The following is a 132,595-nucleotide window of genomic DNA, read 5'->3' as shown; positions in this document are numbered from 1 at the left end:
AAGTTCAAAGCTCTTCTTTACAGGGAAACAGTGAATCATAGTCTCAAACATGAGTGAGAAATTATAGCAGAATAAATCATATCACTTCAAGAACAGTTCAGAAGTGCTAAGAGGCAATACAAAATATGAGCATTCCTTCTTAACATTAAAATAAGGGATTTAATATTACGAAAGGAGCCTAAGGAACTATTTTTAAAAAGGCCAAAGTTTTTAATTCACCAACTACTTTCCAGGCTTGATGACTTCAGCTTCTATTTAGTTTGCTCAGGTCCAGAAGTACTTCAGGTCCTGCATTAACTAGACTATATTTCACAAAATATGGCCTAAGTACCCCTTTCTTGACCTCCTTTGTCTATTTATTTAGACTTGAATTTGTGTTAAATGCGGGACTGGGAAATTTTTAAGTGCTGGGTCAAGCTCATAATGAGGAAAAGAAGTCCAAAGAGGACTGGTACATACAGAGAATCTCTTTCACCCTGAAGCTATTTCCGCCTTCATCTTTCCCTGCATACTGGTTATGGTGCACAAAAGCATCCATTTGTACAGCGAGCTGGAGTTCAAGGAGCAAGGTATTTCACAAGTCAGTGCTGGTGCTCCAGCTGCTGTATGCCCTGGGGACTGTTTTTTGTGAAGAAGAAAAAAGAGTTATCCTGTGCCCAGAGTAAGGGCTTTGTCTTGTACACACCAGCTCAGTACTCTAGCTGGTGCCTATCTCCCTTTATTCTTAGGAAGCCAAATCAATATTGCCCTCCACTGGTCCTGAAACTAGTTTAGCTGCTGATGTAAGTTGGACAAAATTGTTAGTTCCATCAGGGACACTCTGAAACCAAGACTTGGCTTCCTGAGATGTGTTGGTGTTGTTCCATCTGTGCTACGACCTCTTGCTTTTCAGCCTTAGGTGTAGTGGGGACAAGTGGTGTTGGTGTGACTGTACAGTGGGAGGGGTGTACAAGCAGCACCACTTCTTGTGGAGACCAACAGTCTGTAAGGGATTTTTGGTTAGGGGATCAGTTGCTCAGCTTTTACTCAGAGCTCAATCAGTGTGAGCTCTGGCATTGTCCAACATGACATTAGTGAATGAATTTGCTTGTCATCAAACAGTAACACTGCCATCAGGTCCACTAAACATTTCATATCTCTAAAGCTTGTGATACTATGTTGAAAACCCATGTCCTCAACTATTACGTCTGCTGATGCTCACTGCTGGCTGAGGAGGTGAGGAGCCCTACCTACAAAGCCTCCAGGCACATCCTGTGGATGTGGATGTGCACTGTCTCCAAGGCACATCAAGTGAAGCCAGCATCACTTGGATAACCCAGCCAAACACCAGCATCCAACAACTCCATGCTAACAGCAAGGGAGAAACGAGATACTACCCATCGTGCTGTCCTCTGCAGGCTGCAGGTTTGTTCCTCAGAAGGGTGGTGTGAAGGTGTGTGGTACCAGCAGATGTCATCTGCATGCTGGTGGTGCAGAGGAAGCCTGTTAGAAGATAGGTATTTCTGGTACAGTGAGCAGCAGTGAAATGATTAACTGTCCTGGCATTTAAGTGACCATAATTAGGCTTCCTGTGAACAGCCATTTGAGATAAATAATAGAAATTCACACCTATCTGAGTCCTACAGCTTTTCAGCCTATTTGGGGCAGGCTGAAATTAGGTGTGTAAATCTCCTTGAGTACCCCTGCAGTTGTCTTAAGGAGCTCTGGCAGTCGCTGGCTTGGCCTCCCTAGCTCAGTCTTTTAACCTGCTGTTCCAAGCATCACCCCCATGAATAAAAATGTTCCTGGTTTGCAAGGCATGCTTCCCAGAAAATTACTCTTCTAAGGACCCACAAATCTTACTTCTGTCTGAGCATGACTTGATACACCTGGAATAGCTGTGGGAAATAAGTCCAGCCACGCCTGGTTGAAGTATGAAGGATTTTACTATCGATACACTTATTGTGAGTTATCATACATAAGAAAAACTTGTTTAATTTCCACCATTGGTTTCTTTCAGTGAGGTTGGAAGAGCTGCACGGGAGCCATTCAGATGCCAGAGGGGCTCCTTGAAGAGTTAAGGACTTAATTGTAGAATAATTTCGAGTAAGTCACCAGGAAAGATTACAGGACACGGGTTTTTGCAGGATATTAAGAATTATATCGCCCCTTCCAGGGCTATCTGCAAATCCACTGCTGGTGCAATAAATAACCCCCCAGATACAAGAAGACAGGGAGCAATCAATGTCCTTGCAAACTACAAGAGGTCTGTTTTCCTGACAAGAGAGGCAGTGAGAGCTACAGTTGTTGTTCTAATGCAGTTAATGGGTGACAGTATGCTAATTAGTCAGATTAACTAAGCGGGTGAGTCATGCACTAACCCTTCTTGAAGGAAAGTGCCCATTTTGAGATGCTAAATGAGAACATAAATGCAATCAGGTATAGAATTCTTGAAAGATAAGACAAGAGCAGACCTGCTTGTTAATGGAGCCAGTGAAATTAATTCTGCTTTGGAATGGGGTGCACTTTTTCATATTCAGGGTTCTTCTTAACGGGGAAAGGTTCAAAACCTTCTGATCTATACAATGCATTTCACTCTGGTCTAAGCTTTAATGACCTAAAATAACAAAGATATTTCTGATATTCTCTGCTATGTTTACACCTTTGGAAAAGCTGCTTCTTTTTTCTTTTTTCTTTTTTTTTTTTTAATTAGAGGCATTCAGATGTTTCAAATGAAGACAAAACTATAATATCCTGAAAAAGCTCTCTCATCTATAATTGATGGGAAAGTACTAAAAATGTTTATTATGAACGCTCAAGCGCTTATACTGAAAAACCACAGTCCCCACATCTGAGAGGTTGGCATTGATGCTCACTGGGACCACAGATGTGGTCCTTCTGCGGTGCTGGGAGTCATTGCTGAGTTTTAAGTAGATCTGTGCCATTGTGTTGGTGTTTGCAATTCCTTGTTTTCTCTGTGGCCACCTGCTCTGTGTGTGTTAGCCTATTTTATCCTTTTATTCTTCATCACTTATCACAGTGTGGGCATCAAGGAAACGCAGAAGTGGTGCTCACAGCCATGTCTGGGATGCTTTGGGTCCCGAGCTGAACATGGCTCAAACAGCCCTGCAGCCCCAGTGTCTGGTCTGAAATCCTTGTCAGCTTTCCAAGTGCCTGATGTGCCGAGAGGAGGGAGCACCAGGCCTGGCTCAACACGTGTATGTGGTGTTTGCTTGTGCCAGTACCCCCAGCAGTCCTTCGGGCACTGTGGGGCTTGCAGACGCATGCTGCTGAGGATGAAAGCCGGTGGGGAGGTCAGGCAGTGCTGTGAGAAGGGCTGCACAGAAGCTCTGAGGGAAAGATGCCCAGGGGAGTTCTGTGGTCATCAGGACACTGTGAAAGAATGCAGGCCTTCCCACAACTACCCTTGGGCACTGAATTCACTATTAAAATATTCTGCCTCATACTTGTTTTTGAACATGCTCTGTTCACTCATCATTTGCCAGAACTAGTCTTCTTTCTGAAAGATTTCTGACCCTTCCAGTCTGATTTCAAGGCAGCTGCTTGGCAACAGGATGCCAGAAGGGCTGGCTCCACTAGTCCGCCTTCTTTTCTAACCCAAAGTCTCTCCAATGCCACTGCAGTGGCCACCAGTTTCCACCCCAAAGGTGGCTGCACTTAGGTGATTGGTGAAGTGATGCCTATATATATTTGCAATCCTCTGAAGTGCCTTGAGGCTTGCAAAAGGCACTATATAAATCAATTAATAACAGTATCAGAGGTCAGTCAGCCAATAAGAATACAATTTAGTTTAATGAGAGATAAATGAGACAGACAGAGTGAGAGGCAAAGGGAGCTTCAAGGCTCCCTACTTGGTGCCAGGCTCTAAATACGCTGGCTCCTCGCTTTATCACAGTTATCATCAGAAACACAGCAGATAATTGTGTCATTGCCATTTCTGAGTCCAGTGTTATATCTATTACTGGTTTTGATGTCTTACTCAGCTCTGTACCAGTACGATTTTAGGAAGAGTGTACATTATTTTCATGAAAACAAATATGAGCATGAGGAAGCATTTTTCCCTTGCGTGCAATTCCTACTAAAGAATTTACATTCTTCTAATTTACTGGTTTACTGCACCACTTAGTGCACTCCTGAGATGTGCAGAATGTCCTCGCAGTTAAGAACGTGCAGATGAAATTTACCCTTTTTGCACTGAATTACTCTCTCTTCCCTTGGAAGTCACCATGCTCTTTCCTCCCTCTAAATCTCCTTTAACCACTCTAATAAAAGAACAGATTATTCTGCATAGTTACAAAATGGATCCAAAATGGATGGTTTGGCAGTTTTCTTGGATTTTAGGGTAGGTACATATTTTTGTCACCAGTCTGGTACTAAACAGGTGGATGAAAAGACATTGCTTTACATTTGTTTCTTCCTATTACGTGGGACTGTGGATGTAGGAATGAAAATTCTCCATTCTAGCCCCAGACAAAAAGCTGGGCTACATAACCCTCATTAAAGCAGCATCTGATAAGTTATCAGAAGACACAGAGGACATAGGGAAATAGCCCAAAGTAGGGTAGGACAGGGGATGGGGGATACCTGTGTGGCAAAACAAGGAGGTGTTTTGTGTTTGTGCCACCCCAAACACCCAAGCTGCACAGCCTTTTGCTGTGTCTGTGTCCACACAAACCTGCTGGGGTGTGCTGGATGATGCATTGGGTCCTGCTCCCCTGGTTGTGCAGTCTGAAGAGCTGTTAGTGAAGGTGGCAGCTCCTGTCCAGCCCCTGCACGTGTTCTTTCTGGGGGTGCACAGGGAGCTTGTGCTGGGTTCTGAGAAATGTTCCAAGGCTCTGTATTATAGGAACAGCCATTAGCAGCAGAGCATGAAACTTGTATCTAAAGCAGAATAAAGCAGTATGAAGTGCTCTTGGTCAGCGAGCCCATAGCTGTAAGGCAAGGCTGACGGGCTAAAATTCAGCAGTTTAGAGTATCATCTTTACATGCAGAATCAGCTCACCTGGTTATTCCTAGAAACGTCTTTGGTTTTTTAGCTGTTTCTGCACGCACTGCATGTCTCTCCATCTGGCAGTTGCCTACATTATGCTGTAATGGGGTACTTGTTCAGACCTCAAGCCCTGTGACCATGGTCAAAGGAGGCAAAGGAGGTAGAACAGACCTTCCTAAAGCCCTCTGACAAAAGCCAAAGGCAAACAGAGCTGACTTCACACATCAGCAGTTTTGAGGTTGCATCACCCCAAAATTCCGCTAACATTTTTGAGTCCTTTCACGTGCCTCAGAACAGCAGTCTGCAAATCTGGGGCTGTCTGCTTCACACTTAGGTAATCCACTTGCAGCAGCTCAGATGTGGACATGAAAGCATTGCTTCTGCAAGGGGGGCTGCTCTTTGTTCTCTCTCCTGAGCCAAAAAAAGCCAGCCCCGAACACCGTGACAAAGGATTAGCTCAGGCCAGGCTGCAATGTAAATAGTCAGACAGAGAACAGAATGGCTTCTTTTATCAAACTTAACATCCCAAAGCTCTACTGATTTCATTGTCATTATGATGGTGATTAATTTGACCCAGAGTACTGCCACCCACTGTTAAAGCCTTCACTGCATCCCTGTTGATAGCTCTCATGACAGAGATTACAGTCTGCCACTGCGTTGTCCATAATTAGTACTTGTCAAAATGAGATTTGCCTATGGTAGCCCACTGCCCATGAGAAACCCATTCAAAATTAAACACGCTTTGAAAAACAGAGGACAGTTCATCCTCTAATTGGAACCAATGAGTACACATTGATGACACTCTTTCTCATCTATGAAGTGTTGTTCCAGGTCTAAAAAATGACCAGTGTCCCCTGGTGAAGTACGAGGGCACTGATTCTGTTCTGCTGCTGGGTTAATTCTCTAAAACAACACAGTTTAATTGCTTCACCTGAAACAGGCTGGGGTCAGGGCACAGTGACAGTCCCTGCCACATGGCCGGTACCAATGCTGTTGCCCAGCTGAGTGACTGGCCCTCAGGAAGGCAGTGGCTGGGCACAGCTTGGGGAATAATACCTTGTGCCAGGGGGATACCCAGGAAGTCATTTGGAGGAATCATCACACATTTCCTGGGAATGGAGGAGAGAAGAGGGAGTGAAGCCACGCAGCCTATGACCTGCCTAATGGGCTGGCATTGAAATGTGAGGTTCATATTTACTGGGCTGTAGGCTAGTCTGAAGCTTCACTCACCGACACTTCAGGCTGGAGTAGACACAGAGTCTAATACACATCCACTTTGCAGGCCAAGGCTACAACCCTTTATTATTCCTTTTCCTCCACTGTAAGAGGAATGGCCAGTGTTACTGCAATCCTGCATGCAAAGACTCGGAAACCACATCCAGTATCACTGAGGATTACAACAAAAGGTTTTCTGATTGAACTTTGAACTACAGGGCCAGGGATGGACATGGCAAATGTGCTCAGAATAAGTAACCACGCTGGAATCAGCTGAAGTTGATGTCCAGTGATATCTTTCACAGGACAAACCAGACAGCCGGTGTTTGTGATTGGAAGAATGAATACGTATAGCTATGAAAATTGTTCTGCCTCAAGCCATCACCTAAAAACAAGAGAAGGGAATCCAGAGCTTGACACTCTTGTGCTGGTCAAAACAGACCACTGTGGCAGGTACCGGCAATGCAGCTCTTGAAACCAGTGGAATATACCACGGCAAAACTCAATGCTTGGAGAATAATTCACAAGGGCAGGTGGTTTGCCAGACAGTTCTTCACAAATGTCTTTCATTTTATTCCACTAAAACCAGCAAAAGAGCTTAAAAGATGACAGTAATTTACTTCTTCTTCCTGAGTGCCCAGTCACTCATAAAGGTGTCACATTTTCCTACAGCAGGTTAACTAATCTTTATGCAGTCCTGTATGTAAACTTACAGATTTGGGCTCTGTATCTAAATCCTGGCACAGCCAGATTGTGGTTTTCATCCTCCTCTTCAGTGGAAGTGCTGTTAAGAAGAGGATGTTTTGTCTTGAAGAGTGCCAAAACCCCAGTCTGATCAGCTCTGACCTGAGCAAGTTACAGGGAGGCTTACCAGGGGAGGAAAGACCCCACTGAAAAGCATCATCAGTCCACTGCCACCCTGGACTGCATTACTGCACATTACGACAGAAAACTGGTCTTTTCTACGGTGGTCAATGTGCAGCTGAAGACATGGGCCAGCTGGAGCTCAGCTAAGAAGGGAAAAAATACACAGCTGGTAGAGGTAAAATCCATAGGGAGGAAAGACTGAGGGAGGAGAGACTGGGTCCCAGGCTTAGAGAAAAATGAATACTGGTAGTCTCTGGGCTTGCAAACAAAAAAAGCTGCTGCAAAAAGCATGGGAATAAACAGTTCGCTTATCCACTGAGACCAGAAGGAAAAGAAGCTTCAAGTTCTGCCACTTGCAAAAGTTTTAGGTGGTTTAATTGCAGACTTCAGTTTTTGGAAAATACTTGTTTTCGCTTTTAGGTTCTTCCTGGAATCATCTCTTTAAACTAATGAGACATTTATGTGAGACATTAGGAAGCATTTTCTAATGATGACGATGACTACATCCCGTCACACATCGCTACGAAGGTTAAGGCAGGTCAGCAAACGTCTGCTGGGAGAGTGCTGGGCACTGCCGACCCCGCCGTGGCATGGCGGAGGGGGGGGACGACCTTGGCAAGCACCAGTCAGCGCTGCTTCATATCAGCCGGCAAGCCTGAAGATTTACTTTCACCCTGAAGGTAATCAGTCAGTCGTGATTTTGACCTACAGTTTAATGTGCTCTCTTGCTATAGTTACAGACATCCTCCTCCTGGTAATGCTTCCTGCTGTGACCAATGGCATCTTTGCAGTTAAAGAGGTGGTTTTTAAAGGAAAAACACCCAAGTTTCAGTGCTGTTACTGAGTTTACAGTTTTAGCGAAACCAACAGCACAGCAGTCCTTGCTATGCTCTATGAACTTGACAGTTTCTAGGTGCAAATGTGTACGTGCATATTTACACACCTTTCTCAAAACCCTTAAATACAGAGGAAGCAACAATTTTTCTGTTACTGTTTATGTGACAGATCTCAGTCTCAGTATTCACTATTCCCAGTAAAGTATGTTTGAAGTTCGCTTACTCCATTCATACACAATAGTCTTGATCAGCCAAAGCTTTTTTAAAAACATAATTGTTCTGCACAAATGCAAACAAAAAATGGAAATGAGTTTGCAAAGCATCAGGAACTGAATACTACACCACATACACCGAGACACCAAGAAAGCTTTACGTCTACAATCCTTCCAGTGAGGTTTTCTGCAAGATGCTTAAGGATGATATGAGGAAATACTTCTTAAAGATAAAACCATAAGGATTTTAAAGGTGTTTTGCAAAATAACCTCAACCATTAATAAATACTCCTTTTGAAAGCACTGCAACGATTGAAGATATTTCTCCAAACTAAACAGGTTTTTAGTTAAAATTATGAGACCACTTTAAATGAATTTAATTGATTTTTGTGTGTGTATGCTGAAATAAAATTTGGCAAAATGCTACATTTGTTTTAATCTCTTTTCCTTATTTTCACTTTGTAAATAGGTTCCCTGTGCCTGTTCACCTCTAAGCCCAATTAAATTCAAGGGCAGCAGATCACAAAACCTAATGCTACTTGACCAAAATTTCTACTCTGTGTGGCAAGAGAATCAGCAGAGAGGAGCTTTCTTTGCTAGATAAGACTGCAGATGTCATCTAGATGCTAATTGAAGTCATTGTACAATCGTGTTAGATGCCCTGTTTTCATTTAATATTGTGGCAGGTAACATAGTACCTGTGTTCTTCAAGAGAGGATCAATGACACAAAGGTAGTTTGCTGCAGGGAGAAAACAGACAATTAGGAAATCAGTTTGTATTCAATCTCTGTTTACACTGGTTGACCACATCTCTTGCAAGCATACGTTTCTCTCTAGCTTCAGAAATACACAAACATATCAGCACCAGAAGTCTCCTCTCGTTTTAGTCTGCAATTCAGGATTGCTTTATTAATCAACGCAAGATGCATTCATTGAACTGGATTAATCCTGCATAAGTAATTTTGAAATTTCCTGCTGAAGTTATTTTTCATTTCTGGGAACAAATCATTTATTTGGATTTTCATATATCAGGATCACAGAGATTTGCCACAGTCAGATTTTAATTTTAGTTACATCTGAGCTGGCTTATATATTAGGGCATATAGTTTTGCATGAGAGCATCTTCTAAAATCTGTAATTGGTGTGGAACACTGACATGCACAGAATACATCTGACAAGGTCCAGAGAGTTAGGTTCAGTTTCACTGATCAACATCTATGCTGCAGATTAACTGAATCTTTTATGGCATTACAAGCCCTCCAGAATTCATTAGTGTACTTTCCCTCTAACCACTCTGACCTCCAGTGCTGCTGTTGCTGCTTCCTTCATCTGGACCTGAGGCTGAAACACTGACTGTTTTCCACTGCTACACTAACAATGGAAATGAGAATGTGTATCTTAAACTGCTCAGGAGTGTATATGCTGGCAATTACTGTCTTGGCCTCTTTAGCACTGTTTGGGATGTCTGTCTCCTTTGTCATGGTTTGTACCTTAAAAGCAAGAACTAGAGTACTATGCTGGCGAGTGATTATAATCCAATACAAACTGGTGTATGTAATGAGGTTTGGCATGGATTTTTCCCATAAATTGGCTCACAGATACAGCTAGCAGAGTAAATTGTAAAGCAGGAAGGGGGACAAACATGAAGGAAAGCAAAGCTAGCTTTTAGGAAGTGGGTGCACAGCATCTTTGAAAACAGTGCTATAATCAGTGGAAAGTGTATTTCTGAAATGCCATTTTTGCCTTCCTTAAGGGTATGCAGATGGTTCCAATCAGCAGCAGTCCAGCCTTCTCACAGCTCTCCAGCAATGAACGGAAGCACAGCTCAGGACCAGGGAAATAGCTCTTACTCACTGACTGGTCTGCTGCTTTCCAGGCCCAGCTCTGCAAAAGTACCTACTCATGTTTGTCATGCTGAGGACAAGAAGATTAATCGTTGGCAGGAAGGCCAGCACAGAATGGTAGAATACACCGGGTGTCCCACTCCCAAAGACAACTCCCATCTGAGAATCAGCAGTGGAAAGGGCGCTGCTCCCCAGCCCAGCAGGTCTCAGGACATGTGACACACCTGCTCTTCCTGTGCTTCCTGCCACCAGCAGCAGCTCTCCTCCCCTACCGCCCCTGCTGGCTGTAGCTGGGTGCTTGCCACAGCCCAGGAAATGCAGAGGTGCCACTGGGCACCTTTCATGGTTTTAGTTGTGCTGAAGTCCACACACTGAAAGCCTGAACACTGTAACACCCAAGTACTCTGCTGATTTGATTCTTCTGCTTGACAGCTACACCACTGTCAATGATTAGCTGAAGAAAACAGGAGCAGTGCCATCACCAAGTGCGTATTTCATGTCCTCTTGCTGAGTTTTCTCCCGTTTCTCTTCTGCTCTTTGTATCACCCCTCCTGTCATTTCTTTCCAGGCTTGCTCTGATGTGTGCCTCTCAGAAGCCATCTCTGCCTTCCTCATTACTCCGGCCCTTACTTTCTTTGTGCCCTTATTCCACAAGAACTTCATACTTTCTCCTCTTGCAGGCTCTAATTTTCTGTTTTTCCTTTCATTCTTACCTCTTCTCACTTCATACCCTTCCTTTCTAAGTTATATCTGTCCACTGCTCCTATCTTCTCCCCCTCCTGCATTACTTTTAAGAAAATATGCACTAATCTCTCTTCCTTCATTTCTCTTCTGCACTAAACTCATTAATGAAACAGTCCTATTCTATGTGCTATATTACCATAGGTGCTGCTGGCTCACCTTTCCCTTCTTCATAAAATACTTGAACAGACTGATCCGCTCTTCTTAGACCAGACTTTCATTGCGCCCTCATCCCACCCCCAGCACAGCTCACACTTGCTCTAAGGACTGCTTTTTTTGTTTGCTCAGGGCACCCACTGGGTTTGTGTAAGAAGACTGTGGTCCCTGACAAAGGTTCATAGACATGAATGAGTAACTAACACATGTAGTACAGGAACTGGTATTGATAATGATTCTGCTTCCTGGTAAAATTCCTGCCTTTACTTGCCAATACCTCTTGTCCCAACTCCACTACTTTTCACTTGTGCCCCCAAGAACAGAAGTACCTATAGGTAGAAGGCTATCTCCATAGGGGGGATATTTTGAAGAGGGAAGAAATCACCCCAACTAGCACTAAATTCCCCCAAATAAGACTGTATTTAATGGAGCAATGTCCTTTTCGCTTACCTTACCTTACCATGGGACAGAGGAAGGCACAAAGCAGTGTGACGCAGAGGCATTCCTAAAATGTCTTATCAGACCCTGCCTGCAGGCACCCAAGTGGGGCTTTCCCTGCTGGAAGCACATGCCAGGCATGGGCGCTCAGAGGCAGTAGACTCTAACTCCCTACATTTTACTGTGTCACTGCATTTACAAGTGCTCGAGAACAATGAGGCTGTTATGGATGGCCACAAAACAAAAGAAGTTTACACACCTACATGATAAAAAAAGTTCCAAAGAATTTAATGTAGATATTATTTATACATACACTTTATAAGTAGGAATATGGCAGACAGTTGAATTAGTACATAAAGTTTTATTTAAAGTTTCCCCCCCTACAAGCAAGCTTCATTTACACAGTCTAGTACTGTACAAAATTTACATTGTTTGTGTGACTTATTCAGTTAGCACTTTCCTCGGTCATGCCTTCCTGAAAGATAAAAAGATTTACATATAGTCCTCATAAATCTTTAAATTATCTTGGTAAAAAAAAGAACCACTTGAAAGGACAACAAATATCCTTTAGAAATGGTACATTTTAGTAGAGACAGGTGACAGTCAGTGTTTAATGGCAGACCTTATCCTGATCTTAAATGTCATTCAAGGTTTCTTTGTTTAGTATCTTAACAGTTTCCTTTTTATATATATTTATATTTATATACCTTCAACAGGAAAGAAAGAAAAAAAAAGTCATGATTGCACCAAATATATTTTACAAGGGATCCCTTGGATCTGAACAATATAAATAAATACAAAACCAACTAAGATTGCACTATATAGTAGAAATGGATTGAGAGTTCAGGATATACACTCCACCTTTATGAGTTCCTTAGTGATGCTCACAGGAAAACTCCCCAATGGTACATTCAAATATTAGCATCTTCAGATAATTACTTTGTTTAAACAATTCTTTTCCAGGCGTGCAGCTGCCTCATCTATTGGGTTATTGCATTTGTACGGTATCAGTCTTTACTGCATTACTCTGATTTTACAACTGTGTAATTCTGCTGCAAGCAAGGGAGTTGCACTGATGCCAGAGAGAAACAGTCCCATGGTATTTGCCCTCCACGACTCGTATTGCTCTCAAGCATCAATATATAGTATAATTTCTGTGTACATTCACCCTCTTTCTATTTTGCAAAGCAAATAATGATCCTTTTCTCCCATCTACTGCCTCTGCAGTAGAAACCGATCTCCAGTAGTTGCCTGCTCCTTGCTCAATGCACTAGCATTAAGTCCTATAGTGGAAGATATATGCAGGCTTGAAAATGCAGGATCTGAGTCTCCTTTGCCCTTTACCTGGTGCAGATAATTATAACCAGGCAAATTAAATGTTAGATACTTAGCTAACATAAACCGAAGTATATCCACTGGCTTCAGTGGAGCAATGTCAGTTTATAGAAGTGAAGAGGACAGTCCTGAGGATAATGGATGCAGCACCAGTAAACCACAATGGAAGAATTACACATATACTTTACTGAGGTGTACATAATTATGCTAACTGCAAGGTGGTGAAGAACTGGGCTCAGATTTTGGCACTGCTTTTGCAAAGCCAGGACAGAAAGACATAAGCTTAAAACATAACAGAGCCTGATTTGTGCAAGCGACTATGAGTTCATGAAGCAAGTCTTAAATGCTACTGATCCCAGGTGGTAGCATTCTGAGCTCGCTTTGCAACGTGTAAGTAATTACACAGGCTATAAGGCAGTGGAAAGTCTAGCCTCATATTACTTTGGATCAATAGTAAAAATCTTTCAGAGTACATTTTAAGATCAACCACACAGGAGTATTTTAACTACTTACCAGCGCCTCTCCAAAATTGTGCATAATCATTTAAGAGTCCAAAGTAATTACATTTACAGTTAAATGCAGTCATATTGTCTTTGGAAGCAACTAGCACGGATGATCTTAACAGGTCAGTGAAAAGTAAGTAAAGGTTCCAGTGCTTTGTTAAGTGATCATAGAAACAACTTTACAAACTCTGAATTTAAACTGTAGGATGAAATCTCTGTTACGCTAATGTAAAAACAGCCATTCCTTGTGATTTCAGTGAAATGACTCTGACTGTACACAAGTGTGATTAGAAGAATTTGATCCTAATCCCTAAGCTGCTATTGCAAGAAGTGCTCTGTAAAGCATGGCTTTCATTGTAGTCTGCTTTCCGCTGCACTTACACATGGGGACTTTGAAGGCAGAGTGTATTAGTTGCAAAGCTGTGCAAAAACTGAATGATATTTCTTTACCTTTTATAATCTTCTGATGCTGTGCTGCTTGCAGAGCATGTGAAGTAGCTGTAGGTTAGGATTACAGAGGAGACAATTCTGCAATGCAGTGTGAGCTTTTCACTATCTGAATTCTGAAGCATTCATGAAAACAACATCCTCATGACTTCAACACAGACCACATGCAGGTAGATACAATGCACAATACTGATCTTGTCCTTCAGGCTGCATTTGAACAGTTAGCCTTCATTTTTTTTTAAAGTTAAATTTGATGTGAGGAGTATCTCTGCAGCAGGAAAAAGTTAAAATCAGTCTGAAATGGCAGTCTGTCAGCATGTAATGTTCGGTGTGTTTTAGCTACTTGCTTCGTAAGACACCGGCATCTATCTGAGATGGGACAACACTTGGTTTTTGTTTTCCTTTAGTTTGCTCCTAAAGCATTAAATATTGAATAAGGGGTCAATTATGGTAGCTTTTTTTTTTTAACAGGAATCCTGTTCTAATAAAATATTTACGTCACCCGTCATTATTTTCCCAAATGCAATCAGTGTTCGTGTCAGTGCTCCTTGACTATCATTTGTTGTATGGTACACAGGCTGGCAACACGACAGTTGAGCAAGCAGGTCCTGCAAGGGGCTCAGCAACATCTCCTTCTAGTTCTGTCCAAGTTCCTTTCTCAGGACTATAACAAATGGTAGAAGATTTGTAGGCTCCCTGCAATAGAACAAAAAGTCATATTAAATGTGGCTTTGGTAAAATCCAAGTCATGCACCAGCTTTAAAAGTATTCAAAAGTGACTCGTGGATTTGAGCTCTGATTTAGGAGCCCTTAAAGAGGTTTCATTTTCATACGGGCTGAGCGCCCAGACTTTGCAAATCAGGCTCCTCTACAAGTGCCTTAGGGCTATAAGCATATAGTCCCATCGATCTCTTTTGCCAAATGTAATCTGTTTTCTATGTTACTCCGTATCAGTGAATACAACCTGATAATAACCCACCTAAGGAGAAAAGCACAAAGGTGAAAAATACTCCATGTTCTCCAGAAGCTGAAAACCAAACCAAAACCTGCTCCTGCAGCTACCTCATCCCTCCTGTCCTCTCTGTCCCGTCTGAATAATACACAGACTGGCTGCAAGAACTCAGTAGGAATGGAAGGGTCAGTGCAGAAAGCAGATACATACCATACTCCAGCTGTAGCCTCCTACGAGGTAAATACTGTCTTCAAGGACTGCACAGCCAGGGCCACTGCGACCCTCCAGAATAGGAGTCTGAAGAATATTCCACTGGTCGCCTTTTGGATCGTAGCATTCCACAAGCATTACATCGAGATGGGAGAAACCTAGATGAGGCCATTGAGAAAAGGGTATGTGCATTATGGCATACTGGTTTAGTATTTGCTTTACTGTTACATTTATTAAATTACAGTTACTATTATATTATTAAATTTATAATATCGTTAAATTTTCTTCTAGAAAATACTGCCATATGCATTTAAGCTATTTTCCATAACATTAATGTCTCATCAGTTCAGGTCAAATAAATCTGTTGAAGGCTTTTACCATTAATTCTACAGTCTTCTGCAAATCACAAGTACATGTAAGACACGAACAAATCAGAAAGTAACACCCAGTAATAACCTATCAATGATGCAAGCAGATTCAAGCAACATTCCTCTTCATCTGTCAGCACTAATGCAAGTTTGAACATGTAGGAAAAGACTGTCCTGGTAGTCTTTCCAGAAGTCAGCGGATCCAATCTAATCAAAAATCAACAGATTAAATCTTGCTCAGAAATCAATGTCTGGGGAATCAAGGAAGAGCGTAGACAACTGATGCTACTTGGTTACAGAGGGACAAGGCACTTAGCATGACAGATATAATGTTCAGGACCAGTTTCAATTTTCAAGCTGATTTAAGGTGTATCCTAAGCACACAGCTGTGATGTGACAGTCTTTATGACAGAAAATGTACAAATGATGGTCCCATCTTTCCCTGACAGACAGAAAATGGCTCCATGCAACTGCTGCTTTGTAGTCACCTAAGGGAAGATGGGTGTCTCAAGCTGCATCAATTAAGTGATCTGAACACAGACACAGAACACAGGAATCCTGATTCCTGCTCCAGTATTTCAGCATTTCCCTATCTCACATTACCTTCATTATGTAGTAATCTCTACAGCTCTGCAGTAAGATTATGGTTTCCTTAATATGCTGGGATGCTTTACTTGATGCTGCCATCTTCTCCATCAAGGTATGACAGAAAAAAGAAGTTAGATTTTCTGGAGAAGGGCATTTGGTGATACTGGTACTTCACAATTGTAAGAGTATTATTTATGTCAGGAATGAACAGTTATGATGAAATAATTTTTCATTGCTGTGAAGTTTCCAAGGGGCCACAGAAAAGCCACCACAGTGAGCCCAGAATCTGTCAGAAGCCCTGTAACAAACTGCAGCATGCACATGACTAGCTGTGGTGTGTGTGGTAAATGCACTGCTAACACTAGTATACAGATCCAGTTGCACAAAGGAGGACTTTGCCATGGAGCACTGCTATTGCCCCGTGGTGAAGAATCTGTGGCATTTCATCTGCACTTTAGTCCACTCCCTCCTCCCTTTCCCTGCAGTTCCTCCTTTTGTTTCGCTGTACAGAAGAAACCAGTTTTCCAAAAAGCCCCTCTACCGGACAGCCAAAAGCCTGGATGTTGAATGCCTCTCACAACAGTGAGTAATTCATACACAACAAAGGCACCAAGGCCAATGGTTGCAGAGGCAAAAATGCCATGTTTATTAGAAGTTCCTTCTTTCCCAGAGGACGGTAGGTGAAACTGGGTGGAAGAAAAGAAGGCAGAATGGAAATAATTCAAGCCTCTGCAAACCAAAGCACGTGCTTCAGCTGTAGGAGAGCTGTGACATGATGACTTCTATTTTCCTAGAAAAGCCAGCACTGCAACCTCTACAGATCTGTAGGTGCACGTGTGCAGGCAGCTCTTACCCCCTTCAGCCTGTAAGGTCCAGCCTAGGAACACCCATCACAACTGGTGGTAGGGAGCCCTGTACCTGGGAAAATTTCCATCTGAGACATCCCCTACATGCTCCACAGACACTCAGATCTTCAAAGCAGCAAGTAGCTGCAGAGCCTCCTGGGGACTCAGGTGCCAGTCATCTGGGCACACGGCCTGGTGCTACTGGCACTTAACATCACTTTTTCTTTCGCATTACAATTTCCTCTTTTGTTGTTGTGAGGCTTTTTTTTTTATTTACTTTTTTCCAAGAAAGGAGAAAGAAAATGTTGAATATAAACTGTCAAATATTGTCACAGGACACAGGAGCAGGAGCTGTGCTTTTTGTCTAAGTGGCTGGATTAAGCAGAATCTCTTTAGCTGTAATAGCAACAGCATGTAGGTATTAAGACAGAAATATTAGATGCCTAAGCAGTAGTTATTCTATTATGAGCCCTTTTCAAAAGATGAGAAAAAGAGGCCTCTGAAAAGAATTATAATTCACAAGCTACATTTAATACTAAAAAGGGATCTAAAGAGCCTAGTCCTAATATTTAATGGCTAGAGGGTTTTTTTTTCTCTCTCCTCATTAAATCAGGAGCTTGTTTTTGTGTGGTGCTCTGAATAAAGCTCTCTCTAACTGTGCATTTTGGAAAATGATTTACAGAGGAAAATATTGCTGGTACTTTCGGGTCAAAGAATAATCTGTTTGTTTCATTGAATTCTTGGTAATGACAAATTGTCCGTGCCTTTGAGTAATGGAAGCTCCCACTTTTATTATCTAAGGCATTCATTACTCATATATTTAATGTACTGTTATAATTTTAAAATAATTTGCATAAAATATTTCTTTAAAATTGCTGGCTCAAGTGTCCTGTTAAAATTGTGTTGCCTGTTTTATAATGTACATAACAATGACTGTCTAACACAAATATTCTTTATCAGGAGATGGTGGACATTGAAATGTTTTTTCTCTATTAAAAATGTGACCTTTCAAATGGTTTCCTCCGATTGCATACAGTCGGTCATTCATTACAGCCAAAGTGTGGATTGCCCGCTTTGTGTTCATGTCCTGTTTTCGGGCCCAGACGTCCATCACAGGGTCATAGCAGTACAGCCAGGGGACATACTCTCCATTGTGAACACCTCCTGCAAAACAAATACACATCTGTTAATTAATAATTAAATAGAGACATTGCGCTGCAGCAGGAATTTAGCTCTGTGTTTTGGGGTTCTGGGGCTTTTTTGGTGGTGGTGGTGGTTTTGGGTTGTATTTTCTTTTTGGTTTATAGCAGGAATTATAAAAGACACTGGCCTGAAATATATATTTTGCCATTGTGCACAGCTCCTGCGTGGGCTGCCAAAGGCTGAGGTAAGGAGGACACGTAACGCCACTCATTTGTCTCCAGGTTGTAGCACTCCACGCTGGACAAGTAGCCAGTTTCATTTCTCCCACCGATTACGTACAAGTTCTTGTCAAGGCGACAGGCATAGAAACTGGCTCTCCTGGAGAACAGGGCAGAACAAACAAAACAAGCCAACAACAAACCAATTAGCCACATCAACCACTTTATTTTTCCTCTCCAGCTGACTGCCTGAACTAAGGTAGTAGAAGTGTCATGCTTACAGCTATCCTAGAGACTGTGGCTGCTTTGTTAATCAAATAGCATGCTCCACATCAAATAAATACTTAATTTTTGGTGGCTAAACAATTAACCATGCATAGACCTGGCAGAAAATAGCCCTTTTCAAAGCTGCTTGTTGCTTTTTCACACCCATGAAAGATAAAAAGTTGCTCATTAATGTTTGGGGCATTACCTTGTAAGGGATATAACAACTCAGTAAGACAAAGTGAAAAATGAGGTAGATAATGTAACAATAATAAATTATCTTGACATTCACTTTCTTTATGGTCCTTCAAGGGTCATTGTTCCCAATTTACTAAGAGAACCACATCATCAACATTTTTCTTCAATTATAATTTTTTTCTTCTTTCTGAGGTACTGTAAATAGAACAACTTTCCTTATGCTAGGCACAACATTACATTTCCACCCTTTAACTTGAAAGAGGTCTGTCTCCATCCAACTAACTCTGAGAAAAGTTTTAGCCACCTGCAATAAGCAGCTCTAGTATGTCCCAGCTCCTCCCCAGGCTTCCCTACAGCCATTCTATGGCCAGATGAGCTAGCAAAGGCTGGTGTGCTGTGTCTCTAACCTGACATCTACCCAGGCACCACATGTTCCGGAGGGTTTCTTTCAGTGAAAGCAGGAATAAGTTATTTCTCCTTTACCCAGCTGCCTATTGTCACAAAGTCTGTGGTATGCTTTAATACTTGGAGAAACTTCCCTCTTTGCTAACCGTGGCTGAGACTGGCTGGTGGTTTGTAAGTTGGAGGGGAGGTCAGGCAGACATGAAGACACAGCCATGGGAACAGTAGGGCTTGATGGGCATTCAGATCTGACGCAATGCTGCCTGCTTCTGGCCTTAGGTTTTGGATTGGTGCACACCAGAAAGGGCTCCTCACCAGCTGGGGTCACTGAGCACCTCCTGTCTCTGTGCTTTCACCTTGCCTGCACATGGGCAGCTTGGCCAGTGTGGAACAGCACCCCTTGTTGAGTGGGAGTGGGAACACCACCACAGGGATAAAGCTACTTGAAACAAAGATTGAAACAAGAGGACAGGAATACTGCTAAGTGCCTCCAGCTCAACTTACGAATTAAATAAGACCATTTAATTTATCTGTCAATGGGCAGACAGAAGCTGATGGCATATATTGCTCTGCATGGTCGGGCAGCAAATTGTGCATCTATGTTTTTATCCTGATTTTCTATGGAAACAAAGCTTATTTGATTACACTGTAAGTGTAGCCACGTCTGCCTGAGTGTTGTCTTCTCCTGCTGGCTGATTTCACTCTAATTTGACAGAGGGTATAGGTGTTAGAGGCAATCAAGTGCCTATATACTTCCTGAGAGTATGTGACAGGATAGAGGCAAGACAGCCCATAGAGGCCCAAAAAATAGGAAAAGATGCGGATGCCACAACCTATTAGACATCAGAGCCTGCATGGGAAGGGACACGTTCCCCAACCCTCCCGTGACCTGAAGCCACAAACCCACAGGGTGCCCATTATCAATCCTTCGGGTGCTCATGCATCCACTTGTCTGTCCTTGCGCACCTCTTCTGATGAACCCATTAGCAAACTGCTCTCAGTGTTTTTTTAGTTCAGGTTTAATAAGCAGAGGAAGGTACAACTGCAGGCATTATTCTCTCAACTAGTATTTCACTGACATTATTCTGAATGTGTACTCCTGATTTCATCCACACAGTGTCACTGTAAGGAGCAAAAATGAAAGCGTCAGTGCTTCACTCTTCTGCCTGGATGTGAATATTCCCTCTACAGCTCCTGTCACAAATATTTTAAGCTCCTGTTTTTTCACTTTTCAATGATACAGTGTGTAAGGGCCATGCTGGTAGATGATGACTTTTTAAACGGCTGTAAAATATGATTCAGATTAATACAGCAATCTTTACACGACAGCTTTCCCCACTAAACTGGGAAGACACTATCCATTTGAATCAGAAAACCGAAATGTACCTCAGGATCTGAATATGGACAATAAGACAATTATTTTGTGGCTTCCTTCAGGATTTGCAAGTGCTCAACATTCACTGATCTCTGAAATGCTTTTCCTTCACACCCCTTCACTCAATACCTTGCCTAAATATACACATATAAAACAAAGGAATTTCTTTCTGCTTTCCTGAGATGGTGAATTTATGCCCTGAAACAAGAAATACAACTGCCAGTCTGGGGTTTAAAAGCAATCAGTGCTATTACTGATCCTGCGGTATCTGGACTGGTTTCAGAGTCACTTCTAGAAGTAACTTTGCTTTTTAAAAATGAAAGCAATCTTGATAGGGATTAACATTACTATTATTAAAGTTAAAGCCTAAAGTGAAATGTGGAATTGTTTTCTCTCTCTTTCTGCCACTATTTTTCTCAGTTCACTTGGCCTCAGTGAAGACGCTGACCTGCTCACTTCCACTTGTGCTTTTTCAGGTCCTGGCATGACACTGTGCTTTTTGCTGGTCTTTAAACAAAAAGCTTTTAACTTGGAATGTAAGAAAAAAGATGTTTTAAATGTTATTATGTTCCATACACCTTTTCCAGCTCTGGGCTGAGCTGGAAAGATGCAACAGTATTGACTAAGGTGTCCAGCTGAGGCTCATGCCACAAGTTCAGACACATCTGCTACGAAGACGAGTGGGCATGTTGCTCTAACTAAACTGCTCTCCAAAAAGCATCCTATCGTTACTGCAATGTTGGACATATGTGCATTTTGAAAGCTTATGAGTCACTTGCTGCTTCTCTAAACAATGCACACCTGAAAATAGTACATACTTTTCAAAAGCATGTATTTTTGTAATGTTCTTCAGATGAAACCAAATTTGGCTTTAAAGCAATACACCGATGGCTCTGAATCCATAATGGGATTAGACTTTTCTTTATAGCTCACACGGTAAAATCAATCAGATATGGATTTTACCATATGAGATAAAAGTTTACTCATCAAATATTTCATACAGATTTTCAACTTGAGAATATACTGCCTGTGAATGAGAACCACATTTACCTGCAGTCATTTCAAAGGAGCTATTATAGTCTGTCCTGCCAATTATTCTCAGACTAAATTCCTAAGTAGGTTTTGACTTGATGGACCACAATGACTCAGAAAACCCCATTAAGCAGTCTGTCTTGTCAATGGTGCCTGCATTATGCTAGCAGAGACAGGGCATGACCCTGTACTCCTGGGAGGAGTGGGGAATAGCCTGTTGACTTTAATGGGAATTCCATCTGTCTAAAGGAGCTGGGAAACTGCATAAAAGCTTTCTCGTTTGTATGATCTTCCAAAAACTGGGCCAGACCCTACCTCTAAAAGCTGCAACAACTCTGGGGAAGTTATTAGAGATGAGCAAGTAAACCACTAAAAACATTTTAGAAAGTGTTTAGAAAGATGTGAAAATCCCTGTTTGCCAACAATATCCCAATGCTCAGGGATATTTAAAGAAAAATAACGGGTAAGCCTATGAGTTATGTATCCTGAACAAAAGAGGTGACAATTAATGTTGTCACAGTAAAGCCCCTTGCAGAGGGAACTATATGTGAGTGGACCATTACATTTAAATAACACTGTAAGGAGCAGAGATGCTAATACATCACAGTTTATTACCGGGCAGCTGCTAAGCAATCACAATGCACAGCAGAGTTGCTGACTCTTGGCTGAAGGCAGCAGCTTCCACCAGAGCACAAGGCAAGTCATATTCTGTACCTGTGATTATAAACTCATTGTCTAGTGAAACTGGTCACAGTGGATGTGGTTAAAACTTCTACTTGTCTGCTTTCTCCAACCCTCAACTATCTACTTCTGCCTTCTGAGCTTTGTCAGCCAAATAAACCCAACCGTTCAGCCAGCTGCATGTGCTCCTCAGGAGTTTTGCTTACAGATATCCAGAAGGCCTAATTAGGACACAGATTAGGCTCCACCAAATTGATTTGGGCTCTGCACAAACACTAGTCAGCCTCCACGTCCACTGAGGATGACTTGCACAGTGATGCACAATCTCACACATCCCTCCTGCTCCCCCTGCGCCAGCACCTGAGTCAGCGATGACTCAGTCTGGGGACCTGAACCAGAGGGGAAGGTATCCCTCTGTTTTAAGGTAAATAACTCAGTCATAGGGTTATCCCACAGTGCTGGGAGGAATTAGGGAGAAGGCTGGGTGCTGCTAAATCAGAAGTATCTCTTTAACTAAAGCACTAGCTCTATTAACAACTAAAAGAGAAAAAGGAATTTCAGTAAATAATTTTAAAAGGATGATGTTATTAATAAAGCCAGAGACTATAATGAACTGTGATGCAATTATTTTATCAGTTCACTCAGCTCCAACAGGGAACTTATTCAGATCTGTTCCGTTTTCCCTTTTTCATGCACTGGTACAATGCAGTATTTTTTGGTGACAAGCATCACCTGTGGTTCTGCATGCAGACTTAGGTCAATCAAACTGAATCCTGAACAAAGGTCCTTCAAAAACTCTACAGACTGATATTTTACCTCTGGAAATTGAAAAGGCATCCACATTTCCATGTATCTCGTAATACAAACCTTGAATCACAAGGTTGCACTGAGTTCAATATATTTATGACTGCCGAACATCTTTGACACTGGACAGCCAATAGGAAAAGAACTATAATACTGACAGGACATGGAACAAGGAACGTGTCTTCCTAAGACACAGCGGGATCTCTTGTACATTGGATCTCTGAGAATATGGGTGTTGAACTGAAGGACAGACACTGAATGCTTTTCATGTCACATTGTAACTTTGGATCTTCTGCCTTTGAGGGTCTTACAAAACATTCATCGTTCAGTTCAGGTTCAGGGGACTTTTTTCCTGCCAGGGTAGGGTTTGGGCATCAGAGTTAAGTTTATGCCATCTTTACAGGCCACTGCTCAAGTCCACATGCACCTCTGCAGACTGATTTATATGCTCTAACTGACAGTAACTTCACTCAAAGACCACCTAGGATCAAGAGTCTTCTGACAAGGGAAGACATGTTCAGGAGAGCTTTTCATGGCTGGCGTGATGAAACAGGATGGAGTCAACATATAAAGGTTTCAGTTCCCTATAAGACATCTAACTATAATTACTGCTTGTTTACTGCAAACTCAGCATGACACTTCAGTCAGGGAACATGACAGGACACTATGGAGACTTCAGAAAAATCCTTCAGACCATATTCAGGCAACCAGTAATTGCACACAGTCCATGGTTATTTTGCATGAGTTAGCACTGCAGGGTTTGGCATCTGGAGTTTTGAACTTGGAAAGTTTAAAAAAATTAGGAGACAAATGGGATCCAACTGCATGCTGCAGTTTTATCTCAGTATTTTCAATGCTTCTGTAGGCCTCCTGATGCCCAGAACTAAGCCAAACTTCAGCTGCTCTTAGGATGATAAAACATATATTGAAAAACACATAGCAGGTTTTTACCTCTCTTGCATGGGTGGAAGTTGTATCCAGCTGTTAAACCTGGGATCGTATCGGCTAACAAAGTTTGTGCTGTGTTTCCCTGTAAAGATAGATTGACACTCAGCTGTTTGTTTCATGTATTTAACATCATGATTGTAATATATATTGCAGGTACTTTGCAAGTTGAAAGCTTTTATGAGGGGTTCCCCCTTTTACAACAATGTATGATTACACTATGTGTACAGTAATAATTCAACAAATGGGGCACTGCAAGGTTTGGGTTAGCAATTGATAGCAGTAAAAGGAGATAGAGATTATTCTTCCTCTCTGTAATAAGATCTTGAAAATGTGTATTTAAATTTACTTTTAGATGCTGTGCTACTTTCACAGCCACAATAAATCACAGCACTAAACAAAATCACTGCCCAAAAGAAGGCATCCCCATGGTGTTTCTATGACTAGAGTGTTTTGTGTCAGATAAAAAAAATCAAAGGGAGAACATGTGCTTTTCTTTCTCCTCACATCATTTTTATGTGGAAAATTGTAAAAAAGCATTGTGCAAATAACCAGGAGCTGCATAAGCCATCAGCATGGGGTATGCAGTGTTTGCACTAGATGGTTTATTCTACCATGTACTTTCAGTGTAAGTTAGAAGGAATTACACATGTGCATCCAAGGGGGAATACATTCTTAAGAGCTTTATTCCAAGTGTGTTAGCTAAAATATGAAACATGAGTAACACACACCAGCTAACTAGCTTATCTCTGCTGTCAAGCCTAAGAACTGTGTTCATGTCTTCACGATATTAAGATTTCACCTTATTTTACATGCAGATTGACATCAAAGCAAGAAAACTGAAGCAAGAGAGTGTATGGCAATTTCCTGTGACACCTGAGACTTCAACAGACAAGGATCTCGGAAACAGAAACCTTTGTTTATGTATGTGTGACTAAAAAATTGAATTAGAGGCTTCACAGACCAGCAGAATAACCTGACTGCATATGTCACAGTTCTATAAATGGTCACTGGGTATTCTACAAGGTGAATATTTTTGCATTGGACAAGCCTCTGTAGGATTGGCTCGCTTTGCTTGTTTCATTCCACACTTACTTCAGCATGTGTAAACAGACCATCAAGATTGTAGAGAAGAATAATGATACAGCTAGAATTTATATTCATAATAATTTAAGATCATGTTCTACAAGAAAACAGAGGAAGAAACCATGTTGACCACTCTGTCTGGAAGCAGACTCATTCTCTCGCTGTTACAAGCAAGTTCTACATGAGAAGGGTAAAGCAGAAGACTGATAAATAATGCAGCACTTCCCTTCAAATCCAGCGAGGTGCCTAATGAGGACCAAAGCCCTTTAGGCTGAGCATCACTCAAACACAAGACACAGGGGGAGATCCCTATATGCTAAGGGTAACTGGTCATTTTGCCACTGTGCTTAGTGAAGCGAGGCTTTGGGCTTGGTCCCTATCTGAATTCCTTTAGTCTAAACAGACAATTTACAGAGGCACCAAGAGCTATAGATTGAATAAATAGTAAAGCAGTAACAGCAGGTATCTAACTGGCTCAAGGTCTTACTATTCAGAACATTTATTAACCTGTTTCAAAAAGCAGGATTTCAAAGCAATGTAAGTACTGATCAAAAGTCTGGACTTCTAGCAGAGGTTTTATTGCTGCCATATTCACTACATCTTTCAGAGTTACTGGGGACGTCAGTGGCCACTGGTTGTATAGCAGCTTTTTAATTGCTGTGATACAAATCTATGATTTGGGGACCTTGGCCTCCTAACATAACATGTGTCATAAACATATTCACTACAAATACCATGTATGTAGAAGATCGTATAATGCAGGGTAGAAAGAGAAGGGTTCAGTGAGTCTACAGTGGGAAGTAACACAGGATATGGTTCTGGTCCCTTCATGGGAAAGGAGATGAAATCAAACTAGGACAGGCACAAAGAAGAGCTATTGTGGCGACAGGAAGATCAGAAAGTTTACCTTATGGCAGGAGACAAAGAACTTTGCTTGTTGCACCTAGGAAAACAAAAGCTGAAAGGGCATAGGAGCGTCATCTGTAATACATCAGAGGAACGAATCTCCAGCAGGGGAAACACTGTTAATCTAAAGGCCAACTTTGGCATGAGAACAAGGTGATTTAGACACTCAAAGAATATGTCTTACTGGAAATTAGAATAAGCCTCCCAGTCATTTAGAGCAACCGGATTCCATAACAGTTTTCCAATAGGAGTAGTGGGAGCTAAAAATTAATCTGCTTTTCGAATGTATCTTAGAATATTTACAAAATGGGGCCATATGATGCCTGTGATGGCAGGATCAGGACTCGATGACCTACGTAAGCCGTCTGGTGTAACTGGTCTGACTCCAGTTTAGCTTTGGAATTCAGTTTGAAAAAGAACTGTATCTATTCTTTTCCCTTGCTCACCAGTCAGGAGGTTACAGATGTTAGGAAGCACCTGTCAGAACACAGAAACTGTGACAAGTGATCAGCAATCAGCAGCAGCAAAACGGGATGACGGGACAAAAGGAGGTAGATCCTGCTCCCTGCTTTCTACAGGAAGGTCTTTGCAGCCATGCCAGAAGGTGATGGGCTCTGAAGGTTACGAAAGTTGGTCTTAAATCCATGCCTGTGTTCAGCAAGCTGCTCTCATCAGTGTTTACTCATGCGGCGATCCCTTGTGACTGGAAAGGCATAGCCACAGGAGGATGTGAAAAAGTGAGAAAAAATATCTCCCATGCTCTCTAGGTTGTCAAAAAGTCACAGGAGCAGCACGGAGGGGGCATGGACATTTCTCAGGGCCCATCCAGCTTCCCAAGAGTCTGCCGGTCTGACAGCTAAGGAAATGTATGGTGCTGCTTCCCCCATCTCAAGGATATTTCTTTCCACTGGAAAAACACCTGGCACATTCTCATTCAAACTGAAACCCTTGGAATGCTCTGGCAAAGCATTTCCAGCTAGGTCCATCTGAAGCCCCTTCTGTGTTATGAGGGTAACAGACAAGGGCCTTTACATAAATTCAAGCAGGTATGTGTGAGCAGTTCCCATGTAGCTGCATAATTAGAGCAAACCAGTTTCAAGAAAGAACTAGCCCAACAACAGAACAGGATTTATGATTTCAGGTTGACTTTTTGTGACAAGTAAGATCCATTTCTCAGAGTAAATTCATGAAGAGATCAGTATCAGCAATGCTCCGACCTCTATTATTCCTATCTTTTCTACAGAAAAATCACACACTGGTATTCACAGAACACGGAAGCTGTGTCTGCAACATCTTCAGCTCAGGAGCTGATCTGGGTGACCATCTCACGAACAGCTGTGCTTGACTCCTACCTCAGATGCAGAACATGTACTCCGTCTAATGTCTCTCCATCACCTTGTGACTCAGTTTCCACATCTTTAAATTGTGCGTAATTATACTTCTTTTATCCTTCGTGTGACATGGCTGTTTAATTATCAACTGCCTGGAACAACCTCTTATTATCTATATGCTTTCCACCAAGCCCCACCAAGCAGGGGCCCTCACTTGTTGGATGTAGCTGATGGTCCCAATAATAATTGTCATTAATGATACCATGCTATCTCCTGTTTAATATAAAGGCGATTCAACGATAGAACTAAAGGGCTCTTCTCCTTAGACACTTACGGATAATTTTAACTATACTGGAAATGTGCTTATAGGGTGGACTAGATTGTTTGTCTCAGGTTTTAGGAAGTGAACAGATGTAACAATTTTCTATAATTTGGTTTAGTGCAGATGCTGAAATGGGGCATTCACAATAAAATATATGCAGTATATGTAATTTCAGCTGGATCCTCTGGTGTTTTAAAGTAAAAATGTGTACCTGCAAGCTGTTTTATGGCTTCTCAGTCATAATTATCTCTGTTACACAGACTGCTACAACTACAACTCCTTCTTCGTGTGCAAGCTTTTTAACAATGTCTTGACAATTTTGTGAATTTTGCAAGGCATGGTATTCTCCTTTTGCTTTGCTCAGAAGCCTGTTAAATTGTTTAATTTCTCTTTGCAGTAAATTTATGAAGTAATCAAATCAAAGAAGGTAGCAGCAGATAATCTATATGAGAAGCTCTTGCACAAGACTAAAAAAAGGACCAGTTTAAGAATCTCAGAGTCTAGATAATTAACACATTAACAACTTGAGCTGCGAGTACCTTGTTTGACAATAGGAAAGAAGCATTCATCTACTGCAATTGCATTATTATATTATGACTAGAAGGAGACTGGAAATGAAGGTTAAAATTCTTAACAGCTGCTGCCTGGTGCATGCACTTGAAAGAGTCTGTTCTGCTGCCTGTGGCATTTCTCAAGGGGTGTGGGAGCTGATGAATGATGGAGATACTAATGCTAAAGTTACCACATATTTTTTACATTAATATCTAAAAGTAGCCTTTATTAGGTTCAACGATTAGGCTGAAGGTCCTCATCCCTTGCTTGTGACTACATCTGCTGACCTGACAGACAGACACAGGAAGGCAGATGCTGCCTCTGCCTTTCAATATTCTATACATACCATTAGGGTTCCATTGGTCTTCTCCTCCCAGCACGAACAAGAAGTTTTCCACTTCCACAACACAGTGATGGGCACTGTTGTATGGCATAACTGCAAGGAAAGCAAGAATTCTCTGTCAGCTCAGGGCACCGATTCCATCAAATATTTCCAAAGGTACAAAATACAACACTGAGATTACATCTGTATGAAATAACAAAGGAATGCATCACCCCAAGCATGTATGTCTGCTGACTTAGCAGCAGACAAAGCCACTTATTAGTAATCTTACGTTACTCAATCTTGCAAATACTTCAGGAAAAAAGCTGGAATTCTGGTCCCTCAGTGCCCTCCTTCCCCCACCCAAGTGCCATAAATGCTCTTCCAAAAACAACTTGAAAAAAAGGGTGAAGTTGACTGAAATTTCCCTGAAAATAAGCAGATGCTAGGAATCCTAGTAGGCTAGGAAACATTAAAAAAACCCTCAGCCCAGCTTTGTTCTGCTGTTAATGTTTCCAGAAGAAGAGTCAGTATGTTCAGTAGCTTTCTATTACACAGCAATGAACAAGCTGCATTTCCATACAGTTTTAAGTTTTTAAATTAAGGTCCTGCTGATTTAATGCCTTTTCCAAATGTATACGCTTAATTTCCTGTACAATGTCATTAGCAGCACAATCACACATTTTCTATTCATCTAATCAGGAAGCCCTTTGTTAACAAAGATCAAAACTGTGGCATTAGGTTTACAATATGTTTTTTGGAAAGGTGTCACAATTACTATGGACCAACTACAGTCACAACAATCCACTTTTTTTAAATTTACATTTCCCACTGCAAATGGACATAAAATAAGGACAAAAATAAGGACACAATATACACATATTATTGTGGTGTGCTATATGGCACTATTGTGATATTATGCAGTAAATGTAAACTTACACAGCATTAGTTATCATACCACATAGAGTAGTTTTGGCCCAGTGACACCAGTAGGAAAAATGATGTCCTTGTTCAGCTCATCATATGGGCACCTTAAATCTAGGTGAGGACAAATGGGGAGGTGATGTGCATGTACAGGCAGGGAACTTATTGCTTGACACGGATCAACAGAGCACTTAGGAAACCAGTGCAGTGGGAAATCAATATGACTCAGGGCCAGCTCTTACTCTGTGCTCTTTTGCCAATGCCAGAAAAAAAAAAGGAAAAAAGAGGCAGCCTATCTCACACTTGGATTATTTTGGGTGATATATCTCTCATTTCATTTGTTTTATTATCTTTTATTTTTCTCAGAATGCGGTTGTGCAGTATAGCATATGCAAATAATAATAAGAAGAAATACGCACAGCTTTGTTATTTAGGACATATTTTCTTAAAGATCAAGTGGGCTCATTTAAGCTTCTTACGGAAGTTTTTCCAAGGCAATGATGAATAAGTAAGGTATGTTTTTAGTTTCTGGTAAAGGTCGAATATCATTTTCATGGTGCTCTTACAAGTTATATGAGTGAAACAGTTCTTAAATTGGGTAGTCAGGTACAGTGAAAGTTCATTAATTGAGGTTATTTGCTACTAGTACACTTTATATAATTGGGAAGTAATCCTATACATAAGATTTAATACTACCTAGAGATTCCTACAGTGGGATGGAAGAATGAAAACATAACTTTTACTATCTTCTTAGTCCCCGTATCATATTTATCTCATTCTTTAACCGCAGACATCTTCCTATTTTAAAATGTCTCTCAAAACCCCAGCACTTTCCTTGGTTTGGGGATGCTTGTACTACACACTGAATTTCAGTCTTCCATGGGAAATTTGCTGTCTTCCTTAGATGCTTTTCGGAATCCCTTCTTTCTAGAAGAGACTCCCCATGATCAGTCTGCAGGGGTTTACCTAATCCAATGCCCTATTACGGTTTCCAGTTAGGTCCAAGCCTGTGGTTGTACCCTCAATCAGGCTCTTCTGCTGGTCAGTATGGAGAGATGTAGGCTTCATTAAAAGAAGTGGCTGCAGGCAGCACACACGCATATTTTTCATGTTGTGTTTTCATTTTTGCAAATTTGATTTTTTCCTTTTTGCAGGTACTTTTGTTTATTTATTCTCCATATTGACAAAAACAGGGCCAGTAGAGGAAGAAATTATATTTTAAGTTTTTCTGCAGTTCTCATGCATAGAAACTACGCAGTAAGGCTCCCACACTTACGATGATAATTAAACCTTGAAAACTAAGGGCTTAATCCTGTTTCCTACTTAACTTGATGGCAACACTCCCTCTGATACAGGTTTGGGCCCAGATGACTCAAACTACCATCCATAACTCACATGAAAGCTAAAGGGGAGCTTGCCTTGGAAAGGAAAGTAGTATTTGGGCTTCAGAAGGAAAGGTGTCTGCAGTAAAACACTGCACACCTTTACTATGACCTTTGTTTCTCACAGAGCTTTGGGAAAAACTCTGTTCCTGGTCTTATGAACATCCCCATGGGGCTGGAGGAAGCTGGGCAAACCAAGGAGGATGGAGTAACAGTGGGGACATCTAAGAGGGCATTTTGACACTGAAATTGTGACACCACCAACACTGCAGTCTTTTTCCTTCACCACTTCCAGGTCCCTCAGAATCCTGAGTTATACACAGAAATCAGAACTATGGGAATGAACAGGGGTTTTTTTTACCACTATAAACACCCCTTGAAAGCACCAGAAAACTTGTGCTTTGAAATGTTTCTTATGAACGCACACCCATAAAGGACCTAGCTTTTTGCAGATACAGTCAAAATTACATGGCAACAAGCATGCTAAATTTATTCTTCAGTAGGAACAATCTTCTCAAACTCACTGGGCTTGCCAGGGTATAACAGGAAGAATGTGACCCATCACACACTGTGGCCAGGATTTCATTAGTTTTATAGGAGCCTTTGTCTGCTATTTTGCTTTAATAATGTGAAAATCCCATCTTCTCATTTCTCTATTTCAACTCAGTGGAACACCTGCCTGCCCCACGAAAAGGGTATTTGAAGAGAAGTTTGTACGCCATGCTCAAGCACAGCCCGGTGTGAGTTTTTAGCGTGTCAGTCAGTGAGTTAGAGGGAAAGGGTAAGGAGAAGCTAATCAGGATGAAATGAGATTAAAGGCTGTCTAATTTTACAGCAACTGTGATCCATCAGCCACTGTGAAAGTGACAGTGGAAATGAATGATGGAGACAGACAGGTGGGGCTGTACATTTCACTGATTTATCCTCAAATGCACTGGGCCTTATTTTATTGAGTGAACATGACCGCATTTATCATGACTGTCATCTAAACCCACTTCCCTCCATTTAAAAAGGTCACTTTACTAGGAGGGAGTAGGATAGAGGCACTTTCAAAACAGATTTAAAATTTAATAACACATGTTTATAAAACCCTGGGCAAGAATTCTCAACTTTATTAAAGACTGATTTAAAACGAAGGAGAAAAGACTATTAAAAAGAGGAGAAAATGAAAACAAGCCATGGTCATCTGAGAAACGTGCTTATTTATCAAGGTGATGGGTGCCAGAGAATTACGTGAGATGGACAGGTATATACAGATTAGATGGAGTGAGCAGAAACCATCTTTTCTAAACCCCTGCCCCTCACACGCTTCCCAAAGCTTGGGAGTCCCATGGTTAACAAACTTATGCTTTCCTGGACCAAGAGCACAAATGAGTCCAAGCAGCTATACAGAAGGCAACAGCCCCACCAGTCCCCTTCTCGTGCAATTCATGTATGATTGGTAGCAGACCCTTAGTAAGGTGGGAGGTAATTTCTCATGTACAGATTTGTAACACGTAGTTTCTAGGTCAAAAATATATGGGTGATTTATACTTGAGAATGATCTGGAAGACAGTGGAGCCCAAGACTGCAGTTGTGTATGCTAAGAAATACTTCACAAACACCAGTGACATTGTGCAAAAGGTGACACTCTTGGATGTTCTTCAGATGCAAGTAGAAGACACAGCAGCACTCTGCACACCTGGATAACTGCCCCAAGCAAAAGCTTCTCATGTATCCCAAATCTTAGCTGAGGAAAGGCACCAGATAGTGTTCTGGGACCTACTTTCAAAAAGAGAGTGTACAGCTTATAGCCAAACGCTATACTCCCAACCATAATGCCTATGAGGTCACCCAGATGCAATGATGCTCCAAAGGCACCTCCAACTTTTGTATGGGGGTGACACCTAAAAAGCATGTGCTGTTTGTCTTACCCGGTTTTGCTTAGTTTCTGCCAAAAATTCCACATTTAGGAAACAGCATCTGGTTGTTCTCCATACATCAATCAAGGTGTCATCAGTTCCTCCTTCTCCTTACATCTTCTCTTGTCTATCATCACTTCAACACTAACTAGAGCAGAGAAGAAGGGGGAACAGGAATGGCATTTCTCAAGACAAGAGGAGGGATGAGCTCTGGTCCCAGGAGACCTAAAAGCTGTGATACAGACCATAGCTGTTCCTTGCTCTGCTTTCAGAACCTACTCTTGATTCTTCAAAGTTAAAAAAAAAAAAACAAACAACAACAACAACAAAAAAACACCAAAAAAAAAAAAAAAAACAAAAAAAAACCAGATTTTTCACTTCCCTGAACTGTTCAGCTGCTAGGGATACAGGAGGTACTTTAAGGAAAGCCAGGAAATCTTGTCCTCAGCTACCGCACAGCTTGAGCATAGCCCCTTAAAGACTCAGTATGCACCAAGAAGTCATGTTTATCATCTCTAATGACCTGTGCAGATGACACAAGAGATAAGTGCATTTCCAGAACCAGGATGTCATTATCAGAGGACATATGGAGTCAATAATGACCTTCCCCAATATTAACAGCCTCACCTGTTGGCTACATAATATTCAACTACTGCTATTTGAAAACTGGTTATTTCCACGGCTCTCCAGAGGGCAAAGTAATGTGAGAAGATGTCTCTTTCCAGTACAGAAGACACCTACAAACTCACTTCAGGAGACAGAGATTTGCTCATGGTAGAGATACAATATTAATTTAATTCCCAATGCCTTCTGCAAAATGCTGGCCAGATCACAGCTGGTCCAATTATTTCTTGAGAACAGAGTGTCAGATACTGTTCACCTTTCTTTGGTTCATACATCATTTGCAGGAAAACTATGCATTTATTACTGAATGCTACTTGTTCCTTCTCACCAAGGAGGTTATATAAATAAACGCTAGGATTCCTCTGTGAATTGTTCACTTCAATTGTTTGTTATTTAATAACTGTGGGGAAAGACTGACCACAGTTAGTATGAAATTCTTGCCTCAGTGAACACGGTGGGAGCTTTACCACTGACCTTAAAGGCAACAGGTTTTTCACCTACTGGCATTTTCTGCTCAAAAGATAATGAAACAAAGTCAAAAGAGAACAAGCAACAGTAGATGGCAAATACCTCTGATAACATTCCTAAGGCCAAACTGCACCCTGTCACCTCAAATTCAAGCAAATACATGTAAAATCTTTTTTCTAGTAACACACCAATGACAACCTTGAGTCTGAGCTCAACTCAGTGGGAAGCCTAGGACAAGCCAACAGCAGTGACCATAAGCAGAAAATCTTAACATGAAGTACTGTGCCTTGAAGTCACCTTTAACAAATAACTGATAAAGCCCTGATCCAGCTGTGCCACAGAGAACTCTATCAGCTCAGCTAGAAACTTCACAACCTCCTCATCGCCGTGCCAGTTTTGTGGCCACTCTGTCCAAACTGTCACAGGCAGGATGAGCACAGGGCAGCTGAATTCATCTAGGACACAGTCCCTACTTCAACTGAGGTAAGTAAAGGTAATACCACCCCAAACCTACCCTCTATTCAAGAAAACATAAGCACTAAGAAAGAGTTATCTGAGCAGACGAAAGTCCTTGTAAAAATTCACAACACAGTGAACGGTATTTCATATAATTAAGATATTTCATATGAATTATTTCACATTATGAATGTATTTCTTATTAATGAAAGTAACATTTTTTTCATTCAAATGTCAGGAGTTATTATTTTGACCCATTCTCTGGAATAACACCAGCCAGGCTTTTTCAATGTGGTTCCCAGTTTATTCGTTTTAATTGGCTGAATTTTTCCTATGTGAGCTCCTAAAGTAAGACACTTGAATTTATGCTGACACACCAGATGGGGCAAACATAACATCAGGAATAGGTGGCATGCTCAGCTCCCCCCTGAAATAAATTGTTTTAAAGCTACTTGGATGCAAGTTCTGAGTACAGACCTGTCTGCTTCCGTGGGTGAAATTCACCCTTTGGCAGAATAGTTTTTCAGTGACTGTTTGCAAGGACAAATTTTAGCTCTGTACTTTCAAAGGTAAAAGCACCCACTTGGATTTCATTTGAATAATAAAATAAAGCTATCTACTCAGATCAATGTTGTCTGAATAAAGTAGGAAAATAGTGCATTCCCACCTTAAAAACTGATTTTCCTGCACCAAAATCCTGCACCGTTGTGTCAGGAGACACTTATCCAACACTGTGATTCACACAATGTTAACCTCCGCAATGGCTGCTCCCCAGTAGAATATGCCATGTGCCTACTCAGCCCTGGACTTAAAGGTAGAGCCCAACATCCCAATATGACATCTCGTCACATTGTCACAGTCTCAGGATGAAACATTCATGTGTGACATTTCGCACAACAAAAACTCCTCATGGACCAAATGATGAATAGTCCCTGATGGGACAAAATCACAGCAGAGTTGCCAGAAAGCTCCAGAAAGAAATACTATTATGTCCCACTGGAGGCTTTCAGATCCTCCAAGATGTCAGCTCAAGGACATGTATTCCCTTGTCTAACAGTGCCACAGGATGGAAGATCCTGACTGGGAGTGGTGCATTAATGCCCAGCTGCTTGTGACCACTTGCATCTATCTGTGGCACCATTTCTACTTGACCTTGAGATGCATTTACTGTTTTCTCTCTCAGTCTCAGTACTTCCTACCCTGCTCTCCACAATAAACAAACATATCAATTAATCTACAGCAACCAAAAGGTTTTTTCTTCCCACTAAGTCTTGAAGTCATTCCAGAAGAAGAAAAATGGGACTTTCCATTTGGAAAACTACATGGAAGAGATATGTGCCCTTATTTCACCATATTACAACAGCGGTTTTGATGCACTTAAGTTAACTCGTAATAGATAAATTGAAACCTTCACTATGTATATTTAGACTTTTCCTTTTAAATACTTCAATATTCACAAACAAAAGGTTTCGTTCACAAGAGGACCCATCAAATACCTAAAGCACTAGACACAAAGAGGAAAAAACCTTAAGAAAGTTATTTCTTTCCCAGAAGAGATATAACTTGTATGGGTATCTGAAGAGAAGTTAAAAACACTAACATGCCTTACATTCAGCATGCTCAAGCACAGCCTGCAGAAGCAGGAAAAGTCCTACCTAGGCTGACTAAAAAACTCAGAAAAGCTCAGGAGCCCCTGTCACGGACAACATGAAGGCTCTGGGTTAATCTTTAATGAATAGGCCACTCAGACAACATACAGTCAGGGTGCTGAGGGCACCAACAGCACCCAGTGGCCCTGACCAACCAACCCCCAACACCACTTGCCCATGGGTGCAGGACCTGCATTTTAGCTCAGGCCTAGGCAGCCTGGATGGCGCCTGGATGGACCCTATGTAGGTAAGCTACAGCACATCTCCAGTCCTGTCTTTGGCCTTGTCTGCTGGATGGACTTTGGAACCATGTTGGGACCTGTCCTTGTGGACCCACCAGCCCCCCATGTCCTGACACATACCCATAGGTGGGAACGTTGCTGTCTGAGAGTACTGCAGCCTAGACCTTACTGATTCTGCATGTCCATACCAGCACCCTGGGAAAAAAAGGCACTTTAGAGATGCCCCAACAAAGCTTAACGTTCTCATTACCACCAAATCGGTCATTCCAAGTACCTGGAAATACATATCTTACTGTTGACAGTTTTTTACGATGGACAGAATTAAACTATATTTAATTAATATTGTTCTTGCTCAGGATAGACAATAACAGCACAATCTAAAATGTACTAACCACTAGGTATACAAATACAGAAGGAAACACAGGAATCAATCCTCATAAATGGGGTAACACCAAGACTGGTTTCTCCAACAAAGGAGAAATGTTTCCAGGCAGAAATGTTGCTCTGCTAGACCTCTTCTCACAGATGGGCCCCCAAGGAACAGGAATGACAGACCTACATTTTCAAATTCAGGTACGGAAATCTGATGTAGGCAGCAACACCACATGCTTATAAAAATGGCACTGATCACTTGCTTTGTAGATCTACACACAGAAAATAAAATGAGAATGTGTATATGAAAAAAAAATAAATCCATTCATAGACTTGGACTAAATTTATGTTAATTTTCTTCTGCTTTCTAAAATAAGGGCACTGGTTAATATTTTCAGAAGAACTGCTACATAAAACGTGTTGTGATGTCTAATCATAATGATCAGAAAAATTCACTCCATATGAGAACTCATGCCAGAATTTTTCTTCTGTCTCCTCAAAAGCTTCTTGTGGATTTAGAAAGCATCCAGTCAGGAAACAAAAGCAAACCCATGTTTCTGAATACCAAGAACTGAATAGCAACCTGAGAATCATAGCTCAAGCAGCTGCTATTTAAATCAAGCAGTATCAAAATTCATGTGCTGAACCATGTTCACACACAATCATAAATAACTCACAAATCACACAGTAGTGCATGGTTATGGAGTGCTGACAAGTGGGATAAAAGGTCAGGTTAATTTAAATCATTGGCCATGTTGGGACTGCAGTATTTGACATGTGTAATAAAGTTGTTGTGATCAATCCCAAATACTTAAAATAGACATAATTAAGTGTCCTCAACTAGTCTGCATTTTTTGTTGAAGAATTTAGTTGTGCAAACAGCATTGTTCATGAAAGTATAATTTTCAGTTAGTTTAGAGAAGCAAGAACTGACACACAGTCAGCATGAATGGAACTGGGACTTGCTGTGCTAGTAACCATGGTTTGGACCAGGTTCTGGTGGATACTGAATTCAAGAAGGGAATGAAGCTGAAATGGATGGGGACTGGTCAGGTCAGGTCTGAGGGAATGTGGCAGAAAGGACTGGGACTGGAGGAAGAGATGGCAAAATCAGTGAACACAGCAGCACATATTGATCCAGAGCCCCAAGTACTGCACTCTTAATGCTCCTCTGCTGTCAATACATCTGGGTGGAAATTTGTTCTGTTCACACTCCGCAGTTCCCAGGACACACAGCCTCCACTGTCACTAACAACTGCCTCAATGAAAAAGGCAGAGATGTACAGTAGATCTACAAAGTCGGCCTACATGATGAGCCGTTTCTCCGCGTACTACGAAAAGGCTGTTTCACCTTCAAGTCTACAAAAAGGCTGTTTCACCTTCAAGTCTACAAAAATTCTGAGATGTGGGACATATGCAAGTTAGGGACTGCCATCATAAGAGGCTATAGTGCACGTCTCCTCTGTCACCTATTTATGCTGGTATGGTCCTTAAAGAGCTAACCATGATACTTCCCAGCTGCATACCCTGCTGAAGGTTCACTCCAATGAACACCAGAGACCTGCAGAAGCTGCCACTGCAAGAAACATTTCTGTCCTTTCTTGTCTCAGGTCCCATCACTCTTTGTGATGGCTGATGCATGCATGCAGCCAAGCAAAAAACAAGTAAGAGAGTAGTATTTTTTTTAAGGTACACTGAATTTAATCCAGATATTTCCCACTAAGCTTCCCTGCAAGGCCTCACAAATTGGAGTGAGCAGGAGAGCAAGGCCATGAGAACAGGGGAAGTACTGATGTATCATCAGCAGTGCCAGCTTGCATCAGCTTACCATGGCTGTGAAACTACAACCTCAGCACTTGAAACCAAACCATTTAAATGGGTCTAACCCAGTGTTGCTATGTCCCTGTTCCTCTCATAGTCCAGGTAAACTAGGCCTCTGTTTGCACTAGCATAGGCTCTTCTTGGCACCCCCTAGTGAGCCCTTTCAAAGCAATAAACTCATGGGAAATGGTTTCATGCCTGAGCAGGCTCACCCAGGAGTCAAATCAGTTCCAGCACTGACATGAAGAAGCCAAGACCATGGGATGGGGTTTGGGTGGAAAGGAACTTGAAAGCAACAGCAACAGCTTCACCTACCATATGGCCACAGGGTCTGTGCAGGGGATGAAGCTACCCTATGAATGAAGCAGGTAAGACTGAACAAGACCCCTGACCACAAGAGGTTGCTTTACTTCTGGAAAGTGTGTAGGGAGAGGCTGAGGGCTGCAAGAGTTAAGGCAGTTGTGCCCTGACATGGAGGACAGGATCCTGGCCCTGCCTTTGACACATGATTTTATTGCAGTGCTAGACAAGTCCTTTAAGTTATTTTTTCCACAGTCCCCTGTTCTGAGGACAGCAATGACATCTGCTTCATTTTCAGAGAGCCTGACCTGATCCCTGTGTCTGATACACAGGAGCACTCTGCGCTCATTGCTGTAACTGAGATAGATTGGAGAGGCAGCCTGGAAAACATGGTTCAAGAGGTCCTGAAATGGGCACACCAAATAAAGGATACCTTTGATTTTAACCTCATTGTACTTCTGTTCCTCCTCTGCAAAATGGGAACAATGACTATGTTCCACACAAAGAGGATGGTACAAAAATACCGCAACGAATGTCAATGAAGCAGTTGGCCCCTGTTGCTGTGAAGTCTGTGGAGAAAACCTTGTGAAAAAATTCTGTCTTCTAAAAAGATTTCAGTAGCGTGTAACAGACAGGATCTACTTACTGAACAACAGAGAAGAAATAGAATGAGCCAGAATTCAGCACGGTCCCTTCTGCGCACTGACATGTAACAGAGAATAGTGTGTGATAACATTAGAGATTGTATCTTAATGCTTTTGAAAACAGAGGCCAAATTAAGGTTACAGAAGCAGCTTAATTCTTACATTTTCTAACTCCAGAGGGCTTGGTATTGCTGTCTGTCTAAGGCTCTTTTCAAGCTTGGTGCATGTCCCCTCTTTGTGACCCACCGTAGGTCTGACAGGCAGATAACGCCTCCCTTATCCTGCGGCTGCTTCAGCAACCCTGAATCACCCACGAAGGTGCTGAGGAGTCCGGTATCTACCAAGCCCGTGGCCGGAGTCTTACGAAGCTCTCCTCCTCCTGCCGCATTTCCCTCCTGGCAGCAGTTTGAGGTTAAGCCACTAGATGGGGTGCGGTGTGCTCGGCTGCCCCCTCCCCCGGAAGAGGCATTTCCATCATCTTTTGGCTTCAGGTTTTGCAGCCAACCAAAAAAAAAAAACAACAAAGAGGTGAAACGCAGCACAGAAAAAAGACATAGCCAGCTTCTCCCAAGCACCGAACTTCTGCTTGTTCCTTGTGTTCGGTGTGAAAGGGAAGAAATCAAACGGAGTACACAAACCCCAGCGAAGGCTCAGCACATCAATCCTGGCGGATGCTGAGCCCTGCTGGCTCCTGCTGCCTGCAATGGGCACGGCAGGTGCTCAGGCTTTGGCACAGTTATCAGTCATACCTGCTTTGCCCCGTCTTGTCTCGGCTCCCCAAACCCAGACTGCGTGAGTATCAGTCAGTGATTCCTCTGGCAGTCCACGCACATTTGCTTTTCTACTCCACACGCCAGTCCCAGTGAAATATAGCAGGCACAGTTCCCTTCCCCACAAATACACCACCAAATTTCTCTCCCTATCTCTCTTAATAAAGATCTGGAAACTGAGTAAAACAACATGCCCACATGTGACAGAGAGTGTGCTTCCTCATTACAGGGGTAAGGAAGGGGAAAGGTAAAGGAAGGGGAAAGGTAAAGGAAGGGGAAAGGTAAGGATTTGAGGAAACCATGACACAAAAAAACCAACCTACAGAATTAAAGGTAAAGAAAAGAATCCTTTCTAAAATAGTCACTCCTTTCCAATGGAAACACAGTGCTTTACTCAAGGTTAAACCCAAACTGAACTGCATAAAGGTGGACAGATTATGCTGTCTTCTCATCTCCCTAAAAAACAATTTGGGGGAAAGCATGCAGAAGTTGAAGTGTGCCTATTCCATCAGGAATGTGCACAGGGCCTGGCATTTACCTGCATACACACTGCTGCCAAATTGCACCTTCTTTCACTCTTTCCCAACTGCTGCACCTCTCCAGGCATCATCCAGCCCACTAACACTAGTTATTATTAAATCCATATATAAAATGCAACCAAGCACTCATTCCCAACATCCAGCTTCTTCCAGCCATCCATGAAAATACAGACAGCCTGAAAATACAGAAACTTCTCATGACTCAGCCCAGCCTTGTAAGTTCCTGCAGACTTCTCTCCTTCCTCTCCATGGCCAAGAGAAACAGAGAAAAAAGACACGATCTTTCTGAAGTCAAGTCTTCTTCTGCTTGTCTGGCATGGGTAGAGGAAGTCCTCCTCCCACTCAGCAGAGGAGCTACCTGAGTGTAGCTGCTGGGGATGCTCCTAACATGGGGCAGCAGTACTGACAGGGGTAACACACTCTCAGTTCTCCTCTACCCAACAACAGGGTATTGGGTACAATTTGCATTTTGCAGCCTATCACAGCTGAGGCTGCACAGGCCTATATCCCTGCTAGTGTCCCAAAAGATATCTTGGAAGAGTCACACATAGGGTACACCCAAGGGGCAATGCAGCACTTGATTAGGCAGGATTACATCTTAGCTGTGAACTGGGATATGAGCATGAGCAGACAGATTTATGCTGCCCAACTTTATGTCCTGTCACATGCCCTGCAGGTGAAAACTCAGCCTTCATTCCTGATGAATTTGGATTTTCACAAAGAGAAACAGATGAAAAAGATGTGGCAGAAAAAGAAAAGCACAGGAAATAAAATAAAAAAATGCACTTGAGGAGTACTTATTTTAATCCACTGACAAAATGTGCAGTGCATCAGTACTGGACATTAATACAGCCCAATCCTGTCTGAAGAGTTTGCAGTCTTCCTGTAAATTAGTAAAGACAGAATATAATCCCAAATGTGGTGCAATTTATCAAAAATATTCACATTGCCACTGCTGAGCCACATCTGGCTAAAATAAATATGCTTTTACACATATTAGGTCACCATTGATACAAACAGTTTTGATTCATCCTACAGGGCGCAAACATGATCAAGCAATTGCTTTGGTTTAGCACTGTGCTTGTGAAAGTCACAGCTTATCAGCTGGGCTGCAGTAATTGTTTCTAGTCTCTTACAATTAGAAAAAAAGCCACTAGCTTAAACTACCTTAAAGCACTGATTAGATCATTTCAAAGAGCACATTTCACCTTACATTTTAACCACCTAGGAACAGGAGCAGCAGGCATTGTGGCTCAACTGGTGGGTGCTATCTTGGAGAAAAGGAGATGAGCTGCATCTCTTGCAATACTTTGACCATAACAGAATCACAAAAGATTTAGACCCAGAAAAATCCACACATGACAAGCAAAAAATAACAACTACCTGCAAAATGAACTGGTGAAATCAGTCTACCCCTTATGCCATTGGATCTCATTTACACAGGACAAACCCACTGAAATTTTGCACTGACTATCCATACCCCAAGAAGCAGTATGGCTTTCTTATCAGAGAAATAAATTCTGTTAAAGTTCTGTGGAGCTCTTAAGGCTGAACTTAAGGCATTGAGTCTGCAAAGACAGTGCCATATGATCAGCTGTATATTGCTTTCAAATGATAAATCCTCTGATTTATTTTGTTTTCTGAGATAAAGAAGTACTTTTTGGTGTTCTGTAATATTCAGAACCTCTGAGCAATCATGAAAACCTGTTTGGGATACTTGCTGAGATCCACGTCACTGGAGGTTCACAAATACAGTAAGTGGTATTGCAGTACAGGGTGAATAAACGTAATTTTCATAAACACGAATACTAAGCACTTTTGCACAAATCTTGTCTTCAAATCACATTACAAATCCTGTGGGATTAGTTGTCTGCTCCCTACTCTACAGTACAAGTGCTGATAACCCAAAACATTTTCAAAAATTACAAACCAGACCACTAAATCCAAGACACTACATAGACCCGATGCCCCTTCAATTTACTTTCTTCAATTTACTTTCAATTTACTTTTAATTTTCAACCACAAGATCAAAACCTCCCATTTAAAAAATAATCAGCTGAATCACAAAGCTTTGTCTTAACATACTAAATGTGCAAGATCAGAGATAAAATTGTTGGCAACACTGCTAATGCAACTCTGCAGCAACTTCCCTGAAATAATCAGAATTAGGTACTCAGGCTTTATTTAGACCCATGACAAAGGGCAGTATTATTGTTGCTCTTTGAGGGGACAGTCTCAAGGTAGAACTGTGAGTACTGAAATAGTTACGGTATGGTATAGTGATACCTGAACTAACTTAAGTACTGACTTAGCTCCAGCTGCTGTACTCTCAGGTTCTCTTTTGTTTTAAAGGTCCACGTTGGGGCCCAAGTTCAGCAGGTGCTGTATCCACTGGTGGCAGGAAACACCATATTAAAAAAGGGTATAGAAATGATCAGCAAATGGGTAAATCAAATACTTCTTTCAGATTTTTAGTGTCTGTCTTTGGCTTGGTATTGCAACAACCAATTGTGAACAACCACAAATTAACTACTGCTAAGTAGAACAGACATGAAATTGGAAATACATTTCATCTACAGATTTCATGGAGTGGTATGAATTTGGTCCAAATTAAGTACTGATAAGTAGAACAGACATTAAACTGTAATAGACTTCATCCATAGATTTCACAGAGTGGTATGAATTTGGTTCACACAGTTCATTTTTCTTACCACTAATATCCCAGACTCTCCTTTGCTTGTGTTTTTTTCCTGCAACACTTGCATGACATTTTTGCACCAGACTTCGGAGCCCACCCAGGACGAATTCCAGCTCAGGCATGTGTCCTCCTTGTCCAACTACGCAACCTATGAAACCAGCCACCCCTCAACCCTGCCTGCATCCTCCATGGGGTTCCTAACACCAACAATTGGTTCACAATCATTAGTCTCCGAGTACTTTGATGCTATGTCTAAAGGTTGCTTCTGTGAGGAGTAAACGGCTTTCCATCCCTGTCATGTACCCATGGGCAGCTCCAGCACCCCTCTACTTCGCAACCCCCACAGCATCCCACAAAGCCTCTGAGCATCAGGGAAATGCTCTCAAGAATACTTCTTGCATACTGCAAGCGACTTCAGAAGCAGAAGCAAAGAACTGTAGTATTGTATGGTTAAATGACCAGCCCTGGAAGAATGTCTGTTTTTTGGTGAAAATCAATAGAAAGTGGTAGATCAATAGAAGTTTTCTGTATAAAACCACTTCCCCCCTCCCCCCCGAAAAAGCAAGTTTAGCATTATTCACACAATTTATTCTATTATTTAAAGATGCACCTTTATTCCTGTTGAACACTACTGTTTTGTGTCATGTAAAGACAGAAGACTTTTCTCTAAGGAATCAATTATTTTCTCTGAGGACAATGAACTACTTTCCAATACTTAAAGTTTCAAATGAAAGCCCTCAAGTGATCACAACTGTTTCAGGCAAGCACCAGCACCATTTTACCTGGGGGGGAAAGCCCTTGCCATGGCAGCCCTGCCTCTCTGAGAGGAGGCCAAGGACCTGGAGTGAAGCCAGATCACAGCTTCAGGAGAAGGGATTCTATGTCAGGGCTTTATTGCTGTTGTAAATCTTTGCAGTTAAGAAAAAACTTCTGAGTGCTGAAATGATAAATTTCTTGGGGCTGCACTGCAGACAGCCCAAGAGCTGACAAGAGGACAGTGGCTCCAACCTTGCTGGGTAAAATGTGCCCCAGAAAGTCCCTGAAACACCCCACACATTAATAAGACTTCAGTTGGAGCCTTGAGCACTGTATAAACCCTTACATGGGAGACCTCTGATCTGGACAGACCTTTCTTTCCTGGAGCTGAAGTTAATGGGAGCTAGTAAATGCCTAGCTGATTCCAGCAGTTGTGATTCTGCTGAATAAAACAAAGTTTAAATGAGCTTGTGCAGACATTAGTGGTAATGCAGCTGAGAGACAAGGCTGCACAGGGACTAGCCAGAAGGATGAGATTTTGGACACCACAGATCATCCAGCTCTGTGCTACTGGCTGCCACAGTGCTTAAAATAATTGTAGTTCTCTCAAAACTGTATACAGGCAAACTGTGTCCTGTGTTAATGCAGTCATATGAAGTTGTTTGTAGGCAGTACTTAGTAAAGTACTTAAGAATGTATTTAAACACGCTGCTGAACATCAATGTGATTAATACTTTGCTGAATTAGAAATATGATATGAATACATTTTTCTGCTGCTGTAATTTTTCATTCTATACACTTACAAGCTGGTCATAAGGATTTTCTTTCAGTTTTTCATCCAGCAAAAGAGTTAATTTGGGTGTCAAATTCTGCCTTAGTTATGCCTGCACAATGCCTTTCACACGCATGAGGGTAGACGATGGCTTAACCCGAGGAGGAGCACTGACCATCTCCTACTTTAAAGTTTTGGAGTCAAACCTCTTTTTTTCCCCTTTTTCTTTTCTCCTTTTTAAAGAAAAAAAAATCAGAACTCAAAACATTGGCTTGCCAATATATATTGAGGTGCTGTTTAATGTCATCACTGTAAAACTTGTCACTTCACTTGCATTTATCTAGTTTTTACTCACGAAGAAACACGTTTGATTTAATAGTTTTAGCTGTAGCCATCTCAGAGTTGAAGACTTCCACCCCTCCCTTAAATTAAAGCTAAATCAGATGCATTGAATACATTATCTACTTGTAACAAAATGGGAAATTTTGAAATGATTCAGTCACAGATAATTTGTTACTGAAAACAACAGGCTTGCATCAGCCACTAGAAGCTCTGGGTGTTTGCTGAGCCCAGTTGAGTGTCTGAACAGGCTTAGAATCATAGAATCACATAATCATAGGGTAACACAGGTAAGAAGGAACCTTCAAAAGTCATCTAGCCTAGCCCTCATGCAATGAACAGTGACATCTTCAACAAGCTCAGGTTGCCCAGAACCACATCCAGCCTGGCCTGGAATGTCTCCAGGGATGGCACTTACATAGATCAGAGAAAAAAAGACATTCATACTGAATAAAATATTCTGATTCCCTTTCACAGGCCCTCTCACCAGCTCCCAAGGATCCCAAGCTGGAGTTTCTCATGCCAAACACCAGGCTTGCTTCCATGCCTCAGCCCTTAAGCACAGTTCACACAATGCAGGTTAGCCCAGGGCATCACAGCTGGAAACCAGCTTCCCCCTCCATGCCAAAAATACAGCCTGGTTTATTTCACACACTGCTCCCTGCAGCTGGTACAGACAACACCAGCCAAAGGGAAGGTCGAGGAGAGCACAGGAAAAGGGGTGACTCATCCTCAAAGCCCAGGTGGCTGTCCTAGCAAGGGACACCTGAGGGCTTCCATCATAGCAGGAAAGCAGTAGGAAGGGCAAACATTTCCAGAGAAGCTGTGTGGAATAACTCCACAAGGGTTTCCCTTCTGCATTGTGTACCTTCGCATCTGGGAATCTCATCAAGTCTACACAGGAGCCAGGGTGGGAAGGCAAATCTACAGTCTTTGTCCGCCCTGAAATCCCCTCCAGCCCTTGCTTTGGCTACTTGTGCTGCTGATGCTGGTAGCTGAGTTGCTGTGTGGCATCGGCCCGACCCACTTGTGGTGGGTCCCTCAGGGATCGGTGTTGGGACAGGTCTTGTTTAACATCTTTGTTGCTGACATGGACAGTGGGATTGAGTGTGCCCTCAGCCAGTTTGCCGATGACACCAAGCTGTGTGGTTCGATTGATACACTGGAGGGAAGGAATGCCATCCAGAGGGACCTTGACACGCTTGTGAGGTGGGCTGATGCCAACCTCATGAAGTTTAACCATGCCAAGTGGAAGGTCCTACACCTGGGTCGGAGGAATCCCAGACACAGCTACAGGATGGGCAGAGAAGAGATTCAGAGCAGCCCTGCGGAGAAGGACTTGGGGGTGCTGGTCGATGAGAAAATGAACATGAGCCAGCTTCAGTGTGAGCTTGCAGCCCAGAAAGCCAACCGTATCCTGGGCTGCATCAAAAGGAGCGTGACCAGCAGGTCAAAGGAGGTGATCCTGCCCCTTTATTCTGCTCTCATGAGACCTCACTTGGAGTACTGTGTGTACTTCTGGTGTCCTCAACATAAAAAGGACATGGATCTGTTGCAACAAGTCCAGAGGAGGACAAGCCTGGAGAAGAGAAGGCTGCGTGGAGACCTCATAGCAGCCTTCCAGTTTCTGAAGGGGGCCTATAGGGATGCTGGGGATGGACTCTTCATTAGGGACTGTAGTGGTAGGACAAGGGGTAATGGGTTAAAACTTAAACAGGGGAAGTTTAGATTGGATATAAGGAGGAAATTCTTTCCTGTTAGGGTGGTGAGGCACTGGAATGTGTTGCCCAAGGAGGTTGTGAATGCTCCATCCCTGGCAGTGTTCAAGGCCAGGTTGGACGAGGCCTTGGGTAATATGGTTTAGAGCGAGGTGTCCCTGCCCATGGCAGGGGGGTTGAAAATTTATGATCTTGAGGTCCTTTCCAGCCCTAGCTATTCTATGATTCTATGTTAGGCTTTTGCCACTTGCCTGAGTCCACCAACAGCACCTTCTTGTATCCTCAAACACCTGTAACGTGACTTAACTGCATTCAACACCCTGCCTTGGTGTCCTATTATAAAGAGACTACTCTGGGAGACCATGGCAGCACCTCCCAACCCTTCGTGCACATTAAAGTAACTCACAAGAGAGTAGAAGTTTAGGGCAGCACTGGAGGAGACTAACATGGAGAACGGGGGCATCTTGCACATGTGCAGAAGGTGGGTGTGAGTCCCCTGCCAGCAAAGTGGCTCAGGTCCTAAGCCACAGCTCATCAAAACCCACCACAGCTCTGAAGAGGCTCAAAGTCCCTGATTTTTTTACCCCTCGGTGTGATATATTCACAAGCAGAGGGAGCCTGGTCATGGGGCAAGGCAGGGTAGCTCATACTAAGGCTGCCTTTGTTGCTCCTGCCCAGCAAATACCAGAAGACATCAGTTGTCTAGAGGGCAGGAAGGCATATGTCAAAGCAAGTAATTAATATGTCCTAAAAGATGGAGGCCAGGCCAGGACTTGTCCCTTTTCTAGTGCTCACTATGATCTTAAGCAGTGGGATTTCCACCATTTCCCATGGGAGATTATTCCACAACCTAATAGAGCTCAATGTCAGGAAGATTTTTCCTGATATTCAGCCATAATTCATATCCATGAATTATGAGCTACTGTCGACATCACACCCATTGAGGCATTCCTAGTGCCTGCTTCATTTAAAATTATATGCTCTAGTTATGCAGGCTTCCTGTGTACTAGGGCAAAATGCTTTTTCTGCAGGTTAATTCATTATTATTCAATTTGTTAACACTTTTTTTCTCGGTGTGAGCAGTCATCCTGCAGTTGCATACCCTATAGTAGCACAATCCCCATTTGGAAGTAGGATCACAACATATAAATACGACAAAACAATATATCAAAAACCATCCCTGTAAAGCACTGTTAAGTCTGTTCTTGCAGATTTCAGTCAAATGAAAGCTGTAGCTCATACACCTGGTATGAGACAGAAAGCTTAGAAAAAAACCCTCTCAAATTTGTATTTTTATTTCTATCTTAAACAGAGGAAGATACTGGAGTAGGGCAGTCAGGTAGGGGAGGGAGAAGGCATAGGGAAGGTAAGGGAGAGAGCAACTTAATGAAGCTGTGAGATAATAGAGGAAAATTGAAAAGAGAAATTACTTCTTGCAAACAATGAGCCACTGCAATACAATAAGGTCATACAACAGCAAATAAAGTTGGGGATGCAAAATGTGCACCTCTTGCCACTAACAGCACTTGCAAAACTGCGAAAGCTAAAGCAGGCTTCTGAAATTGGGACTGCAAATAACTGTGTACAAAAGATTTCTTGGAAGGGAACTGCCTTTTGTTTTAAGAACATTGGAGAGGAGAAAAATTATAAACCATGCATCAATTTTTCAAAGAAGTCTGAGGATTTATATGAGCATTTTTTATTATTATGTTTTGCCCATATAGTGGTGCTTTACCATCCTCTTTGCAACACATCTACACATAAACAAAATGTCACAGAAGACACTGAAAAAAGGGAATGCTTTGTAAACCAACTTCACAAAGCATTTTAAAGTAGAAACACACCAGAGTTCATCTGCACCTCCATATGTGCCTAGCTCCCATTAATGCTACATAAATCACACATACAGAGCAACCAGATAAGAATAAACACACAAATTTTACCTAAATCATCTAAGAAACAGAAAGCCATGTTTGCAGCACGCATTAAATCCACACAATGCCACAAAATTTTGTGTGGAATTTATTTCAGATGGCTCATTTTTTAGAGACAGTGGCCATATAGCATCAAGGGGCTTCCACAAGCAGATCTGGTAAGTACATTCTGGCATTATTTCCTTCCACTAGAAATTATGTGACTATACTGGAATCTGTATCTAGCAAGGTGGGACAGCTGCTTTGGACAGAAGACAGGAGCACGCAGCTCCCAGTTCTTCCTGGACCAGGGTATGTGTGTTCATAGCAGACACACAATGCCCACAGGCTGAGATGACTCAAAATGCTGCACACCTTCTAGGGCCGCATTAAGCCCAAGTATCTATGCTCTGTTGCTCACGTGGGCTTACTGATGAAGTTGTAGCAACTTGTTATTTGTAGGTGTGCAGTTTCTGGTTTGCAGTTAGCTTTGCAAAGATGGACAAATCTTTCTTTGGTGGGGCTTGGAAATACCCACTGGGACATACATGAGGGATTTGTAAGTTAAATAAATGTACTCTGACTTAAGCAAAGCAGGGACTTGAACCTCAGCTGCTTGCCTCTTCCCCTACTGACAAGAGATGCTGAGATGAGAAGGGATGTTCTGATACTTCAGTTTTACAAAAACAGTTAAAGGCATTTGTTTTCATTTTGCCTTGGAACAAAGCTATAGAAGTTGCTCCAAAATGGAACAGTCATTCTCAAGCTATCTCTAAAGATATGTAACTCAAGTTGAAAGATGAGGTAGAAAAATGGCAAGTTCTGTGATCCAGGAGGAAGGTTTCAAGTCAAAGATTCTGCCAAGGATATGGCAAGGACTGGCATCTCCATGAATGAGCAACTTTCTTTGTAAGACATTGCAACAGGAGAGGTCTTGCATCAGCATCTCCTGTGGAAATGGCACTTATCACCTGACAACTCACCTGTCTTACACCTGCTACCTTCTTACTTAGAGTCACCCACAGCTCAGATCCACACTGTCTCGGTGCCCTGTCTAAAGATGTCTTGGAATGGGGTTGTGTCCTATTCTCTTGTCCCACTCAGGTTTTCAACCACAAACCTGTCTGAGCACAGGCAGGGAACAAGACATTCAGGTAACACTTCTGGTCTCTACCTGAAAGTACCTGTTTGCCAGTGGAGTTTGTGAGGATGAAGGAGAGTAGAGTCAGGCATCCTTGTACATGTAGGAGAAAATGAACAGCCTGGTTTTCAGAGCAGAGGGTGTTCACAAGTCCATAACAAAAGGCAGAGAGTAGCCAAGAGAATGTGAAAGAGTTGAGGGCTTCAGCACAAACACACTGAATGCGGTTATAAGACTTGCTATTTCAAAGACATAGAGCATCAAGATATAAAAGGACTGGGAATCCAGCAAGAGAAAGCTATCTAGAACCTACCAGACACCACACAAATAAGGCACAGAGTACAGAGGTTATCACAAAAGATACAGAGTAGGGTAATATCTGTGTTAAAGCAGAAGCTAACAAATTTATAATCAAAAAGAAAAATGAACAGAAAGAGTGCTGACGTTTCTTAAAAGTTATCTCAAATGGTAGTGCGGAAGAAAATTATATTTAACGCACAAATACAGCACTCATTGTCAGAGCATGCTACATTTTCACTCATACTTAGAGCTCTGTCTTGCTCTTAGATACGGAGGCATGCACCATTAATGGCACTTGCATGGTTGAATTCCCATGCATCGTCCTCAGAATGGGAGTTGTGGTTAACCTCTAGCATGTCACATGTGAAAAAATACTCATCACTATATTTCTGTTTCTTACTTCTATATTCTCACTTCCCTGTATGTGTAAAACATATGGCTCACTGGCTGTGTGCCTGACCACCTTGGATTAATCTCCCAAATCCAGGTTTAAAGCTGGACAGTCATACCAATTGGTCAACTTTTCTGTGGAAGAATGTCTTGTTTTCTTGTGGAAGAATACCTTGTTGTCCTGATTTTGAACCTTTTAAAAGGGTCTAAATATAAGGATGGAAAATAAAAATTGAATTTATGTTTAAAATTAGCTTTTAGTCTAATCAGTGTGCTTATTTAAGAAGGAGGATACATAAAAGCATGTGCATACATGTACTTGTACAACTTCTACACACATCTCCCACATTTATTAAATCTGTCTAGTGGGTAATATAAAGACTTCTGCCTTAGCAATATGCTAATGCTTGCTCAAGCTTTTCAATGCAGTGCTGAAACCATTCTCGACATAGCAGTGAAGCAGAAGCTGCAGCATCCTTGACTGCTGGATAAATGGAGTAAGAGAGAGAAAATTTATCAGGGCTGCCAGTAAATGTTCATCAAGACACATTTTTTATTAACATAAGTGTGCACTATTCTCACAAGTGACAAAAAAGGGGAAAGAAATTATAACTGGTGCATGTCAAGAGAACCTGTCCATCTGACTCAGCTCACCTTTTGCGAGTATCACTTTTTTTATTCAGTTACCAATTGATTTGGGGTAAATTGAAGGAGGAAAACTTTGCTTCTAACACACTGGCCATTCTTCTAAAAGGTAAAAGCTCTAGACTGGATGAATTTATTTGCTTACAAAGATACAACATTTCCAAAGGCATAACATGTGCTAGGCATCTAGTGGCACTTAAGCTGACACTTAAGCCTTCAAAAACCTCCCAAGAATCTCTGTTGTGAGCATGTAAATCATACTGCTTATCCTGTAAGTAACCAAGTTCTGAAAGAGAAAACTGGATAAAGCACTCCAACACATGAACGACTGACAAGCTCTTACTGACTCCAAAGCCACTTCAGAAAAACAGGAGCAGGAGTTTTGTTACTAATTTGCCCAGGAAGGACAACGTATCATTCTGTATAGGAAAGGCTGCTACAACTGAGGACCAAAAAATTGCCAAAGAAAGCAGAGAAGAAAGAACCTATTCCAGCAGAAATGATGTAGGCTGGGGAGTGGAGTGACCCAGGCTCCCTGATGCTATGACATGAAGCAAACCATTCTACCTTCCTTCCGCAGTTTCACACGGATAGAACATGCCATGGAAGAGTTCAGTAACGTTTCCAATATTTTACACTTTAATTTACCCTTCTGTGCTTTAGAGCAAAAGGAATTCTGCATTGAAAGGAAGATTTGCTGTACACCTACGTATCTGTAAGACACATTTTTTCTCCTACTCATTGCTTTCTAATCAGACAGATGGACACATTGCTATGGAAAAAAAAATACAAAAAATAGAACTAAAACAATGACTGCATCTTTTTTATTTATTTCTTGTATCCTCTGTTCACATAGCAAGAAATTTAATTCCAGCTGGAGCAGTCTCTTGTGATATTTTTTTCTTTCATTTAATATATTTTTTAAATGCTTAGAGGCATTATGACAGAAAAGCATGGGTTTTTTTTGTGTTGTTTTTTTTTTTTTTTGCCCTGGTTTATACCCATCTTCCTTACCAGTACAAGACAAAAGCATTAAAGAAAAATTAATCATGTCAAAAGATTTTAGCAAAAAACAAGGGAGACCATGCATAAAGCATCGCTTTGTCTAGTGTGAAGTCACGCTCTGATTAAAAACATATAATGAAAGTGAAAGTAATACATCATTGCCTTAGCAATAGGGTTTTGGGGAGAGCTATGCAATTCTGAACACAAAAAAATCTTTACAGGCTCTAGATTTTTGAACTTGCAGTTATTATAGAATAATTCTAACACAAAAAATATTGTTTCACTTCCTTAATGTTTAATTAATCTTAAACATTGCTGCTAAAATGAACCAACCGAAGGGGTTCTAGGATTAAGCAGACTCCTGGCAGGACCATAGCTGATAATTAAAACTGAAGCAGCAGTGGCTGGTTCTGAGCAGCAAGGCATGAAGTAGTGACACAGAGACCTCCTCACTGCCCCACATCCGCTAAGTAGAAGACTGTGAAATACATGGAATAATGAAACCCCATTATAATAAAGCAGAACTTTTGCAGCTACTAAGGACTGTCATACACTGACCAGCTGTTCAGTTTGTGTCACTGGGCAGCAGCAGCCTGTGGCTGCTGCATGACATAGGTCGTACCCAGTTAAAAAATGAACTGGTGCTTGTGCATGTGTAGACAAACCTGAAGAAACCACACAGTGAAAATCTGTGCCCTATGCTCTGCCATGCAGTCTATAAAAGCCTCTACTTAGCTTAAGTATGACTGTGCACTAAGTAGTATTTCAAATTAAACAGCAACATGCATGTTACGTATCTCAGATTAGGACTGTACCCACATGAAGTAAAATTAGGTGGAAGAAAGTGTTTGTAAAATGCCACTTACTTTCTCCTTTTTTTTTTACCTTTTATCTGTCTCTATTCTTTATCGCCAACATTGAAAAAATAACTGAGAAATACCAGACAGGAAAAATACAGAGTAATACTAGACTGTGAAAAATCTACCGATTTCTTGAGCCATAGCATTCTCGCCCATAGATGATGACACTAAAAAATTGGAAATGGGTGCATGCTTCCCCTCCTCTCCTGGGTCTACGAACAAGGCAAGTTGTTTTCCTGATACCTTTAGAATTACTCCCATTAGTACTGATGCATTTGGTGCTTTGGCTAGCCAGGCAGAGAGAGGTGGGCAGTATCCCCTGCCAATAGATCTAGTCTTGTCGTAGGAACAAAATGAGATTGCTACTCTGCTGAGCTGTCATACTTGATAGCTTGTGCTGTTCCACCTGCAACTGTCTTCATAGCTCCAACTGCAGCGCCATGGCTTACATGGTGTCAGTAGTTACTGATGGTTGATCTTCTGTTCCTTATGCATCACATAAGGCAGGGCACAGAGCCCTAAGCAACTGAGTGGCTGCAACAGCCCCTCTCCACACACTGAGAAAGAAAAAAGCAACAGGCAAGTAGCTCCCTCTCAAATAGGTTTGCAGGCCCTGCTGAGTATCCTGGGCCTCCTCCCAGTGGAGAGTGACTACAGCAGATCTGTTCCCCTCTCAACCATCTCCTCCTCAAAGGCCCTGCCACTGCACCCAGGACTAAGTGTCTGCAAGCTTCCTTCCTACCTTTTCTCCTTTCAAATGCCACTGGCACAGACAGCAGAAAACGAGTTCTGTAGGTGGGTTTGGAGAAGAAAAAGCGGAATTTCTTTGCACAGTTACACTGGATCAGTAAGCCACTAAGTGCAACACCTGATTTTTTGTTGGTGTGTGGGGTACTCACAGTATCACACGGTATCACAGTATGCTAGAGATTGGAAGGGTCTCAAAAGATCATCTAGTCCAATCCCCCTGCTGGAGCAGGAACACCTAGACAAGGTTACACAGGAACGTGTCCAGGAGGGTTTTGAATGTCTCCAGAGAAGGAGACTCCACAACCTTCCTGGGCAGCCTGTTCCAGTGTTCTGTCACCCTCACTGAGAAGAAGTTTATTCTCAAGTTTAAGTGGAACCTCTTGTGTTCCAGTTTGTACCCATTGCCCCTTGTCCTATCATTGTTTGCCACTGAGAAGAGCCTGGCTCCATCCTCCCTTTATATATTTATATACACTAATAAAGCCACCCCTCAGTCTCCTCTTCTCCAAACTATAGAGACCCAGCTCCCTCAGTCTTTCCTCATAAGTGAGATGCTCCACTCCCTTAATCATCTTAGTTGCCCTGCGCTGGACTCTCTCCAGCAGGTCCCTGTCCTTCTTGAACTGAGGGGCCCAGAACTGGACACAATATTCCAGATGAGGTCTCACCAGGGCAGAGTAGAGGGGAAGGAGGACCTCTCTCGACCTACTAACCACCCCCCTTCTAATACACCCCAGGATGCCATTGGCCTTCTTGGCCACAAGGGCACAGTGTCGGCTCATGGTCATCCTGTCGTCCACTAGGACCCCCAGGTCCCTCTCCCCTACACTGCTCTCTAACAGGTCGGTCCCCAACCTATACTGGAACCTGGGGTTGTTCCTGCCCAGATGCAGGACTCTACACTTTCCCTTGTTATATTTCATCAAGTTATTCCCTGCCCAACTCTCCAGCCTGTCCAGGTCCCTCTGGATGGCAGCACAGCCTTCTGGCGTGTCGGCCACCCCTCCCAGCTTAGTGTCATCAGCAAACTTGCTGATAGTACACTCAGTTCCCTCATCTAAATCATTGATGAATATTAAATAATACTGGTCCCAGTACCGACCCTTGAGGCACTCCACTAGATACAGGCCTCCAACTAGACTCTGCCCCATAGACTACAACTCTCTGGCTTCTCTCCTTCAGCCAGTTCACAGTCCAGTGAAGGGCAGAAGGTTAAAAGATTTTGTAAACATTTGCTAGTACAGGAGGAAATGAAACACACCTATGGCAATAATAAGATGGAATACCCTAAAATACCTGACTATAAAGTCCAAGATTCTTCCCATCGCAAAATCTCATCAGGAGGACACAGCTTTTGCTCTGTCCCTGTCCACTGAGGAGCAAACTCCTCATTTGCACTGATGAGTTGGGGGTGAACTGCAACCTCAGGACTGACAGCACTGTCTGAACAAGTGAAAAAGAAACAGAAAAAAAAATCTTCCTCCTTCACTGCTGATTGTACATCTCTGATAAGAATAAACAGACCAATTACTTTCCAAAACTGTGGTCTGGGAACAAGGTAAAAGGAAGGAAATAAATGTACATAAATGGCAAAAATACGTGGAAAAATAAAGATTGAACAATGTTCTTAAATTCACACACACTGTAAATGTCATAGCATGTTGATACAACACCATGACTGCACTGAACTACCACCATGTTGGAAGGTGATTAGCTTGTGGTCTTTCCTAAAACTGCTCAGTCACAGCTCTAAGTCTCTGCACTCCTATGCTGTAGAGTCCTTCAGTGTTTTACAGAAAGGAGAGCACAAAAGTTCCACTCAACTTCTCTCCGCTTCCCATCTCTTTTATATTTAGAAAACAAAGCAGGGGATATACCTAAAACTTTTATTTAAACTTTTATTTTTAATTAAATAATTATTGATACAAATATTGATAATATGTGGTGAGTAGTAATACTATTTTCTAAGAAATCATGCCTGTTAACATTTAGTATTTTTCAGTGTGAAAAGACAAGCATTCTCCTCTCTGTTCCTCAAACAACAGTCCAGGCCAAGAGAGCACCCTTTTCTACCAGGTTTTGTACAAACAGAGTAACGCGTGTCACGAGAGGGCAGAGTATTTGACAAGCATTGCATCAGCTGACACTGAGACAGATCCTGGGACCTTCAGGCCTTCCAGTGCTGAGCCCAAAGAGCTTGAACATCAGCTAGGGCTATAACAGATCTTTTTAATCTCAGCGCAGGTTATATGCATTAACCAGAATGGAGAGAGATTTTTTGCTTGCTATTTGCTAGAGGTAACACACAAAAGGTAACATTTTTTTCCTAAAATCACATAAAATTATTCAGAAACATCTCTCAACACCACCATAGATAGTGGTGTTACTCAAATACTAGCAATGGGCTTCTAACCAGAATATTTAGGTATCATGTCTCTGGATCCAGTTTCCCATAGTCTTGAAGAGAGCATTATAATGTAAGTAACCAAGAACTGAGTAAATTTCATTCTCACAAAATCCGATTTATCTACAGATAGGTAAGATTCAGAATAAAGTGGGGTTTTTGCTGTAATTCAGTAGAGAGTTCAGATTTTGAAGAAAGAGATCCATTTGTCCTGGTGAGCCACTGGATTAGCCACAACAAATTTCAAAAAACTGAACGACTTCTGCCTTGCGTAATATCACTGATTTTTCACTGTCTTACCACCTTCAGAATTTTCTTAGAAGTAGCATACAGAGATGAGTATCATATCTCATTGGTCTGAAAAATGTGAAGCATAATATGGTCCCTAGTACAGATCCTGTAGACTTCTGTAATGTACAATTCATATGAACTTTGTAATTGCCATTGTTATACACTACCCTCAACTATTAGTCCAGGGCATCTATACCTAAGCAGTTACTACACTGCAGCACTTGCAGAAAGGATCCTAGATTTTCCATGGTAGAAAGCAATTTGTAAAAGCATCCTTTTAAGTCGTACATCATGGAAGTCTTTTCAATTCTTTTTCATCCTAAACTGTGCATATATTATTAATGTTGATGTATTCCATTAAAGGACTTTGGATAAGGGATGAAGAACAGAACTCTGTAAAATGTATTTTACTGGGGGAAAAAAAAAAAAAGCAGGTCTATTAGGAAATCCAGGTTTTACCAGTTGTCCAGTTTTAGAAGAATGGCTTTGATTTATGGATCAAAATTGCTCATTTATTATTTTATCTATACTGCTTTGGGCAATTTTGACAGTTAAAATTTAGTTTTATTGACCAATGCAGCCAGTTTAGCCACAAGGGGACTAATACACACACAGCCTGCTGCACTCAAGAAGCTATGATTTGATTCCATGACCAAGTCAGACTGGGAATCAAAACCAACATAACAATAAGTTCCAAATCTCGATGCTTGAGGCAAAATACTTACTCTAAAACACAATCAACCTTTAAAAGAAGGTGGGAAAGAGTTTTGTGATAGGAGCCTCCATGCACTGTTTATTGTAGCTGATATATTCTGCCAATGGTTTTGTCAGCAATGGACACAGAGCAGTGCGGAGGAAACCTTTCTTTAATGACTGTGGACAACAGATAAAGATGGAAGAAGGAAATGAAAACGCAAAAGAGAATCAAAGGTGTGCTCTAGTACTACTGCTTATCAGGGATTTCACTCAGAGAAAACTGCTGCAAACATTGCCTTTTCTTTTTTCCTAAACCAGATTTCATTCATATGTACATAAATATGCATGTACTCATGTTGCAGTATGAAAGACTTACAAGTTTACTTAAAAAACTTACTGGAATGATTTTAAGCCAATGTTAATTTAGACCTATCCTATTATAAAATTAGCATCTTTTGCAACCTCAATTTATTGCTCCATTGTGAAGCCCCTTGTGATACATAAACAAATCTCTGAAGAGAAACAAATCAATAAAGTGTCTAATTTGATTAACCATGTTTTTAAATTCATCAAGACAACTGTACAAAAATAAACCACTTACTTGTCAGTATTTTCCACGTCTTCTTTTCATCATCGTAATACTGAACCAAATTGCTGGGTAGCCGGTCAGGTCCAGGAGGCAATCCTCCAACCAGTAACAGCATTTTCTTATTGGAACGAATTCTTCACCCAAAACAAGAGGAAAGATGAACAACCACATTACTGAGAAGTATTTTTAGTGGCAACAAAATCATCACCATCAAAAGAATGTTCACTGCTTGCAGTTTTCTATTTCATTTTTTGTGTTTCTTTTCCCAATCATGTCTCAACAATCTTTTGAACCAAGCAGAAAAATGATCAGAAAAGCTGCATATCTCTCTACTCATGGAGTAATAAGCTTCCTTTATGCAATTTGTTAGAGGTTCATTCTAGAACGACCTTTTTCTTATATTATCCCTTTAAATCATCACTCTTTACAGCTGAATACACATGAAATGCTCTGGAGTTGTACTAAGGTTAAGCATTAAAGTTGCATGTCAAAAATCGTATTAGTCAAAATCATTATTATAAGCCATTCTACACTCAAAGAACCTTGAAAAAATTAAGGTTATGCAGAGAGTTTGTGAGCCAACTCTTTAATCACACACTGAACTTCAGATATATAGTTTAGTACAATTAGCAGCACTGGGCTAATGGTTATGGGTTAAATGCTACCTACAACCACTTTTGTTTGTTTAATTCAGTCCAGACTCCTGCTTTCACTCTCCTCCCTGACTCTCCCCCTTCTCTTTGCTCTCCCCCTGTGCACCACTGGCTATAGCAACACCAATTGGTAAAAATGAGACTGTGATGTTGTTGTGAGCCTCCCCAGAGTGGAGCCCTGCCAATGCTTGCCACTGATCCAGCGGCATGAACCTGCTCAACTGTGCAAAGTCACTCTAATTCCCTCCCTCTGTTTTTCTACCTTCTCCCCCAGGGGGCAACCACTGAAAGGAGTGACTACCCACCCATCAAGAGCTGGCAATTCGCTGCTATTAACCGTGACCGTGATTCCCAATCTGCCTGGCAGTTCTTAAGAACAGGACTGCAATGTCTCATATGCAGTAAAAGCGATTATCTGCACCCTGGCCTCCAACGCTCCACCTGATGAATGTACGATTTCTTCGCAACATTAAGGGATTTAGCAGAATTGTAAGTGAAAAGGGGAGGGGAGGCCCAGACCCCCAGATGAGCCCTGATGCTTTAATAGTCACTTTGCATATAATTGAACTTTCATCAGTTATAGCGAGCTTGGGTGTGGTAACACTGAGATAAAGGTCTATGCTCAAAATGTTCCTGTTTAAGTAGGAAGGTGATGTAGCTCGGTAGCATGCATTGATACAAATGAATGCACTGGAGGACCATGTGTTTGATGGACAGCACCCCTGGCAAACACCACTGTTCATCAAACCATTACAACATCACTGTAGCAATCTTCATGTCAGTCTTCAGCAAACATTCCTGGCCAAGAAAGGTAGACTGCCACGAACCAAAGCCCACCACCACAACTGCATGTGGTAGGTTCAATCTGCCACTCAAGTGCTCCAATCTCAGTGGTACACTGTGGCAGTGAGTGCTTTACTATTGAGGCACACCAGTGGCTTAGCTCCAGCTGCTACCTACAATGAGTGTTGGGGGCCCACTGATTTACATTTGTTATCAGGACTGCATTCCCTCTTGAGAATTTTGGGCAAAATGAACTAGGCTGTGCTGTAGACATGCACTACTCAAAAGGAACCTCCTCCAGGAAAGCAACACGCAGCTGAAGGCTTGAGCCGTATGATGCTTCAGGATAGAACCTTTCAAATGGCTTTTCAAAAGACAGCTACAGACTGCAGATACATCTATCACAAGGATGGCAAGGGAATTACCTGGCAGAAAACCTTGTTTGTTTTTAAATGGATTTAGGGCTCAGCGAAGGTCCTGAATTGACAGCATAAGAAATAAACCCCTTACTGCAGAGGCAGGAACTACACCCCAGAGGCAGTGACACTGTCCCACTTCATTCTATTCCCCTGCTTCACTCCCGACTTGGGGGAAGCCCCTGTGATCCTTCAGTCTTTCTGACAAGCCATCCTTTGAACTCTGCACTGAACCTGCTAGGTACTGTCAAACAATGATTGTCACCTGCACCTGTTATCTATCTAGGATATCAGGAGCCACCACAGGATCACTGTTGGCACAGGCTCCACTCAGAGAGACCAAACTCTGGGGAAAGCTTACATAGGAATTGCCAGCAACCTGAAATGCTCAATCTCCCCAGTAAAGTTTTTAATGAGAGAAAATCTGGTAAAAATTATGCAACACAGGAATAAATCTATTTTTGGTAAGAGTTGGGGATGACTGCGCATGTAACAAGTGGCAGAGCAAAACAGAGCCATAAGTCAGTTATGCATGGCCATTCCTAACGATAGAGAATAAATTGTTTATTCCAACCCTCTTGTGCTGTATGTTATATGACAATCAACTCCTTGTGTATTGTAAAATTCAGAATGCCCTTGCAAGGTTTACTTGATAAAGGAGTTTATTTTGATTTTCATCTTTCATCTGTAAAACTCCCTTCTAACTCCAAAGCACTGTGAAAAACCAATGAATGGCCAAGGCTCAATAGTTAAGGTGAGGAATGAAATGTCAGATATGACTCTGAGTTTCCAGGCTCTGGCAGCTGCAACTATCCTTAGCATTACTTTTTCAGCTAAACAATCAGAGAACTGTTTCTTGAGAAGGAGCAGCTCTGCTATATGGGAATGTTTAAAACATATTTAGTGTTTTTACATGTTTAAAATGGAAAGTAGCATGAACACTTAGAAGTCCTTAATGAAAGTTTCGTAAGAACTTAATAGCCAGCAGAGTCTCTACAAAAGCACAGGGAACTCTCACATGGCAAAGAAGAGAGTTCTTTTACTCAAAGTATCTAATTAATCTGTATTGAGAACTCTTCCAGTGAACCAAGTTAAGATAATACAGTGACTAAAGATATGCATGTTTCAAACTGATGTGTTTTCTTGGAGCTAGTTCTGCTTTTTAAGTTTTGGTGTGAATCGCTACATTTTAGGTTTTCAAAAAGAAACGTAATTCTTTATTACGTTATTTTTGTGTTTCATATTGCACTGAGCAGTACTGTTAAAATCTTCAAATACATTTTGAAATATGAAAGACATGGAATTGATCACTGCTCATATGCAAAAGACTTTTCCAAATATTAATTAAAATATAACTCACTGGAACACTATGATGAAGGTAGGATTTAAAAATATGTGTAATACCTTAACAAGATAAAGTTCTTTCTGTCATTATTACATGTTTACTATTTGGATAACTCAAGATTACCATGTGAAATGCTCTACACTGTATCTGAAACACTCTCTTTTCATAGTCCTTATTTTGCAATGTAATATACTATTCAGTTACATACTGTAGTTCACAATGTCCCTAGCAAGGCTGTTATGATCATGTTGTGTTCAATTAACAGTAGTGGGCCCTGGTCAGGGAAGGCTAAAATAACCATGACCAGGCAGGCTGATGTCATGGCAAAAAGCTAAGACAAACATATCCATACCTTATCCAAAAAGCATTTCTTATACCTAGATTCCAAAACTCTATTTCTCATTGATGAACATACATGTGTTTTATTATTCTGCACACACTTTGCAGTTTTTGTCCTGCAAAGATTTTAAAACACTTAATGCACCTTAATGAAGTCCCTGGGTACCTTATGTGGTGTGAAGTGTATTTTGTCTACTTACAAGACTGGAAATCAAACTATGTTTTAAAGTCAACATTTTCAAACTTGTATCATTTCCTTCAGGCACACAAACCTAGGAATCAGAGCACTCATATAGGGAGCTTTGTTTTCACAGATGCTGAATACCCATCAACATACCTAAATCCTACTCACTTCAAAGCTAGCTGCAGATGTGCATCAGGCTAAAACTCAGGTCATGGGTCTGTAGTCTAAACTAACCATGAATACACAGGGCAAAACGCTGAGCCCAGGAGAGTTTATCAACTCACAAGGAAGCACTAGAAATGACAGTAACAGACCTCAGTACTCCTGACAACCACTCCCACCCAAAGCTCTTTCACAATCTTTCCATTAACTTTGTGTTAATGGGAAACACATGAATGGGAAATACTCTTCTTGAACATTGTTTTTCTTTGTTAGCATATCTATCAATCTTGCACTGATGGGCTTTTCTTATCTGGGCAGTTAATAGAAATTCATTCTACTAAGGCTGGCAAGAAAACAAGCCCCAACAACAACAGGTTTGCTCCAGACTCTCACAGTTTTTAAACAATGCAGTAAGGCTTCCCTCTCTGCATTAGCAAATACAAAGAAGCGGAAAGAACACAACAACGAAGTTGCAATCCTGTGGTTCTTAACGCATCTGGTGTAGTGTTACACATAAGAAAGAAAAACTGCACCTTAGATCATAGTCATCAGTTAAAAAAAAACCCACAAAAAAATAACAACTGAATCTCCACTCCCCCCACCCCCCCAAAAAACTATCCAACTATACCTTTCTCAGGGATATAATAGAACCAAAAACCTGTAATGTTAATTCTCTTTTAATATGTGCTGTCACTGTGGCTTTGAGTACGGACCGAGCCAGGTGACTTTTCACACCAAGGACCTCACAGAGATGGGAATGCCTTGCTCCTGCTTGAGTGCTGACCTTAAACACTGCAAAGCCAAATTGAACTTCAAGTATTTGCTCTCTGAATTCAGGCACAATTAAACCCAGGCAGAAGACCAGCCCTGGTTCAGTAAGATCAAGTGAGTGGGTGGTAACATTTAATTACAACCTCAAATCTGGTTACATCAAAGGATTGAGAAACTGGAGGCTGACACATAGTGATAATGTCGAAACAAGCAGCAAGAATCTCTGGAATAGTGGCTGTATTAACCTGAAGCAGAAACAAAATATTTCAGTGAGGTTTAGATACCAACCTCAAGGTAATACACAAAGAGAGAAATACACCTTCCCAATCAGCATTTCAGTTACAGACCTTTTGTTTGTTAACACTAAAGACTTCATTTAATCTTCAGAAACTGGGACAGTCCTTAGCAACCTTTTTCTTGTAAAAAGGCACCTGAAGGAGTGCTGTGTCCAACAAAAATGTAATGGAGACTCTAGTTGAAGTCTGCACCTTTGAACTGATGCTGCAGGCACCCATTTGCCTGCGACTGAAGGAACTGTTTTGCCATCACAGAACATGTGATGAGATCTTTGACAACTACCTTCCCTGCTCCTGGATAGGCATTTCAGTGCAACAGAAGTGTCATATGAAAACTGCTTAGTTCAATGGACTTTGGCCACAGTTGACTGCAAAGATATCCATGATTAGTAACGTGTTTAATAGACAGAAAATACCATTACCTGGCAGTTTAACCAAGAACTTAATGAAAGCCATAAAATACAACGTAAAACGTATTTTGGATGGAGAGATTTTGTGAGGTTTTGCTATCACATAGGATGAATTAAAGAACACCACAACCTCCAGGTGAATAGGCATCCAGAATCTCTTCCTAACCCTACAATACTGACAGGGGAAGAACTGAGCTCTCACAGCCATCAGAAGTCCTGCAGATCAGGCTTCTGCTACACCTCTGGCCCACCAGGAATAGTCTTCTCCTTATGGGCCTTAAACACCTTACAGACCTAAAAGAGTATCCTTAAAGACCTTACAGGCCTAAAAGAGTATCTCAATTTTATCAAAACCTAAAGCATGTTGAGGTCTTCTGTAAATTATGATGAAGAAATTATTCACCTCTTAGGTTCAAAATACATTCAAAAACACGCAGAATGTATGAATGATGCTTTATTAATTGATTTTTTCTGACTCTTCTGAGGCACACCCAAGGCACAATTGAAAGAATGTGAAAAGAATTTCTGTTTATGCTGTACCTGAAAATCAGTCTTAGAATTCATTTTAGTGCCACAGAGATTTTGCTTTTCATCTTTCTCATTCTCATGCTTAGCAGAAGGCCCTGAGTACAAGTCTTCATTGCAGCAGACCACACTGTAACATTCACTGAAAGGCTTCGGTGATGCCCAGGAGACACCTGCTCTCCTGCTCATTTAGTACATTTTTCTGACCACTGACAGACTGAAGTTTAGGAACAGAAACACTAAGCTGGGAATGATTTGATGCAGACACTGACTTGTTTTTGTCCTCTGAATCGATTTAACATTTTTTCCCTCAATACATTCTTCTTCAAATAAATGAACATTAAAAAAAAATAAACTCACTGTTTGCTCCAACAACAACCTTTCCTTTTTGTCTATCTAAAAAGCAGACGCCTAAGGGTAAGTGAATCTTTTGTCTGACATGCCACACTTAACTGTTGCAAAGTTACCTGAGAAGTTAAAAGTTTCCTCTATTTCTACAGCTGCCAGTTTCTCATCTCCCTATTAAAATAACTTAAAAGTCTACCTGGAAAAACTGATTTTTCTTTATGAATCCAATCCCATTGCTGTTACTAGTTTAGCACAGTCCCTAAGTAAACTTGAAGAGTTGCAGTTATTTTTTTAGCGGAAAGATTTTTAAACTGAATGCCCTTTCCTTTTGCAAGAAGAGCCTCTGAACTAATAGGTAGCTTAGGGGTGGGCAAGTACCCTGGAAGAGTGGCATTTACCATCAGCGTTCCTCTGGGAGGAACACACATGAATGTCCCTCTCATCTCTGTCTCCCTGTATTTCCAGCTTATTCTTCCTGTTGACAGGAGACTGGTACAATTCCCCAGAAAAAATGCTCAGTAGCTTTCCCATACAGAATCTTGCCAAGGTTGCTGTATTGGTACACAAAACTGTTGTTCCCTACCTTGAGACAGACTTTAATACACGTGTTGCCTACGTGAGATCATGAATAGTACTTGTATAGTGATAATATCTATACAAATAGATCATTTGAACACAAGCCGCTACAGCCACTGAGATCTGAATGCTAAAGATATCCTTACTAGCCACACAGTGACTATCTGAAGCATTCTAAGGGATATGAATAAAATGAATGTTACTAGCAAAGCTTATACTGGTAAAGAAGTCACAAACCCTCATGTGTCACCAATCTTACTGGCAAAACTATGCAAACAACTGATTTTCCATATTGTTGGAAGTTCTGAAAAACCTTAAAGAAATTTCCTTGATCCTGAATACTTTCAAAAATAAAACTAAGGAAAATATCAAAGCTATTTTACGTTTTGTTTTTTTTTTTTTTCTACTTTTGCAATTTGCTTTCCCTTCCCTACCTCCTTTTTTGCCTGTTTTTTTGTTGCTGTTTTCAAGAGAGGTGGTAAAATTGAAATGTTTATAGAATGCTTCAGGGTAGTCAAATCCTCTTTTTTCCCTTAGGAAGCTTCAATCAACTCTTCTTTTTTGATATTCAGACTGTGAGAAGTCAGTAAGGTCCTTTTTTTTTTTTTTTTGTCTGATTCTGTATCAGATGTCCACGATGGCAGGAGCTCTCTGCATCAGAGGCTGTGCTCTCCCCAGCTGAGGCTCCTCCTCAGGAAGCCAAGGGGAAGAAACGCAAATTTCTGCTTATGACTGAGTTACCTTTTCCACTGTTTGGTTGGGGCTTTTTGTCTGAAGGGAGGCAGCAGTCAGGGGAAGGCAGGAAGAATCAACTGTGGCACCAACTTCTATTTACTTCCAGCTTCACTGCAAACCGTCTGTTTCCATTGAACTTGGCAGCTGATAATACTTGCTCGAAGTTTATTGTCTGCTTTCCAAGAACATGGCAAGAAGTGTCGACTAAGTACTAGGCATGACGATCCTTAAAGAATATTTCAGGGAGGCAGCAAATATTAGAAATGATGCCAGGAAGTATCAACTAATGAATTTCAACTCATGATATTCTTTAATTTCTTTAGGTGGTCCTTTGGTAAACCTGCAATACCACTCAGGATCTGCTTCAACAAAATCAACACCAGAGATGTTCATGGAGCAGTGGAATCTAGCTCAAAACTTTCACTCAGAATTCCTATTAACTTCCCTGCTCATTCTTTTCAGGACATGTTGTGCAAAGGGTAATAACAAACTTCAGCCTGATTTAGAAAGCTGCTCTGATTTTTAAAACATGGAGCTGTCTGAAAAGAAAAAAAGGTGTTTTTACAGATTATTAGGATTTTTTCCATAATGTGAGCTTAACAGAACCAAAGCTTTTTTTTTCCCGGCAAACTACTTTCTGCTGATTCTGTGTTCTATGTTTGCTTTCCTCACTCCCCTTGCCTCCAAGGCTCGCTATACTTTCAAGTACAAATCCAAACAATCATACCATCGCAGCTCTGTTCCATTTACCGCTCAGCAGTTGCAGACCTAGAACCTCCATATTCTTCTGCTACAGGGAAAAAACTAAAGTGACACCAGGCCACAAAGCGCACCACCTGTGTGACCTATGCTCTCTGACAGGAAAGTCCTGAATTGCACTAGCAAAGCACGGGCAAGACTAGCACAGGCATGTCTCATGGGAGAAAGCCCTGTTCTTTTAGGGACCAGCAGGATTTGTAAATGAGCTGCACAGCCAGTTGCAGGTGGTGGAAATGGGCATTTTTGCTAAAGTACAGCACTAGAGAATGAAATTCCCATTTTCACAGGCACTCTGCCCTTAGTTTGAGTGGCTTGGTAATTTTTTTTTGTTTATTTTAACTTAATTTTCCCTATAGAACAAAGAGGCTTGAAATTCTGTGAAAGATTTTCCTTCTTGGAAAACGAGTTTGGAGGTGCATATACTTGAAGCTGCTTCAAGTGCTAAAAGGGGCAGAGTGTCAGAAAGCTAAGGAGCAGCACAGCCGAGCCATCTTCAGCATGGATCTGGAGAGACAAGAGATCCAGAGCAGTCAGCATTGGAGTGTGAGGTAGGGAGCCTGGCAGAAAGGGGCACTGGAGCGGCAGAGGCCATAGCAGCAGAGGATTCAAGAGAAGGGACAGGCGGAGGTGAAGCTCAGGTAGGCACACAAGGCACACAAGGCAAACAAGGCAAGTAGCTGAGACTAACTAGGATTAAACTGACTACAAGTCTGTGGTTCATTTCCCCACAGCCTCTACTGTGTCGGTCTCCCTTCTGCAGCTCATCTGAGAGAGTCCTGACACAGGTACAGTTTCCACATATTAATTCAGACATGTCAGACCTGATCTAAAATAAAACCACAGCCTTATATTCACTTCATCTACACCACAATGCAAATGTTAATAATTAAGATATATTTCAAAGTATGTTTATTTCAGATGTCAATTTGGGGTCTGAAATATTTCTCACTTCCAATTAACCCTGAGTATGAATATTAGCTGAAACTCCAAATATTGGTGTCAGGGTCACAAAGGGACAGGCAGGTGGCTGTTACCAGAACACACAACAATGTATTTCAGTGAAAAAACCCATGCAAATCCTTATACAGCCATCAAACATGTCCTACTGAGATATTACAAAAATTTCAGTAGAAAATTAGGTCAAATTGAACTACAGTCTGTGAGGTTTGTAGACAAAATAGTGTGTTCAAGAAGGAAACTATTTAATTACCAAGGGATGTAACCAGTTTCTTCAAATTTTTAATCTCCTTTGCAGAAAGTAAACCAGACTGGGTACAGAAGTCTTCCACATAAATGCTCATGTTTGATGCTATTTAGCAGTTTACATTTTCCTTCTTCAACATTTACCACCTTCCTACTGAGTGAAAACTGGCATATCATCTTCATCACCTATCATTGTTTAACTTGCTGCCACTTTCACTAACATACCTAACACCAAGCAGTGTGGATGACATTCTCTCCCCACTGAAACTGGATTAAAATAAAAATCTCTACAGTTACCTTTATCAGGACCAGAATCTCATCTAATCTCCCCAAAGTCTAGTAGTCTAGGGAGCAAGAACTATAGAAAAACAGCTGGATCTGAACATGCTTGGACTTCACTGAACCCAGAAAACAACATGGTCAGGCTTAGCCTAATTACCTCTTCTTATTTTCCTCCTTTCTCTTCTTTTTAATTCCATATTTCCTGCCTGTGACCTTTCCCATCTCCATCAGCTGGTTGTTCCCTGTCCATTTTTCTTCCCCCACATCTGAAACAGCTTTTCCAGACACCGAAATACTCATCTGTTATTGACAACAGATGCTGTTTCTGCTAAGAATTAGGGGTTTTTTCCCTTTTGTTTCGTTCCCTTTCTTCTTTTTATCTGCCAGGGTCTTTTTTGTTTTCCTTGTCTCCTTTCCTGTCTTTTATCCTATTCTTTCACTTTTCTCCCTTTAAAACTGTCCTACTCTCCCCTTTCCCCTCATTTGTATTGCCTTGCTTCCCCTACTTGTGTCCTGTTTCTCCCCTGGGGTATCTCAAGTCCTTTCTTTTTCTGCATCTTCCTCTCTCTCCCAGCTTTACTTTCTTCATTCCCCTCTGCCTTCAGGTACCTGATGCAGCTATGCCTGCAAATCCTGGAAGCAGCTGAACAGCCCAAATGAGATGAGCTGTGTATGTCCTGCACCCAACAAACTCCCAGGCCACAAAGGGATGATTCCTCCTACACTACCTTCCTTCTCGTTATCTGTCTGGAACACAGTTCATTCTAAGTAGTTACAGGCAAGTGAAACCATAAAATCACAGCAATGTTCTACAAAGAGGCAACAATATTTAGGTAAGTCATTTAACAATAAGCGCTGTAACTGAAGTATTTTTCTATAATGCTCCTTTCTCTGTCTACAACTATACTGTGCATGAGCACAAGCAAAATTAAAGTAAAAAGCTAGGCATTTCACAGAGGTGATGTGTTTTTAACCATTTTCATTGTTGCAAGTAAACATGGGAGCAACAGTAATTCTCACTAGCTCACTCATTTTTGAAAGTGACATTCTTTCCAGCAACATGGTAATGCTGTAACCCAGAACTTTTTAAAAATTGAAAACACATACTGTGTATTATATAAAATATATTATATTACAAAATAAAGCACAGAGACATTTTAGTCAACTCAATACTCCAGTGAAGTCCAGACAGTCAAATAAATAATGGGAAGGAGAGCATTCCTCTATCTAAATGCATTTTAGTCCCAGAACTACAGACAATGTGACACAGCACAGATGTACCTATGTCTCTCAGGGACAGACAAACATCATTTAAGCCTAACACTCAGGGTCACCACAATGGGTGGTGAAATCAATTGGGATTTTTCCTACTGATGTCAAAACTGACTATGACTCAAGAGTCAGTCAGTGACAGCAGACTGTGTGCTGAGGCCCTGCTGCAGGTGACTGTCACAGAGTTAACAGAATTACTAACTTAGCTTAGAGTTGAGCACCTGATCAAATGCCAGATCAGAGCCAAAACACACACCTGCTGTGGTGAAGTCCTGAACCTTGGTGTTCACGCCAAGGTTCACAAGTCAGGAGCGTCATTCCTCAACTTCTTAAACTACGATTGTCTAGTTGGTGTACGTTGAAACACAATTTTACAGATTGAGGGCATTCAGGCGTTACCTTCTCTCAGGAAATTTCAAGGAAAAATAAATTTTCTCTCCCTGCAGGTAAACAGTGTTTTTCACTGAGGCACAAAAGACAATCCAGGTAACTACTAGCCCCCCAGCATCACTTGCACTGCAGGCTTTGTATTTGTAGCACAAACTTTCTAAGTGACCCTGCTCACACCACACAGGCTAGTTCTTATGATCCAAAATTGCTTTCCTCCAGCCCTGACAACAGTAAAAACTTGTGTTTGTCAGAAAAGCAAGTACGTGGGATTTACCACATAAAGAATAAGTTTAAAGAAATAACCAGTGTTAACTTCACAGTTAGATTTCAAGCTTCCCATTGTACTTGTTTTGTTTAAGAAATGTAAGTGGCCTCAGTTCCAAAGTACTCCAAAGTGACAGTGCAGAAACAGGTATGTACCTATGCATGTGTACACATTTGTGTTTTTTAAGTAGTATATTACAATAAAACATATGTTGTTTTGAAAATGCAGAAAAGGTATCAGCTGGTTCTGAGCGTGACACTCCTAATTTCTTCAACACACAGTAAGCAGGTGGCTACACCACTGTGCTGCTTCTATTTCTCACCAACTCACACCAAACTGTACAGTATGTATTATGCTGCACAAGAGGAACAGTTAATCTCTTCCTACAGACATGTGAATATTTTATGAATGACCTTTCATTAAACTTTAAATTCCAAATTACCAAGGTCACTGCTGCTCACAAGAGGTAATCAAAGTTTTAAAGTTCTTGCTGTTAAAGATTTCCTCCTGCAAATCAGTAACTTAAAGAATTCTTTGAAGATTTTGTTCCTTAAAATAAAATTTTACTGAATGAATGTCAACCTGTTCAAATTACAACTTTAGAGAAACTATGAGTAACAAGAAGGACATGTCTGCAAATCTCTAGTCTTACGTATGATTCTTTATTCATGTTTAAGAAGGCATCTGAACATTTAGGCAGCCTGATGAAATCTTGAAGTGATTAAGATTCAAAGATGGGCCTTTGTGACCTTTATGAATTCCCAGGAATATTATCCATGACCAAAAGTGAAAATATACAATTGCATCCTGTATCACAGAGCATTTCAGCATCTCTCTTCAACATTTTAGTATTTTGAATAAGTTCTAATGCCTCCTCATACATACGAGAAATCCAAACGGTTTTGCTCTGATTTCACCACCACCAAAGAACCCAATCAAGAGAAACTAGTTACGACGCTGTCCTTAAACATACATTAAAGTTGAGGTGAACCTTAACTATGGTTAAGGGTCTCTGAAATACCACTGTCTGCACATATGTGCAGACCCATTACAAATAAAGCCCATAGCATTTGTGGTATTTGAAGTCCCCTGTAAGTCATTAAGTAAGCAAAACTTAAGAATCTAAACTAGGTCTACATAAAGTGGAACCTTTTGTGTACACTCCCACTTACAGGGGAAGCCAGCTCCCAGCACCAGGAGTATCAGATTCTCACAGCATCCATGACACTTGTAAGCATTCAGTGGTCAGAACACCACTACATATCCTTCAAATGACATGGACCACTGAAGCTGGAAGGTATCTTCACTGAACCAAGCCGGCTGGTATCTCAGCAATCCACCAGGACACAAGCCCCGGCATTCCTCTGCCTCGAATGCAGCACCTCGACCAGGGAGGAAGTGGTGGGTTTTGCATTTTTGAAAGTCAACAGTTTTGAATATTGAAATGCAAAGGGTATGCACCAGCTACAACAGTGGCAGTTCAAAAACAGTTTGCACTGCAAAATGCTGGTATTCATTTCTTACTGTAAGGTTTTGAGTGAGAACTGGTTAGACAGCAAGGTGATAAGCACAACAAAACACTAACAGAGCGAGCTAGCCAGTGATAATGAAAGAAGGCATTTCCAAAGTTAAAGCATCAGGGTACCAATTATATGAAGATATAAAGAATCCTCTGCATTAATGCTAACAGAGCATATTATCTAACATATTTAATAACATCCTAGTTTTTCTAGCTGCTGTTAAGTCATTAATAATATCCACCTATTAGTTAAAAAGCTGAATAATACAAAGTGGGCTTTGATTTCTGCGTTACTGTGCCACTTTATAATACGAATGGAAAATGGTATTATCTTTCTATTCATTGAATGAAATGAAGTATAAGCATATTTTAAAAGGAGAAAAATAAATAACCCCTTCATTTTGGGTATATTTACTGCTCATTAAACTACATGCTGTGCTTTCACTTCCTAACACCAACCTCATATTGTCAATCTTTGACACCATGATTCATTACCTTATTAAATGAAAATAACTGATATGTCACAGACGTGACGGCTACAAAGTCATGTTTCCATGCACAATATGGACGTATTGTCCGAACACCAAACATCGGGATGTGCACAGATAACGGAGTTACTGATGAATATAATTAATTAGACTTGGGACTCGCATATTACAGTTTAAAATGCCCTGAGGATGCAACTCCTTGTTAAGGAGTAACTGTGGGGGGAAATACAGTAAATAAACGTGGCCTACAACAAACGCCACAACAGGTTCCCCCACGCACGGTGACACCTCACATTCACACCAGCCCCACGGGCCGGGCACGATGGCTGAGGGCGCTGCCCCCGCCGCAGGCGCGCCGGGAGGCCGGGGAGCGGGGCGGGCACTGCCACCTCCCAGGAGGCCTCCCGCCCCTCGCCGCTACCCGGCGCCGCTCTGCCGGCCCCTGCCCTCGCCGGCTCTCCCCCCGCTCCACAGGGCCGCCGACAGCCACCCCCCGGCCGCAGCGGCCCCGCCGGGCCGAGGGGAAGCGACGAAAAGTTTGGCGGCAGCGGGGACGGGTGGCTCGACCCCGCCACCGCCCTTCAGCCGCTGCCCGGCCCGGTCGCAGCCTCCGCGCCGCCCCCCGCCCCACCGGAGGCGCCCGGCCCGCCCCCCGCGCGGTCCCTGCCAGCCACCGGCCCGGTCCCGCGGGGGCCCCCGCACCCTCCCGCGGCCAGAAGCCGCCGAGGGGCGTTCGTGAGGGAAGCCACCACACCCCCCCCCAGTTTTCCCCGGCGCCCCCCTCACCTGCTGGCCAGGCTCTGCCGGCAGTGCTGCCTGAAGGGCATCAGATGGTAATTCATGGCGTCCAGCAGCAGCTTCTGGCACACGGGGTCGGTGCGCATGAAATCCACCGACTGGACCCGCTCCACCAGCTCAGGAGCCGGGATTAGGGCGAAGCGGAGGCGCTTCATGAGGTCCGGGGCGTACTGCATGCGGGTCTCCCGGTCGTGCTCCAGCCAGAGCACGGACATCTGAAAGAGCGCCAGCTCCGACTCGACGGGGGGGGGCAGCGAGTCAAGCAGGGCGCGCATCTCCTCGAAGTTGAGCAGCAGCACGTCCTCCACCAAGTACTTGTTGGCCAGCTTTTTGGTTTCCTCCAGGCCGTGCAGGGCGGCGATCTTGCACACCTGCTTGTAGTTCTGCACCGAGATCTGGTCGTTGAGGAACTGCACGCACAGCTTGGTGACCTGCGGGATGTGCAGGATCTTGCTCACCGACAGCACCTCCTCCACCGTGTCCAGCGAGAGGGTCACGTTGGCCGTGTACAGGTACTCCAGCACCAGACGCAGCCCGATGGACGAGCAGCCCTGCAGCACCAGGTTGTTGATGGCCCGCGGGCTGGCCAGCAGCTTGTCCTCGGGGGAGGAGGATGGGGTGCCAGGCTCCTCCTGCGGCTGCTGCGGCGGCGGCGGCTCCTTCGGCGGTCCCCCGAGCCCGTCCTGGGCGCCGGGCCCTAGCCCCAGGGCGTGGGGGTGCCCGCCGCTCCCACCGCCGCTGGAGAAGAGGGATCGGAAGTACTGGGAGCAGGAGGCCAGCACGGCCTTGTGGCAGTGGAACTGCTGGCCCTGGGCCGTCAGGGTCACGTCGCAGAAGAGCTGCTTCCTCCACAGCAGGTTGAGGCCGTGCAGCAGGTTGTCGCTGTGGCTGGGGTCGAAGGTGGAGGTCCTGTCACCGGATCTGGACATGGCGAGCGGCCTCCGGCACACCTGCCTTTTAAACCCTCCTCCAACCTGGGCAGAGGGGTGGGGAGGAGAGCAGGGTTGGGGGACACACGGGACGACACAATAATAAACACAAGAGCTTTAGAGGCCCGGAGGGCGCATCCTGCCGTGCGCGCACGGGTGGCGGGGGGATGCAGCCGGGGACGGGCTCCTCTCCGCCCGCCGAGCCGCCCCCCGCCCCGGGCACGGACGGGCTCGCCCGGAGGGGCCGCAACTTGGGAGGGCTGAAGATTTATTTTTTGCCACCCTCCCCCCCATACACACACCACCCCTTTCTCCTCCCTCCTCGGTGCAAACCGGGCTGCTCTCCAGGGGAGGAGCAAGGAAGCCGGGGACGTTCTCGAATCTGAGCCACTTCTACCCCGCCACCAAAAAAACCCTCCACCCCACCAAGCGCCCAAGCAATCAAACACACACAAAATTAGCCCCCCAAACTCCGCGATGCCATGAGAAACTACCAAGTGACTGAAACTCTGCTGGGAAGGCAGCAAGCAGCCCCGCCGCCAGTCCCCGGCCCCCGCCGCCCGCTTTGCCAACTCAGCGCAGCCGGGACCCGTTTCCTTGCCGGGGCCGGAGGGCTGCGTTCCCGTGGAGGGGGCCCCGGCGCTGCCAGGTCCCGGAGTTGAGCCCCACTCCCACAGCGGGGCTTTGCAGTAATTCGTACACTGGGGCAAGTGGGGGGTGGAGGGGGAGCTGCAGCCCCTGGCCCGGAAGGGGCTGCCCGCCACTGTCCTGCCCGGCTCGCTTCTCCTCGCAGCAGACGGCGCCGCTGCTGTAACTCCGGTAACTACGTGAAGTTCAAGTTGGGGGAAGGACGCGGAGGCGGGCGGGGAGCAGGGCCCTGCCCAGCGGCCCCTTGGAGCGACCGGGCCCCTCCGCGACCCCCGACCCCGTGCCCGTCCCGGAAAGGGGGGTCAGCAAGGCGGCCCCGAGCTGTGGCCGCACCTGCGGGGTCTGCGCAGCCACCGACCCGCGCTGGCCGCATCCCGCGCAGCGCCGCCGCCGCTGTTCTTCCTCCTCCTCCTCCTCCTCAGCGGGATCCCGCCGAGACCTGCTCCTGCCATTGCAACGCGCTCAGTCGCTCCTTAGCAGCGCTGGGCTTCCTCTGCTTCCCTTCACCCCCGCCTCGCCCCATTTATCGGCACAGCGAGGGGCTCCCTCCAGCCGCTTCCCCTGCCCCGCCGCCGCTCAGCCCCGCTCCGCGCCCCGCCGCCGGCTACAGAAACCTCCCGGAGCCTCTCCCTTTAAGTGGACCCGGTCAATCCCCCCCTCCCCACCGCACACACACACACACACACACACACATACATACATGCACACACACAGAGATATACACACACACTCCTCCTCTTTCTCCCTCCCCTTCTTTCTTCCTCGTTTTACCCATTTCTTGCAATCGGAGTTTATTCTGCAAACGCGTTCGTTACACAACTGCCCCCCTTCCCCGCCCCCCCACTTCCAGCACACACACCCGCACACACAGGCACCCCCTTTCCTCTCCCCCAACAACAAACAAATCAGGAGACACGAGAAAATGCACAGAGACGGTTAGACACAAGGCCAGAAACTTACCTGCTCCACAACCAGCTGCCAAAGTAAAGGTTCACTTAAGCTCCCCCCCAAAAAAATCAATTGTCCTTCCTTTTTAAAGGTTTGCTCGCTCCTTTCGAAAAAAAAAAAAAAAAAGAGAGAGAAAAGAAATAAATAAAAAAAAAAAACCACAAAAAAAAACAAACCACCAAAAACCTTCTGGTTCCCAACTCGGAGCAGTCACTCTTTACAATTTATTTTGTCGTACATCATTTGATCACCATGAATTAGCAACAGCAAGAAAATGTACGAGAGAGAGAGAAGGGGAGAGAGAGAAAGAGGGAGAGAGAGAGCGCAGAGCTTTCTGCAAGAGAAGAAGAAGAAAAAATGTACGTGTGACAAATTATGCTACCAAGAAACAACACATCATTATCCTTGGGCCTGGGGCTCAGTGAGTCGTAACGAGAGTAATAGGAAATCCACGGTTGGGGAGAGAAACGGTCGTGCATGGCCAGTGGAGAGAGACCATACAGGGGGATGGATGCTGGAGAGACTCGCAAAATTATGGCTCAAGGCTATTGTAAAAATTGTCGAGCGTAAATGACTGCGATTTCAAACATCTTTGGAAGAAAGAAGGGGAAAAAGCGAGGCCCCCCCCACCCCCCCGCCTCCCTCCCTCTTGCTCTCCCTCTCTCTTCTCTCTCTCTATAAAGAACCGTCAAGTTTTAGTGCGCATTGCTAATTAGTCAATTTCTCTCTGCCTTCACAGGCTGGCGACTTTGCTGCTGAGCTGAAACTGCTAATTTCTGTGACCAGCTTTTTTCTTAGCTGTGATCTGGATGAATGAGTAGCTGTCTCACAGAGATGACAAAAATAAACTCTAATCCCCCCAAAAATTTCCACTACATCTTTCTCATGCATAGATTTATGATCTTCAAGCGCCTTGTGCAATATGCAAACTTTTTGTCTGCAAGTGTGTGTGTGCGGGGGGGGGGTTGGGGAGTGGGGGGTGTCTGTTATATTCAGGTTTCACAATATCTGGTTTGTGTCGCTGCTCTCCCCCCACACCCACATGTGGTGAAAATAATGTCTGATTTCAGCACCCAATATCTTCACATACACCCCCGTGCCCCCACCCCTTGTATTTATATTACTGCTTTGACAGGATGCATCTCCCTTCCTTGCAAGTATGATGAGGCTGGAGGGGTGCAAGGGAGAGAAAGAAAGTGAGGCTACTAAATGGTGTTAGTGGCAAAATGTTCCCTTTACATTTGTTCCCCTGCACTGTTGAAGATTTATGATCTTGTTTGAAGGCATATTTTCTCTATCGTTTTGTCTGGTTAGACAACCGTCTCTGAACTTCACTGTCAGCTCTTCAACAGATAAGGGTTCAGAAGTCACTTTTTTTTTTATTGGAAGATTAGCATATTGTCAGATTTGTCTTTCAGTTTCAAGACTTTGCAATGCAGAAGCCTGAATCAAATAGCAGGAAAGCAGCTGCTATTTCACAAATGTAACCTTTCAACTTTCTGCCAGAGCTGATACCCTAGAAACGTGCACAGCACAGCCCATAGGTTGGGGCTTTGTTTTGGTTTTTGATCCTTTATAGTTTTAAGAAACAGAGAAAATTCTCATTGTAGGCATCTAGGGCTTTTTCGTTCCACCAAGGGGCATTTTGGTAGAGGACACATTCTCCACACTTTATCTCATGATACATTGCACCCTCACATTTATAGCTCTGTTCGTCTGTTGTCAAACCTCCAATTGTCAAAAAAAAAGAAAAAGGAAATGAAAAAAAAAAACCCCAAAAAAAAAAAGGTGGAATGTATGCCCTTGAATGAAATGCACATGAAAGGACAGGTGAGCACTTCCACAAAGTTTTACCTGGTGTAAAAGGCTCAAGCCCCATCCCCTTCCCCAGATAATACTCAGGCCCTTGCTAATTGAACTGCACACCAGGAGTGGAACTTTAAATGCCAGGTCTCATGGTCTTTGTCTTTGACTTGGCCAAGGATGGCAATGTGTTTACAGAGCTGGAATTGCTCAGGAATGCGTAGGACTGGAACTGACAGTCATCAAAGCAGTTTTTGCTTTTATTTACTTTCTGGTGACCTTATAAAAGGTGTTCTGCCATACCTTTCTGGTTTTCCTCACCAAATAGCTCCCTTCCTCTTCCCTTGGACATCAGTTATTTCTGCAAGACATTTTCAAGGGAGATTAGGCAGCTGGTGTTTTAGGGCGTGGTATTCTTCCCAAAAGAATGACACCATCATATGCTGCCTCTAAAACCATGTTCTTTGTTTTGACCCTGCTGTGCCTCCGCTTCTTCCCTGTTGGCCGCTCAGATTTTGACCCTGTTCAGGTTAAGAAAAACATGGATTATAATATGCTCCCATTTCAACAGTAGTTGGTATCTTCAGTGATGCGAGTTGTCTCCCAACAACAGTAGATGGAAAGAACAGTTTTTATATCATGCTTGTGCTGCTGAACTTTACTGCTGTAATGGTTGTAAATAATCCTCATGAGGTTTTGTATCAGTTTTCACTGACTGATGTGTCACATACTCTTATACCCTTGTAAGCTGCCAAAATATGTCTTTGCCAATGTGTAGCAAGTTTCTGGAACTAGCATACTGGTTTGTTTTCCTCATTAGTGAAAAGATCTGGGTAATTTTCATTTAACTTTGCTACATTAACTCAAGTTGAAATAAAGTTTGGTCTTACTTATATATACAATTCGTGGTCACTTACGAATTACATTGGACAAATGTTTCCAGAAGTCCTGGGTATGGTATTTTCTAAATTGGCTTGAACACTTTCAAAGGGAAATTTCAAAGTTTCTAACTAACTCACTCATTTTATCTGCAGAGTAGAAAATTAAAGTTCATCTCTCGCAGACAACTTCAGCAGAAAATACCACCTTTTATTTCTTCTGCAGTTACTCTCAGACCTGCACCATGTAAAATTATCCATTTTTTAATTTGGAGCAAAACTAGATGCACTTGCCACCTGGTTAAGCAGGGACTTCCTGTCTCTATTTTGTAAGCCTTGGTCTGTGAAAGACTTGAGGGAATCCACTGGGAGTGAAGATCATCTCCCCCAGTGCACTGAACACCTGCTAACCCCTGACCCTTCCCTGTCATAGCTATAAGGCTCTATCCCTAAGCAGGATTTCCAAAGAACAGCAGGCAGTGTCCCATGCTTCCATAGTTTCAAAGCCAGTGTTTTAGAGATGCTGTGCTTTTACTTGTCTTCCTTTAGCTCATCTCTTTCCATTCATTCAAATTCCTCAACTTAACAGAAGTCTCATCGTACTACAAGTAGGGAGGTCAATACTGAACAAGGAACTGAATCACATCTTGCAACTAAAGGACCCTCATGCAGAAGAGGCCTTCATCAAGACAGTATAAGGCATTGTCATTAAAATTCCAGGGGGAAATAACTTCATACATAAGCAAGGTAAATACTTTTCAGTAAGAGTAATTATATAAAAAAGAGAAATTTAGAACTCCTGTATTACCTGTGCTTGTACCATGAAACATACCTCTGTACAACTGGTGTTTTGTGGGGATTTTTTGCAGATTTTATTGTTGTGACATACACTGATATCCTGGCACAGCTCATAAATAAAGTTACATGCACAGTATCCTGATTTTTAGGAACAAAAATAAGTGTCAATTCTGAACACCTGCCCCTTTGTCATTGAAACTACTGTCAGAAACAGAGCTTCAGCTGGTTCTCCTGGTTGAGGACAGAAATTGCCTTTGTGCGTGTGGTCTGGCCTGCTGAACTCTCTCAACAGTCCGCATTTCTGCCACTCTTGCCTTTCAAATGGTAGAACAGAAATGACAGCACTCACCGGTACCACCTGTATGTGGATGGGAGCTCTTACTGCAGGAAAAGAAAGTTCTCTTGGGGGGGGGGTCCAGAGAAGTAAAGCTTACTACAGGTACACTGGGTCATTTGTGTTGGGTAAGACACCATACTAAGACAGATCTGTGCACAGAGGTCCCTTCTGTAGTGCAAATACTGTACAAATAGATGGGCAACATTGTTGTGTAATTCTTCCTTATTTTTAATTCTTATGATGTTGGCAATTTGTATGCTCACACTTCTGAAGGTAGATGTGGCATCACAGCAGCTCTGTTCCTGGAGTACAGATGAATTACTCAGTCGAGGGCAGGAGAGTAAGATACGAGGAGGTTGAGGTGGTGGTTAGAGCCAGGGCCCACAAGTCTGGATGTCTGGATTCCCACCACTGGCGCACAGTGATTGTACACTTCGGAGTTAGGGCCTGGGAACCACCCAAGCTCACAGGTACCTTGCTCCCTGAGGAGGCCTTTTCTCACAGAGGTGAGAGGTATTGCAAGGAGCTGGGAGGGAGAGAGAGCAAGAAGAAGTTATATCTTGGTCTGGTAGTCCAGATACAACAACCTTGACCCAGGTGCATCCTTTAATATCTCTGTGCTTCAGTTTAACAAATGCTAAAGAGAGTTTTCATTAGTGCAGGCCAAGGCTCTCCCAGCTTATGGTCCATTGTCCCTGCTGAGCACATCTGCCCAGCTCCACCAGCTGGGTATTTTGGAATGTTTACTATTACACTTGCTATGCCAGTGGCTGCTGCAACCGTGTGGCTGTAGGGACTGGCACAACTGGCCCCAAAGGTGTCACAGGCATCCTGATCACCTGCGTTGTGACCTGGTTAATCCATACTTGCCTAGTGCTATTGGATTCCTCCAGGGATACTGACTGGTTTTATTTATACATACAGACATATTGTGAGGTATTGTCTCTATGTCTGGATGTATACAAACCAGATTTTTTTCTGTATTAGAGAGTCATAATACCATTAAGTGTTCAGACTTTTGCCCTGCGTACCCAAAGTTCTGGTGGGGGTGGACTGAGAGCTTTTAAACAAGACCCTAAATGAGAGATTTAAGAGCACCAAAAGACAAACTTCTTCTTCCTCTTGAAGTCCCCAAAAAGGCAATAGTGTAAATGACATAAAAAAAAATAAAAAGTCATTCAATGCAATGCTGTGTGATAAAATGACATGAATAAAATTTGCAGGAAACCAGTAGATTCTGAAAAATCAAAATATAAGGTATTGCAAAGAGTTATTAATAAAACTGGGGGGGGGGCATAACTCAGAATTGTTAAAAGAAGCTGCTAAGCTTGGGGAAACTGCAATCTAAAAGCAAGGTGGATTAAGCAAATCCTTCTGTACAGAACCATGCTACAACTAGGAACCCTCTAACCATCACTCGGAAAAGCCTACGCTCTGGGACTTGATTTTCAGGTACATAATGCGAGCTTTAGTGATTGTGTCTGCACTGTACTCCCAATTAAAGGATGCTCTCTTGTGCTTAAGTCCATTTCTGTTCAGGAAAGGATCTGAGTATTTCCTAATATTCTTAAGTGCTTTCTTGAAGGGGAATGCTTTCCTCACATGGGACATGTGTCTGCGCTCATCATTCAGTTTGGCAGAATTTTCCCAGCCTGGTACATGCAGAACCCATTGTAAAACTAGGAGGAGGATATGTTGGTGGCATGTGACACTGCAGTCATTCTGAAGTCACGATCCAGCTTTGTAAGGAGCCATCCCCAAGTGGGAGAGTGCTTCATCCCAGTTGCTTGGTTTCTTGAGACGGCATTTTGAGACACATACAGGAAAGGGCAAGCTTCAGAGCAACAGAACTACCTGAATTGCAATGGTTAGATTTTGAGCACATTTTTGTACTGAAGTAATACATAATCCATAGGTTTAACATGGCTCTCACAAATCCCAAGGGAGCACTAGCAGTTCTTAAAGGAGAGGAGTTGCAGAAAATTGTTTAATTCCCTTTCAAGAGAAGTCTGCTGACAAAGACTTTTGTTCTCCATCACATCTAAGTGCTCTGGGAACAGAAATTTTTCCAGTAGTGCTCTCTTTCAGCTGCCCCAAGGTTGTCTTCTCCCTGTGTATGTAGCAGAGAGGACTCATTGGACATCAATTCCCTCACGAGGAAATAAGGGTTTAAAATAAAATGTGGTGCTAACTTTAACTATCAAGGTCCTTACTTATTAACATCATTTTGGGGGCATAAGTTAAATGTAAGTATAAAAAAGCAAAGGAAACGTGAGTTAGGGTTTATGGTCTCCCCTTGCTTTATTCCATGTTCCTAAGATAACGCAGAGCACCTTCTGATCTTGCTGTTTAAATAGTAGGGCTGTGCTTAAATAGTACAGTCTCTTTCTGCCACAGAGGGGAAAAAGGTGATCTCTCTCCAGAGATCATCTATTAGACCAATTCACCATTGTGAAATGTAGCTTCTTCTGGATGTTTCAAACTGTATTGTTAAAACCGGAATCTGCTAACTCAAGTTAGGCTGTTTGCTGAGAGAAAAAATAAAACCCAACATAAAAAACCAAACACAAAACATGAAGACAGGGTTTCATGAGCTTAAGATCAGGTAGTCTTTAACTTTATGTAGCCAGTGAAGGTCAAGCATTATTCCCCTAACTGGTATTGACCCTCACTAATGGGTGAGGGTGATTTTGGTCAAATCCATCGGTGGCTCCTACTTAACCCAACTGGCTACCCAGATAAACAAAGACCTCTGTCTTCCCTCCACTAGGTCCAACTGCAAAATGGCAATCTGAGGTTGGTGAAGCATTGTAAAATATACTTTTACATCAGGGAAGATTTAACTTTGCTAGCAGATACTCTGGATGGAGAGAAAATGTGTGCAGGAAAATGCCTTTCCTTTGCTGAAGTGTTTCCATGCTTTTCAGCAGTGAACACTTGTGTCCAGCTTGCTGGTTTGAATTTGGCCCAGGCAGTAGAAACCAAAAAGAAGTCATCACTGAATGGCTGGCAGGGTTCTATGTATCACCAGCCAGCTGTTTCTAGTTAGCATGTAGTTCACATAATAATAGCATCTTTTTATTTGGCTCTGAGTGACATTGCCTTGGAATACAAGCAAATCATCTGTGGTCTGCGTTGGTGTAAACCATTCACAGCTAGAAAGTTCTCCCCCTCACCTTTTTTGAGTATTTTCATGGTGCCAAATGGGGAATGTAAGGAAACCAACAGTAGCTCTATATAGTAGCCCTAGTTCTACCAGAGGGTTACAATTACTATAGTTAATAGTAGCCCTAGTTCTACCAGAGGATGAAGAGACTTTAGTCTTCCCTGTTATGAACAAACTCATTCATGAGCCATGTATGGGAAGCAAAAAGGTAGGTATGAGGGTAGATATCATTAATTCTAAAAAACTGAGATGAGATAGAATAAAGTGATACTTTATGAGAGAGCCCAGTCACCAGAATTTCATCTCTTTTTTAACTTTGGTTCAAGTTGCCTGGATGACTTTCAGGTACCTATTGCTCACAAGATAACATCTTCCTGTCTGCCGAGTCGGGCATATTCATTTATAGAATAATAGAATAGAATCATAGAATTATGCCAAGATGTAAACTAACATCCCGAATATCCTACGGGTGAGAAATGACACTGGAAAAAAATAAAGGTTTCCATTCTGTTCAAATGCAGCTCGTCAGCAGACAAAGCCTCATTGCTGATGTAAAGGGACAGTCCTAGTGGAGCTAGTGCTCGCTCACACAAGCTATGAATCTGGCCAATAGTCTTTTACCGATGATAAAACAGACAAAATGAAGAACATCCCCCTGCTGAGAAATTTCATTTTTTTAAATTAAACGTATTTTAGTTATGAAAGACTGCAAAAGTGTTCAAAATAATAAAACTTTAAGATTTTTTGTGCTCCTTACCATAAGCATAGCCACAAAGACTTAAAATGAATATGATTAAAAGGAAATTTATATATTGCACCTTGACTTTGGTTTCAGACCTGACTGGATTTTAACTGCCAAGCTACAAGCCCTTTAAAACAGGATTAACAATGGAAAATCTGGCTTTTTTAAGATACCATGGCACTATTATAACATCCAGGCTTCTTCCATGGTCAGGAACTCCCAGTGACAGACACCAAGAATAAAGCTAGGGCAGTGACCCAACTTATTTTGGAAGCTACAGCTCAACATAGAGGGTTTCATGCAGTAGCTCTGATGACGAAAAACAAATTTACCACATGGAATCTCACAACATATTGTGCGGTAACTCAGAAAATAACTTGGTCTACCATTGCAAATATATATATGTAATACGCATTAACAGCATTTACAGACACTGATCTATTAAGTCATTTTCCTACACTATCTTCAGACCTTTTGTATGAAGCAGAAAAACCATCATTAAAGCTATGGTTTGCCAGACAATTACTTTGTCAAATCTCAAGAAATTGCATAATAAATTGTATACATGCATCAAACATGAACAGCAGAGGGGTATAACAAGCTGTGTATTTCCAGTCCACTTGTTCTTTCATCTAAACGGTAGCTTTTGTTTTGAAGAGTAATCCTATATTCTTTCAAAGGCATAAAATGTGCATATACATTTATCTATCAAACTAAGTAGAAATAATTGAAACACTTAATATGCACAGTAATAAAGAAACGCATGAACAACTTTGTTATTAATGTCTATTGATTATTTATGTTTTCAAATAGGCAAATGTAGCTACTAATATTTTATCATGTTAGCCTATATGTACATTTTGGCTTTACCTGTTTATTGGCAAATTTACTATCCACATTATGGGTATTTTTATTGCTGTACACTCATTTGCTATGCGCATAACTGAGGTCAGTTTACGAACTGACTAGTGTTTACTCAATTTGATTACTATGTAACGTTGCTGAGACTATTCCCCATTTGGAAAATTAACTGTACAAGGAAGCCCAGTAAATCTTTACTTAAAAATTCCAAACTTTAGATTGATTTCAGCAGTGGGTCTGTATTGATCTAAAAAGCTTTGCGTTCCTAACTAAAAACTAATCTTTATTTCACCCTTTAGTGACTGCAGCCATAAATATGTTCACTAGGACTGGAGTTTAGTGGATTAATGGTTATTGGAGATTGTGGCTTCCAACTGAGGTTGGTAAACCTTAACCTTTGGAGGACGACATGAAGGCATTTACCCCTTGTCATCTGTAATAGCTGGGTCCCTTTTTGACAGTTACCTGAGTGTTAAAGAGGAAGCAGAGCAGGGGATAGGAAATAAATAAAGTACCAGCAGCTCACTTTGTCTACATAATCCGTTATTAGACTGACCGCTGTGTCTGGACCTAACTCTTTTTCTGATGCAAAAGCATTGACATAAAACGATTTGTTTTGTTCATGATACTAGAACTTCAGAATTTCCATGCACTAGAATTAGTCATGCCTCAAAACTAAAAGAAGTATTGTGTCTATTGTTCTTTTATTTCACCATGTTTGTGAGAGATGCTTTATGTGACTCAGGACAGATCTTTCTCACTATCTCTGACAGAGAACATCTGAAGGCAGCTGGCAGGAGACATTACCTTACATTCCACTGTAATGACTTACTAGTTATTACCCCAAACATAATTATACTAATTGTTATAAAAACCATAATTGCATTTATGTCTTAAAGTAGGGTTTATTCCAGAATATCATGTCCTGAAATTGATGTCAATTAGTACTTAAGTTATGAACAAGCCATCCCTACAAAACTTCAATTCACTCAAGTCAGCTTAAGTTACTCGAGAAAGTAATGTGAAGGTAGAAATTATTCCCACATGTAAGGACTGAAAGACCTGCCCTAACTTTTCATTAAAGAGAGTAATGACTATTGAGAACATAAAAAAATTATTTCATTAGCAGTACAGAGAAGGTTTCACTGGAACACGAAATATACAAAACGGTAGATGTCAAGTGATTATATTAACAGACACAATTCAATATCCATCGTTCCAGAAAATATACTGAGCTTAAAGGAAAGATTTCTTCTGCAAGAAATATTGACTCAAGCCTGCCCAAATTCAAGGGGAAGATTTATTTTCCATAAGCAGGTACCGTCTCATGACAGTCACTGCTGTAATTATTCCCATTTGAGAGCATAAGGGATACTTGTTCCAAAAAGGAGACCTGGTTTAAGGAAGCTGATCTTATTTTAAAACCTTTATTTCTATTTCTATTAATTCTTCCGCGTTTGCAAATCAAATTCCCAGGAAGGTAGATTGCTTTTGTAATAACATAGAATCGCAGTTGCTGGCAGCTGTTGCAAATGATTCTAGGCAATTTACGTCCCTCGAGACATTTCCCCAACATCAAGGTAATCAGGGCCAGTGGGATATAATCTGGGAACAATTCTAACAACAGGTTTCCCATCCTGGACCAAAAAACATAGTCCCAGGGGACATGCAGATTGTTCATTGTGCCTTGACATTCGCTCTTAAAACTTAGCTGCAAATTTTGCATCTGTTTTGTTTATTAAACTAAGAGCATTGATTCAAACATTTAAACAAAGATAACAAGGCTGTAGGAACGCTGAACATCTGCTAGGCAGAATGTTGCCCTTATTTTGCCATTTCATTTGTCTTACCTTTTCCTTGTTCCTTCAGTTCTCTCTGACTCACCTCCAAATTTCAGACTGCGATTGATTTCCCCCAAGGTCAAAAAGCACAGCAGCACAAGTGGCGTCCCACTATTTGCTGTTCTCATCAAAGATGGAAACAGGGTTTGTGGGGGTTCTTCTACAAGATTTGGCTAACAGCAGCAACTGCTGAGGCTTTGTTAAGATAGTCTCAGTTTTAATAACAAAGCATCAGCTTTCTTCAGTATATTGGTTTCTAGAAATCTTTGATGATCTGAATTGAAGTTTGTTTCCCATTCTATGGAAAAAAAAAAAGAAAGCCTTAAAAGCATGACCTGATTGGAGGGAGTGAGAAGAATAGAGAGTACTTTTGCTGCAGGAGGCTGAAATACAAAGATCTGTCTCTATCTCGCCTTTAAGCATATATGGAGAATGCACACAAAATGGCAGCAGTTAAAAGTATCCTAAAAACATTAGCTCATTTACAGTCTTTAAAAATTTCTGTCATATAAATAGAGTCACAGCAATTGCAGATATCTTTTGATTGCACCTCATGTGGAAAAAGAAGGATTATTTCCAGCTGATAGCCAAATGCTAAGGCTGATCTCTCCAGTTTACATTTAAGTCCATGTCTGAATGCACATGTATGTGATGCAGCATTGACAGCAGCAGCAAGAAGAATGAAATGGGTCTTTGTGGCCCAGCATGAAGCAAGAAAAGTCTGTACTGCCATGTGCAAGACAGAAGAGCTATTGTCTCTCCCTTCAGCACTAGCTGTAGAGCTCTTTCCAGCATTTTGGAGATATCTTCATCTGTCTGCAAGGGACTGTCAACTTGAGGATTAGAAGGAAAAGACTTGACTACCTATTCGTGTGGCAGGGCAGACTCTATGGTTGTCTGAGACACCACAGCAGGGTTAGCATTGTCAGGAGTACTAAATGTCCAGCAAGCTTGTGTCTTGCTGACAGGAGACCACCAAGCTCATTTCTACTGAATTGGCTTTGCAAAACAGCTGCTGGTCAAGGAGAGGTAGCTCTAAATGATACTAATGGTAAATGGTTATTGGGATATGCAAGTGTGACAAATCAATGGGATAGCAGCTCAAAACAGGGGATATGAGAGTATGGAGCTGATGTTTTCTGGATGGGAAAGGAGTATGTGGAGTTGGCATGTGTTTTTTTTGTGAGGAGGACATGCACACAGAACATCACAGGCATCACTGAGCGAGGGGGGAAATACTTGTGGGAACCTTTGTTAATCCTGTGGCAGTTCATCACTCATGGTCACCTAGCTGAGATCAAAGCTGGGCCACCTAGAGTAATACTGCTGATCTCCTCAGAGGATGCCACACTGCTTAGAATATTATGGGAAAAACACACAGAAATTAAAAACGACCACATCATTTCACACAGCAGTAAATATGTCATAAAGATTTTTTATCACATGGACTTGATGCACTTTGGGCAGTAAGAAAATAGATTTGATCAACAGGAGTATCTTCTCTACAGCTAATATGATCTACTGAGTCACAAATCCTCTTTTTCATAACGCTTAAATGTGGATTTACATGATGGACTATAACAACTCCAAATGCACTGTTTATGCTTTTCATGTAAATAATGATGAGTTTTCAAATGAGAATGCAGATCTAAATAGCATGGTAGTTATTCAACTGGCTTCTTGGTTCAGAAACTCACTTTTGAATAGTTCAAACATATGAACTATTTAGACTATGAGCGTACATTATTGAGACGCGGGTGAGTAATGTGTACATGAGAGTGCTCCTGCTGAACTTGGTCAGTTTACTCAGCTGTATAAAGTTACTCACAAAGCCTTGGGTGACACGGTCTAGTATGAGGCGTCCCTGCCCATGGCATGGGAATTGGAACTTGATGATCTTAAGATCCTTGGTCCTTTCCAACCTGAACCATTCTATGATTCCATGGCTGTATGCAGCAGGAGGAGAGATGTCAAACTCTGTAAGGACACTATTTTTTCTTGTTGACTTCCAAAGATTCTGTGAGCTGATCACTAAGATCTATTAGCATTCACTGTCTGATGCTAAGGGAATAATTTCTGTGTCCAAACCATGTGCAATGTGGTCACTGGTTTGCTAGTTTTTAACTTTTTTTTTTTTCTTGTACAACGCGGTACTTTCAGAAATGCAAGAAACTTTGCCAGGATTCTGTTTAAGTGCACACACCTTCAGAAATACTGTGCTACTCTCTCTCAGCCTGCCTTTGTGTGCCTCAGCTGCATACTAACCTCCAGCTCGTATGTGCATACACAACTGTAAGTATCTACAGGATAGGTCCTGCATTTGACATTTAAATCTTTAATAGTTAAACAACAAGTTGCTCTCTGGATTGTCCAGTGTTGCTGGAAAATGGAAACATTTTCACCTTTGATACTAGGATCTCAGCCAGGGATGGCTTCTGCAGTTCTCCAAGGCTAAAGTACAGTCTTGTGGAAAAGGCCAGCACAAAGGCCTTACAAGTTAAGTTATTCAAGTCCTCCCTCAGCCCTGAAAATTAGTCCCGATTGCTGTAGTTTGCAGCTTACAACTGGCTTTGGGCTGCATTTCAGTAGAAAGGTGAGGTCTAAAAATAACCAAGGTCCAAGTGTTCAGGGGATACTAGAAAGCCCCAAAGGTTATTTGGCATTATCTTTTCCCATTCTGTACCCATCTCCCCCTAAAGAGACCGAGTCCACCCCCTTCTACTTCCTCTGAGTTAATTATAACTTGCATTGAGTAGTGTCATGGAGAGAGACATAAAAAGCAGCAACACTAATAGTACTCAGGGGGAATTTAGCAGCTCTACAGCAGAACAAAAGTCTCCCAGCAAAGAGTTGTGACAATAAATGAGCCAGTTTGATACCAGTCAAAGTCCACATGCAGATAGATTTATTTGCTCTATATTGGCCATGCTTTTCCAGCTTCATGAGATATGGATATTTCTGCAGGAAGGATTCTACGTTTAGATTGAGAGGTAGCGTGTCTCTGTAACATAAAACATTCACTGGCCACTGCACCAGTACAGGGACACTGGAGTTCAAATGAGCTTTTGCAAATCCCCAAGAGGGGAAGAAAAGACCTGGGCACTGCTTGAAAAGAAATACTTGGACTTATGTTTCAGCAGGGGGAGGAGGGACAGAGGGGGATGTCTTGCTGTCTCTGTGCCTTTTTGAAACAAGTCAGAGACAGCCAGAAAAGCAACTAGCATATGAGCACTGTGACTGTGATATGAGGGCTTCCCCAGTCTGAATACTGCAGAGCTGTGGGGGTGATCTGGGATCATGGACAAAGCACAGCATGGAGATGATGCAGGGAGCAATGCAAAACAGACCCATGGTGCCTGTTTTTGTTCAATTTATCATTGCTGGTTCAGATGTCAGATAAATTCTCAAGGTCAGTAGTGCCTTACTCAAATCAGCAGCTAAATGGGACAATAAGGAGCCCATCTACTTCCTTCCTTTTCATTAGTACTGGCTTATCCAAAGTATCATATTCTTCGACCTGAAATTCAGCTGCAGTCCTTTCTTCTTTCTCCCTCTCCCTCTCTGGTGACCTCTCTGTCTCTTCTCAGAGAGTAGTTATTGGCCTTCTGAGTGCTGATAACTCTGATCTGAGATGCTCCTTTGCTCTTCTGGTAGATTCCACCTAGTACAAGGAAAATGGACATTTTTCATCAAGAGAGTCAATAGAGTAGCAGAGCTATATAGCAAGAACTCTGGGTTTATTTACTACATTTTACTGCAGATTTTTCCTTTGTGATGGCTAAAATCCTATTTGTAAAGTGTGCTGACCATACTTCTTAGCAAAATATGAGCAAAATGAAGTCAGCTCAGTGGGCACCATATAGTTTAGAATCTATGTCTTTTAGATACCTGTTTCCTATGGGATATCTTCACATTGCGATGGGATTTAACTCATGCTGTGAACTCATGCCTGTGGCTTGGATCAGACACAACCAACAAAAGGAAAATGAATGGTTCTGAATATGCCTCCTAACACCAAAACAGGCTTTAGTATGTAATTCTTGAAGGTTGGAGAAGGTAAGACTGGTCTCTAAAGTCTGGAACCTGTAGCCTTCATTTCTTTTTCATGCTACTTGGTTTTGAGATACACCTGCCTGTGCAATGTCGTTGATGGGTGACATGGTCTGTCTAAGGAAGTTGTAAACCATTTCCTTTGACTAGAGCAAAGGCAGCAGAAAGCTTTGCCAGCCATGGATCTGTGAGGAGTCTAACCTCATTTGTATGTGTTCCCCTTCTTTGCAAAAAGATAAAGATTACACAAAGATTTTCCCTTGGTACTTAAAGGGCCAACTTCGATAGCACTGAAGACTTGCAAATGGTTGCTCCAAGTCTTCCAGACACTCACAGACTTTTCTCCAGATGGAAAAGACTGATTTATACAAGAAAGTGCTGAAAACCCTGATGGAAAGGAGAAAATGTAGGGAGAAAAAAATGTCCTAAATTCTGATTAAACACAGAAGTACACAAGAATTTACCATGATTTCCCATCCCTACCTTCAAGTCAAACTGAACTTGTTGATTACCACTTGGCTTTCTTCAAAGGATCATGGAAAACAGAGCCTTCCTGTGAAACTGCACTGAACAAGCACCAGATACAGAGCTCCCTTCCCCCCATCACCTTTCTGCACCATTGCAAAGACTTACTTAATGATTTACATTGTTCGCAGAGTCACTCAAGCAGGCAATGTGGAATTCCACCTGATCAGTAACATAGGGTACTTCCTATCTGAGCTGGCGTGCAAGCTGTTTTCCACCTTTCCTAAAACACAAAGAGCTATATAGGAACTGCTGAGGTGACTGTAGAATTTAAGGGCAACAATCTCCTCTTTTTTTTTTTTTTTTTTTTTTTTTGCAATAGCATGAAAAAATCACCATGGAGAACACCATTAATCCAGGGTGCAAAGTGAACGTAAGCACACCAACACATTATCCAGCCTCAGTGGCACATGGTACATTGTCTCCATTATCAGGGAGAAAAGCCTCACAAGAGGCAGAGATCAAAGGGTTAGCTTTTCAGTGATCTTGTCATGCGCTTCTTAAATGATAATGTAAAGGTTTTAAAAAACATTTACCGTAATTTCTGCTAAGTGTCACAGCCTAGTGAACCATTAAAAGTGAAGCAGCTCACTGAACCGCGCGGAAGTGAACAGATGGAATTCCACCCTCCCTCTGCTCCAGAGCTTTCTCGAACAATGCAAAGTCTTCTTTCAAATCTCCTCCTCTGAGCTCATTACCCAGGGCAAATATGTGGCAGGTTCTACTCCCACAAAGGCTACGGCTTGCTCTTCTTTGCAGCCAGTCTGTGTGGTAGGATTTGAAAAGAAATACATAAAAAATTACCCTGGTTTCTACACTTGTGCAATCCTTTCTTTGTTCTTCACTTAATGCAGATCCCTGGAGAAAAGGAAGACACCCCGATTTCTGATTTGAGCTTCCCAGGGTTTTATGGCTCACCATCAGTCCTGTTTTCTCCAGACTTTAAAGGTACCCATTTTCTTTGGGAACAGTTATTTGCACTCTGCAGTTCTGAATTTTCTAGAGAGAAAGATGTAGCACTGCTGTTGCACTTGTTTCTGGTCCTTTTACATCCTTCTCTCTGCTTCCCTGCCTAAGCGACAACTAATTCTGCACAGGTATGCATGATCTTGCACTCTCCCTGCTAACTTTGTAGAGCGCTTTATGGGCTCATGGAAATTTGGATCATTATCACAGGGCTGAAATTTCCACCGAGTTTTGTGGGTTTTGTGAGCACAGTGTGAACCATCTCCTCAGGCCAGCATACAGAAGAGGCTAGAAGGGGTCCTGCAAGCTCCAGTGGGGCATAAGAATCAGTGGTGCAGCAGCCAAAGGGAGAGGAGGCTGCAAGGAGAGATGGGGGATGCTCAGTGCTTGATAGGTGCTGAATTGTTTGAGGGGAGATGATTCTTGCAATAAACTCTAGTTTTACTCAGAGCCAGCCTCTCCAAGGAGTCTCACAGATGGGTGAAGGATGACACACAAAGGATTGATCTTGCTCATATTTGGACACCTTTCACATTCCAACCCAAAGCTGCAAGGTCTTCATCTACAATTTGGGGACTTGGGAAGCTTAATTTGGACTGGGTTCATTTCTGTAACATGTAGCTGGACAAAATCAACTGCTTTTCATGCTTACATCTGAAGCTAAACCCCATAATTTCTTCCAGTTTGTGGCTTAAGTGCCCAGTTCCTCTCTGTCCCGTGCCATGTTTGCTTATGTGTAGAACTCTGCAAACTTAATATTGTTCCTAATTGTCACTGAACCACTGCATCATGATCCAGAAACCAGTCATGATCTTCCTCAGTCTGTTCTCGCCTTTTGCATTCTTCCTGGAAGCTTGGTCACCATTTTGTCCTCGGCTTAAGCACTCTGGAAAATCAGAAGAGTTGTCTTGGAGCTTGGGTTCTACACATGAGGCCTGATTTGAAATGTGGGATAATAAAAAGGCACCCTGGCACCTTGAGCTCTCTGCTTAGCAAGGATGAACTGAAATAAGAAATTCCAGCCTTTCTGGATACTGGGGAAGGGTAGAGTTCAAGTTCATGGCTTCCCGGTTGGTGATGTGGGCTTAGAGATACATGGCTGTGGGGAAGGAAGGTGGAGGGCTCTGGCACCTCCTTCCCTGGAAGAAAGAGCAAACCCCATCACAGGCTCTGTACAGCAGCAGGAGATGCTGCCAGCTAACAGGGGCACAAAGTGCTGCTCAGCCAGGCGTGGCCAGCCCAGTGTCTGCCTGGCTGGGCTCTGTGCTGACTGCAGCACACTCTCACCAAGGACATCCTGTTTCTCCTCAGGAAGAGGTGAAGTACCTCCCTCAGCACATTCCCCTTACCCACCACACAGCCTCTTGTTTACACAAGCTTCTGCCATCTGTCTCTCTGCTGAGACTCTTAGTAGGCAATGTCTTTGGGTTCCTTCCCAGGGTAAGATTTATCTAGGTGACTCTGGTCTTTCCATCACTAGACAAGCAGAATGAAAAAAGGACCTCTCTGGTGTGACAAAACTGATGACTGGGAGAGGATATGGAGAGTTTGCTCAGAACTGGCAGCTGAAAACATAGGCAAACTGGGAAGGACTCAGCTTACTGGGAGAGGTTACTGCTCCCCTCAGCTGGAAGCTGCATCTGTCCTAGTAGAGGCAATCAACTGCATCTCTGCGAAACAAAATACATGTGCTTGAATGACCTCTTTTATCATTTGACCATGTCCTTGGAGTAATTTGTATGGACCAAGGTGTACTTCTTCCTCTGAAATCTTACAAGTTGTCCTGGCAAGTGAGAATAACCACCATGCTGCCAGGGTAGACCCTGCACAAATGCTTACGCAGCCACTTCTGAGTGGTCTTCAGCAACACAAGTGTGAGATCAGACCTTTCTGTGTGGAAGTTGTTATCGTGGTGTCCCACGGCTGGTAGCTTCCTTAAGGGTGCACTCCTTGAATAGCCTGAACTCATACCCTGACTCTGCCACAGCCATAGGAACTGCACTTGGAATGAAAGCCTGACGCTGGTCCTTTTATTTGTGGAAATAGAAACGAATGAGTGCTCCATGTTTCATTATCATGTTTCTTTTTTTTCTTGTTCCTGTTTTTCACCATTTACATTGCATGCATACACTTGAGCAACTTGGCTTCAGTCTTGATTGAAATATTTAATGGATATTATTCATTGTTGGTATTCTCTTGATGTTGTTCTCATTCATTTTAAAACTGCCAAACCTTCCCATTTTTCAAGGATGCCTGGCCTTTTAAATAAGGAAAGCATTTTGATACCTTTATTACATTTTTTGAGGCCACATTAGCTTGTCTTTGTTATCATTTTGACTTTGATTCTAATAAACTGAATAGAAATAGCACTCTCCATTTCTTAAATACTGCATGCTTTTCCATTATTGTCCACAAACAGTTGATTCCAATCAACTTTCTTCAAGTCATTCCATTCTCAAAATTATTGTACTTTTATAACCATTCACAAATATTTTCAGAAGTGTTTCCAATTTGATGATATTATAACCTAGCCCTAAGGGTTTATTATCTTCTATATTATTCATTTCACCTAGTCTCATTTCCTTGGACTAAGTCCAAAATAGCCCCTGGTCTTGTTGATTGCTCTTCAAACCGAAAAAAACAGTTTGGTACCGCACTCGGAAACATGCATCCATCCTTAATGACTGTGCTACTGCTATGCCCATCAATGTCGGCATAATTGAAATTCCACTATAGTCACTGCCTCTGCCTTTTTACAGCTTACCCTTTATCTATGGAAGCGTTTCCCGATCTACTACTTTGTTTTAACCACTTCCCAGGTGCATGCCAGTTTTCTTCTTGGATTGTTTCATACCTCTAAGAGGTCCTTATTCATGCTTCACATTTGTCAGTTATTTGACAAGCTGAATGGGAAAGAAATAGCATTATAAGGAACATGTTACCTATTTTTGGATTTCCCCTCAGTGTGGGAATAGGGCATGTCTTAGAGCATTTGCCAGCTATGCCAAGAATGGTTATTCAGGTGCAAAAGAAAGTGGTGAACGTAAAGAGAGGAAAAACACTCCCCGTCTGTATTTAAGCCATATATATTCTTTTCTACATGCAGTTTTTCTTGGGAAGTTCTGGCAGTAAAATAAAACAGAACATTTAGGATGCTTCAAATAATACAACCTCCTCCTGGTGAGCAAACCATGAGGGGGCTTCCTGACCCTAGCAGTGTTGCAGTGCCAGCCGAGAGAAACTGCTCTTCCATTGCTTAGGCATACACTCAGCCTTTAAGAGCCTAATTTGGCTTTTTATATAAGCAGATCTTCCTTAAACAGAATTCTGAATTAGCAATGAACCCTTTACACTGTAATTCTGGGGAAGGTAGAGCCTTTCCCCTCATTTATTAAAAAAGTATTACTGTTATGTAGCATGCTGAGACCTTGGATTATTGAGATGGGCGAATAGAAGAGTTTACTTCCAAAACCACATAATCTCATTGATCATATTGCTAAGATGTGTGAGATTCTAAAGGGTACCTGCTCTGCTGAGACTCACTGAAATGAAACCTTCACAAGCCTTGAGGTCCCCTGACCAGTGGGGGAATGTAGGGAGACCACAGGTTGCTTTAAAAAACCTGGGGTTTACTGGTGAGGATACAGGTAAGATAAACACCAAGTGAAGTTTCAGGGCTTGAGAAATCTTGCTACACGTTGCTGACAGGGAGCAGAAAGGCTCAGGTGTATTGGTAAGATGTTCAGATGATTGTCATCCTAACACATCCGTCCCACAGGCAGGGGAAGAATGCATCTGCTCTTCTGAACAGGGATCCTGCTTTTCCAAAGGGCTGAATCCACCAAGCCCTCTACTCGGTCCCTTCAAAATGGAGGGATGCACTGACACAGCTAACAGCATCTCTTTTGTCTTGGTGCCCCTATTTATATAGGGATCCTGCACCTGGCAGTTGTTCGCAGTGTGCAGCTCATGCCGGGGAGCTGCTTTCTCACTATCTCAGCACCACTGGAAGTTGTTCATGAAAAGGTTGTGATGCCCCTTCAGTTTTCATATGCCTTCTAGCTTAATATTATACCTAACCTTGCATCTGGGCATCACCCGTTCTGCGGTGTGTGTCTAGTGTTTATTTCAGTGTCTGTCAGAGACCTAGGGTTAAAACTATTGGAGGTCCAGATGACATCTGGCTTCTCAGCTCCTCCAGAATATTGGCTGCAGTGTTTATCAGTGCATTATTCATCAAAACTGATGATGCAAAGTACAACATGCTGTCTGCAGCTCAGTGTAAGAGTGGAAAGAAGTTGGCAGAAATGCCTAGTGTTCTGTGAGCAGCATGTAATCAATAGTCTGGGTGCTTGTTCACTTTATGTTGATGACTATTCCCTCTGGTACATCTTTGTATATTTTTGGGTTCTCTGTATTACCAGCTGTGCGATTTTTCTCTCTCTTTTCTTGATACCAGTCTTGATAGAACAGAAGGGGCAACCTTTTGTGCAGTAGGTGTCAAATCAAATAAACTCTTTGCACAAAGCCTGGAAATAAGAGTCAGAGAAAAGATTTAGTTGAGAATTTCCATGACAGCCTGATATTTCTTCCTTTTCCTTTTTTTTTTTTTTTTCTTTTAATTCCTTTTCTATCTTTTTAAGGAAAGGGGAAGAGATGAAAGGTAGCAGAGGTAAAAAACTGTTTTAACTGTCATATTAAGATTTCGAGCTGAATTCTGCTTTCCAGGTAAGGTACATATAGCAAGACTCCAGAGACTTCAGTGAAGTTACTCCCACTTACACCAGTGTAACACAGCAGAATGTGAATGCTTATCTTTAATGCAAGAACTTGCAAAACAATAATCAGAGTCTCAGCTGGGGTAAGTTGGCAAGTTTCCATTAAAGTCAATGGACCTAGGCTGATTTACAGCAGCTGACGATCTGCCCCAGTATCTGCTGTACTATACAGACCACACACACACAAGTCACTGCTTATTTAATTTCAATTTTAGACCTGCATATGAATTTAGTGCTACAACAACTGAAGAACAGTAGTAGGTGAGTCTTATTAAAAAGGCATATTGCAGATAAGAATGGCATTATTTTTCTTACAGATCTTCCCTTTGTATGTGCGTATCAGTCTGCAAAGTCTTACTATTCCTGTTCAATGCAAAAATTGAAGAGTGGAATTAAAATAGGATGTTTCACTTGTGACCCAAAGCAAAATAATGATCTTTGAAATTCTGGAATCGAGACTTAGCAGTAATTCTCCTAAGCAAAACATGACAGAAGCAAAGCAAAACAAAATCTTGCCACCTCATTTAATGGCTCTTAGAAGAGCTGTGTGATTTTTGCTTTCCGAAGGAGTTCACAAATATGTTAGCTGGGTGTATATGTATCAGTATATATAGTGGCAGAAGGGGAACTGCTGTTCATCAGTTATCTGCCATTCTCCCAAAGCCACAGAAGGCCAAACTGTGCATGGAATGGTTATAACCACTTGTAGGTTTGAACAGTGGGTCAGTCCCAGACTGCCATTTAGCCACTATGCTACCTTTTTTATATTTGAGCAAACTATTGATCAACAGTAAATGTTGGTATGGATGTCTAGGTAAGAGGAGCTTGGGTTAGGAAATATTGGAATGTAAATCACCATCTTATTTGCTCCTTCAACAGTTGCACTTTCATGACTGTGAAATGTGCTATAGGGTGTCTAAGAAAAAAAAAAGAGGGATGATGAGTTTCAGATTTGAGGATGTTTGCCTCAGCAGTGTTACTGGAGTTTAAGCAACATTAATGAAACTGTGTAGAGTCAATAAGTACCATCTACAACTCTTCTGTCACAGCATGTGCTCTTCCTGCCTGAGACACAGAAGGGAAGTAATAACTTCAGTCCTATTGCCATAGTTAAGTAATCTTTCAAGACTCACTGGGGTCACAAATACAGGACTTAAGGGTTCACATGGAGATGTGCGGATTATCAGAGGGTCTGTCTTGTGCCTATTCTGTCTTGGGTGCTTGGAGACAGTTTTTCAGTAGCTGCAGAATCCCCAGTGTTGGGACCAAAGAAAGATGGGCTAAGAAACACTCCCCAGCTGAGAAGGAAGAAAATTTTTACTTATACATGTTCTGAGTGTTAGGTCAAAAGAGAAAATGTCCTTGAGGATGTGCAAGACTGAGGGAGCATGGGTTTATGCTGGAGTTGGTATCTCTGCCTTGGCTCTATTCCACATGCTTTCTGCAATATGTGGAGTATGTCCTGGAAGCATAATCTTTCCTAGAGGAGAGTTCTGATTAGCTCGTCAGACTGACCTGCTCATCTTATTTGTCTCAGTTCAGTAGGCATGCTGCTAAGCTCAGGCTTTTTGGATCTCTCTGAGTCATGGGGTGCTCTGGCACAGCAGATCTTCTAGGCTCGAGTTAAAGAAGTGACAATGCTAGAGGCAAGTGATTTTTGAGAACCGCAGACAAGGAGGAAATAAAGAGTGAAAGTGGGTCACTACTGCTGCACACTGGTGCTCAGATTTGATTTTGATCACAGCCTGTCACCAAATCATGCCACATTTGGTCTCGTCCCTCAGGGGACTCTGGTACCAGAAGATCTTGCTGTGGGCAAGAGGAAGGAAACAGTGTTATTGTGGTTACCCATAAAACATTCAGCAAGGCAGAAGTTTATTGCACTCACTGTTTTGCCTGGATGCAGACTGTAGGATTTGGACTGGAACAGTAAAAGAATTTGCTTACAGTTGTGTAACAGGTCAAGAGTTGGGTCAGGCCAAGGACCAAGAACATGTGATATAGTATACCATCCTGTAATCATTAAACCATTTGTCACCCCTTGCTCCTGTACTTTTCAAAGGTTGAGCACACCTTCAACAAAAATCAGATGGTAGGAAACCCACCATGAAGCTTCTGGCCTGGAACTGAACGGCTATGTTTGTATAGTCCTGTGGCCGTCTCCTTTCTGCAGTGTTCTCTGCCCTTCAGTGAACTGCTAGATTATGTGATGTGATACTCCTTTTCAAACCCACTCCTCCTTTCTAGGACACATGCATGATAGAAATATTAAGAACAGTGACACTTGAAATATCTTCATGTGCCTCCAAGTTGGCAACAGAGCCATGCAGGATGCTTATGTATTCAAAATACTTCTTATTCCAAATAAAAATGAAAATTTCCAAAGTGGGTGCTTGCTGGGGTGTGGGACTGAGTTGTTTTGTTTCTTATGGAAGAGAATTTTTCAAAAGTTCTAGTTTAGCGAAGTGCTTTGCAGACATTTTGCTTGGCGGACTGAGGGAATGTGGGCAAACAGGTAGTTTTGAGAGGATGTGGGTTCACACATTCAGAAAATAAAGTGAGAAAAGTCCTCTGGAGCATTTTTTGCAGGAAGATATCAAGTCATGGAAGTAATATATTCCAGTGGAAACCTCTGGCAGATGTTCTGGTCAGGTTTATTTCAATATACCTTCTTCCAGGGCTCTTCAGGGGACAAACAAGACTCCATCATTGCTGACTGGCTGGAACTCCATACCACAGTGTTAGGTTGACTGGACGTTTTCTCTACTTCACAGATTTGCAGATTTGTCAGGTTACAAATATTTGGTTGGTGCTTTATGCTAGGGTTGGGAGTACAATCTCACATACTTGCTCATGCACATGCACACATGTATGTGGGCACACAAATCCTCCAAGTCAATAATACCTTGAATGACTTGTAGGATCATAGCTGTTTTCTGACAATAAGTGAAAGACAGTCAGAACAAGGATATTCCTTTCCATACTGTTCTGGTTTCAAATGAATTCTGAGACAAATTTAAAGACTAGAGGAAAGAAAATGTTTAGCTTTCTGGGGCTCCTACTGTCAACTTCCATCTCAGATCCCCTACCTGAGTTAGCTTTTACTGTAGCACATCATTTAAGTAAGATCCCAATGTTGATATTTTCCAGTTTTCACTTGTTGTCACTTGCAGTATGACACTTTCATGCTGTACTCTATCCACAGCCTATCACCACCTCCCTATTCATTTCTGCCACTCACTAGGAAGTGCTGCTTCATCCAACATCTGCCCTGTTAATGAGGGACCCCTTCTTCTCCCATCTAACCTCCTCTCAAAGCTGATGGCCACACAGTGCCAAAGAGGAGCTCATCCCTTTCCTGCCATGCATGAAACTTTCTACCACACCTTGCCAGGCAGTGCCCACCTGTGGCTTGCTGTCTGGACTAGGCTTTCTGCGGAGCATCCAAAGATGGGGATCACAGCAGCTGCCTAGCAGCTCTGCCATTCCCTCCCTGCCCTCCCAGCCTCCCCATCATAAACCCATCTGCACAGTCTTGACTTCCCTGACTGTGTTTTATGACACCTGATCCACCTCCAGACTGAGAAGGCCTGAAGAAAAAGTGAAAGGTCATTTGTTTCCTTTTGCACTTTATTGTATATGACATCAAGTTTTGGGCTAAAGCTTGAGTAACTCCTGCATGGTATAATCCAATTGTCTTGCTGCTTATAGTCACTAATCCAGCTCCAGGTGAGCTAAGCATCGGTTTCCAAAGGTTTGTTTATTGTGTGCACTGAAATGAAAATGGAGCTGTTATTTTTAATAGACACAGATAAGATTTTCACAGTTACCACCACGAGGCATTTGATGGCCAAACCCCAAAGAATTTTAATTGTGAGAAAAGAGCTGGCAAGATTATTTCTCAATATTGTGGTGTCACAACATTGGGTCAAAACCTACAGTCCTACAGGTAAAGAGACTGCCATTAACTTCAAACGGGGAATGTGACTTAGTGAATTAAACATCCATGGAGCAAGGCCTTTAGAAGTTGACTCTTTGGATATAATTTGTCTAATTAATTTCTAATTATCTGAAAGATTATCTAAAATTATATATATATATTTAAGCTTCTCACAAAACCACCAAAGTTCATTATGTTACTATTTGCACTAGCAAATCTAACTAATGCTGACTTCAGAATATATTAGTCTATTTCCCCCAAGAAGGGAGACCCATGCTTACCTTTTCAGGAACTTTGACTATGGTTAAATAATCTTACAAGAATATTCCTTGTGTAGGGGTGAAATTGCATAAGAACAATTCACTCAGCAAAACCAACCAGACAAAACCCCAAAGCCATTTGAAAGGCTTCTGCTTTCACTGGCATAGCTATGGAATGAATCGGCATTAAAAAAGGAAGAAAACTGAGCTCCTTTCTTTTTTTTTCCCCCTAATCAGTCAGTTTGCATTATCCACTTTCTTGAAAAGCATCTGTACATCAATTACCCAAGCAGTTTAGAATGCCAAAATTTCATTTTGTGACCAGGATATGAAATCCAAATGTCATCCAATTCTATGAGTAAATGACATTACGGTGCCTTGTGCTCTGTATCAAAATCTCTCCAGCTTTTTGTTGTTGTTGTTGCTGTTTTCAAACACAAGAATATCTGAGAAAAAAACAGGGTAAAGAATTATTTTACAGATTCATCAGAGGGAGAGGTGGGACTGTTTTTTTCAGAGGCTGGGGAAAGACAAAGGGATTTTTAATTCACTTTATAAATTCACAGTATAAACTTGGTGTTGGGCAGTGAGTGTTGCAGGTGTAATATTTCATGTGTACATTTCTGACACATGCACTCAGGTAATTTCACCTGCAGATCTGTAGACATGGTTCTGTATGGTCAGAAATGGAGCCTGCTAAAAGCACAGTGGAAAATTTATCCCTAAAATATTGATCACTTTCCTGGTCGTTAAATCATTATTAAAGCAGGTTGAAAACTAGTTTGCAGTCTCTTCTAATACTACTAGTGTCACAAATGACATCACTTTTTAACAAGATGGATGTTTCCAACGCTGGGCTCAGAAATGCCAAGTGGAATTAGCAACTTAAAAAAAACCGCATTTCACTGTTTATTCATGGTGACAAGTGCTTCTCCCACTGTACTTTCATGCTGCTGGCCTCTGTAATGTGGCTGCAGTTTTCTTTTAACTCGCAAGCTCGGGGCAGCTCCAAGGAGGCAAAGCAGAAGAAAGCTTGGCAGGGCACAGCCTGGTGAGGCATGCGGGGGGCTGAATTCCACCCTCCCCATTGCTCCAGTCCAGCGAGCTGCATCCTTCTGAATGCTCCCGATGCTGTGGCCACTGGAATTATAATAAAAATGTTTGCAAAATATTCTAGAGTTCTCCGAAGAAAAGGACTTCATGCAGAGAAGACACTGGGGAGAAAACTTAAAGCCTTTAAAAAATACTAGTGTGGGGCAGATGCGCAGATTCAGAAGCCTGTCTGCTGCTGTTAAGAAAGAACCAACAATTAGAAACAAGCTTCGCATAGAAGATAATTTGCTGAAACGAGGTCATATGGTCATATGTCCCTTACAGCCACTGGAATGCAGTGAAGTGCTGTTATTCTCCAGCTGTGGTGTCCTACCTGCTCAATTGCCACATTTCTGTCATGGACAAAGTGATCTCTTTGGAAAATATTTTAGAACCTTTTAAAATCCTTTATCCCTTTCTACGGAACAAAGTTGCCATCACTGTGTTGTCTGTTTCATCTTCAGCATTATTATTGTCTCTCATGACAATAAGTAAGTTTGGCAGTACTGTAAAAAGGGAGATTCTCCTCTTAAGCTGTGTCTGGCGCTGTGCTTGATTTCCTCTCCCTGCTCTGTAGGTAACCAGAAAGAGGTGCAGGCAGTAATTTGTTCTCTCAGTTGAGGAGCTCAGGAGATATGTAATTCCAGTTGCTTGCCCTTGAGTAAACACATGGAGAGGGACAGAGAGGACCCTCTAAGGAACCAATGAAAAATGTAGAACACCATACATACATAACATACTGTTACTTTGGATAAAGCACTATGTAATTCTGAAGAATACTATGATACGTGAAATACAGAAGGCTCCTTCCGGAATTAGTCTGCATTCAGGACTCCCATGATCTTTCAGTGACCCTGTTGGGCTGAATCTCTTTAACTGGCACTGGCCTTAAAATGCCTTCCAACATGCTTGCAGCAGGAAAAGTGTTTCTAGGACATGGCAACCAGCTGTTAGTCAGACATTTGTACTGCAGACTCCTGTGCTGCCCCTGAAATGCACCAGATTTTATAGGCCTACCTTGAAGTGATGTTTTCTTTTGACCCTTAGCTTTTATTGTCCTGGAAAGTAACTGCGGTTCTGTTTAGCGTTCTGTGGTTTAGCTAAGGTCTTGGGGAAAGAATCATACAAAAATACAACAAAAATATTAAATAATTTGAGAAAGAGCAGAAGCTAAATGAATGCAAGTGAAGTGCTTTTAAAAGGAACTTCTTTTTCTCCTGGCTGAGGACAAAGAGGTGAGAGATAATGCCTCGAAGCATGTATTGTTGCTCTTTATGTGTTGCAGTGGGAAATCAAATTTACAGGAACAGTAGGAAGGGTGGAAACAGTGAAACCCCAAGCAACATTAGTATACGCAGCTGAGCCACAGCACCCAAGAGACCAGAATCTGGGTCACAGCCTTGTCTTACCTTACAACATGACAAAATAGCCTTCGAGGAGCACAACCAGTGACCAGAAAGCATAGAGAGAGGAGTTTGGATACTCAAAACCCTCAGGAACAGGACTGCAGTTTCTCCTTTTATAAAGGGCGTTCGAAACCTAAAGCAAAGCCTTAAAAGAGGAAAACTGTGTCAGGAAGGGAACATCCAGACCCCTCCTGTCCGCAGTGCAACACATTTCCATCTATTTTATCCTGTGACACCGTACAGCAGAAAGAACACTGATTGGATTTGTTGAATATTTTTGATATGCAGCCACGCGATTTAATGAACCCATGAGAGTGAATTACCTCCTGACTCTAACCTGATTGTAAAGCACTGTTCATGTGCCAGCCGGCAGGCATAACCAGCCTTGGTGGCTGGTCCCAGAGTTCCTCTGCTGCCCACCAAGCTTTACCCTGTAGTGCCCGCTCCCTGCTCACAAGAGAAACCACTGCTGCAAGGCAGAAGACAGTGTATGGGAGATGTCAACAAGACCCTGTTGACACCAGAGTGTTCTTATGCATGCTTCTCCTCCATCCCCACACAGGAAATATCTTCTTCCAGTATTCTACTTTTGTCACCCATTTCTTTGTCAGCCCTCTCATTGCTATTTTTCTTCTCACTGCTTTTTGGCTTTTCAGCGTGTCTTGCATCATCTAGGAAACTTTATGCCTTATCATACTAGCCTGTGTGTAAAAGGTACCTGTGATTTGCCAAAGCAAGTGCTCAACAAAGTCGGGACCTTTAACAGAAGGATCCTGTTAAATTCTTTTCTGCTGCCTGTTCCTTGAGATGGGCTGTGTCTACCTTTATGTCCCTAGACCTGGCTGTTAATGCACAGTCAGTGGGTTATGTGGCAAAACATATTCAAGTTTCCCACTGAAACATTGTCCAGTTTGTCTCACACCTAAACTATCCTACAGAAGCTGAGAGACCTGGACGTTGTGTACGTAACGTCAAAGCTGAGCCTGTGATTTTGCTTCAAACTTCCACTGAGGAGTTCCGGGCAAATTGTGACATTGCCCTCACCAGGTGTGCCTGGACAACCCTGACCAGGACAGCTCTCAAGCAGCTCATGTATTGTTCACTCTGTCAGCTTCACAGCCTCTCTGCCCTTCTGCTCTTATTTGGCAATGCTTCCACACCCGTTTCCTTATCTTCTGCCACCCTGATCCTTGTAGAAATATGCAACAGCTCTGTTGTGTCCTGACAGTGGTTCTGGAGAGAGTTAATTTTACACTGTCTGTGATAGGGAGACTTCTGTGTAAACACTGCTGACATTTCATCGGTGGGATTTGTCACAAGCCAAAATAGTATCATATTCATCAGTTTAAAGGCCCTGAAGAAATGTCACTGCCATCTCTGTACTTAAGGTTGCATTAGTTTGTCTGCTACAGATCTTGTTTTCACAGATTAAGAACATCCACAGAAAGTTCCGTATGCATGGCTGAAGCTATTTAAGAACTGTGTTTTACGGGAAATGTGAGGACAGACTAGGAAAATGCAAGGCAACACAAGAGAGGATAATAACAGTCAAAAGAATACATTAATAAAGTGCTCTTCTAGAGAAAGGAATGATCTTACTTAGGCTTAGATGGCAACTCAAAATAACCTAATGCCAAAGATAAGATAGGGCTTTTTAGTCCCTTACTGCCTTTTGCATCACTTCATCCAGGCAGAGAGCAAGGATTTAGGTTGGGGGTCAGGGTGGAGTGAATAGGTGGAACAATGAAATGCACCTTTCTAATGCATTTTGCGTGGTTCTGTACCTGGATTTCCAAATGGCAATCTTGCCTGGAAGTGAAACAGCTCCAGGGTATGTTATGGCTCTGGACACTCTCTTTGATTTCTACCTCACAACTAAAGAACGATGAGGAGAACTGTACAACAGATTCCCTTATAAACTGGGAGAGGGGCTGTGAACTGACGGCAAACCTTGCCCTAATAATTTTAAAGGCTGGCATTTAAAGCACAATATAGATTTAAAGCAAACAATACGAGCTAAACCAATACAATATAATCTATGATTCATAAGTGCGGTTTCTACTTACTCTTTTTGTGCAAACTACTGTAAAATGACAGCCAGCCCAGGCTAAATTAATGCCAAAAGATGGGTTTGTGCTCTGAACTCTGTTATGCCTGAGCTAATCTTCTGGGTAGGAAAAGCATAAATACTACAAGTATCCAAGAATATGCAACGCTTGTAAGTTTTCGGCAAGGAGATAATGAGACAAGTTCACCAGTTGGCTCAGCCTTACTGATCCAGACACGGCAATGACTCCTGGCAGGCACGAGGATGAGATATGAGCAGCAGGTCACAACTTCAAAGCTAACAGATCAGAAAAGTGGGATTCAAGGGGGAAAAGTCTGGGGTTTGGGTATCCAGCCATCTGCCCCAAAATAGCTTAGTCTGTCCTGAGCTACAGGGAGGACTTGGCTCTCATTCTGAGTCCCCACAAGTTCCCTCTGGAAGGTGGTACCACCACTGGGAAGGAGGGCTCATTCTTTTTTTATCTCTGATAAGCATTTGGACCACCATTTGATCTTTGCTTTTGGGAAATAAACCTGAGGCCTGTAATCCTCACTAAGCAACAGTCACTGGCTGTGATGATCTAAATGGGTGCCTGTAAACTGTTAAAACACTGAAGTCCATATTCTGTTTATATAGTCACAGGAGGGAGATACATCAGGATCTGATGCTTTTGGCTTCAAGGGGAGAAACTTTGTCTTGGAGTTCAAAGTGGACCAGTCCTGCAACAGCCTAAAGCTGCAACCCCTGCTCTACAAGAGGCAGTCCCGTGACCATGTGGGTACGTGAGGAAGCTAATTTTGGGTCTGATGAGTAGCATGTATAGCATGGCTGTTGGTGGAAGGGGCAGGGTCCCTGCCTAGCCAAACACCACATGTGTGAAACTCAACCTGCGGGGCTGCACAGAGACATGCTGGCACCAGCCACAGTGGTGTGTACACCTGCAGAAGGAGCTAAAGGAGCAGTGAAGCAGCTGAACATCTCCCTCACTTTGGTCTTGGCTGTCTGCCATGAACCAGTGCTTCCCTGTCCTCCCACTTTTGATGCATGGTGCTTCCCTAGCCTGTGGGTCCTGGTGCAGACACAGCATCTACCCACCATCCCTAGTCTCAGTACTGGAGGTGCTGTGTACTGTGCTGGAGGTGCAGCGCACACCACTTTGCCAGGGAGGGAGCTTACTACCCTCAGCCAGGAGCAAGGCAGGGGGTAACAGTGTGTCCAGATGTCACATGTGCCCTGTGAAAGCAGCACAAAGTCTTCACGTAGCTGCAGCATGGCACCTGCTCAGTGAAGAGGATCTCACAGGAGAGGATGCTGTGGGAAGAAGGAGGCCTATGGAGGCCTGGGCTGGAAAGTACAAGATGGGACCTTGGAAAAGTTCATCTTTCGAAGAGCTGGTCCAGAGCTCAGGGTGTTGAAGGGCTGTGCCAGAACACAGGCAAGAAGATAGAGCCTTTCTTCTCTGGTCCATGAATTCAAACTTGGCCCATGGTGGCAGACACTGATTGCTACTTCTGCATGATGGGTATTTGTAATGCTGCTTGGTGGGCTCAGGACAGCCCTAATGGCCAGAAATCTGCAGCGAGGCAAAACTACCATTAAAACTCCTGGGGGCTGGAGGAGTCCTTGCTAAAGTGTTAGGAGGACAAGTGCCCTGGGTCCTGACTTAGCCCTCTGGGGCTGGTGTGAGAGACTCTTGTAGGGCTGTGCTATGATGCATGAGCCATAGCTCATGTCATGCTCACGGCAGCCAGAGGGTCATATCCCTGTGAGTGGGGAGAGATGGAGTGGGGAGAGTTGTTTGCCCTACAGTCAATGTGCTAAATTTCATTGTAAAACATCCAACCAGTGCCCCACTTTCTGGGAAGACACCCACCTTTTAACAGCTATCTCTTTTTTTTATGGGTATCAACAGCACTTGGGCACACAGAGACTGAACAGAGATACGGGATGGCAGAGCTGACATAGCGCTAGTGTGATGTGGGGAGGAAGGCACTGCAGAAATTAAGTGCTTGGCTGATGTGGCTGCTGGGGCACATCTGCTTGGCAGATGAATGGGAAAACATGGCCCAGTGTTTAAGATAGCTACACTTGGTAAGGTTAGGTAGGACAGCAGAAGCTGCCTCCTGTTTCAGCTCACACCATCCCACTGCTGATAATATTATGGATTAAAAAATGTGTTCCTAATCAGTCTTGTAATTTGGGTAGAAAGAATGAGTGTTGGTTAGTTTTTATTCTTGGTATTTACTGGGACATAGTAACAAAGAGGATGCAGTAGGCTGGTGCAAGACGTCAGCCTTTAAATTCACATGGCTTTGTCCTTAAAGAGTAAAGATTTTTATTTTATCACTACTGACACCTCAATATATAGCAAAGGACACCCTGAAATGGTCATTGCTATTTCAAATGAATGAGTGTCAGTGCACTGCATTGTCAAAAGGAATTTATGCACAAACCCAGGGCATTTGAAAGCTGAACTTCCCTACAGTTGTGGGATTTTATGCAGCTGAGAAACTGGCAGCTATAGGAAATAACTCTGTGTGGTGTTTTACATAGGCGTGTTTGAATTACACATACAAGAGCCTTCCATTGTTCACCTCACTAGTGTGAGTATATAATTTTCCTGCTGTCTTTTTCCCCCTTTTGTTCTTTTCAGCTATTTTGTGATTAATACTGTCTGGGGAAGAATTTCAGTATTTTCTCTGGTTTAGCAGGATGTGAGTGAGGTGGTGCTGCTGCATGAATCTTTTAAAAGCAGCCTAAGAAATATTTAAGACCTTAGTCTAGGAGGAACAGCTCTCCCAGGCATAATTTTTGGTGCTGGTTGCAGCAGGGAGCGTATGCTGTGAGGAAAGTATTATTTTTCTAAATGGAAGGTGTCAGATGGTCACGCAATGTGACTGCATGTTCGAGATCACTGCCTCCCATCTGCAATTTGTGACGTGTGAAAGATTCTGCCCAAATGTGCTCACCAACTGGAAACCCTCGGCACTTTTTTTTTCCTTATCAGGAGAGACCAAGATAACCAATGGTTTTACAGATCAGGGATCCTATCAAATTAATATCATTCTAGGATAAAATCTGCTTTAAATACAACCACTAAACTCCAGCAAAGTTAACTAGTACATACAAGTTCATTCAACTGATTAAAAATCCTTACTAGTAAAACAAGAAAATATACATGGATTTTTTTTTCCCCCAAGAAAAGTATTCTGCTCCTATCTTTTAACCAAAGGCTTAGTACAAAACACAATAGCCTTTTCTGACACGAATTAATGCCACCTAATTATAACACTTACTAGGCTCATGCTAGGCATTACTATATTGGGGATAGTTTCTCCTTGCCCAGCTTCCCCCTGGATCAAACAAGATGATTGCTTTTGCATCTCTCTATCAGTTAAATGGATGTCACTGTGGCTGGGGCAGAGGCTTAGCAAAGATTATTTGCTTCCAGAAGAGAATCTGCAGCCTACCAAGAAGGAAAGGTGCTCTGGACAGAGGTAGCCAGCAATGTCCCCCTGCCCTCTGCCCGGTGAGGAAAGTACATCCAGGGAGTTACGAGTCCGTGAGTTGAACCTCAGCTGTGCCAATGGTGAGGGCAGGTGATGGCTGACCCCTGTACACAGAATGCCTGCTGCAGAGTTCATGGCTGCACTGAGCAGTGTAGCCAGGGTAGCTTCTTGTTAAGTGGCCTTGTTCAGACAGCACAGAGAATGGGGCTGTGAGGAAGCAGTCAGGCTACCCCAGCATCCTGCCTGGCCACATTGCCCTCAGCTTTGCCACAGAGCAGCGTATGGTAACAAACTTGTATAATCTTTGCTTACCACAGGGCTACAGTGTGGCTCACTTAGCATTTCTAAATCCCAGAGTACCTCAAACAGGAGTACTTGGTGAGTTCAGGGGATGGATATAAACCTCACCCAGCCACTGGAGCATCCTCCAGTGTTTTATAGTCTGAGCTGACAGCCATCAAAGAAGAACTCTTCTGTGGGTTACTATTTCTGATGACCAATAAGGTCTTAGCATTTAATTTCCCTTGTTGGTTCAGCCAGGAGGTAATACAGCAGGTGTCCCTGCCAACTCCCCAAGAAAGAGCAGATGTGCTTATGACTCAGCACTGGTGCCTGTCTGAGAGGGGGCTGCTGACCAAGGCTGTGTGATGAACAGTGCTGTTACAGAGGTGGCTGCAGCCATTTATATGCAGCAGAGGCATCTGTAACCCAACGCTGTACACAGAAAGTGGAGCAGGAGAAGAACAGACTCATACATGTTCATTAAAACCTTCCCAGAAAGATAGGAACTTGCCCACATGACAAGGACACAGTTAAGGTCCTAGTTAAGGAGCGTGACCAGCAGGTCGAAGGAGGTGATCCTTCCCCTCTACTCTGCTCTTGTGGGACCTCACCTGGAGTACTGTGTGCAGTTCTGGTGTCCTCAACATAAAAAGGACATGGAACTGTTGGAACAAGTCCAGAGGAGGGCCACGGGGATGATCAGGGGACTGGAGCACCTCCTGTATGAAGACAGGCTGAGAAAGTTGGGGCTGTTCATCCTGGAGAAGAGGTTGTGTGGAGACCTCATAGCAGCCTTCCAGTATCTGAAGGGGGCCTATAAGGATGCTGGGGAGGGACTCTTCGTTAGGGACTGTAGTGGTAGCACAAGAGGTAATGGGTTCAAACTTAAACAGGGGAAGTTTAGATTGGATATAAGGAAGTTCTTTACTGTAAGGGTGGTGAGGCACTAGAATGGGTTGCCCAGGGAAGTTGTGAATGCTCCATCCCTGGCGGTGTTCAAGGCCAGGTTGGACAAAGCCTTTGGTGACATGGTTCAGTGTGAGGTGTCCCTGCCCATGGCAGGGGGGTTGGGGCTAGTTGATCTTAATGTCCTTTTTAACCCTATGATTCTAAGGTTATTAGCAAGTGTTATTGGTACTGGGGTTAGATTATAGGTGCCTCTATTGTCTCCCATTACCATACAGACAGACTTAAGGGACCTGTTCTTAAAGAAAAGACACTGAACAAACCACAGATGAAAAGCATTGATAACAGTCCTTCACCTGCTGAATAGCTATAGCAAAGGTGGTGACAAAACATGGTATGCATTGCTTCTTGAGTGGGCCATCACATCAACCTAGTAAAAAAGGAAGTTTTCCTCTTTTTTTCAGGTATCACCACTAGGAGAAAGAACAAGTACTAGCTATAGGTGCAGGCATCTTTATTCAAGGACTGGAGTGGAAGTCCTCCTGGGTCAGAGAGACCTTACTTGTGGGAAGCCATGCCAGATATACCCACTGGGCTCTACTTAGTCTTGATGCATTTTAGCAGGAAGGGAGTGAGCTTCATTGATTTGGAGACACCTTCTAGCTGGCTAAAAGTCCTCATAACCAGCCTACACCCATGTGTGCTTCTGGCTACGCTGTCCATTAGATCAAATTCATCCTGTGTTTATTTTTCTTCTCACCAAGGCTTATCTAATCAATAATCTCTCGGTTTACTATGAAAGAAACAGGGAGACCCTGAAACTTTTCTGACCAAGAGAAGTGGAGAGCTTGCTACAGACACTTCAAAATGATTCTGGAATGGAGCCAGTTTTCTAAGGTATTCAGGCATGTGGGAAGATTAAAGCCTTATACAGTGTTTTGGTGTGCACCATCTTGCACTTAGCTTCAAGCCCTCCATAGCTAAGCTTGCTTCTTGCTATCATTCCATGAGAATCAGAGTGCTGGACAGTTTGCTCTGAAGAGAACTTGCAATGCTACAGCTTCAAGAGAAGGCCTCTGCCATGCTCAGCTCTGATTTAGCAAATCAGTACCTTACCCAAAGCTTTTAATCCATCATCTTTCTCTGCTCATGTCCTATAGAAGGTGATGGCAGGCTTCTGACCATATTTATTTTTCCTTTCCCTCTCATATCCCTTGTTGCAGCACCCAGCTCATAGGTGATGCTGCTTGTTTCTGTCTGAGAGCCATAGGGCCACCATGTCCCTCAGAGTTACTGAGCAAAGACTTGCTGTAAATCACAACAATGCAGTAAATATGTTTTGTCAGCCTTCAGTAGTAGGCAAGTTGAATGAAAAAAGGGAAAATAGCCATGGCATTTCAGGGGCTAGAGCCTGCTGAGATATTTTCCAGCAAACAAAGACCACACCATTTTAGGTGGTGAGACACTGGAACAGGTTACCCAGAGAAATTGAGAATGTCCTATCCCTGGAAGTGTTCAAGGCCCAGCTGGGTGAGACCCTAGTCTAGTAGAAGGTGTCCCTGCCTGTGGCAGGGGGTTGGAACTGGATGATCTTTAAGGTCCCTCCCAACCCAAACCATTCTGTGATTCTATGATTTTTTAAATGTTTTAAAGTCTGAAACAAAACAGCAGAATTTTTAAAAGCCCTGATGAAAACCCCCAAATAATAGCCCAATGCTAAGAGTCTGTCACCTACTCTATCCCAAAATGCGATAAGCTGAACAGAGAAGGGACCAGAACACTCCCAAATGTTACATGTGTGAGGCAGGAAGCTTGATGGAGACAGCTTTTAAGGAAGATTTTGTATTGTTCAGAGAGTTACCCAAGCATGGCGAGGCTGGAATTCCATCTGTTCAGCTCCGCTCAATGAACTGGGTCACTTTCAATGGTTCGCTAAGTTCTGACTATCTAAAAAGTACAGTTATTATGCTTTTAAAATCTTGAGCTGCACAGCGAGATCACCTTGCCAGTTTTTCCTCTGTCTCCCTCTCAAAGAGGGTTAAGTGTAGTTTACAACCTAGAAGATGGGTCATGAAATAATGGAATCATGTCATATACAACATCTGGGTTTCTGGAAAAGAGATGTGAGCAAGTTTGCTCATGTAATAAACACCCTTGTGTCAGAACAATCCTTTGCAGGAATTGTTTCCAGAAGAAATAATCTCTAACATTGGGAAAAGTTGTCCTTCCAAGACTGATCCTGGCTTTTCAGTCTTCATGAAGGTCTCTGCACTCTGGAGATGGATTTCCAGCTACAGCAAAGGACAGTAAGTATTTGAATGGCCTTTCTGCACAGTTGTTCCTGCTTATTGCAGGAGCACCTACAACATGGGTGGAAAAACGTCCCTGGAAAGATAATGTCTATGGAAAGATAATGTCCTTGGGGGCCAAAAAAATCAATTTGCTGAAGGGTGGGAAGAGGGATGAGGAAACACTGGTGCACAGTTCCTGGGTATTCAAGCTCTCATAAGAGGAATTTCAAAGCAGCTAAACACAGATCACTTCTGAGAAACAAGTCTTGGGTGCTGCATTCAACTTTGGCTCAGGGAAGAGAAGGAAATATATTTACCTTTGCCAAAATATGGATCTTCCTTCATGACATTAGGCCTTAAGAAGGTGATCTCTATTCCAAAATACAGAATTCATTTTTCATTCCTATATTTAGTTATACTTTATTTCCCTTGTACTGGGACAAATTTACATGATTTTGTTTTTTCTTAGTGTTAAAACTTCCTTTTCCTCTGTACAAAGGGTTTAATGATATTTAGCTGGCTTCCAAAGGTGGTTTATGTTGTTATAAAGAACATAACGTCATCAAAACCAAGAGAGTTAAAGAATAAGCACAGTTCACCAACGAAACTATATGGACCTCTAAACAGAATCAACTGAAATCAGCACTTTGGAATTTAATGTGAAGAACACATTATGGAGCCTGCAATTAAAGACTTTTTCCCCCTAGATGGTCACATAAATAAATGGACCATTCAATGTGAATCAGTTCACTGAGGAGCAAGAAAGTGCACATCATCAGCTTTCTGATCACCTCCTGACATGAGTACTCTCACTTCCACACCCTGACCTCTTCCATGCCCAAATCCCTCCTCTCTAGTCCATTTGGGTCACCGACAGATAAGTACCCAGGATGAAACTCCTTGTGGAGATATTTAAGCTGCTAAGCACTAAGTGCACCTATTGAGTCACGCAGGCACTGTGTATTTCAACTTCTCTCTTCCCACCTGGCAGATGAAACAAAGGTTGAATTTTGGTGCAAAGCAGTAGCACAGAATAATGGTACCTCCACCCAGGCATGGAAAGTTTGGTGGAGAAGATGAGGTCTCACATATTTGGCAGGAAGAGAAGGTCTGTCTGAAGTGGGGCAAGTCCTGGAGCTGTAGCACACAGGTGTTGATTTCATACAACATACAGTATGTTGATCTTCATTTTTATACACAGAACAATAAAAAGAATCAGCCATTTTTACCTGCAAACTGTTTGAGTTCTGGCAGGGCTTTTCATTTTAATAAAAAAAAAAGAATATCTTCAAAATATTCAGAGGCAATAAAACGTATACCAATGCCAGGCTTATTTTTTTATAAATCAAAGTGATTTTAAGCATTATTGGCAGGTGCTTATGTGATTCTCTTATAAATCTTCATTTCTATTTTGTGACTGATTGCATTCAGTTTTCCCTCTTACTTTCCTGCACAGGTTTCTTCAAGTCTCTGACCCATGTAGACAAAAAAACTAAAAGAAAACAACTTTTCAGCATAGTTAAAAAGCAAACCTTCAGATTCATCTCAAGAAGTGACCACTAAATCTGTTTGTTGATTTTATTCTGTTTTCTTTCCTGTGTCTAGACTGACCTTGTATCACTGCCCTACCATGTAGTCATTTTTTCTGGCTCTCTACTTCTCCTGTGGTTGCTGGTGAGGAGATGAGCCCTGTGGTGCAAGATACTGCATCAGCCCATTAACCTGCTGTTCTGTCTTTCATTTAACAACTGTAGTAAGGATGCAAGTCTCAGATCTGGGTAGCAAGCATCACAAATTTGTTCTAACCCAAGATCGGATGCCTTGCAGAGTAGCTTCTCCAGTCCTTATTTAGGGATATAATAATTATTTCTCTGATTGAAGAAATGTAGGTCATTTCCCTCTTTTTGCCCATGCAGTAAACCAGGTCATTATGGGAGGGTGACAGGACATAAAGCTGCCCTGTCCCTTGTATCTGCTTAGCTGTGGCAATCATCCAAAATGCTGGTGCTAGCCAGCTTGAACTCCAAGGTTCAGGGAATTAGAAAGGCATAGGAGGGAGGGATTTTCTTTGGAGCTGCACTAGGTAAGATACAGACATAACTTATCTGGCAAGGTAATGGAAAGCAAAAAAAAAATAAATGTAATGGGTGACAATAGGTCAGTTTCTGCAAGATGCTAAGTGTCATCAGTGCTCCTGACCTTCACAGCATGAGACACTATACAGTTTTCAGATGGTACCACTGGAGCTGCAGGAGCACCTCCCATAATCATACTTCCACCGTGCTCATCCCTGCGGATGTTAGAGCCCTTACAGTATTATCTCTCCACACCTACTATTATCCCAATTTCTGCTTCATAGAAGCAAGTGCACTGAAGCATAGGGAGGAAAATAGCCACACTAGCAAAAACAGGTTCAAGTTTGGGTTCATGAGTGGGGATTGGAGGTGGAGTTCACATGGCTGAAGCTTGACTTACACCTTGATGACACCTAAGGTTGAGAGAGGAGAGAATGAAGTACAGCCCAAGAGTTTGCACTTCAGGTATCTTAGTAAATTATAGTAGGAATGGGATGTACAGTGCCTCTGGTATTGCAGATCATATCATCATACTGTTCAGACTCCAGGGTCTGAGGCACTCAGATGGAGCCATCTCTCAAAATAACATTGTGATTCACCCTCACTTTAGCCTGGTTTTCATTGTCTTGCACTTTGCTATTACTTACCTCTTACTGAAATGATTCCAAAACGCATGTTGGACAGTCCCCCTGGTTTGGGAATGTCCCGAGTCTATAGGTAAAGCTGTGTAGAAAATGTTTCTGTGAATCAATAGCAACAGAATCTGTGGTTTTAAATCCCAATCCACGTTCTAAATGAAATAGAAAGAACTTAATGCCTGGTATGTTAAGATTTATTTATTTATTTATTTGTTTTTTAGGAAGAACCGGATGAGCAAAGGAATAGAAAGAAAAGCACTCTGTATCAACTACACCAGTACATGCTTCTGAGTCATTGTCAGCTTTAAAGGAAATGATCTCAAATACTCATGATCAAAAGTATAGTAGATAAAGAACAAGATGAAATAAGTGACAACTGACAGCTACTCTGGACTACCAAATCACACAAGAGAACAGAATGTCCAGACCTTTGAACATCTTTCTATACATAAGATGTAGGGGGGAAAAAACTATTAGAGGAACAGATTTCAATCTGATTGACATGTGCAGGAAGTATTTGGCTGTCAGAACTAAAATGACCTTGGAATTTTTTAAAAGCATGGATGACAACTTCATAACTTCCAAGAAAATAAAATACCCTTGCTGGTTGTATCCAGTTATACTGGAGTACATCTAATACAAGAAGAGAAATTCACATCTGAAATAAAATCTGACAACTGCTCAGGACTGTAAATTGGCTGTGTTTGTTATATGAAAACTGAATACAGCCTGAACCTCCAATACATCTCTCTGGTGCTTTAGAAAAGGTCTATTTTGCACAACCTAAAATATCTGAGCAACATAATTTAAGCAAAAAGTATGAATGATAACTGTGAACTGTTTGAGAAATTGTTACCTCATTTGTGTAAGTATGGAAGAAAGACTGTATGAGCTAAGAAAACATGGAAATATAAACAGCTACAAATACAAAAACAGAAAGAAAAAGTAAAAAAAAAGATTTTTTTTTTTTACATACATTAAAAGCAGAAAAATATAGAAGACTGAGTAATAAAGCTAGTGGACACAAAGAGGAAATTTACAGGAAAAGGAGTTGAAAGAAAACCAGAAGAATCTTTTTTAACTTACAAGAATAAAAGGGGTCTGAAATGAAGGGTGCTTTTAAAGAAGATGGAAATTTTAAAATAAACACTTATAAAAGGGTGGAAGCATTCAAGAAAGCTCTCTTTTTCGTTTGAAGAAAAAAGGAAGTCTGTGTTCATATGTCATGAAACTGACATTGAACTAGTTTGCTACATTTCCAACAGTATGTGAAGGCATGATGGTAGGCAGCCATTATGAAGGTTAGGTGTTTAAAATTATGAGCTGTTTTATTTTGATCTAACCAAGGACCTCTTTAGATTGTTAGTACTCATTTCCAATAATTTTTGAAGCAATCCAGATGTTGCAGAGGAGCAACAGAAAGGCTGCATTGTGCCAGTGTTTACAAAAGAGGAAGTACTATGACTGCATTAGCTCTAAGCATCTCAAGTCTGATCTCAGTTCACAGTTTTGAAATGGGATCATTGAGAGAGGATCTGATTAACAGATAATGTACTGGAATTAGTGACAATCAATGTAGTTTTACAGAAAACAGTTCTTGTAAAACTAACTTCCTAACACTTGTATGAGATTTTTCATTTAGTTGATAATTATACTGATGTAGCATACTTCAATTTCTGTACAGTATTTGACCTGGTACTTCAAAGCATTTTGGTTAACACACTACAGCAATACAAACCCCATGTGGCACATGTTAAATGCATTAAAACTGGTTAAAAGATACGTCTCAAAATGTAATTATAAGCAACAATCACCACTGACTGTGTTTTGCTAGTGTGGTTCTGCAGGGATTGGCTCTGGCTGTATATCATTAAACATTATCAGTAACATGGAAGAAAACATAAAATCATTGAGATAAAGTTTGCAGATGACATGACACTCGAGGCCATGTTAAATAACGACCTGGAGAGATCTCTGCTGCATGAAGGTCTGATTGCTAGGGCAATGGGCACAAACAGTATTTCAGTAAAGCTGCACGTGCATTTTCTGGGGGAAAAATACTTGAAAGAGAGGAGACATGTCTGTAACAGGGGCAGTAAAAATGATGACACTCATGATGAGTGGTCAGCTGGTCATGAACTCCAGTCTGCTCCTGCACCCAGTGTGGTCTTTGAGCATATAAATAGGCTATGGAGAGACAGAGGATTTGGTTATGTCAGCCAAAATGCTGTTGAAGTCCTTTGTCCTTTTTAAGTGCTCACCACTCAGACAGGTTGATACCAAGCTGTAGATGGAACATGGGAGAGTGTCAATGATAATTGCATCAGAATTACATGAGAAAACATGCCTTAATAAAAAGAGGCTTAAGGAGCTCTAGCTTCTTACCTTGCCAGGATGGAGGCCAAAGATGCTTCTGAATGATGGAAAATTGATGCTAGATAGGTCCTCAGGCTTCTAGTTAGAAACACAACTGCTGCAGCCAAGGTGGAACATTGACATTTATAAAGCTAATATGTGAATGAATGGCTTTACAGTAATGATCAATTTGGCCAGTCTCTCCCAAATAAAAAACATTTTTTTCTGTCCTCCTGATGTTGAATGCTGTTGGTTTTGCTGGTTAGAGCAATAGATTCATTGCGAAGCTAGCTCCAGAGCTAAAGGTAGAAAGTTCAGGAACTGAAGGTTTAACAAGTCCTACTAATAAGTCCATTATTTCCATTTCCTAAGCAGGCTACTGTAGATCTTACTCTGCCTGGGAGCTGGATAAAAACAGCCAGTTAATGTACTAAAGGTCAAAATTTCTGAAGTGCTCTACAAATGCATTACAACCAACTATTAATAACTCTCTCCTTTTTTTAAGGGGTCTGGTCATGTCCAAGGGAATGCCAGCTACATTTTTCTTAATGTATGAGCACAAGTTACACATAACAACCTAACAACACAATACTGCCTCTTTAATGCTAATCTATTCCTTGCAATCTACTAGATACATGTAGAATCATTGGTGTGTATCAAGAGAGCAAAATCAGATTCTGAAAATATCTGAAAGGATGCACTAGAGTGTACATAATAATGTATTTTAATCTGCCAGGCCTTAAAATTAATCATGAATTCCCACAGAGATTTTAATAATTTTGAGATGATGTTTTTTTTCATATACTGATATTCTTGGACAGAGTTCTTGAAATGCTACACAGAAATGGGTAGGGAAGGGAAAAAATGGGGGGCCATTTTTCAATTACCAGGCTAGCTAAGATACAGATAAGAGAGCTACTGTTTAATTGGTTGTTTTATTCTTTTTCTTCCACCTAATAGATAATCAGTAAGCTACCTCAAACACAAACTTTTATCACATCATAAAGTTGGCATACGGCATAAAGTTTATCTCTTTGTGCGTATACTTAAGGGAACAATTCTCATCAGCAAGTGCATGTACTGAAGGGCCTAAAACTTCCTGGGGAAAGTTGCAAGCCCCAGTGTTTGAGCAATGAGATTAACAGGGGCTCTATTCCATGGCTTCCCCCTGAGTTGTAATTAGGCACAGACCCTTCAATACAAGTTCAGGGTCTCATCTTATGTTTTGTCTTAAACATTTTTCTCTCTTAATGGAAAACACTATGTTGTGGTTCCTCATGGCTTCAAGTCACCCAAGGCCATAGTTTTTGTCCAAATACCCGCATCTTCCTCTACTAAATATATTTCACCAGAGTCACTTGCACAGTCACAACGGAAGCATTATACCTCCCCCAATCCCAAGCTAATATGTTTTATCTTTTGTTAAATGCTCTGTCTTTGACATTTGGCCATGCATAAGGTGTGGTAAACATCACTGGTATTACAGAAGGTCTACAATTTTCATAGCCAAAAGTAAGGTATTTTTCCAAAATCTGCTGTTGGATTTACCAAACTAATGCATTTCTAACACATGTGGAATTAAACAAAGAGGTAAATGGTTATTGTGCGCCTTTTTTACTGTTCCTTGGGAAATATTTATGTTACAAGCAACCAAGCATGACAAGAAAATGCACTGAACTCCTTCAAAAAAACTCCTTGTAATTTTTTTAATCAGCGTATTGCATATGTTCTACCAGTTATATGAATTTTACACAAGTGTCTGCACTAATATGCTTTAAAATTGGTAATTACAGTAGCAAAAATGGCATGAGACAACACTCTTTCTCCATTTTAAATACATACCCTGCTTTTATCTCTTTCTTACCCACAGACACACCTAGTTTTAATGCTGTTTGCTTGTTTGCTTGTTCCTTCCTACTAGTTGGTGCCAACAAATATTTCAGACACTGAATATTTGACAGATTTCTGGGTCTTGTGTTAACAGCTTCTGGGCTATGTTTTTGGTTCCCTGTTTTAATAGTTAGGAGAAGCAAGAGGCGAATGGAATAGTGATGTTTATGATGAGAGGGTAGATGAAGGGGTCGAGGAAAGCTGGGAATAGCTGAAGTGTGTCTGACACAGCAGTTTCTCTTCTGTATAACTATTTTATTTTTATGAGGCTGCAGCAAATTGATAGCTTCTGATACCATAGTCAATAAAACGTTGTGTAAATCCCTGCGATGGGCTGGAAAAAGATTGAATTAAAAGGGAGGTTTTGGGTCACATCCATATTTCAACTCATTTCTGTGCTGCCTTATCCCAGTACCTGGGGGAAGCGCTTTCTTCACAGCTAACCACCCAATTAGTACCTGCTGAGCACACAATGCTTGATTTTCTTCGAGCTGCCCCCCTCTTTTTATGCAAACCAATTTCCTAACAGTTTCCATTTCATCCTTAGGAAAACTTTTTTTTAAAGTTTGAACAAGTGTTAAAAAGGGGGTTTAGAAAGAAAATTACTCTGAAATCTTCCCAATACTGGAATTTTGTTTTGTGGGTGGGGTTTTTCTGGTGTTTTATGGGGGCTTTTTTGTGTTTGTTTTTTTTTTTGTTTTCTTTCTTTTTCTTTCATAAACAGGATGTGGCAGTCTGTTTAGCCCTAATTATTGCTGTAGTTATATTACTGCTTCTGCCAGGAAGAAGAGAAACAGGATCACAGGAAAATTCAGGTCAGACAGAACCTCAGCAGATCTGTCCTCTCTAACCTCTTCAACCAGGCTGAGCCATGAACTCAGATCAGGTGCTTGAGGATTTCTCTGGTCAGGTCTTGCAAAGGTCAATGGGTGGTGACTGCACAACATCTCTGGGCAGTATTTGGCACTGCCTGACTGTGTTCCTAGGGAATTTTTTCTCCTTATACCTGTGTGAAGATATGCTTTGAGCTTGTGCCTGTTGTCTCATTTCCTCTTACCTTTCACTGCCGTAAAAAGGCCAGTTCCATCTTCTTGATGACTTCCCCACAGGTACGGGAGGGTTGTGGTTAGGTGCCCTGAAGCTGCCTCATCTCCAGGCTGAACAAGCACTGCTCCCACAACCTCTCCTCACAGGGCAAGTTTTCCAGCTCCAGCCTCTCCGGAACTTGCTGCAGTTTGATGGTCTTTCTTGTACTGGGAGGAGAGGGGGGCGATATCATTGTCATAAAACCACCCTATCCCTTACTGGCACCAAGTTCAGTGAAAAATTGTGGCCTGACTAAATAATGTAGAGTTGAGCTTTAGGTGGGAAGGATAGCTAATACACGCCTCTCAAACACTCTGAGACCATTTACCAACCTTGAGCATAATCTCTGCTGTCTCTAAGAACTCTACAATCTCTAACCACCTCTAGGAAAAGGATCACTCGTACTTGATTATAGGGGATTGGGCAGAATAGGAAAATTGCTACACTGCAGAGAGACCCTCCTGCATCCTCGGCTGGCCTGAGTGATGAGGTGATGAGCTGACCATGGGTGCTGATTTTTTTTTTTAATCTTAATCATATAGAGCTGAATACATCCAATTAAAACAAACAAACAAACAAACAAAAAACCCCCAAAACAACCCAAAACCAAACCCAACAACAAAACCCCAACAAACAAACAAGAATCTACCGTCACCTCTTCACCCTTGAGGATTGTACTGAAGAATTCCAGAAGTGATTTTTTTTATACCATCTATATGGTCACACTGTAAACCTGCCTGCTGTCTTTTCATACTTTTGTAAGAGAACAAAAGCAACAAAAATATTAAAGATGGATCTCAGACAGACTAAGGTAGGGCTTTGTGGACTCTCTCTGCATTTAGATTTATTCAATTCTATATGATTTAGAGAAAAAATATTGCATCCTTCATCTGATTTATAAAAAGCCTTAATATTACATTACGTTTATTACATTAATTTGATAGACTGCAGCAAGAATGAAATACAATTTAAAGCCTCCGCTGCAAATAGTGGTGCTAATAACACTAAAATATAGTTTACATTTTATGCAGTACTTTTCATGGAGAAGGACTCCAAAGCATTTACAAACATAAAGAAACAGAAACAAATATGACTCTGCTTAATGTTGAAATGCAACCTGGAGCTGGAGGTGAGTATTCATCAGTGCACAACATAAGAGGAGTTTATGACAGAACATAAAGAAGTATTTTGCACCTACCAGTAACTGCAAGGGGAATTTAACTAAGCAAAATGAAATTCCCTAACTCAGCATCTGGAAAGGACATCTTGCTTATGTACTTTTCCTCTTGGAAAAATGTCTTATTTCTGGCTCTTCACACTCAGCCTTTTAGACCATGCTGACTCACCATGGTGAGAAGATAATAAGGGTGAAACCAATGGGATTCAATAGAAATTACTCTGAATATCAGATAGGATTTACTAGAGAATTATTTAAATTCTGGAGGACTGAAGAGCTAACCTATTGAACCAAGCAGCATTTATACCACACACTTCTAGTACGACACAGGGTGATGTAAACGCCTTGTGGAAAGAGGCATCACTGTGTCAGACTTGTGCAGAAGAGCAGCATTAAGAAACCTGTGTATACGTAACTACCTCACACTCATTATGATGCCACTGCTAACACCTTCGCAATCCTCTTCTCACTTGCAATCATTACCACTGAACATGACAGCACTTTTGGGAACACTGGGAGCATGTCTGATGTTCTGGGAAGGGCTCTGCAGGCAGGCCTGGGGTGCTGCAGGCATCACAGCAGCGTTTATTATGGCAAAGTTTTAAATGGCAGCTAGAACAGACAGACTGCTGTACCCCAGAGGCTGGAATGTGGTGATGAACATGGAAAACAGTGTAAAATACTTCAAATATGTCTATTACAAAACAAACTATAAACCCTTTATAATAATTCTTAAGAGTTAAGCAATTTTTAAAACAACAACTATGAGTATAATTTCTATTAATGCATGTTTAGTAATTGCACTCTTTGAAATTAATGTGATATTTACTGAATTGCTAACATTTTATCCTTTTAATTAAACACCTCTTTAACCAAAGCAAGGTTGACTCCAATACATCCAAATGAAGCACGAAGCACTGTGCAACTCGCTAAAAATACCAGATGTTTATTAGTGAACTCTGGTAGCTAAAGCTGGCAGGCTGCTTGCTGTTGCACCTTGTATGGATGCCGTGCCACTATTGCCAAGAAAAAGACAAGATTAAAATACATCAGATTAAAAGCAGAAATAATTGCATGAACCAAGGTAATCCATGAACAGAGGTTGTGTCAGACAGAGTATTTTGAATTGCCACTTTGCAATTTAGAATCATAGAATCATAGAATAGTTAGGGTTGGAAAGGACCTTAAGATTCATCAAGTTGCAACCCTCCTCCCATGGGCAGGGTCACCTCGCTCTAAACCATATCACCCAAGGCCTCGTCCAACCTGGCCTTGAACACTGCCAGGGATGGAGCATTCACAACCTCCCTGGACAACCTATTCCAGTCCCTCACCACCCTAACAGGAAAGAATTTCCTCCTTATATCCAATCTAAACTTCCCCTGTTTAAGTTTTAACCCATTACCCCTTGTCCTATCACTACAGTCCCTAATGAAGAGTCCCTCCCCAGCATCCCTATAGGCCCCCGTCAGACACTGGAAGGCTGCTATTATTTATTGTTTATTTAAAAGGGAGGAGCCTAACTTCTATATTACCTGTCCTTTTGTATCCACATCTTCAATATCACATTCACATAGTTTTCCATGTTGTCTGTTTTAACAGTAAACATTAGTTTTCCTTCTCCATTTCACACCTCTTTTCTCAAACTTCTCCCCTTTCTCATGGGGACGGGTTAGCTTAGCAGCAGACCATGGAAAGATAAGATACCATGTTCCTGTGGGAGTTGGAAGCAGCAGTTGTGGCCATCTTGGCATTGAATGCCATGGATAAAGGCACAATTGGGTCAGGAGAGAACAGGACATCACCCCAGCAAGCAGGGCAGGGGACATACCCATACAGTTGGAATTGCTGCTGATCAGATGGGACAGGCAGGCAGACCACTGCAAAGGCTGGCACCCTCAGTGTGCTGTGGGCAGTGCCTTCCTCATAGTGACAATGGTGGGACTCCTGTTGCACTCAGTGGCCCTCATGGCTTTTGTCCCTCCTGTGGGTCTTTATGCAGTGATTATGGTGGGAAGGCAGAGTCCCAGAGACCAGACAGTGAGCTGCGATGTCTCCACCAAGGTGTGAAGAGTGAGGATGTGCCCTGCACTGGCTCTGGCTATACGTGTCTCCTAGCAGTGGGTCCCATGGGGACTTCAGCCATGTGCCATGACTGAGGCCAAAAGGCTGGCAGACCCCAACCCCACTGTCAGACAGCCCATGGAAGGAATGGGCTCTCCCAAGCCCTGTGCAATGTGTCATGTTGCTTTCCTCTTTCAGCCTTGCAAGTCTGTGAAGGACCTTGCCCTGTGGTTCAGCTGAGCCCAGAGAGAAATCTGAGGTGCTGCAACTTCCAAGTAGAACCTGACACTTATGAGAGCAAAATCATACATGGCCAGAATGAGAGCACTTGCTGCTGAGATGGTATGCAAGCAAACATGATATTTGTTTGGTATTTTACATGCGTGGGTCAACTTGGCACAGCAGTATTTTCCTCCTGCCTCACAGCGGTGAAGCTCAGCTTGGCTTTCCATGGGGAAAAGTCCCAGGGTTCCTGTGGGGCAGGGGAGAGCCAAAGAGAAACGGCAGTTTTCCCTTTTCTCCCTCTCCCCTCAGCTTTTTTCTTACAGTGAGTTAATAAGGGCAGCAGATGACCAGCATAAGATGGTATCCAGGCTGTCAGGCAAGTGAAAAGCTCAGCCCAAGCTCCAATACTCCAGGTTCAAGTGTGTCCACTGTCACCATCAGTGCTGCCCAAAGAGGAGGGCAGCATCTAGTCCTACTAGTTCCTTAGCCTCAGAGCTATCCTTAACACCGTTCATAGCACAGGGCCTCTGGCATTTCTGCTTGATGGGAATTTCCTGGAGCTACAGGAGACGAACAAGGTGCTTTTGTGCCATAATGTTGCTGTGCCTTGGGGTGCAGAGACAAATAGCATAGGCTGTTCATGTGCTCTCCAAAGCTCATCATAGGCACAGGCACACACATCTCAATGCACTGACAGAGACAGGTCCTCAGACTTGAGGAAATGCATTGTCGTTTGCCTGGTGCCCTTGGCTGGGAGCTGAGGCTGGGGAAAGTGGGGCAGCTTCTCAGCAAAAGAGCCCTGCAGCTGCCTGTCCTTAATATGAAGAAAAGAACACTCACTATGTGCTCTCCCCCACCAGATGCTTCACTGAAGGGGTTAGAAGAGATGTGGCTCCCTGCGGTGTACTGTGGTGGTGTCCCTCCCTGCTGGCAAACCCTCAACCTGCATTTGAAACAGAAGTGAAAAGTAGCCGGAAGACAAGTCCTTGCAGTTTCTCTTGTGTGTGTTGATAGACACCTTCAATGCATCAAACCCCTGAGTTAGATCCCAAGCGCTTGAAAAAGTCAGCCTTTAGACTGACCGTTCTTTAGCCTTTCTAACACTTTCCTAATGTAAGGAAAGTGGATTTCTGAGGAGTCACTGAACACACTCCAAGGATAACCCCGTGCATCTTTTCTATTCCCCAGAGTTTTATTTTTCCCTGTGGAGTTCAACTCTTACATGCTCATGCTGGGAGCAAGGGATCAACATCTGATCTAATCTTGTAACCACTGGCAGCATCTGCAACAAAATTGTGAACTGGACATATTTCACCAGCATTAAGAACCTAGGATCCTGAGGGAACTCAAAACTTGCGGTTCAGTTTTAAGTAAGTACAACGAGAAGACCATTCGGTGCAATTTTATTATTCATTCAAATTGTAATAATTTTATTTTTTTTATAATTTCTCTCAGCAACTTTTCTAAATAGTCTGAATACTTTTTAATCAAAACTGGTGGAAGGGGCAAAATAACACACGTTTCAAAACTGTTCCCTGAAGTCAGCCACTTCGAGTGCTAATTTGAGGTCATAACCTAATATTATTTGTGTTTTAGTTAAATCAGTCTTTAACAATATATTTATTTCCCAAACTTTTGATTGTCATCTGCATTATTATGGAGGAATATTGAGATCTCTATTAGATGATCATTATAAAAAATATTTTACAGGTACAAATACTTTGTGAGTTCTTACGTGTGATGTCCTGGCAATGACGATTCAATCTGTCAAGACATTATCAGTACCATGACCATTTTGGTGTAGCCCTAAACCAGTTACTGACTTTTAAAGTTAATGAATGTCTGTAATGATTTTTCAGGACTTTGGTTTGAAGGACTACCTGTGACCTGAGATAACTGAAGGACTGAAATTAGAGGATTTTTATGCAGCAATATGATTACTACTGTATCCCGACTCCGCAAACCTCTAAGTATGTGCTCAGCTGTAAATCCACAAGTGTCATTGTCTTTAATGGGACCATTTGTGTGCCTAAAAATCAATCATGTATACACATGCAGAATTGGAATCGCAATAACAGAAAACAGATGCAATGATTAATTACCCAATTGAAAGTTGTTCACAAATACTGTGTCTGACAACTCTATATATCCAATGAAATCTGTGTTAACAATAAATGATCAAAGCCTAATACTAGGAGTATAGCTTAAACTAGTAGGACAGGAAAGTATAAATTCAATAGATATTAATGAAGACTACATTTAGGCATTGGGAAAACCTTATGGAAACAAGAGCAATGAAGAGTAGCCACAAATTGTTCAGGGAAATTGTGGAACTGCCATCACTGGGGAATTTTAAAGAGGTCAGGCAAATCTTCCAGGTTTTTCTCTGTTCACTCCTACTTCCTATAGCAGAAGAGCAGACAAGATGATCTCTTCCACCTGGCGTGCTGGTGGGTTATTAGTGTAGCATCCTTGCTGCCAGAGCACAGTTTCACATTAATTAACCCAGGATTGGTTTAGGATCAGATCCCCAAAAGTAAAGATCAGTTGTGAAGCAGGAGAAGCACACAGCTGCCCCCCCGTACACCTGGTCTGAAAGCACAACACAATGCTTATACCATCTTTGTGTAGGAGGACAGACAATGTCTGAACCAGTATAAAATTAGAGCAGTATATAAGCACCTGATTCATCATCATCTAGAGTATGTTGTTCTGCCCTCAATATTTGTCAGCATATTTGAAGCAACAGAATTAACTTGTCCTGGCTCAGTGCTTTGTATCGTGGTGGATGCAATGCATACACTTTGGAACCAGATGTGGAAACATCTTATGGATGATTGAACACCATAACACCTTGGAGAAGTGAAGTATCTTTGTCTTTTGACACTGATTCTTTACAACATACTGGAAGCTTGGCACAATATTTTATCCCAGAAAGGGCTACTCAGAGTGAGCTGAAGAATGGCTTCTTTGTCTTGGGGACTATTTACTCTGAACATATCAGCTGGTATAAGACTTCTTCTTGATGCTGATTTATTTGAATGATCATCACTACAGCAATGCCACTGCCAGAAGGACAGACTTTCCACCTAGCACACCCTGCCTCCAAAAGCTGCCACCTCTATGTTGAGTCCCACCAACAGACTTGGATATTGCAAATAGGGATCAGTGGTAAAGGTAGGACAAGAAGGTAATTGTGGATAATATGCCACTTCAAACCATGCAAATATTTTCAGGCAGAATAGTCAGATTGACTGGAGGCCACCCAGAACAGCCTTGAGGGTAGACCCTGATCAAGATGTTAAGAGGGATGAGAAACTGAGTATAACATAGAGTCTACATTCCTTTACACATTTCTGGTAGCAGCTTCACAAAACGTAACATCACCTTTATGACTATCTCCTTGGAAATTGTTACTTTGCTGTAATTCAAAACTGAATTCAGCTTTCTCTGGCCTGCTCTGCTGGTTCACTCAGCGTCCTCTCTTTCAGAAGAGGAGGCTCCCTATTTCCTACCAAGGGCTGTTCTTGTTCACTGCTTCTTCTCTCCCTCAGATGAACTCTTGTTCATCTCTCCTGGCCAGTCTTCCCGTCCTGCACAGATCTTTATGCCAGATCCTTCATGCTGTTTTTCTAATAGGTCTTAAAGAATAACTATCCACTAGTTCATTGCTGAGGTGACAAAAACCAGTGATCTTATTTTTCCCTTCAAATGTGTCCCTGTTTGCTCTGGTTTTTATCTACACCACCTGTTGTGTCTGTTGGTCACTGTGGCCAGGGTTCAGCTTTGACCTTGCTCTTCACAGATGTACCAGTGCCGTATCTAAACCTCTATCCATGCAATTTCTCAAAATTTCTGCCTTCCAAAACAATATATGGTGTCCAACGCGCCCTTGGCCCTGATGAGTTGTTGACTGCTCCCTGGCCCACCTGAGAAGCTCCTACCTGCCCAACATCAGCGTTAAAGAAAGCATTTTCTCACTTTCTCTGTTGGTGTTCTTTAGCCTTGGGAGGAGCACTATACAATCACCAGCAGATTCACTTCTTTGTTTTCTTTATGCTTTTTTTTCCCATCAGGTACCTATAAAAATTGGCACCAACTGTGCAGCTGCTATGTTGAGATATCCCTGTTTGAACAGAGAATTCATAGTCTAATTACACCAAGAGCCAGAACTGTGCATAAATGGGAATGTTAGCTCCAAAGCTTTTGTTTCTTAAGTTTATGGAAGTTCTTCAAATTGTTAATAATTGTGTAAGGAATGGACCACAGAGCATTTCTCTCCCTCTAGTCAGAGATGTGCCAGATTGCTGTTTATCTGTGATCTTCCTAGCAATCTATGAAATTTGAAGCCTGGAGTGATGCATATTTAGGTCTTGGAATCAGAAATTTCAGTTTAATGCCACTTTCTCATCAAGTGCAGAGTATGGTGTACATCTCCAGATGGCCTATACAAATGCTCTGCCGTACTTCACTCACTTTTTGAATGTCAAGCATCTCTGGGATTCAGCACATCACCAATTAGCATCTTATATCCATTTGACAGAAACGATTCCTCATTATTTCATACATTTCTTTAATAATATTTGCACACTGCATTCCTATTCTGGTAAGAGAACAGGAGATAACTGTAAGATCAGGGACTGTTTGTAAAACATTTTTCTTTGTGCTGTCCAGAGCAGTTCACACATTTAAGCTGGTGGCCATCTCCGGGTTGAAGCTCTGTCAGTGAAGAGCAGTCATCTTTTGTCTTTGCACTGAGCAAACACTCAGCTCTTGCATTAGTAGTTTTTTCATTATAGTTTTAATGTAAGACATATCCCAATAACATGTGCACTCACACCCAGATCCTCTCACCCAGGAAGCAAAGGAAGCGCAGGATACAAGAGGCGGCACCTCCACTCAAAACTCCCCCCAAATCCCCTACTGACACTAACTGCTTCCCTGAAATCCACGTTTACCCCTGTCCCTGAAACAGTTACAGCTGCCACCACTAGCCAGGCTGTTCTGAAATATGCCTTTGTACTTGTTTGAAGAGCTGATGTGGCATGCCTTATACCAGCCTACTTTGAGTACAGTATACATGTTGCCTCCACACACCCCTTAAAGTGTGCACTTGCACCCTTCTTGATAAAAGAACCACAAATGTAGAAACTGATCTGACACTTGATATTGTGATGCTGGAGCATTTCAGCTCTGTGTTTTCAAACCACATGTAACAGAAACCAGCTTCTGTTTAGAAACCCAAGCTTCTCACATCATCAGCTGAGCCCAGGAACAAGTGCTTTCAGGGAAAATCTGTAAGATTTGCTACAGAGCTGGCAATGTTGGTGACATTGCAGTTCTATTTATGTGGGCAAGCTGCATTTAAAACTACTGTGAACACCCATGGATTTGTAGGAATAATTAATAATATATGCTTTTCTACTGACTGAGCTATTTAGTTCTTTGGCACAAGTGTGAAAATGTGAAAGCTCCATAGAGGTATAAAGGAGAAAGACCAAGAGGACTGTAATGGATGAGAAGGAGGAGGAATGCCTCCTGAGCACACAGAGTGTCTGTAAGTCCTCAGGAAGTTGCAGAGTTTAGCCATGTTCTGCATTAGCCTGTGAGAGTACAGGGACACTTGTGTGTGCAGATATGGGTGGGAAAGTGCTGGCATGAATTTTTAACATGCAAACATTTTCAGAGTAGCAATAAAAGCAACGGCTGCTTTTCAGAAAATAAATGTGTATGTGCCTTTTCACTGTACTCCTTCTTTCTGCCCTGTCTCTCATGATGTGGATGGCTGAACTCGTATGTCCTCTGCTCACAACAGTCAGAGTAAGTCAGGCAGCCCAGCAGCCCCAGAGGGGAACAACAGCATGTTCAGAAGAGCTGGGATTGCCTGGGACTGTTCATCGCCTCCCACCAGCAATGGGGTGTCCCTGTACTCAAGTTCAGACACAGCCTGGGCTGATGCCATTCATAGCATCTCAAAATCAGCTCTCCAGATCAGCTGCTCCCACCCCAATATGCCCCATAATTATGGACCCACAACGACATTTGCTCTGTCTGCAAAACCACAGGGTGTGACCTCAGTGATTTTACACAGGGTCTGCCAGTATTTTACAGCTGAGTTCCCCCCTCTTTCACACTCTCCCTGTGCAGACAGAAGTAACCTGGGAGTGCTGGTGACATCTCAGGGTCCTCTGCTTTCTGTGTACATGTGCATAGGTGTCACACACTGCTGGTGACATGGCCATGAGGAGGTGATGCTCCTTCTGCTGGGGTGCTCACTCCTCACAGCTGTACCAAATGCAGACCTACACATATACAATGCCAGGGACATGGAACAAAAGCTGCTGGAGGAAGGTGCGGAGGGTATGGGAATGCTAGTGGTGACATGGTGAGGCAACGAAGCCAGGACTTCATCATCTTTCCCACTTATTTTTGTTTTCTTTTGAAGCAAACACACCATGGGCAGGCATAGGAAAGAAAATGTTTATTTGTGACCCTGTGTGCGGCTTCTCAGGTAAAAATGTGAACTGTATGCAAGCAGATTTTTAAGATGCATATTATGTTTCTGATAGACCAGAACTGGTGGAGCAGATCAGATCTCTCAGTTAAATATGCATTCATACATTTTTAAAAAATGTATAATATTGACTATATCAGATGTAATGGCTCCTGTACAGCCATTACAGTGCACAGTGCAGGCTCTTTATTTTGTATTGTACCAATTTGTAGGGTGGACTGTCATGGTGCTAATACAGATGTATGTTAATACAGCATGGAGGCAGAGAAAATGCTTTGTGTCAGTAGCCAGCTTTTAAATTCAGCATTTTTAGTCTTTAAAAAACACATTCAAGCTTAAGTTGCCCCTTCCCCTCTGCCTGATGAGCAGGGTCGGAAGACTGGCCCTTGGTTGATGCTGCATGTAGGTCACTGGCTTGCAGTTTGTGGGTGGTACACACTGGGTGTATAGTGGGGAGCTGCAATGCAGGGTGGAAGAGAGGGAGTTTGGCCTGAAAAGATCAGATGGTTTGTATCTTCACTGGCAAATTAAACCGCTTTAGGGCTGCAAGATAGGATGTGTGAAAAGATCAGAAAATGGCTTGATTTGTATATACTTTGACACAAGATAAAAATGTCTACTATAATTGCAGTTAAAACATGAAAGGAAAACTATATTTACTGAGCTCAGATACCATATTGCATGTCTTGGGCATGTGAACAATTTTTGCAATCAATTTATGAATACTTACAAAACTGTTTTTCTGTAGAAAAACAAACAGAGCTATAGAGAACTAAACAGCATCTCTACAATAATTCTATAACTTCATACTGATGTAACCCAGCAGCTCACAGAAGAAACCCCCTATGTAAAGGAAACCAGAGAAACTATAATGATTTTCAGATACAGTTGACAAGAGACCATTTAGTAAACTTTTATTTTTTTTAACTAACAGTATGCAGGGATGTTGTATTCTAGGCTGCTACTAATAATCTCATCAGAATGCAAAAGCAGTGACTGTGTTATAAAATCAATGATCTGTTATATTCTGCAAGAATTTACAAAAGCCTAATGTCATTTACTACACCATGAGAACCACACTTGGATTAAAAAAACAAAAAACCCCAACAAAAAAAAACAGAATTAAAAAACTCCGATTGCAGCTGATGAAAAAACAAACTGTTTGCTAATGCCAGGTTTTAAAGGTATGATACATCTTAGGGTTAAAAAAAGGAATATATCCTGACTCTGGGAAAGGGAGTGGCGTTTGTGTTTGGGATCTAAACTATGCTCACATCACAGCTTTGCGATGGCTGGTCAGTCCCATTGGCCTGCACTGGCAGCTGGGTTTGTGCCCTGGGTTCAGGCTCTGGGGAACTTTGCCCACTAAGTTTGCTTGGCTTTTTCTTTCTTTCCTCAACACTTCTGACAGAGGAAAGAGTGCTCCATTCCTAGAAATAGGTTTTTTGATTGCAAAGGAAGCACCTTTGTTTAATTTTATTTTATACAGGATAAACGAAGCAAAACCTAGACAGACTCAAGACCTTGCCGTGCACTGAACACATCATCATCATAATAATGGTTATTCCCTTTCACCAGCAGTAAGATGTGTTTTGCAAACATACACTAATTAAGCCCCACAACCTTGGAAATGAGTCTGTAATTTCCACTAAAACAGGAAACTTAAGCAAAGGCCAGATTGTGACACACTTACTAAGTACAAGTGCTCCACAAGTAGCTCCATTGACTTCCGTGAGACCCTTTTTGGTGTAATGTGTAGTTCAATGAGAGGTATCACAGCCTGGTGTTAAATGACTTGCCTGGAGGTGTACAGTGAGTCAGAGCGGGGCCAGCACCAGGCTCCGGGACCCAATTCAATCACTCCCAGGGATGTAAATTGTACCAAAGTCGATGAGAGCTGCATGCATGTGCCTGACGGGACCAAAGGGCTCCCCGTGGCTCCTATCTGCAAGCCTTCCTCTCAATCCCTCCATCCAGGCTGCAGAAGAAATGAAACTACAAAGAGCTTTTTGGAAGCAGCCTGTGATGAGTTGTGTTATTTTTGTGTTAAAGGTTGAGATTGGTTGTGCCATAAAAATCAAGTTCTTACTTTGACAAATGAGAATACAGGAGATATTTGCCTGGTAAAAGACTGGAGATGAAAGGCAGCCAGGTTCAGCCCCCAGCCAGCTAGGGCAAGGGCTCTGGGTTGCTGCATTCTGCCAAGGGGTTGACACCCAGCAGATGATGGGTCAATCCTCCTGCACAGCCCTGGAGGCATTAGGTACCGTAGGGTGAAACTTTCTCTGCTCAGGTGCAGGATGCAGATGCTGTAAATAGTGTGAGGTTGGGATAAGCAGTATCTGTAAAAGGGACATTGCACTTCCCATGGTGAAGAGCAGAGTTATGACATGTCCTGCATTACAGGGTATAGAAAAAAATAGAAATAAATGGCATATCTGTACTTGAATCATGATTTGAATCATATGCTTTAAAAATAAGGGAGACAGCACCATGTTGCGCAGTAAGGACTAAACATCACACTAAGGAATTACTCCTTGGGAGTAACAAACACTGACTGCCACAGGTCTTGCCATAGAAATAGCTCCGAGCAAGACACTGGGGGCTGCAGCAAGGCGGTCATGCAGGTAGGTCAAGCTAAGGAAAACAGTACTGTCATTTGTGCTTGCGTTGGCTCTTCAGCAAGTGTTTTGCTATCTATAATTTTCCTTGTAATGATTACAGAGGCTGATATTTCAGGTGGTGCATGTCTGAATAGCAGACAGCCTGTGGTAAAGATGGTGGAAAGCTTTTACACTTTCAGATTTGCATGTTCTGGGTGTGCCAAGGAAGGTGCTGCACACTGCTGCCGGCAGAGACAGCACAGCCTTTGAGGTCCTTGTTGCTTCTGCTTAATTTCAGAAAGACCCAAAAGAAGAGGTGAATATTCACATGTTTTCATAAGCTTTCAATGCAGCTGGTTCTCCAGTGTCACGTGTAAAAGAATGCACTTTATAGTGGTTATTCTCTTTGATCGTAACAGACAAGAGATTCAGACTTCATGTAAGTAGACTAACAAAACCAAGCAAAAATACTTTGTCTTTAAAAATATACAGAGGGAGAAGTCCACATACATTATTTAAGTCTTAGCTTAGCCTAGAGTTTTGGGTCCTTTTGAGGACTTAAACAAAAAAAGTGGATTTTATTTTACAGAGCAGTGTGCAAGCTTGGCTTAAATTTCTTTCCATGTTGGAGGCTGAGATGACAAGAAGTGAAAAGATCAGAGCACCAGAAGATCTGGAAGGCTGCGTTCCCCGCAAACCTTCTGAGACATGCTTGTCCTAATGTCCCTTTTCTCCCTCCTCCACTATTGCTGTTTTCATTTGCTGACAAGCCCAACATTAAGCATTTGCTGGAGTTTTCATATCGATAGTATGTTATATTGCCATTGCTGAACAGTTTGGGGCTTTGTGGCTAGCTACCATGACAATGGATGCACAGCCTGGAACCAGTTTTAGTTAATTAGAGTCAATCAATCCAAACTTTGCTAACTTACTCATGTGAAACAATAGTATAATGAACC

General features: G+C 42.2%; 1 protein-coding gene across 2 annotated transcripts; it reads right to left on the bottom strand.

Moving 5' to 3' along the window:
- Positions 1-11,559: 11,559 nt before the first annotated feature.
- On the bottom strand, positions 11,560-74,632 carry KLHL14 (kelch like family member 14). Of its 2 annotated transcripts, none has more exons than XM_061354912.1 (9): positions 74,544-74,632; positions 71,995-72,980; positions 57,500-57,621; positions 28,153-28,242; positions 23,616-23,694; positions 17,878-18,068; positions 17,553-17,711; positions 14,747-14,904; positions 11,560-14,280 (listed from the first exon to the last, which is right to left on the bottom strand). In XM_061354912.1, exons 2-9 carry the CDS (start codon positions 72,933-72,935, stop codon positions 14,140-14,142), a joined length of 1,881 nt encoding a protein of 626 aa, XP_061210896.1. In that variant the 5' UTR covers positions 72,936-72,980; positions 74,544-74,632; the 3' UTR covers positions 11,560-14,139. The 2 variants fall into 2 exon arrangements, with proteins under 2 accessions (XP_061210896.1, XP_061210895.1); XM_061354911.1 differs by lacking the exon at positions 74,544-74,632 and adding an exon at positions 73,917-74,178.
- Positions 74,633-132,595: the final 57,963 nt, after the last annotated feature.

The sequence above is a fragment of the Neopsephotus bourkii genome, unplaced genomic scaffold, assembly GCF_033783945.1.
Source record: "Neopsephotus bourkii isolate Nb327-2 ecotype Australia unplaced genomic scaffold, CSIRO-AGI_Nbou_v1 NB_753, whole genome shotgun sequence".
Lineage (NCBI taxonomy): Eukaryota > Metazoa > Chordata > Aves > Psittaciformes > Psittacidae > Neopsephotus > Neopsephotus bourkii.
This window is presented reverse-complemented; position numbering and strand designations above follow the sequence as displayed.

Bases quoted from the DNA above. Each gene is read 5' to 3' on its own strand.
- KLHL14 (XM_061354912.1), bottom strand. From the start codon at position 72,935: ATGTCCAGATCCGGTGACAGGACCTCCACCTTCGACCCCAGCCACAGC. The intron at 23,695-28,152 runs GTATGTATAGAA...CTATCTTTACAG, and splicing joins AGACCAATGGAACCCTAATG to GGAAACACAGCACAAACTTT. The intron at 14,905-17,552 runs GTCACATTTTTA...GGCCTCATCTAG, and splicing joins CGGAGGAAACCATTTGAAAG to GTTTCTCCCATCTCGATGTA.